The sequence below is a fragment of the Dama dama genome, chromosome 20 (genome assembly GCF_033118175.1).
Source record: "Dama dama isolate Ldn47 chromosome 20, ASM3311817v1, whole genome shotgun sequence".
NCBI classification, from domain to species: Eukaryota; Metazoa; Chordata; class Mammalia; order Artiodactyla; family Cervidae; genus Dama; species Dama dama.
This window is the reverse complement of record NC_083700.1, coordinates 30,973,376-31,117,554: the sequence shown is the minus strand read 5'-3', so window position 1 is coordinate 31,117,554 and position 144,179 is coordinate 30,973,376. Positions and strand designations below refer to the sequence as shown.

Here is a 144,179-nt window from a genome sequence, read left to right as displayed (position 1 = left end):
TATGGATGTGAGAGTTGGACTATAAAGACAGCTGAGCACCAAAGAATTGATGCCTTGAACTGTGGTGTTGGAGAAGACTTTTGAGAGTCCCTTGGACTGCAAGGAGGTCCAACCAGTCCATCCTAAAGGAAATCAGTCCTGAATATTTATTGGAAGGACTGATGTTGAAGCCAAACCCCCTTACTTTGGCCACCTGATGTGAAAAACCAACTCATTTGAAAAGACCCTGATGCTGGGAAAGATTGAAGGCGGGAGGAGAAAGGGATGATAGAGGATGAGATGGTTGGATGGCATCACCGACTCAATGGACATGAGTTTGAGTAAACTCTGGGAGTTGGTGATGGACAGGGAAGCCTGGGATGCTGCAGTCCATGGGGTTGCAAAGAGTTGGACATGACTGAGCGGCTGAACTGAACTGAAACTATTAGTAAGTAATGTTTAATTTATGTTTGCTTATCATTTCTCAAAGATTATTATGCAATCTTATGAATTTATGTAGAATGAAATAAAATCTAGCCTTCAAATGCCTTTCAAACATAATACTTTATTTTGATTAATTTTATAATTGATAAACTTCACATGATACATGTGTGGACATTTGTTTTATTCATTTCAAAAAATTGTGCAGAGATATATCTTTGCTTTAAATGTTAGTATTTTAAATACATTTAAATATACTATAAATACATTTCAAAGTATATTACATAAATTCACAGAAAACCAATTAACCAAGAAAAGTAAAAATAAAAAAGTAAAATCCTTTTTCCTAGCTGGCATTCCCATTTTCTAGAGTCTAGAAGCCACCACTATTGATAGTGTCTTGTGTGTCCTTGCAGAAATTTTGCGTGCATATCCAGCATGACAATGAAAAAAATTAGTAGTCAATTTAAGAAAGAAATGGAAAATTTTATTCAAGCCAACCTGCAGATTATTACCCAGGAGATAAAGGAAATGGCAACCTGCTCCAATATTCTTGCCTGGAGAATCCCTTGGACAGAGGAGCCTGACAGGCTACAGTCCATGGGGTCGCAAAGAGTCAGACACAACTGAAACAACTTAGCATACATGCAGCGTTCTGCGAGCTCTGAGGACTCTTCTGCCCCTTGAAGGTCAAAGCATATTTATGTAAGTTTGTTGAGACAAAGGGTTATACATCAAAGTAATATTTTTTTTCTTTTTTTTTTCAAAGTAATATATTGACAGTTTACAGAGTCCAACAAGGTGAGTAGTGGCTTATTGTGACCCCTTACAGAATTGAGAAAGGAATGTTATCTCCTAAGGTATTACCTTGTTGGTGCCAGGAGGAAATTGCTTTTTTTTTGGTGAATAAACATTCCTGTGTCTTCTGAGGGGATCTAGTTAATGTATAACGCAGGTGCACAAGGCACACTCAAGGGGAAGGGGTAGTAGCTCAAACAGGCAGGGAGAGAATTTTATGTTTAAGATTTTTCTTGTCCTGTCTTAAAAATAACTTTATTTAAAAAAAATAATAATTTTATTTCATCGATTCTCTCTTTTGATAATTAATCAAAAGGTGATCAAATATTTGGTCCCTTGATGCTAGGATGGTCGCTTACCTCCTCTGGTCACCATGTCCCTCGATGCTGGTTCCTAATAGCCCAGTTCTTTCTTTTCTTAGGGGAGTTGTACTGGTAGGATGTCTGACAAGGACTAATAGTTAATTTCAAGTGGTCCAATAGGACTTACGCCAGTTTTCCCTTGCATGTATACTGTGCATGTCCATTATTTTATAGAGAACTATAGATGTGATTAATACTTACAAACTGTTTGGATATTTTCTAAATGGGAGTAGGTGATATACAACATAAAGGCAAGAAACTACTATTAATATTTTTTAAGTTACACGAACTGTTATTAAAATGTAGGAGTAGCTATCATTAGCAAAGATTTAAGCCAACATCCTCCTGAATCAAGCCATCTTCCTAACATTTCACTTAAACTGGGAAGAGGATCATTCAGAGTGGAAATGTGATTTTTCACATGTGTCATAAGGCAGGTTACATTAGAAGACTCATCCGGTATAAAAACACAACATTCACTGTGCATGATAGTGCAGGTTCCCCCTGTAGGACTGCTTTCCTCATCATGGAAACTTCTTTTTTTTTTAATTAATTTATTTTTTTATGGAAACTTCTTAACTGAGCAAACTAATGACTTGGTTTCACGTGTGCATGCTCAGTTGCTAAGTTGTGTCTTTGTGACCCCAGGGACTGTAGCCCACTAGGCTCCTCTGTCCACAGAATACCCGGGCGAGAATACTGGAGTGGGTTGTCATTTCCTTTTCCAGGGGATCTTCCTAACCCAGGGATCAAATCCACATCACCTGCTTGGCAGGACGGAAGCCATCTGAGAAGCCCAGTGACGGTTACTACCATTTAAAGCTTACTGTCTGAATTTTGTTGATGCCTCTTTATGAGTAATGACATATTCTATTCCAAGTGAAGGAACAAATATCATGACCAAATAATCATACCATTGGAACACTAATTGAACCAGTGTGTATGTTAAGTCACGTCAGTCATGTTCGACTCTTTGCAACCCAATGGACTATAGCCCGCCAGGCTCCTCTGTCCATGGGATTCTCCAGGCAAGAATTCTGAGGTGGATTGCCTTGCCTTCCCAACCCAGGGATCGAACCCATCTTTCACATCTCCCGCATTGGTAGGCAGGTTCTCTACCACTAGCGCCACCTGGATAGCCCAACTGAACCTAGCAGGTCAAATTAAAGACAGGTTGGTAGGGACTATTTTCAAGGCTATCCATAGGTGACCTTCAACCTAAGGAAAACCAATTGTTCATCTTCCTAACCAGCCTGGGAATAGCTATGGCCATAACTTTGTTCCATAAATCTATTGGGTCCTGTCAGGAACTACTCAATATATTTAACATCTAGTGAAAAGAAATATTTATAGATAGATTAAACATAAGAGTTTAATGCAAGAGTGTCCCACTTCATAAGAGTGATATCATCAGTCACTTGCATGGTACCAGAATTCCTTTCTTCTAAGCTAAAATCGATAAGGCCTTCCAATTAGAACCTTGGAGAGGAGAGATCCACCGAGGTAACCCAGGGATACTGGACATAGGTAATCAACCATAAATGTAGCAACTGGGTTGATTTTTGACACTTGCATAAGCCTGAGCTCAAGAAAGTAATGTTTGGTTCACAAGCAAAAGTGTGATCAAGTCTCAAAGCAATTATTACACAGGTCTGGTTCGGCATCTTGGAAGCTGTCTACTTTGGATGTCGTCTTCTTCTTGTCCTGGTCTGGTACTGCTGGTCTCAGCCTAAGAGGTTGTCAGAAACAGGAGTTTCAGTCCATTTAAGAGAGGAGGCCTGATTTGGCCCTTTCCAACAAGGCTGTGGACAGTCCTTTATCTGATGTCTCTTCCAATGTGAATAATCTTCTGGTTGGCGTCTGATCTGTATCCAAAAATAGATTATTATGATAAACTTCAGAAATAAACATATCCTTTTAATAATTCAATTAAGGGGCTTCTCTGGTGGTACAGTGGTTAAGAATCCACCTTCCAGTGCAGGGGATGTGGATTCTATCCCTAGGTCAGGGAACTAAGATTCCCACATACCACGGGGCAACTAAGATCACATGCTACAACTACTGACCCTGCCTGACATAGCTAGAGAGAAGTCCACAAGCTGAAAATAACCTGTTAGCCACAATTAAGACGTGATGCAGCCAAAAATAAATAAATATTTTAAAAAATAAGTCTTAAAAAAATTCTATGAATCTTCTTGAAGATGAGGCATTTTTGCAAAGACATCAGAGTAATGTCTTAGAATGACAACAGACTTTAAAAGGTATAGTTAGAGATCTGATTACAATGCAATTGACAAAGAAGCTTAGTTATTGCTATGACATACATTTTTTTATGACATACATTTTAAGATCATAATTAGAATTATGATTGGTAGCATTATATCAGAACATATCCAATTTTATAAATTTTATTTAATTTATAAGAATGTTTACATTAATGACATTTTATCCATACAATGCAACCTGAGAAGGTTTATCTCCACTCCACTAGACAATGCTTCCCATATAACCCAACATACCAAACAATCCTAATTGTTTTAATCTCTCTCTGGGATGCTTCAGGGAGCATCTGAAGTATCCCCAATTAGCTGGAGGCAGGAGAGAATTTTGTGTTTAAAAAAAAAAAAATGTTCTTGTCCTAAAAAACAAAAGTTCTTGCCCTGCCTTAAAATGAAAATAATTTTATTTCATCTATACATCTATAAAAATACACAAATGGTATTGCGTGATGTGTACAGTGCATCATGATATTTTTTACTTCCACTAATTACTATGGAAGGTTTTTTTTTTTTTTTTCATACCTATGGATTTATTTCATTGTTTTCAAATGTTGTGTAACATTCTGTAAGATGAACTGTAATGTATTGAGCTAGTGCCCTGTAAACATGGGCACTTAAACAATGCTTGTCTTTTGGGGTATAGTGGCATTTTGGGTGACTTTTTCTGCCTTATATTTACAATATTAAAGCTGCTCTGCTATTTCTATAATTTTTTTTTTTTTTTTTTGCCATGTCACTTGACTTGTGGGATCTTAGTTCCCAGAATAGGAACTGAACCAAGGCCCTCAGCAGTTAACCACTGGACCACCAGGGAATTCCCTATAATTAGCTATTTTAATTTTTTTTTTTTTAAAAAAACCATCTTTTAGGGTGTCATTTGCAATAACAAAACTCGATAGGGGACTCTGGGATTCAGTAAAGACTGAGAAGGGGCATTTGAATCTACTCATTCAGGAATAGATAATGGCCTCTAATTACATTTTCAATAGAGGTCAAAACCAAATTATTGCAAGTTAAGAGGTGAATGTAATTGCCAGGCAGATCATTTGTTAGAGGAGTTTGCCAAAGAGTGGTAAAAACAGGACAGACTCTTTAAAGAGCAGCCAAGTTGGGCAAAGGCTTTGTTCCAATTTGGAGAGGCATGGACAAAACAGGTGTAAAGCCTGTCTCCTTAGCTATTTTGATTATAAGCTTAAAGAAGATCTGATTAACAGTGGAGGGTTGACTATATGCAAAACAGAAAAAGAGACACAGATGTACAGAACAGATTTTAGACTCTGTGGGAGAAGTCGAGGATGGGATGTTCTGAGAGAATAGCATGGAAACAAGTATACTATCAAGTGTGAAAGAGATCACCAGCCCAGGTTGGATGCATGAGACAAGTGCTCAGGGCTGGTGCACTGGGGTGACCCAGAGGGATGGGATGGGGAGGGAGGTGGGGGGGCGGGGATCAGGATGGGGAACTCATGTAAATCCATGGCTGATTCATGTCAGTGTATGGCAAAAACCACTACAATATTGTAAAGTAATTAGTCTCCAACTAATAAAAATAAATGGGGGGAAAAATAACAAAATAAATAAATAAACCTAAAAATAAAACAAAAACAGTGGAGGGTTGATAGTGTTGCAGGAGGGGGGCCCCATCCAGGGCCCAAGAGTGGGCTTTTGTTTAACACTCAGAAATGAGTTGTCTGAGGAGACTCACATGCTGACAAAGCAAGAGGCATTATTGGGAAGGGTGCTGGGGGTGGGGAGAGTAGGAGGGTAAGGGGTACCCACGAGGACTTTTCTGCCACATGGATCACATTCTTGGGTTTTATGGTGATGGGATTAGTTGCATCTTGCCAGTCGTTCTGACTCAGGGTCCTTCCTGGTGGTGTGCACATCACTCAACCAAGATGGATTCCAATGAGAAGGATTCTGGGAGGACATAATGACTGGTGTCTAGTCTCTCCTTTGAGCTTTCCCGAATTCTCTCACTGTTTCCATTGTTTCCCCATCTATTTGCCATGAAGTGATGGGACTGGATGCCATGATCTTAGTTTTCTGAATGTTGAGTTTTAAGCCAACTTTTTCACTCTCCCCTTTCACTTTCATCAAGAGGCTCTTTAGTTCTTCTTCACTTTCTGCCATAAGGGTGGTGTCATCTACATATCTGAGCTTATTGATATTTCTCCTGGCAATCTTGATTCCACCGTGTGCTTCCTCCAGCCCAGCGTTTCTCATGATGTACTCTGCATAGAAGTTAAATAAGCAGGGTGACAATATACAGCCTTGACGTACTCCTTTTCCTATCTGGAACCTGTCTGTTGTTCCATGTCCAGTTCTAATAAGATCTTTGAATCAAACAACTCAAAAATTTTAGGTTGTGCATTTTTCTGCAGTTGATACCCTGTAAAGAGCATTCTCTTCTAACACCTAGAATCCTCTGTGTTTAGGTTGAATCAAGGTCTCTGAATACTCTGTGGTGGCCAGGCTAGCTGTGGGGGGAGGGGGTGGGGCGCAGGCTCGTGAAGGGCTCAGAGGAGGGAGGAAATGTGACTTTTCATGTTACCTTTTCATATTTTGAATCTCTTGATTTTTTTTTATTATGGAAATATATCATTTCATTCAAAACTATGTTGTTTTAAAGACTTGACTAAAGGAGGGGTGACAGGAAGGCTCAAGAGGGAGGTGATACGTGTATACATGCAGCTGATTCATTCTGTTGTACAGCAGAATGTAACACAATATTGTAAAGCAATTATACTCCAATTAAAAAAAAAAGACTTGATTAAGGCTGAGAAGAGAACTTTGGTTTTGTTTTCTGGTCAGCATAGGCTTCTGGATTTACTTCATTTCATTCCTACTTCTTCATTTGATCTGTAATTTCATAATGTGACGTTTTAATTTAGGGCCCTCTCCCCGCAAACCACACCTCCAACCCAAATTAACTAATCTAGACAAGTCAGCTTATGTATTGGTCTCCTTTTCTTTCACCACATCTTTGTTTCCCATCAGCAAACAAGACATCTTGCTAAACACAGACTAACCACCTGAAGCCTGACAACTGAATCACAGGCAGACGCCAGCCCTGCCTGCTATTAGCTGCAGGACCTCATAAAACGCTCTGGAATTTGGTTGCTTCATGTGGGGCTGAGGAAGGTGCACTCACGAGGTCAGAAGTCAAAGGGCCTAGACTCACTTTTTGGTTCTGCCACTTTGTTGCTGTGTAAACCTGGGCATGCTGCTTGGCCTATGAGCTTCAGTTTTTTTGTTTTGTTTTGTTTTGTTTTTTTGAGCTTCAGTTTAAAAAAAAAAAAAATGGCGATGAATCTTTCCAGGGAGTTAATGAAAGTGAGTTAAGAAATATCAGTATACCTGCTGTCTAGGACAGCTGGGCTCTCCAGTCCTATTAGTGTCTTTTCCTTCCTCTTTACCTTGTTTCCCGTTTTGTTTTAACTTAGTAAAATGAGACTTGGTGAACTTTGTAAAGCCTGCCTGTGACTCAGGCCCCCTGCCTTTCATAGTGCTTCACAAACTGTGAAGCAGAATTTTGTGGTTGTTTTGGCACCAGGCAGACTTGGGCCCCAGGCTGTGAATTTCTCTGTCCTCTCTAAATTGTGTTTGAATTCCAGAGGAGAGCTCTGTTTTTCTAGGTGTAAATTCGGTAAACTTTTCCAAGAACTTGCCCCAGGCATCATGCTGGGGGCTGGGAGCTCCCTCTGACAGACCTTCCCAACATTTCCCCTGGGCTCAGCAACACAAAGCCACCAGAGTTGTCTGGTAGGTATTGTTCTTAGAAGCCACCTGGATGCCGGCTCAGTCTCTCACCTCAGGACAAGAGAAACTGCTTAGAATTTTGAAACATATCATTGAAAACCTAAAAAAAAAAGAAAACCTATTCACACTTACAGGGAAGCCAAACTGATGAGGATGATGAGGATGATGACAATAATAATAAGCCCCACCTGCTGTTCACTATGTATATATACTATGCTATGGGAGAAGCCAGGATGCCTTCAGCCTAGTGACTTGAATTAATTTTAAAGCTTTTATTGTATTTCTAGCTTTTCTGAAGTTTTCCTCCTACAGCACATGAAAGTGTAAGATCATAGTTTTAAACTTAGCCATACTAAGATGAGGAAAGAGAGAACACAGTTAACCCAAAATTTAGTGAAGTGAAAGTTGCTCAGTCATGTAGTTTAGAAATGAGCCAGAGGTACACATGAAAGCTTAGAAGACTACATTAAGACACTTGACAGGGAAAAGATAAAAAGAAAGAAATAAAAGAGACAGTTGGGGGAGTTCCCTGGTGGCCTAGGATTTCTGGTTTTCATTGCTGTGGCCCAGGTTCAATCTCTGGCTGGGAAACTGAGATCCTGCAAACTAATAGGTGCAGCCAAAAAAAAGGAAGTAAGAAAAAGACACCTGGGATTTGTAAACTTTATTAAACAGCAACTCTCCCTGGCCCTCAGCATTCTTGTCTTAAGATGAGGGGGATTGGTGAAATAATATCAAACCCTCCCTAGCTCTAACTTTCCTAGGCCAGATGCTTACAAATTGAAGTTCTTTTGTTTCAACCATGTCCTTTTCCATGAGCAAGGGGGAGGAAAGAAAGGGTCCCAATTTTTATATTTTATAGAGTAAATAGCCTATGCCAGGTACTGCATGAGCTATTTTGTTTACATTACTGTATACATTAACTCGTAGAACAGCATTGCTCTGTTAATTTGACCAGTGGTCTTAAAATGGGGGTGGCGATGGGAATGCATGGCCAGCAGTACCATCACAAGGGTCTCTTATTTCTATCTTATCAAGAAAACAAGAAAGTAGGGACTTCCCTATTGGTCTCTTGCAGGGAAAAGCCAATTCTTAATCCATGTTGGAATTGTTTCTTGGACTTGCTTTTTGTTGCTTTTGTTATTATAATTATACATAATGGTCTGTCTCAGAGAATCTTGCCCTTCTGCCTGACTGTTAAACTAAAGTGCCTTTGTTCAGAACCCTGTCCTCCCTTTAGATGGCAAGAATGAAGAAATTAACACATCCCCTGGCTGAGGCTTGCCATTCTAGGAGATATTTGCAAGATTAATGGCCACTTCCCCCCACCATCTCTGATCTATAAAGGAACCTGACATCCAGCTCCAGATAAGATGGTTATTTTGAGACTTAGTCTGCCATTTTCTTGGTCAGCCAGCTTTCTGAATAAAGTCGAATACCTTGCCTCAATACCTCCTCTCAGATTCATTGGCCAGTCCTGCAGTGAGCAGAGTGAGTTTGGAGTCAGTAACAGTTCAGTCGTTAAAAATTCTGCCTTCCAATGCTGAGGACATGGATTCGATCCCTGGTTGCCTAGATCCCACATGTCTCGAGGAAACTAAGCCCGTGTACCACAAGAGACCCTACATGCCGCAATAAGACCCAACTCAGCCAAATAAATAAATATATTTTTTTAAAAGAAAGTAATTAATAAACATAAATGGATAGACAGAAGCATGTATGTATTTATTATAAATAACATATTTTCATGTGGTACATAATTTAAATTTTACATTGAGGTGCAAAATTAAAAAACAAAAGAAGTTGAAACTATATGCTAAACATTGGAAGTAAGATAATCACAGTTAATCTACCAAGCATATTTTATTGGGGTTAACTGAGAGTTCGTAATATGTCCAAATGAAGTTTCATGTATAAATCACAGGTAAACTGTTTCCCAATCCATCCTTTCTGTCCTTCCTTCCCTACTTAAAAAAATTACACATGGGAAACTTCCCTGATGGTTCAATGTTTAAGAACAAGACCACGGACCCTTTGATCCCAGCTGGGGGAACTAAGATCCTACAGGCTTTGTGGCCTGGACAAAAAAAAAAAGAAAATGTAATTCACTAAATATTCTCATTGTAATCAGAAAGCGTAGAGAAAAGACTTCTGGGCTGCTCTCCCCTCTGCCCTCCTCCCCACCCTCAACCCTGAACTCACCCACTTATCCAGTCCTCTCCTCAGAGAGAGCCACAATTATTTAATTTTTTTTGGAGTGGGGGTGCTATTCTAGGTCTTCATTCCTGCACAGGCTTTTCTCTAGTAGCGGCAAGCAGGGGCTCATCTCTAGTTGCGCTGCTCAGCCTTCTCACTGTAGTGGCTCCTCTTGTGGGACATGGGTCCTACAGTGCTCGGGCTTCAGTAATTGCGCTCCTAGGCTCTAGGGCACAGCTTCAATAGTTGGGGCTATTGGGCTTAGTTGGTCTGAAGTGGGATCTTCCCAGAGGGATCGAACCCGAGTCGCCTGCATTGGTAGGATTCTTTACCACTGAGCCACCAGGGAAGTCCCACAATTTTCTTTTAGATGTGTATTCCAGCTCTATAAAAAGTAAAGTTTCACCATTGCTATCCTTAAGTCATTGCTTTAAGAAAAATAAAAAAGAGAGAGGGAGACTGGAAAGAGTAAGGGGAAAATGGGACTCGGTACCTACAAAACTTTTTAGGCAGGATGTTTTTAAAATGCAGGTTCAGAATGGGAACTTGAACTGCCCGTGGTTTCCAGCATGAGCGTCTGGCTACCCCCACCTTGGTAAATACTGCTGATTGACTGTCTCTGGCTCTGGCCCACCTGCCAGGGATGGCCAAACACAGGAAAGCTGACAAATTACCAGCATCTTTCACTTTTTCATTTTTCTTCTTCATATTTATCAGTCTCCCATACTTGAATGATGGCTGAGAATGGGAGTTTCTCTTACACACAGTATCAGAGACAGTTTCTCTTTTTCTCTTTCTTTTCTAAAGGACAATGTCAAGGACGTGTCAAAGCCAGGTCAGTAAATGTTACATCAGAGATACTGCTGCTATATTTACTCCCACTTGCCCTTCAAGCAAAGTAATTTATATGATGAAAAATAGCAGAGACAAACCGACCTGGGTATCTTCAGAGAAAGAAAGCATTGAATTTTAAAGCTATGTGTGGTCTTGCATTGCAGTTAATTTCTCTGTGGACTAAATTTCCTTTTTCTCTCTTCCACTTTTGTAGAATTCTCTCCGAAGAAAGAGTTAAAGAGACATAGTACTTCATCCCAGGCCTGCAGACCTGCAGTTGCTATTCAGGATTCAATTCATTCCAGGCTGTCACCATAGCCTTGAGATGAGAGAGACTAAACAGACAGGAGAATGACAAGCAGAATTACCACTGGATTTGCTTCCGTTCCACTCCCACCCTGAAACCCTCTCTGGGAGTTTTCATTCTTCAAACCTCAGTTTTCTGCTTTTTAATCAATTCTGTTTGGGTATTGTTTGGAGAATAAATATGAATAAGGTCTCGTGGGGGAAGGATGGTTATTCAGCTTTGACTCTATTCAACAATCATTTCTTTCTTAAAAAAATTGAAGTACAGTTGATCTTGGGCTTTCCAGATGGCTCAGTGGTAAAGAATCCACCTGCCAATGCGGGAGACATGGATTCAATCCCTGGGTCAGGAAGATGCCCTGAGAAGTAAATGGCAACCTACTCAAGTATTCTTGCCTGGGAAATCCCATGGACAGAGGAGCCTGGCAGGCTACAGTCCATGACTTAGCAAAAGAGTCAGTTACAACTTAGGGACTAAACAACAACAATAACTTGATTAGCAACTGTTCGAATCTGCCCTTTGAAACTCAGGGAAGATCGTGGAGGCTGGACAGGGCTGAACGACTTCACTTCACTTCAGGGGAAGTTTAAAAAGGCGAAGCAGCCCTGAGATAGGAAATAACAAGAGGACATTATTGAGTAGAGAAGAAAGAATAAAGAAGGATGTAGAGGAGGCAGACCTCAGGATAAGTTCAGTTTTAAAAAAACTACAGTTTAAAAAAAACTATAAGTTTATAGGTTTTTTTTTTTTTGTTTTTTTTTAAAGAAGTCTATACTTAATCCTGTAGGTGTCACAGACTTTAGTGGAGGAGAGACGAAAATAAAGTAGTGCTTTAAGGCAATTACTGTGGTGGCTGGGGTGGGGAGGGATAGTGTGGGGTTAAAAGGAACAGGTGAGGGTGATGGCAGAGCATCACAAAAATCTTCCCTGACCCACAATGAATCTCTGCATCACATGCAGTAAAGGAAGAACTTCCCTTCTAGCACTTACATATTCAGCATTTACTCTTAACCCCAGTTCGGTTTTGGTGGGCCTCTCTTTTCTAAGCATGACTCCTGGCTCCTCATCTGGCCTGGAGAATTCCATGGACTGTATAATCCATGGGGTCACAAAGATTTGGACACGAGAGAGCGACTTTAACTTCACTTCCTGAGAACAGGGCATTTATTTGTTCTTTTCCTCTTCCTCCTCTCTGTTCCAGCAGCCCAAATGCCCTCTCTGCTATGGCCAGTCATAGCCCGCACTCAGGGTGGAAAGACTGGAACTTTCTTTTGGCTTTTGTTTAAGCACTTTTCAACATCAACCTCGGACATCCACTTAATTCAGAGGGTTAAAAAAAAAGAAAGAAAGAATTGATAAGCAAATGGAGGAGGAGGAGATGTACCTGTGTCATAATGAAAAGCCAAGCTTTGATTATGATCCTTTAAAGAAAAATGCAAGACAGCATTCATTGAACATTATTATATATCTTGTATTTCACATGTGTTATCTCATTGCATTCAGTTGGCAATCCTATGAGATAGTTACTGTTATTTACAGGTGAGAAAACTGCACAGAAAAGTTAGATAATTTGGTCAATAGTCCATAACAAGTGACAGAGTCAGAATTTGAATGGTGTCTCTCTGCCCATAATCTTAACCACTGCATGTGGACCTGGATGTTGTTTAGTCAGTAAGTCCCATCTGACTCTTCGAGACCTCATGGACTGTAGCCTACCAGGCTCCTCTGTCCATGGGATTTTAGTTCCTCAACCTAAACCCTTCTGCAACACAAAGCCATGTTGCTTGAGTGTTTACTGAAGGAGTTGATCCCATCAGGGTAAGACTTTGTTCAGTTCAGTTCAGTTGCTCAGTTGTGTCCAACTCTTTGTGACCCTGTGGACTGCAGCACTCCAGGCTTCCCTGTCCATCACCAACTCCCAGAGCTTACTCAAACTCTTATCCATCGAGCCGGTGATGCCATCCAACCATCTCATCTTCTGTCATCCCCTTCTCCTTCCGCCTTCAATCTTTCCCAGCATCAGGGTCTTTTCAAATGAGTCAGTTTTTCACATCAGGTGGCCAAAGTATTGAAATTTCAGCTTTAGCATCAGTCCTTACAATGAATATTCAGGACTGATTTCATTTAGGATGGATTGGTTGGATCTCCTTGCAGTCCAAGGGACTTTCGAGAATCTTCTCCAATACCACTGTTCAAAAGCATCAATCCTAAAAAAAAAAAAAAAAAAAAAAAAAGGCATCAATCCTTTGCTGCTCAGCTTTCTTTACAGTCCAACTCTCACATCCATATATGACTACTGGAAAAACCATAGCTGTGACTAGATGGACCTTTGAGGGTAAAATAATGTCTCTGCTTTTTAATATGATGTCTAGATTGGTCATAACTTTTCTTCCAAGGAGCAAGTGTCTTGTAATTTCATGGCTTCAGTCACCATCTGCAGTGATTTGGACCCGACCCTGCAAAGAAAAAAAAAGTCTGTCACTGTTTCCATTATTTACCCGTCTATTTGCCATGAAGTGATGGGACTGGATTCCATGATCGTAGTTTTCTGGATGTTGAGTTTTAAGCCAACTTTTTCATTCTCCTCTTTCACTTTCATCAAGAGGCTCTTTAGTTCTTCTTCACTTTCTGCCATAAGGGTGGTGTCATCTGCATATCTGAGCTTATTGATATTTCTTTTAGAAATCTTGATTCCAGCTTGTGCTTCATCATCCAGCATTTCTCATGATGTACTCTGCATAAATAAGCACGGTGACAATATACAGCCTTGACATACTCCTTTCCCAATTTTGAACCAGTCGGTTGTTCCATGTACAGTTCTAACAGTTTCTTCTTGACCTGCATACAGATTTCTCAGGAGGCAGGTCAAATGGTCTGGTATTCCCATCTCTTTCAGAATTTCCCACAGTTTGTTGTGATCCACATAGTCAAAGGCTTTGGCATAGTCAATAAAGCAGAAGTTGATGTTTTTCTGGAACTCTCTTGCTTTTTTGATGATCCAACGGATGCTGGCAATTCGATCTCTGGTTCCTCTGCTTTTTCTCAGTCCAGCTTGAACATCTGAAAGTTCATGGTTCATGTACTGTTGAAGCCTAGTTTGGAGAATTTTGAGCATTACTTTACTAGCATGTGAGATGAGTGCAACTGTGCAGTAGTTTGAGCATTTTTTGGCATTGCCTTTCTTTGGGATTGGAATGAAAACTGACCTTTTCCTGTCCTGTGGCCACTATTGAGTTTTCCAAATTTTCTGGCATATTGAGTGCAACACTTTTACAGCACCATCCTTCAGGATTTGAAAGAGCTCAACTGGAATCCATCACCTCCACTAGCTTTGTAGTGATGCTTCCTAAGGCCCACTTGATTTTGCTTTGTTACTGGGGATTAAATTGCAAAGCCCTAATATTTTCAATGCTAAATAGCTCTCAGGTGGAAAGATTTTAGCCTGCCAGACAAATTTATTAATTAATTCCATATCACAGAAGACAACCAGACCTCCTACACTGAGTTGATGGGACTTCAGACAAAAACAAAGAAATCTGAGTGGTCTTAAAAAAATTGACGATTTCTATTAGGCTTATTTGAAATGGAGAGGGGAACCCTCACGTCTCCTTGGAGACTCAGGGTAGTGGCCTGAAGAGTAGTAAAAATTCTGTTGCTTGAGTGTCTGGCATTGTCTAAGATTTGATAGGAAGGGAGCTAAGAAAGGGAAGAGAGTGGGGGCACCTGAAGTATGAGGGAGGAAGGGATGGTGAAAGGGAGGGAAGGGGAAATTAAGGGGAAGAGAGATTTTCTGGGTATTCTCCTGCCTTGAGAATGATGCTTTTAGCTTTTGGTGAATTAACTAAGTTAGAGCCTCCTTTGGTTCAGTTGAGAAGGCAGTATGATAGGATGGAAAGATTGTGGATTCTTAAGGGAGGCATGTTTGGATTTCAAGTCCTGGTTTTTCCATTGCCTGCATAACTTCTGAGTCTCATGGAATAAAATAGCTGTTTTTTTTTTTTTTTAGGATTGTTTTATATATATGAGAGGGTGAAAAATGGAATATTTCCTGCCATATCAGTAAACAAAAGGATTTCACAGTCATCAGAGATTGCAGCCCACCAAGGTGAGCCCCCGAGTCTAAGGAAACTCAGAAAATACTTGCCACCTAGCAGCCATCAGTAGTAATAGGCAGCTACTCCCTACAGCCACTCCCTAGGGTGTGATGTCAAAACAAAAGATACTGGCCCCAGATAGCATATCAAAAGAATGATTTCAGTGAGCCCAAATCCTGGCATCTTCCCATACAAAGAAAAGCACTAAATTCCTTAACTTGGACTATCTGGTTTTCTTTACTTAAGAATCACCTTTTGATATTCTGATTACCTGCTCTTTATTGCAGGACTTCTATAGAGCCCCTGGCTCTTCCTCTTGGCTCCTCAGATCAGGTTTCTCAGGATTACTTGAGATGCTGCCTCCGGCTTGAGTCCTAAAAATTCCCACTGAGTAAAACCTAATTCTGCACTTTTAGGTTGTGAATATTTTTTAAGTCCACAAGAATATAAGTTTTAAAAATTCTTGGTATTAATAAGCATTAAATGAAGGCCCATTTATTCAAAGTCTTGAGAACTACCATCTTGTATTAATTTAAGAGGCCTCAGAATAAAACAACTTGCATAGTTCACACCTTCTTTTGGAATTTCGAATCTGTTATTGCTAAGAAATAATGGTTGAATTAAACTAGAACGACCTCAGATAAATTTAGTAGATGATAGTGGTCATCTGAAACAGAAACAACCTTAATGAATTCGCTGATCCACTGGGAAGAGAGAAAGTTGGTGAAGCCACCAAATTGTCAGGATTTTCATTTAGCTTTTCTAACGTCATCTCAGTCAGTTTTAGAGCAAAATATAATTATTTGCTCTTATTTGCAACATAAGAATCACCAATAATGCGCTAAGTTGCTTAGTTTCAAGCTAGATCTTGAGACAAGATGTGTTTGTGGGTGTGTGTGGCTTTGCAGGGTGACTTACAGGATCCTAGTACCCCAACCAAGGATTGAACCTGGGCGCTCAGCAGTAAGAGTGTCGAGTCCTAACTAGTGTACTGCCGGGGAATTTCCCCCCAATTTTGTTTATTTCTGTTTTTAAGAGTTCTCTTTCCAAGATCTGCTGGGTTGGAAGCTTGATATTTCAAGGGTCTAGTCTTAGCTTCGAAGCTTTTCCCTGACTTTCCCCGTTTTGTTTTCTTGCCTGAGGCCACATGCTGAGCTCTAGTGCCAGGGTCTTATCCAAACAAATGACCCTATCTCTCCAGTCTCTCAGGGGGATGTTGGGGGGTGGGTGGGTGGGTAGGAAGGGGGTGGGGTGGCTCTCCAGCACAATTGTAGGTGCCTCTTAAGCAAGGCTATTGTGTTGGGGGAGGGAGTTGTTTTTATAAATTATCCCCAAGTAATGACAACAGTTGTATATTCAATAGCTATTCAAGCTGGATTTCTGTGTTCCTTAGTTTCAGAAAGTGTAAAAACAATGTGCCTCCATTGTAACCAATTTCAAAATTCAAGGAATGAGCAAGATAGGTGTGCACGCTGTGTCTTTTCCCTGCCCAACACAGAACCGGTTTGTGGGGGAGGGGTGTGGAATAGAGTGGGGAGGAGGGGGGATACGAGTGGGGAGGAGGGGGTAGATATCTTTCTCTCTTCAGTTCAAGTATTATCCAGAGATGGAAGTTCAACATCAATGAAATTTCTCAGATTTCCTTGAAATTAGGAATCCTATGCGTTAATGTAAGAAAACAGCAAGACTGTCACAAGCTCTGGCAGGGTCTCTGCCTGACGCTGCCTTCCTCACTTTTTCATTTGGTTAGAGTCAGCTCAGCCACCCCTCCTCAGGGAAATCTTTCCTAACACCACTCCAAATACTATAGGTTAGGGGCTCAAACTTCCTTTTTACACTGTCTTCACCTCTGTGTAGCACACTCAGTCATTGATTACAAGTTGATTGCCTTGCCAGAGCATTTGTTTCTCAAGAGATTTTTTTTCACTCCATTTGTACAAAGTAGTGGAAGACCTGGTATATGATAGGTATTTGAGAACACTTTGCCCAGGAAACGAAGGAAGGGGGGAAGGGAGACAGAGAGGGAGGGAGAGAGCGGAAGGGAGGGAGGGGAAGAGGAAATTCCATTCATCTCTGTCCTCATTCTTCACCTCACTTCTCTCCCTACCCCTACCCCCTACCCTGCTATGCTTGATGATATAACAGTTTCTACCTCAGTTAGCAGAGATCAGCAGTAGAGGTTCTGTGCGTTAACAAGAAAGGAAGGAAGGAAAAAAGAAACAAAATGCATTTTGCATTCCCAATTCATCAAAGTTTCTCCTTTTACTAGGTCTCTTCAATCTGGCACTGAATTAATTGAGAATGGCAGAAAGCCCATACAGAAACAGACAAGACTTTCATGCACTAAAATAGCATACTTTAAAAATTCTCCCATTCCAATCAAACCTTTTGTTCATAGTCACATCTAGCTAGCTTCCTGCAAGAAAAAAGTTGCGAGTTCTAACTTTGGTTTTGAGGGAGTGGTGATTTGGGTTTTCCTTTTGTTTCGGTTTGTTCATCTGTAAAATGAGTCTGTGTTTCAAAATGTTGAGTTGTAATTCATTAGCAAATTATTTTATCAATTTGGTGGGTGGCGACTGGCAATAAAATTGAAATCAGAGTGTAATGATTTGGGTAAAATAAGGATTGTTTCATAAAACATGGTTTTGGTTATATTGTATGTATACTAGAGGCTTCCTGGGTGGCTCAGACAGTAAAGAATCTGCCTGCAATACAGGAGACCTGGATTCGATCCCTGGGTTGGGAAGATCCCCTGGAGGAGGGCATGGCAACTCACTCCAGTATTCTTGTCTGGAGAATCCCATGGACAGAGGAACCTGGTGGGCTACTCTCCATAGGGTCGGAAAGAATCAGATTCGACTGAGCGACTGACACTAGAATTGTGTATACTAGAGGTACTAGGTCCTGGTGTAAAATGTACTTCTTACTGTGTCATCACAGTCAAAAATTAAAAAAAAAAAAACCTGGATTGTATGATAAATGAAGCCCCTCTAGTCTTAATCTGTGTGAATTTGGCAGGACTGCAGTGTAATTACTCTAATAGAGGGGACAGAGGGACTGGCAAGAATTAGAGATCAGGACAGTTCAGAACAGTAAATAGACTATAAGAACAGGAGCAACTGACAGAAGAGCACCATGAAGTTTCAAAATAGAAATCCTTTAGAAGATTGTGCAATCGGGCCCTTCCCACCTTCTGAACCTTAAATCTCTGACCTGTCTGTTGCTTTTATTTCTATGAGTTGGGAAGAACAGTGATATTTCATAAATTGTTCCTTCTAGCCCCACCCCTACTCTTCTCCTCTGCTTATATATAACTCTTCTTCCCTCTTGGCAACTCCCCCCCATCCCATCCCCATGCTCCCACATACATGTGCTCACACCTCTTTCAATTCATGTTTGTTGGTCAGTTGCATGTACCCCACATGGAGCCAAGAAGTGTGTGTTAGTGTCAGAATGTGGGGTCTAGATACATGTGGGGTGGGTAAAGAGGTGGAATGATTCTCTGCAGCATCCTGAATCTTCCCAAGGACACAGATCAGTATAAATTCAAAACACATATGTAAATCCCAAACATTGTTTCAATTCACATTAAAGGACTATATCAGTATTTATTATTAATAACTTTTAAGCAAGAGGCATTATGAGCTTTAAAAGTGTGAGAATCACTGGTCACTCGAGTCAAAAGTGCCCCCCTCTCATTACCCACTAACTCCAATCACCTTTTTTTGTTTCAGGGTATTAAGACCAGCCAGCATCAAGGAGATCCAACTAGAGAGAGATAGAAGTCGGTCTTTGAAACCCTACTGCAGAATGACTGGTGGGAAGGGTTTGGGCCACAAAGCAAGGACAGTCTGATTTCTAAAGTCCTTCCTAGTTATTAGATTCTTAAAACCTAAGATTTTTAGCATTTAATGGACAAATGAGAAGTGATAGGAGGTTTTAGCAAGTATCTTCGTCTGTTTTGTGATTAGGGGACCCAGCCGTAGGACAAGGAGACAAGAGAACTTTGTGTCTAAGCTTTGGCTCCCAATTGTGGCTATGGAAGCTTCTGGACAATGCTTAGCTGAAACCTGTGAAAGAATAGATTGTCCTCAATGCTTGTGTCAGGAAAAGGTGTTAGGAACCTTTCCTCCAGATTCTCTAGCAAGCTCTGAGTCACTGCTGGAAATTAGGGGTGGGTGGGCCAAATCCTGGCTTCCCCGGGTTTCAGTTCTTTGTGGCTGACAAATCAGATGACCTTTGACTTCTGGCTTGACCTCTGTTTCTCGTTCTTTTTTTTTTTTTCTGTTAAATGAGTACATTTAAAAGTAGTGGTAATAGTAGAAAAAGTAGTAGAAATGGAAGAAGCAGTAAATATTAGTCTCATTTTATAAATTAGAAGAAAGCTGAGGCACAGATAAGTTAAATACCTTGCCCAAGGGTACCTGGGTATTTGTGTACGTGACTGAGTCTGCAAACGCCTGAGTCTGTGTGACTTCAAAATGAGTAATTGGTATTGGTTGCTGGGAACTGGGGTGAAAGGGGCTAAGGAGAAAGCTGAAGATTGGTCTGGCCCCGCCCTGGAAGAGTCTTGGAATGATGCTGAGTCACAGCCCTTCTAGGTTCCCACTCTGAAAATGTCTATAGCCTAGAGCCAGAATCCTCAAATATTTTTGCTCCTGTATCTTTCTGAAGGAGGTTCGTACATTTTTTTCTTTCTCAGTCCCTCAGTCTTGCCTGACTTTTGTGATTCAACCGACTGTAGCCCGCCAGTCTCCTCTGTCCATGGGATTTTCCAGGCAAGAATACTGGAGTGGGTTGCCATTTCCTTCTCCAGGGCACCTTCCCACCCCAGAGAACGAACCTGAATCTCCTGCTTGGCAGGCAGATTCTTTAATACTGAGCCACCAGGGAAGCCCTCTCTATATGCATTTTAAACTTGACATCTAACATTTATCATTGTAAGCTTAAAGAGTTATAAGAGTTGTGACTCGAGGGCTTAGTTGCAATGTGGCAAGTGGCATCTTCCCCAACCAGGGATTAAACCTGTGTGGGAGGCAGAGTGCTATCCACTGCACCATCAGGGAAGTCCTGAAATCATATTTTGATCCTTCTTTCATGTAATTTTTTTTTCCTTTAAAAAATATGATTTCTTATGCCCACATAGCAACGAAGACCAAGCACAAAAATAAATGAAACTAATTTTTAAAAAAAATGTATTATTTATTTATTTGGTTGCACCGGGTCTTAGTTGCAGACTGCGAATCTTTTAGTTGTCAAACTTGGGTCCCCTGCATCATTGGACCACCAGGGAAGTCCCAACCTTGTCTTAATATCATTTGGTAACAAAGTATTTTATTGATTCTCTGTTATACATACTTTTCTGTCAGAAAAAATACATCAGTTGACATTCATTTTAAAATATTTTCCAAAAAAAAAATTTTCAATGACAGAAGGTTCTAATTGTTTAAAAAATAGTACTGTTATTAGTAGTAGCATTTATCAAAACAGCAGATATTACAAGTCTTTATAATTAGTCAGCATTATTTCACTTCTTAAGAAGTGAAATTTTATTGGGAATTTGTCTCTTCGGGAGATGGAAAAAATGGGGAGGTGTTTATGGTTCCTTGGATTAAAATAATTGTGGGATTGTCCCTTTGAAGTCCCAGAGGATTTTATACCCTAGAGCAATGAATGCATCATTTAACAGGATTAGGGAAGAGGGAGAGGTAAATTTTTTTTTTTCTTGTAAAATGGCAAGAGGGCAGTTGCGAAAGAGATAGGAAAAGAAAACCAGGGTTGCAGATGCCCTCTGAGGCACGCCAATTTTATGGAAGAACACGAATGAAAAACAGTGGGCCTGGAAATTGAGTCCTTCAAAACTATCCGTGGTCCTATACCCTTCTTAAAGGATTACCATGCTGAAACCCCTAGCAGCCCTGCCGGTCTCTATGTTAATTGGATCCCCTCATGAGCCCAGGGGAAGAAACTGGGTCATGGTAGCAGTAACCAAGCAGGGCTCTTTGTTTCCTACTCCAGGGAAATGGCAACCCACTCCAGTGTTCTTGCCTGGAGAATCCCAGGGACAGAGGAGCCTGGGGGGCTGCCGTCTGTGGGGTCGCACAGAGTCAGACACGACTGAAGCGACTTAGCAGCAGGAGCAGCAGCCAGGGTGTTTAAACAACCTACTTCTCCTTCATGAGCCTCCTGAGTCATTCTGGAGTCACTGGGAGTGGCTTTCTTGTGCTCACAAACCGATCTTCTGGGCTCTTTTGTGGTTTCTGCCCGTTTGCTAATCTGCTGTAGCCTGGCACAGCCAGCTGCTAGCCCTTTAGCTGCCAGAGCCGAGTAAACGGTCACGCGAGGAAGCTGAGCATCAGCCCTCTAGACCCATAGATCTCTTCCGGCTCACACAGCGGCCTCCAGAGGGAAAACCGGCCCCAACCCCACCCGGTGTCTTCCCTTGGAGAGCAGGTCTTGGCAGGGAAAGTACCTCCTGGTGACAGTTCTTAACAGGGGTTTGTGAAACCAATCTTCCCATTTGGTCTCCCTTTTGGTTTCAGAGTGGTGATGAATGCCCAAAGTGGGCTGAAATACCAGGTGCTCTGAAAGAGGACCCTCATCCCAGCCTGCCTTTTATATTTCAGCATTTCTCACATCCCAAGCAGATGGCTCTTGCCCTTGACCTTTTGTCTTCTTGGTGAACTCATACTGACCCTTCCCATCTCAGTGCAGTCTCTTATTTCAGGGTGACTTCACTTTCCTCTGATGGCTTCAAGATTTGTTTTTCTTTTTTTTGCTATCTCTCTGCTCTACTACATTTTGGTACATTTGCTGTTACATATTACATATCTTTCCAATTAGCCTATGGGTTCCTTAAGGACTAGGACTGGGTTTGCTAGACTTTTCTCTGTCTTGTTATCTTTTGGTGCAGAAACAGAAGTCAGTGGCTCTCCTTAAGACACTCTAAGTGTCTTTGAGTGCTCAGCTATGTGGAGAATAACCAGCTTACTCCACAAACCTCTGTGACTATAGAGAAGTTTGAAGGATGCTGAAGGTAGGGGTTGGAGGCCTCTGGGCCACAAGCTGTTGAACACAGCCGTGGTAGAGACGGCATGTAGACAGAATCTCCATTCCCTGCCTACTGTGAAGCAAAGGCCTGTGGGATTCTCCTGCTGGTTGGGATGAGATAAACAGTTAATGGAGAACCGGCCTATTATTTGAACTCATCCCCCTCCAAACAATGCTCTGCTTGATAAAGTCTCTGATCTTTTTCCAAGGGGAGGCAAGGGCAGGAGGCTGAGCGATAAGATCTTCTGGCCTGGATTTGGAAGGATCTGGACTGTTCTAGGGGAATTCACCTTATCAGGATTTTATTCAAAAAAGCCTCTAACTCAGATCTGTAGAATCTATTCACCACATTTGGTGTACAACAGTGCTACTCAAGATGTGATCTACCACTAGCAGCACGAAAATATCTTGGGAGTATGAAGAGTGTAAGTGTTGGGCCCTTCTCCAGACCTACTAAATCAGAATTCCTGGGTGAGGCCCAGGACGCCGCGTTTTAACAAGCTCTCCAGATGATTTTTCTGTATACTGAAATTTAGCAAGCACTTGTATTGGATAGATACACACATTCCTTCTCTGGCTCTCTCTCTCACACACAGACACACAGACACAGACACAGACACACACACACACAGCTGCCTATAGCTCCTATAGCTGCTAATGCCACTTGGTCATTTCCCTGTGGTTTCCCTCATCAGGGCCCTGGGATTTGTTTTTCTCCACTGTGGACCTTGTTCATTTCCTGCTGCTTCCAAGAGGCTGGGAGAGGAAAGCCAGGGAGCCTGAAGGCAGGAGGGAGGGGGAAGGGGTTAGCTGAGGCAGTGAGCTTTCACGAATGAAAAGGAAAATGCTTAGTGACAATGTTCCTTTGTGAAGAGGTAGCTTTATGTTGATGGAGCTGCAAGTCATTAGCGATCTCGGTGCGCGTGAGAGGCGGGAGCTGACCCGGTCATTCTCCAGGGACAGATCGCCCTCTGCTGCCGACGGATAAATAATACTCTGGGACTCTGGGGCAGCCAAGGAAAAGAGAAAGAGTCCCCGGGGCTGGGGTGGGAGAGAGGACGTGACTAAGGCCAAGAGGTCACAAAGTCACCACCTCAGGCAGTAGATGAAACTTGTTCCAATCTTGTTTGCAGGAAGGTCGAAGTAGCCAATTCAGTGCGCATTTCCAGGACCCATCCAACAAATAGCTGAGTTCTGCCAAGATCTCTGCCGGCTCCCATGATTCCAAGCTCTCAGCTTGACTTGGCTCAGTGGACACTCATTCCCCATTACCTCACCTTGAAAGGAAAAGAAGGGGTGTTTAAAATAGGAAGAGGGATTACAAAAAAAAGAAGTTTGTTTTTTTTTTTTTTTTCGGTGAGGGCATCTAGGGAGAGTCAGTCAAGCCTCAGACTTTTTTCTAAAATTCTCATTTTCTCAGAATCTCTCATTTTCTTTTGTCTCCACGAGAGCATTATGTCTCTCCATCTTTCATCTCTTAGGAGGGAACACTTACCCTGCAAATGTGGAATCAGCCCTTCTTTATTGCCCCATTTTATTGCTGTTGGGAATTATGGGTTATGTGGGTCACTGGTGAAGAGAGCAAAGATTTGTTCCCAGAATAAAAACTCAGGCACAGCAGTTGCTCCTGCCAAGCACGGGCAGTGACCCATTTCCTCCAGGTTCTTGTTTTTGCCACTTCCCAGCTGTGACTGGAGCTGGGCACCAGCAGACCATCACCCCTGTATCCCCAAGTCTTGGAACTTCTATAGACTATAGGACTCCTGCTGGGGAGACACCATGAGAGTCTGGTCTAGATAGTTACTTAAACTGCCCTAAAGGAGTTAAGGTGGAGTGGAGGAAGGGAGGAGAAGGAGAAGGTGGGAGACTGGGGAGATGAAGGGTGGAGGTGAGATGAGAACAGCAAAATTTTCAGAATGTTCTGGTATCATGGAACATTCTGGCTTTTCCCCAAAACATCTTCATGTGCAGAGTAAGTCTATGTAGTTCCAAATCCCTCAACCAAACCCTGTCTCAGGTAAACTTTTGGTTGGTTGCTTGGTTTTTGGTCTGTGCTCTGCTTAGTTGCTCAGTAGTGTCCGACTCTGCGACCCCATGGACTGTAGCCCGCCAGGCTCCTCTGTCCATGGGGATTCTCCAGGCAAGAATACTGGAGTGGGTTGCCATTCCCTTCTTCAGGGGATCTTCCCAACCCGGAATGAAATATGCATCTCTTATGTCTCCTGCATTGGCAGGGATGTTCTTTACTGCTAACGCCACCTGGGAAGCCCCGACTGGATCTTTAGATAACCACATTTGGATGATCTGATCTGTATGACCCCCAGCTATATGCTGGTTATCTATTCATATTAAAATCAAAGCACCTTACTCACTGCCTTGTGGTTCTGGAACTCGGCAGACAGTTTCATCTAAGTGACCTACTTGGTTGTCTTTGTTGTGGGTAAGCTTGCATCTCTGGAGCAGTTTTATGCCTGGAGTTGGACCAGAACTCCAGGTACAAGGGGCATAATCATAGACACTTTGGGTGGTGAGAGTGATCTGGTCTCTGCAAACATAGGCAGGTCGGGAGTTTGGGAGAGGAATGGTTCATAGAGGGCGTGATTGTAACAATGTATGATGGTGAATTGTAACCAGAATTATTGTGGAGATCTTTTCACAGCATGTACAAATAGTGAATCATTATATCGTATACCTAAAATGAATATACTGTTATATATATGCCAATTATATCTCAATTAAGAAGTAGAGAGTGTGAGTAGCTACATAATTTGCAAGACTCAAGGCAAAATGAAAATTCAGGGCCTCTTGTTCAAAACTGTATTAAGAATTTCAAGATGGCAACAATAAACATAACATTGTAAAGCAACTATACTCCAATACAAATTAATTAAAAAGCCAAAACAAACAAACAAAAAAAGATGGCAACAGCAGAATATTAAATGTGGGGCCCTGGTAAGCATGGGGGTCTGTGTGATTGCACAAGTTGAAGGCCCATGGAGCCAGCTCTGGTAGAGGCTCCCCTTGTGAGTGTGTGTCCTAACAAATTCAGAAAGCTGTGATATATCCCCTCTAATTTAGGTGTCTCTCCATTTCAGTGTCATGACTATCGTGAGACTCAAATCTTCTGTCAGACATTTTTTTGACACTCACATGCTGGTCTTCTCTGTGCTTTGGGGAGGGAAGGATGAAGCCTATGTCCGTGTTGGGGAGACACGCCTTGGGGAGAGCAGCAGCAGTATCCAGCATGAGGGAGGAGACAGTCCAGTCCCCGGATAGCATCTCGTGGTTTGGGAGATGTGGAGCAGCAGCAAGGGTGGCAAGTGTACTTGGGGAGGAAATTTGCAAATGTCAAGATCATGTTGGGTTTCTTCTGTGATTCCTGCTACAAACAAACAAGAAAGAAAACTGAGATCCAGTGGGAATCAGCTACTCACATTCTAGAGAAGACGACTTGGAGTCATGGTTCAATTCAGTTCAGTCTCTCAGTTGTGTCCGACTCTTTGTGACCCCATGAACTGCAGCATGCCAGGCCTCCTTGTCCATCACTAACTCCCAGGGTCCACCCAAACCCATGTCCATTGAGTCGGTGATGCCATCCAACCATCTCATCCTCTGTCGTCCCCTTCTCCTGCTCTCTGTATTTCCCAGCATCAGGGTCTTTTCCAGTGAGTTAGATCTTCACGTCAGGTGGCCAAAGTATTGGAGTTTCAGCTTCAACATCAGTCCTTCCAAAGAACACCCAGGACTGATCTCCTTTAGGATGGACTTGTTGGATCTCCATGCAGTCCTGGAGTTATGGCAATGTGTATATTAAAGAGGTATGACTTTATAGTTTTGGTCTAATGAGGTCTTGGGACACTTTGGGTTGCATAAACAGACATAACTGGTCTGACATGCCTTGTAGCTTAGTCTCATCTTTTAATTTTCTACTTATTGAGAGAGTCCTAGGCAGGTTGATAAGAAGTCCAGGGCCCCCGAAGAAGAGAAAGGGGTCTGGGGCTCTCGAAGCTGGAATTCTCAAGGAGGAGGAAAGGAGAACATCTTTTTTTTCTCTACATTCCTTAGTCACATAAAATGTTTTTTTCTTTAAGCCCAGAACTGATGATTACACAACAAACAACTCAGTTTAAACTAAGGATTATATAACAACAATATATCCTGCTTGAGGACAGTTTCTCCTTCCTGAAAACCTTCTGGCTAATCCTGTTATTTTAAAATGTAAATTATGGGAGTGAGTCTAGTAAGATCTTTACTGCATTCTTTTGATTTATTGTAATAACTAATTTAAAAAGTATACAACTCTCTTGCTAACACTAGTGAGGGGGGCACTCTCTGTCCTCCTTCTGATTGTGTCAGAAGATTTCTCTGTCCCCTTTCTTACTTTAATGACACTCTGCTACATAAAAGCTCTTGAGTGATCAAGCCTGGTCCAGAGATCATGAATCCGACATCTTCACCGTAAGCTATTGTTACCACCTAGCCCCCCAACTGCCTTTAGTGGGGGGAAGTCCAGTATCTCCTAGGAGACCTTCCCATCTCCCTTTGGAATTGGTTAGGAATAGGGGGCTCCTGCAGGTCTGGCCAGGTCCTTGCTTGGAAGGGGAAATAGCAACTGGGAGAACTTGGGAGAGTGGAGGAGAAGATGCCCAGTCATTCACTGAAACCAAGGAAGCAGCACCCCTCAAGTTCTACTTGTGATTTCCTTCCCCTCTTAGGCAGAATCAGGGCTGCATCTGTGGGTAAACAATCCCGTTACATCCTTCTTGACTTTTTTCTTTTCGGAATTAGGAAACCCAGACGAGTTTTCAAAACCTCAGTTTTCAGTGACATCAGACTAATTAAAATATCAAGACCCAAGCAACACACTGATGACATTTCATATTAAGAAAGTTAATAGAATGTATTAAAATACATTTAAAATGTGTGTTTTGAAAGTGAAAGTGTTAGTCTCTCAGTGGTGGACCACTCTTTGCAAACCCATGGGGCCGTAGCCTGCCAGGCTCCTCTGTCCAGGGGATTTCCCAGGCAAGAATATTGGAGTGAGCTGCCATTCCCTCTTCTAGGGGGTCTTCCCCCCAGGGATCAAAACTGTGTCTCCTGTGTCTCTTGCATTGCAGGGAGATCCTTTACTGTCAGAGCCACAAGCATAAGGAAGTTAATAGAATATTAACATATTAAACATAAAGATGTTTAAAATGTGTATTTTAAAATGTGTTTAAAATATGTATTTAAAATGGTTATAAGTCTCAGTCATTAAAAATCGCAGTTTGGACTGATAATTGTTTGTTACAGATTCTTTCTTTTAAGGAGGGTGACAAAAACGCATATTGATAGGGAAATGAACCTCTATCTTGATTCCTGATTCTCCCAGGGGCTCTTGAGGAATATGAAGGGAAAAGGGCTCTCTAAGTGGCCCTGAAAGGTTGGCTCTGGGGAAAATGCTCACTCGTTAGCAGAGCGTAGTCAGGAGTCTGTCTTTGTAGAGAAGGCCTAGGGTTGAGTTAGCCGGTGAAGAGGTCAGTTGTTTTGCATAACAGAGAGAGGGGAACAGCGTTTCTGAGAGGTCAAAGGAAGGGGAAAGGGTTTGAAAACTAGATAAGCAAGGAGGCTTTGGTGAAGAAATGATGATCAAGTTCAGTTTGTTTTTCTATAATGTCTCCTCAAGTGTTCAGTAATGTCTACTACACACACGCATGACTTGGGCTAACAATGAAACAACAAATAATACTTGCTGTGTATCACATACTATTCTGAGTACTTGACATATACAAAGTTATTTAATCCTCACAAAAATCTTATGAAGCCAGTACTGTTATCCGATTTTTATGGATGAAAAAACTGAAGCACAGAGAGCGTAAACAAATAGTCTAAAATCATTCATGGTTACTTTGGAATGTCACTAGAAATTAATACGCTTTTATTTATTTAAATGCCAGTAATTCAAAAGTTTAAAAAAAGTATACATCAAAATATCTGATGAATGAATTTTAAGTTATCAAGTTTAAAATTAATGGAGGGATGTAACAAGGACGAGTGTGGGCCAGGACTGACTTTTGTTGATTTGGTTGTTTTCCGTTTTCCTTTCTCACACTCAAGAGGCGCTAAGACCAAAACTCTAGACAGCAGACACTGAAAGGTCAAAGGGTCTAAGACGTGTAGCAAGTATAAAGACATGAACAATGCTGTGAAGAAACTGAAGTCAGAGCGAGTAAGGAGGATGGTAAAAGAGCTTTTAAAAAATGTTCCTCCCCAATTTTTTTTAAAGAATGCCCCCAAAATTTCTGGGCCCAGAGAATTATATTCCATAGTAGTAAAATAATTTGTTGATGGTATCATGGATCTACTAGCAATTTTTTATCATTGAGCATAAAGTTATAAATATTTTAACTTTAAAAGAACCCTTGAGAAGTTGTGGCAAAATGAAAGGGTGTCAGAACGCAGGAAACATGAAAATATCAGTTCCAAAAATGAGAAAGGGGCAGATTTCAGAGCTTCAGTAGCAGGATATTGATCACAGGAAAAAATAAATCTCAGAATAGTGTATTAAATAGCTATATTGACACTTCATAAAGAAAGATGTTATCACTTGGAATGAGTTTTCTAGGAATATTTCCTATCAAATTGTCTGTATTTTATTTTATGATAAAGTTACTAGATGTGTGAATTCAGGCGATGCAATAGTTTCACTGTGTCTTGATTTTTAGAAAGACATTTACAGAGTTCATTGATATTATGATGGAAATGACGAAAAATGTGACAAGATTCTAATATGGTGTGCTAGGTTGTATGGGTTAAACAGCTCATGTCAATGTGAACTGATTCAGGGTTGTTGGTCCTGTCCTCCTTGGTATTTTCATCAAGGGCTTAAGAAAGTGTTTTTATTAAATTGGTAGATGACAAATTTGGGAACAGTATCTAATGAATTAGCTAACAGGGTCAAGATTCAAAAAGATTTTGTTATTTTGGAATAATTACCCCAAATCAATAAGAATATTGCATCCTGTAATTAAGTCTAGAAACAGGTTGAACAGGTATGAGATTTTGAATGAATGATTTTCTAAAGAAAATCCTGTGGAAAACCCTGAGGGGAGGGGATCTTCATTATTTTTAGTACCACTACTAAAGACAGACAAAAAATAAAAGAATTCTTCCTGGAGCGGCCATATCTGGAGCCTTGTATGTGGTTTGGTGGATGTTCTTTTAGGCAAATCTTTAAAGAACTGGAGGATATTCCATGATAATAACACTGTGCAAGAGGCTTTAGTATATTTTCTCATTTAATCCTTGCAACAGTCTTACTTGATAGCTCTTACTATCTTCATTTCACAAATGAAGAAACTGGGACATAATAACAGTAAACATTTGCGCCATATCACACAGCTATAATTGGGATTGAACACAGATCTGGTAGGTTATCCCACACATATGCTTAGCCACTATGCATGCTGCTTTTCAGAATGACCAGGTCAGTGTGGTCCTAAGTTAAACTGTGACTTAACACAAATGGTTAGTAAGTCTAGGTCTGTATTTTCAAATATTTTTTAGTTTCATGGGGAAAACTTGGCTCCAGAGGGCATAATTAAGACAAAAAATATAGTCAATATCTGCTATATGTAAGGAAAGACTTTATAATCATTCAGTTCAGTTCAGTTCAGTCTCTCAGTTGTGTCCGACTGTTTGCGATCCCATGAATCGCAGCACGCCAGGCCTCCCTGTCCATCACCAACTCCCGGAGTTTACTCAAACTCATGTCCATTATGTCGGTGATGCAATCCAGCCATCTCATCCTCTGTCGTCCCCTTCTCCTCCTGCCCCCAATCCCTCCCAGCATCAGGGTCTTTTCCAATGAGTCAACTCTTCACATGAGGTGGCCAAAGTATTGGAGTTTCAGCTTCAGCATCAGTCCTTCCAGTGAACACCCAGGACTGATCTCCTTTAGGATGGACTGGTTGGATCTCCTTGCAGTCCAAGGGACTCTCAAGAGTCTTGAACTATCTGAAAATGAAACAAGCTACTTAGAAAAAAAATTGTGTGTGTGTGTGTGTGTGTGTGTGTGTGTGTGAGAGAGAGAGAGAGAGAGAGAGAGAGAGAGAGAGAGAAGGCTCTAGGTGCTGGAATATGGCAATGATCAAAATTCCTGCCCTGAGGGAGTTTCTTGTCAGTGTTTCGATTTCTTGCACAGTGTATTCAGGATGACTGGTGCCTGTCCGAATTCTTCCCAGAAGTGATGGTGTTTGAGTTGGCTCTGTACAAGGTGGGAACTTAGGAACTTGGACTGGTGAAATCAAAGTTTGCAGCAACTCAATGATTCTTATTTGTAAATGTTTAGATAATTTGATGCTTAGGATTTTATGCAAATATTAGCTAAACATACTAAAAAGAAACAGTATTTTTGAAAAATATTTGAAAATGCAGACTCAGATTCTTTAACCATTTGTGTTAAGGCACAGTTTAACTTAGGACCTCACTGAACTGGTCATTCTTCTGAAAGGTTGCATGCGTGGTGGCTAAGCATATGTGTGGGATAGCCTGTCAGATCTGTGTTCAACCCACATGTTACCACTATCACTCACAGCTGTTGCTGTTGTTGTTTTAACAGTTGCTCAAATCAGACTGGCTTTTATGTCTACACAGACTTGGACACAAACATTCAGAGCAGTTTTATTTGTAACAGAAAAAAACTGGAACTATCTCAAATGTCCATCAATAATGGATGGATACGTGAAACAGATCACCAGCCCAGGTGGGATGCATGAGACAAGTGCTCGGGCCTGGTGCACTGGGAAGACCCAGAGGAATCGGGTGGAGAGGGAGGTAGGAGGGGGGATCGGGATGGGGAATACGTGTAAATCTATGGCTGATTCATATCAATGTATGACAAAACCCACTGAAAAAAAAATAAATAAATAAAGGGAAAAAAATAATGGATGGATAAATATATTGAGATATATCTATAGTGTGGAATATTACCCAGCAATTAAAAAGGAACAAAATATTGATGTATACAATAACATGATGGATCTCAAAGTAATTATATTGCATAGAATAAGCCAGATTCCCCTCCCCACCCCCTAAAAAGAGTACTTTTTGTCCTATTTAATTTATGTAAAACTCTGGAATATGTAAGCTAATCTATAGTGAGAGAAGGCAGATCTGTGGTTTCCTGTAGACAGGGTTGGGGATTGGGGGAGTGAAGGATGGATTACTAAGGAACAGAAGGAAACTTAGGGAAAGCCATGGATGGTACATTATCTTGATCATGGTTATGGCTTCACAGGTATATATGTGTGGTTAAAACTCACCAATTTGTACTCTAAATAAAGGCAGTTTATGATTTGTCAGTTACACCTCAATTAAAGCTGAAACTAAAAGAAGAAAATGTGTGAAAGGAAATACAGGAAGCAATAAGCAATAATTACCTCTTAAGTTAGGACTAGGGAGGTGATAATTTATTTTCTCCTTTTTGTGCTGTTTAAGTTGTTATTAAAAAAAAAAAAAAAAAAAGGAACTTAAATTGTTTGAAAAATAAGACCACACAAGCCAAAAAAAAAAAATCAGGATGTTTTGAGCCCAGAAATTAATGGATTTGGGGAGACCTCAAAATGGTTGCATGCAGAACAAAAAGGGCCACTGTAAGAAGCTGTTCAGAGGTGGCCTAATTACTAGAACTGCAAAGGCTGAGCCATATAAGCTCCCTCAGAGGCCTCACATTCCTCTTCCCTTGGGGTCAAAGTCTTTGGGATTCAGCAGTAATCAGAGAATAGCATTCTGCCTCTCTGGGATTAAATTAAAGGTCTTTAAGAAATCTGACTATTGTTCACTTTTGAAAAAAAAAAAGTTATTTATCTGGCTGTGTTGGGTCTTAGTTGTGAACTCGGGACCTTCACTGCATCCTTTGGGATTTTTCTTTGCTGTGCGCAGACTCTCTAGTTGTGGTACGTGGGCTTAGTTGCCCCAAGGCATGTGGGATCCTAGTTCCTAGACCAGGTATCTAACCGGAATCCCCTGCATTGCAAGGTGAATTCTTAACCACTGGACCACCAGGGAAGTCCCTATTGTTTAGTTTCAACAATGTGCTTAGAACATGCCAGGGACTAGGATGGTACTAATTGTCTTTGCTGTTAGTTGTAATCATCATCATAGCTAACCTGCGCAAAGCCCTCTGCCAGAGGACTTTGTTTAATTTTAACAGTCATCTATGATATGGATATTATTTTTAAATCGCCGTTTTACAATGAAGAAATTGAGGCAGCGAACACTCTCTTATAGGTAATAGAGCTAATAAGAGGAGGAGCTGGGATTTTAAACTAGGCAATCTCCCTCTAAAACCAGTTTACTGAACCACCAGTTTATACTGCCTCTCTGGGGATACTGAGATGAGAAAGACAGAAGCCCTGCCCTTGAGGTGCCATGGCCTGGTGGGGAAGACTGGCACAGAGTCTCTGGACCCTAGCATGTGAGAAGCACTATGATGAAGGTGTGTACAACAGACTGCAGCAGAAAGACCAAGGAAAGCCTCCCTGCCCCGCCTCTGAAAAATGGGGGCAGTGGCACCTGACTTGCACCTTGAAGGTGGATTTGACATGCAGAAGAGGGAGACACATATGGCAGGCAAGGGGAACTGCTTGGTATAAGGTACTGACGAATGAACTCAACAACTTAATGAACCCCTCAACAACTTAACAAGGGGAACCTAAGACGTTTGCTATAGGTTCAAGAGACCTGAGTTCAAATTGGTTATGACTTTGAAAGAAGAGTTTTTGCTCTGTTTGTTTATTGTTTATTTGCTTTTGCTTAGGGAAGCCTACCTTGGGCTATGGGTTCTAGAGAGAGAAGGAAGAGGCTCTAGTAAAATACTTGTTTTTTTCTTGTGAAATAGGAAGAAACACTAGGCATTCCTTGTCCATTGTTATTGCTACCTATAAGAAATACTTTTCTGGGATGCTTTCAAATAGAAAAAATAGACTTGAATAAGGACTTTATCAAGAAAAGACCCTGATGCTGAGGAAGACTGAAGGTAGGAGGAGAAGGGGACGACAGAGGATGAGATGGTTGGATGGCATCACTGACTCAAAGGACATGAGTTTGAGCCAGCTCCAGGAGATGGTGAAGGACAGGGAAGCCTGGTATGCCACAGTCCGTGGTGTTGCAAAATTTGGACACGACTGAGCAACTGAGTAACAACAAGAAAGGAATTTATCAGTTCATGGTGTTAGAAAGCTCAGAGGCAACTTGTTTTGTTTGTTTTTTTTTTTTAACTTGTTTTTATTATTATTTTTTATTTTTAAATTTTTGGGGCATACCATGCAGCATGTGGGATCTCAGTTCCCTGACCAAGGATTGAACTGACATTCCCCTGCACTGGAAGGCAGATTCTTAACCACTGGACCTCCAGGGACGTCCCTAAATCCTTGATTTTCATATAACCTCATTCATGAATTTTAGTAGCCTCCAAATATTCACACTCATGGCAGCCTCTGTTTAAGGTGTGATTCTCAACACCTTCAGAGTTTCTGATTTCGTTGGCCTAGACATCAGTAGTTTGTTTTCAGCTTACCAGATGATGATTCTAGTGAGCAGCTGGGGCAGCAATAGAGAATCGTTATGCTAATATTTGTTATTGTCACTTCTTCCGTCATAGGCTTAGTTCTTTGTACAGCTGAACTATGTTGAATATAAGAAGAATATAGGCAAACATATAAGAATTAATAATAACTACTTTTACTGAGACTTATATGTTCCTTATAAGACTTATAAGATATTTCATTGTATTATCTCATTTCATCCTCTCAATAACAATCCTATGAGATAGAGAATTTTATCTCCTTATCACAGATGAAGAACCTGAGGCCCAGAGAACTGAACTTGGTAGTCCAAGGTCATGCATCTAGCATGTGGTCAAGTTAGGACTTGAACCCAGATGATCTGATTCCAAAATTCCATTCACTTAACCCTTGTTACACATCATTTGTTTCAGAATTGTGACTGTAAGCGATCTCATTTAGAGTTCCTTTCCCAACTCTTTTTAGTCTCTGACACACTTTTTTTCCTCCGAGTTTTATTGAGATATAATTGACATATATCACTGTATAAGTTTAAGTTTATAGCATAAGGATTGGATTTATATATCGCATGAAGTGATTATCACAAGAAGTTTAGTGAACATTCTTTATCTCATATAGGTACAAAATTAAAGAAATAGGAAAAAAAAACTGTTGTAATTAGAACTCTTAGGCTTTATTCTCTTAGCAACTTACACATGTGACATACAGCAGTGTTATTTTTGTCATGTTGTAGTCCCTGACATACTTTTGTCAGAAATTTGTCAGGGCCTGCCAGGTGACATTTAGGTGGGGTTTTATTTTTAAACCACCTCTTAGTGTCTCCTGAACACAATATATATAAAATCTACTACATTTTATAAACATTGTATCAGTATTATACACATAGAGATTATACCTAGTATATGCCTGTTGGTATAAAACAGGGTGTGATCTAAATATGTGCTCACAGATTACACATTGTGCACTTATTGTTCATACACACACACACCCCTATATTTTATTTACACAAAGACAAAAATCGTGGCTGTAGCATAAGAGGGAGAATACTGATTTAGAGTTCCACATTTGACTAGCACTGTGACCTTAGGCACATCACCCAGATTTGTTAGTCTCCTTTTTATCATCTCTAAAATAGGGAGATAACGCTTGATTTTTTAAACTGCATGATTATCTGATGATCAAGTGAGATCCCAAATTTAGCAAGAAGTCTTGAACATACATTTTTTTTTTTGTCGGTCAAAGAGCTGTACATTTGAACTCTAGTTAATATAGGTGATGGGTGATCACCTTTTACAGAAGATTGCATCTCTGTGTATGCCAGTTGATGAGCCATAAAATCCCCCTCTCTTTGGTTTTTCATTGGCTGACAAACCTTTGGAATTCTGTAATATGCATGGGTCAGAGGTTGTGAATTTAATAGAAAGTAGGTGAAAGGACAGGTTTCCCAGATGGTGCTAGTGGTAAAGAACCTGTCTGCTAATGCATGAGAGAGGCTGGGTCGGGTCAATCCCTGGGTTGGAAAGATTCCCTGGAGGAGGGCATGGCAACCCACTCCTGGACAGAGGAGCCTAGCGGGCTACAGTCCATGGGGTCACAAAGAGTCGGACACAACTGAAGTACAGCCACAGGTGAAAGGACGGAAGGAAAGGAAAAAAGTGGGAGAGGTTTTTTTTGTTTTGTTTTTACTTTTGGCTGCACCATGCAGCATGTGGGATCTTAGTTCTCTGACCAGGGATGGAACCCAAGTTCTCTGCAGTGGAAGCCTGAAGTCTTAACCTCTGGACCTCCAGGGAAGTCTCAGGAGAGGTATTTTTACAGTTTACATACTAGCACTTTTTTTCACTACAAAATAAGTCACTGTTGGCTAAGATGGGAGGAAATGTACCCTTTTATACACTTTTGGTGGGAGGGTAAATTGATATTGAATTTTGGAAAGCTTGTTATCAAGATGAAGGTCAACACATCCCTTCCATTTTATGTTAGATAATAAAAAATTAAAAATGTAAGCTCATAGTTATGCCAAGATTTGGCAGAAAAAGATATGAAAAGATAGACAGCAAAAGCAGTCGTGAGTGGGAGATCTGGGAAGAGGAGTTTCAATTTATACTTTATATTCGTCCATATGATTTGAACTTGCCTTATAAACATTTCTTATTTTTTGCAAAAAAAAAAAAAAAATCAAAGTAAGCCCAGAGCAGAAGGCAGCTAGACATGCACACATCAGCTGTGCTCCTGCGTCTCTATTCCTTGGCTCCTATCAGCAAGGCAAGGCCCTCAGTTCCGGGAGGGCGCTGACCCCTGCCTGCCAGGCCCTCCTCGTGTTGTTTTTGCAGTCCATTACCAGCTGCTTAAGCAGCAGGTTCCCAGTGGCTGGTCAGCTGGAACTGCTTCAGGACAAACAGGAAGGACACAGCTACCAGTGCAGATTATCCTGTCAGCCTCGTGGATAGCAAAACATTTTTTTTTTAAAGATCTTAAAATGTTGAGGAAAACTTCATGCTGTTAGCAACTCCCTCAAACCTCTGCCTGGAGAGGTCAGTGAGCTGGATTTAGGTTGCCCTGAAGGAACCCTTGCAGTTGCATCCAATATAAGCTTCTAGCTCCAGGTCCTGGCAATTTATCCCCTAAGCTTGCTTGGTTAGGTTTCAGCTCCACAGGCTAAAGCTCATGGCTATCCTTATCTTCCATTCAACCTGTAGCTTCCACTAGAGAATAATGACGGCTCATCATTTCTGCAGCTAGCCTTCTTTTAGGTAAGATGCCTGCCTGGAGCAAAGAGAGATTAAGGGAGGAGATGAAAACTCCTCTTCTCCACCTACCTGAGTTGTGTGCTCAGTCACTCCGTCGTGTCCGACTCTTTGCAACCCCAAGGACTGCAGCCCGCCAAGCTCCTCTGTCCTTGGAATTTTCCAGGTAAGAATACTGGAGTGGGTTGCCATTTCCTCCTCCAGGGGAAAAATGAACGTAAGGAATTCCCATCTCATATGGCTCTTGTGAATATTAACTGAAATAAGGTTCCTAAAACAATCAAGTAGGGACTTCTCTGGTGGTCTAGTGGCTAAGACTCCGTGTCCCCAATGCAGGGGTCTCAGGTCCAATTTCCTGGACAAAGAACTACATCCCACCCACCACAACTAAGAGTTCACATGCTGCAACTAAAGATCCCATATGCCACAAGGAGGATGGAAGATCCCGTGTACAGCACCTAAGACTCGACACAGCCACATAAATATTAGTAACAAACAAGCAAATAATGAAGTGCCCAGAGCACAGGCTTTTAGGACATGGGATGGTACAACTTGCTGGTGAAAATGACCATGTTCCCTATAAAAAGTGTGAGGCTTGTAAAGCCATCCTTCAAATCCCTGCCTGCTCACTCCCCAGGCACATAGAAAGTGAGTTGCTGGTTCCAGTTTGAAATCTTGTCCTGAACTCCTGTGCTGTAGATGTTCCTGTCTTTATCACCTTCCTTCTTACTCTTCCAGCTTCTCTTTCTCTCCCTGCCTAAGCCTCTCATGAGTCCAATTAATAAACTGTTGTTGTCATTGTCCTTTCAGTTCAGCGCCCCCAGGAGCAGGGTCCTCTAGGGATGCACATCAAGCTGGGGAAGGGAGGCGGAAGGGGAGTTGCAGGGACATCCTCACTTCCATGGGGGAGTCGAATAAGGAATCGGAGTTGGCAGTAGATGGATCATCCTGGGCCCTAGTCTTTGGGTACATCATCAGGATAATCAGGGAGCACTTCATTATACAGAGAGTCTGGCTGTTTGGAAGAGTCCCATTCAAAGCCTGGAAGGTTCTGACCTGGAGATAATGACTAGCCGGAAGCCTTTAGCTTTCTTCTGTGCACTGGCCTTTGGCTGCCCCTTGGGCACATGCACACGCACGCGCACTTTCTCATACACACACACACACACACACACACACACACACGGTTCCCTGGGCTTTTAGTCAGCTGAAGAGTTTGTGGGTGCATTCCAGGCCTGGAAGGCTGGTGAGCAGAGTCAAGCTGGAGGGCCCAGATACGCACGACTGCTCTTGCTGATTGCTGAGAATATGCAAACCCCCAGATTCCCAAGGACCCATTAAACCGTCACTAATGCCTCATCCAGGCTTCCCAGGTGGCGCTAGTGCTAAAGAACCTGCCTGCCAATACAGGAGAGGTAAGAGACTCTGTTCAGTCTTTGGGTCCAGAAGATCCTCTGGTCCCCTAGAGGAGGGCATGGCAATCCTCTTCAATATTCTTGCCTGGATAATCACCATGGAGGAGCCTGGCAGGCTACAGTCTGATAGGGGTCATAAAGAGCCAGACACAATTGAGTGACTTAGTAGGCACATGCAGTGCCTCATCCAGAGTGGGAGTGGGTCTCCTCTCGACCTGGGAAGGATAAAGGAGCAGACCCACTAGATGAAAACAAGAAAATGGATTAACAGCTTACCTCAGAAGTTCCAGCAGCCCAGGGACAGTTGGTTTGTTGGGTACACAACAGAGTCAGCATTTTCAACTCCCTCCCTCCTACCATCAGGGTGTGAAACTAGAGTTTATTCTGAGGATGGGGAAGTGGGGACCGTGAGGGTGGGGGGTGGGAGCTGATGGGGAGGGGGCATGGTTTGATGCGAAGTCAGCCAAGTTGCTTTCTCAACCAGGTACATCATACCTACCTGTTCGGGCATATATTTAGGGAAAAGGGAATTCAAGTCAAACTCATTCCCCTGACACCTGGCTCCTACCTGCTGCCCTGTCAGCACTCCTATTCGCCACCTAGAATTATGAGCTTCCATGCTGGCCTCCGCCCAAGGTGAAGGTGGAGGGTGTTTTCACTGCTTTGTCTCCTAATTCTCCACAACCACAAAAACACATGTACTGTGTAAAATACATTCTACTGTAGGTCTCAAAGTGTGGCCCATGGACCAGTTACTTCAGCATCACCCAGGAACTTGTTAGAAAAGGAAATTCTCAAGTGTCAGCCCACACCTACTGAATCAGAAACTCTGGGATTTGAGTGTCAACAAGACTTTCAGGTGATGCTGATACTTGCTGAAATTCAAGAACTGAAGCTATATGTTTGTGTATAACTTGAAAAAAAATTACAATGTAGAAAGGTGACTAAATTAAAACAGAAATGTAAGTAGGACTGTTTGTAAGACTATGGGAATATAAAAAGGGTCTTTCATGAAGTTTCACTTCCCTCTCAGGTGGCCCACATGCAGAGGTTAAGAATGTTGCAAAAATCTTTTTATGGTGTCTTTGGTAAATTCAAATTTACTGTAATGTATTAAAATTTACTGTTCTTGTATTTATGAATTTTTTTCATTTTAAGATATAATTTTGTACTCAAGTGAAAAAAATAGTCTTTACTATTCTCTTCTAAACGTCTTGATTTTGCTTTTCATTTTTAGGTCTTGAATTGATTTTTGTATTGGGTTAGCCAGAAATTTTGTTCAGGTTTTTCCATGACATCTTACCTCTTAATCCCCTACTTCTACTTTGTCCCTCTCCCCTTCACTCTCCCCACTGGTAACCACTAATTCGTTTTCTATATCTGTGAGTCTGTTTCTTTTTGTTGTATTCACTAATATGTTTTACTTTTTAGATTCTACATATAAGAGATATTATACAGAATTTGTCTTTCTCTGTCTGACTTACTTCACCTAGCATAATGCCCTCCAAGTCCATTCATGTTATTTCAAATGGCAAAGTTTCACTCCCTTTTTATGGCTGAGTACTATTGCATTGTATACACACACCACATCTTCTTTATCCATTCATCTGTTGATGGACACTTAGATTACTTCTGTATCTTAACAGTTGTAAATAGTGCTGCTATGAATACTGAGGTGCATGCATCGACTTGAATTAACTCTACATTTTTCTTTTGGTCTTGCTGTGAGGCATGCTGGATCTTAGTTCTCCAACCAGGGATCAAATTGATGCCCACTGCAGTGAAAGTGTGGACTCCTAACCACTGGACCACCAGGGAATTCCCTCCAATACTACACTTTTTTTTTTTTAATACTACACTTTTTAACCACTATTACTTTAAAATCTATTTTGAAATCCAGTAAAGCAAGTACATATATACAAGATTTTTTTCATTGTTATTTTCCCCTTGCAATACCATGTACATTTGGGAATTTTGAGGAGATTGTATTAAATCTACAAACTGACCTGAGGGAATTGACATCTTTATAATAACCATTCTATCAGTGTAAATGCATAATAAAAAACTTCCCATCTGCTTAGGTCTTTTAAAAGTGGTTTTCACTTTGTTTTATAATATTCTCTACATATGTATTCTCTTGCACTTCTTTGTGTGATCTAGGTATCTATCAGCTTATCCTAAGAATCTTTTATTAGTTTTTATTGCTATTACAAATGTTATCTTTTGAAAATTGTATTTTATTATTGCTGATTTATTCAAATAATATTTATTTTAGTATTTTGATCTTGTAGGCACAACTTTGTTGGAATTTTTTGCTAGTTCCAATAGATTACCTGAAGATTTTTTGGATTTTTTTTTCTTCAGACAATCTTATCCTCTGTGAGTAAGGGTAATTTGTTTCTTCTTTTAAAATCCTTCTGTCTTTATACTGGCACAAAAAAAGGATGCATAGATCAAAGGAACAGAATAGAGAGCCAGAAATAAACCCATGCCCTTATGGTCAATTAATCTATGACAAAGGAGGCAAGCATATACAATGGAGAAAAGACAGTCTCTTCAATGAATGGTGCTGGGAAAACTGGACAGTTGCTTGTAAAAGAATGAGATTAGAAAATTTCCTTATGCCATATACAAAAATAAACTCAGAAATAAAAGGACTAATGACCTAATGTAAACTTTTGCACAGCAAAGTAAACCATTGACAAGATGAAAAGAAAACCTACTGAATTGGAGAAAATATTTGCAAATGATGTGACTACCAGCAGTTAATATCCAAAGTACATAAACAGCTCATACATCTCAATACCAAAAAAACCCAAACAACCCAATAAAAAAATGGGCTGAAGATCAGAGTAGACATTTACCCAAAGAAGGCATACAGATGGCCAACAGGCACATGGAAAGATGCTCAACATTGACAGTCATCAGAGATATGCAGATCAAACCCATAATGAGATCACTTCACACCTGTCAGAATGGCCATTATCAAAAAGACCACAAATAGCAAATGGTGGCAAGGATGTGGAGAAAAGGGAATGTAAACTGTTGGTGAGAATGTAAATTGGTGCAAGCACTATGGAAAACAGTATGGAGGTTCCTCAAAAAACTAAAAGTAGAGCCACCATATGACCCAGCAATTCTACTCCTGGGTATCTATCCAAAAAAAAAAAAAAAAAAACCAAAAACTACCCACAAAACACTAATTTGAAAGATACCTGCCCTGCAATGTTCATTGCAGCATTATTTTACAATTACTAAGATATGGAGGTTACTGAAGTGCCGACCAACAGATGAACAGATACAGAAGTGGTATATCCATGCAATGGGATATTACTTAGACATAAAAAAGAATGAAATTCTGCCATTTGCAACAAGGTGGATGGAACTAAAGAGTATTATGGTTAGTGAAATAAGTCAGACAGAGAAAGATAAATATTCTATGTTATCACTTGTGTGTAGAATCTAAAAAATAAACCAACAAGAGAATATAACAGAAAAGAAACAGACTTGCAGATATGGAGAACAAATGAGTTGCTACCACTGGGAGGAGGGAAGTGGGAGGGACAAGACAGGCATATGGGATTTGTTGTTGTTGTTTAGTCGCTAAGTCATGTCCGACTCTTGCAACCCCATAGACTGTGGCCTGTCAGGCTTCTCTGTCCATGGGATTCTCCAGGCAAGAATACTAGGGTGGGTTGCCATTTCCTTCTCCAGGGGATCTTCCCGACCCAGGAACCAAACCTGGGTCTCCTGCATTGCAGGCAGATTCTTTACCAATTGAGCTATGAGGGAAGCCCTGTGTAAAATAGATAAGCAGCAAGGACATATTGTACAACACAGGGAAATATAACCATTATTTTGTAATAACTTAAAAAACTTAATTATTTGTTTTTGGCTGTGCTGAGTCTTTATTGCTGTGTGTGGGCTTTGGGCTTCAGTAGTTGCAGCATGCCTACTCAGTAGTTGTGGCATACAGGCTTAGTTGCCAGTGGTATGTGGAATCTTCCCAAACCAAGGGTTGAACCTATGTCCCCTGCATTGGCAGGTGGACTCCCAACCACTGGACCATCAGGGAAGTTCCTGTAATAACTTTAAATAAAGTATAATCTATAAAAATATTGAATCACTATGTTGAACACCTGAAACTAATATATATTATTGTAAATCAGCTATTCAGTTCAGTTCAGTTGCTCAGTCGTGTCTGACTCTTTGCGACCCCATGAATCGCAGCACGCCAGGCCTCCCTGTGTCCATCACCAACTCCCGGAATTTACTCAAACTCATGTCCATTGAGTCAGTGATGCCATCCAGCCAACTCATCCTCTGTCGTCCCCTTCTCCTCCTGCCCCCAATCCCTCCCAACATCAGGATCTTTTCCAATGAGTCAACTCTTCGCATGAGATGGCCAAAGTACTGGAGTTTCAGCTTCAGCATCAGTCCTTCCAATGAACATCCAGGGCTGATCTCCTTTAGAATGGACTGGTTGGATCTCCTTGCAGTCCAAGGGACTATCAAGAGTCTTCTCCAACACCATAGTTCAAAAGCATCAATTCTTTGGCGTTCAGCTTTCTTCACAGTCCAACTCTCACATCCATACATGACCACTGGAAAAACCATGGCCTTGACTAGAAGGAACTTTGTTGGCAAAGTACTGTCTCTGCTTTTTAATATGCTGTCTAGGTTGGTCATCACTTTCCTTCCAAGGAGTAAGCATCTTTTAATTTCATGGCTGCAATCACCATCTGCATTACTGGTTGGGGCATAGGCTTGGATTTGGAAGCCCAAAAAAATAAAGTCTGACACTGTTTCCAATGTTTCCCCATCTATTTCCCATGAAGTGATGGGAACAGATGCCATGATCTTAGTTTTCTGAATGTTGAGCTTTAAGCCACCTTTTTCACTCTCCTCTTTCACTTTCATCAAGAGGCTTTTTAGTTCCTCTTCACTTTCTGCCATAAGGGTGGTGTCATCTGCATATCTGAAATTATTGATATTTCTCCCAGCAATCTTGATTCCAGCTTGTGCTTCTTCCAGCCCAGTGTTTCTCATGATGTACTCTGCATATAAGTTAAATAAGCAGGGTGACAGTATACAGCCTTGACGTACTCCTTTTCCTATTTGGAACCAGTCTGTTGTTCCATGTCCAGTTCCAACTGTTGCTTCCTGACCTGCATATAGGCTCCTCAAGAGGCAGGTCAGGTGGTCTGGTATTTCCATCTCTTTCAGAATTTTCCACAGTTTATTGTGATCCACACAGTCAAAGGCTTTGGCATAGTCAATAAAGCAGGAATAGATGTTTTTCTGGAACATCTGAAACATGTTTTTCTCTTGCTTTTTCGATGATCCGGCGGATGTTGGCAATTTGATCTCTGGTTCCTCTGCCTTTTCTAAAACCAGCTTGAACATCTGGAAGTTCACGGTTCACATATTGCTGAAGCCTGGCTTAGAGAATTTTGAGCATTACTTTACTAGCATGTGAGATGAGTGCAATTGTGTGGTAGTTTGAGCATTCTTTGGTATTGCCTTCCTTTGGGATTGGAATGAAAACTGACTTTTTCCAGTCCTGTGGCCACTGCTGAGTTTTCCAAATTTTCTGGCATATTGAGTGCAGCACTTTCACAGCATCATCTTTTAGGATTTGAGATAGCTCAACTGGAATTCCATCACCTCCACTAGCTTTGTTCGTAGTGATGCTTTCTAAGGCCCACTTGACTTCACATTCCAGGATGTCTGGCTCTAGGTGAGTGATCACATCATCATGATTATCTGATTATCTTAAAGAGATACCCCATGTCCAAGGTAAGAGAAACCCAAGTAAGACGGTAGGTGTTGTGAGAGGGCATCAAAGGGCAGACACACTGAGACCATAATCACAGAAAACTAGCCAATCTGATCACACGGACCACAGTCTTGTCTAACTCAATGAAACTAAGCCATGCCATGTGGGGCCACCCAAGACGGATGGGTCATGGTGGAGAGGTCTGACAGAATGTGGTCCACTGGAGAAGGGAATGGCAAACCACTTCAGTATTCTTGCCTTGAGAACCCCATGAACTGTATGAAAAGACAAAAATTAGGATACTGAAAGAGGAACTCCCCAGGTCGGTAGGTGCCCAATATGCTACTGGAGATCAGTGGAGAAATAACTCCAGAAAGAATGAAGGGATGGAGCCAAAGCAAAAACAACACCCAGTTGTGGATGTGACTGGTGATAGAAGCAAGGTCCGATGCTGTAAAGAGCAATATTGCATAGGAACCTGAAATGTTAGGTCTATGAATCAAGGCAAATTGAAAGTGGTCAAACAGGGGATGGCAAGAGTGAATGTCGACATTCTAGGAATCAGTGAACTAAAATGGACAGGAATGGGACAATTTAACTCAGATGACCATTATATCTACTACTGTGGGCAGGAATCCCTTAGAAGAAATGGAGTAGCCATCATGGTCAACAAAAGAGTCCAAAATGCAGTACTTGGATGCAATCTCAAAAATGACAGAAATGATCTCTGATCATTTCCAAGGCAAACTACTCAATATCATGGTAATCCAAGCCTATGCCCCAACCAGTAATGCTGAAGAAGCTGAAGTTGAACGGTTCTATGAATACCTACAAGACCTTTTAGAACTAACACCCCAAAAAGATGTCCTTTTCATTATAGGGGACTGGAATGCAAACATCAGCTATAGTTCAATTTAAAAATCCTTGTACCTTTAATATTTTTGCTTGTATCTGTTAGGACCTCTTTCTACACTTGTTACAACCTCTAGTACACTGTTGTATAGAAACAGTGATAGGCATCCTTATCTTGATCCTAATATCTGTGCTAGTTCTTATGGGAGTATAAAGACATATAAGGTACATATAAGTGCTATCAAAATGGAAAAAATAATGTGCAGAAGAAATTAAGAGCTGGGAGGGACACCTTGCAGGTGTGACCTTCACTACTTATTGGAAAAGACACTGGATAGAGAGCCTTAGCACATCTAAAGGGCCCATGGGAAGCTTTGAAACTATAATGCACAGTGGTACTAAGATGCCTCATTGTTTTCTTTTTTTTCCTGTGGGGATCTTTTCTAGGCCCGGTTTCTTTTTTTTTTTTTTCATTTATTTTTTATTAGTTGGAGGCTAATTACTTTACAATATTGTAGTGGTTTTTGCCATACATTGACATGAATCAGCCATGGATTTACATGTGTTCCCCATCCTGATCCCCCCTCCCACCTCCCTCCCCATCCCATCCCTCTGGGTCATCCCAGTGCACCAGCCCTGAGCACTTGTCTCATGTATCCAGCCTGGGCTGGCGATCTGTTTCACACTTGATAATATACATGTTTCAACGCTATTCTCTCAGATCATCCCACCCTCGCCTTCTCCCACAGAGTCCAAAAGTCTGTTCTATACATCTGTGTCTCTTTTCCTGTCCTGCATATAGGGTTATCGTTACCATCTTTTAAAATTCCATATATATTTGTTAGTGTACTGTATTGGTGTTTATCTTTCTGGCTTACTTCACTCTGTATAATGGGCTCCAGTTTCATCTATCTCATTAGAACTGATTCAAATGTCTAGGCCCAGTTTCCTAGCTGAGGTTGTTAAGCATTCTCAACAGCAGGGAAGTGAGGCTAAGTAAGAGCAAGTTTCCCTCTGCTGTCTTGATTTTTTAAACGTTTAGTTTGGATTGGAGCATTGGATATGTCCTTGAGTCCAAAAAATATTTCAATATTAAGAAACAGAAAAAGGTCCTTAAAACCATAATTGTGACTCCAAACCTGCCATGGGAAGATTGATTTTTGTTACATTCCAGGACAACTGTATGACCTAGGCATTGTCATTCATCTTAACCTGTTCAGGTTTTTAATTTACAAGTCAGAAAACCCACAGTAATGCCAGCTAGCCTCTGTTTCTGGCTAAGTTAGTTTAACCTCTCTGGGCTTGTTTCCTCAACAGTAGTAACTGTCTTGCCAACTTCACAGTAGTTGAGAGATCAGACCATGTAACTGATGTAAATGCTCCTTGAAGAACATAAAACCACTCAATGTTAAGTGGAGTATCACTATTATTCTTAACGTCTGTTCATAATCTTGGGTATAATATTCGGCTGGATGAATATAAAGTTGTAATCAAGCAGGACTCTATGGGGCCTTCCCTCATATCTTCTGCTTTAGCTCCTCTCTGAAGTACCTAGATAACAGTATTTGATGCACATTTCCTGAGTTGTTTTACACATGTGAAAGTTCAGTTCAGTTCAGTTCAGTTCAGTTCAGTCACTCAGTCATGTCCAACTCTTTGTGACCCCACGGACTACAGCATGCCAGGCTTCCCTGTCTGTCACCAACTCCCAGAGTTTTCTCAAACTCATGTTCATCGAGTCAGTGATGCCATCCAACCATCTCATCCTGTCATTCCCTTCTATTCTCATCTTCAGTCTTTCCCAGCAACAGGGTCTTTTCAAATGAGTCAGTTCTTCGCATGAGGTGGCCAGAGTATTGGAGTTTCAGCTTCAGCATCAGTCCTTCTAATGAATATTCAAGACTGATTTCTTTTAGGATGGACTGGTTGGATCTCCTTGCTCTCTAAGGGACTCTCAAGAGTCTTCAAAACATCAGTTCTTTGGTGCTCAGCTTTCTTTATCGTCCAGCTCTCACATTCATTCATGACTACTGGAAATACCATAGCTTTAACTAGATGGATCTTTGTTGGCAAAGTAATGTCTCTCCTTTTTAATATGCTGTCTAGGTTGGTCATAACTTTCCTTCCAAGGAGAAAGCGTCTTTTAATTTCATGGCTGCAGTCACCATCTGCAGTGATTTGGGAGCCCCCCAGAAATAAAGTCTCTCACTGTTTCCACTCTTTCCCCATCTATTTGCCAGGAAGTGATGGGACTGGATGCCATGATCTTAGTTTTCTGAATGTTGAACTTTAAGCCAACTTTTTCACTCTCCTCTTTCACTTTCATCAAGAGGCTCTTTAGTTCTTCTTTGCTTTCTGACCTAAGGATGGTGTCATCTGCATATCTGAGGTTATTAATATTTCTCCTGGCAGTCTTGATTCCAGCTTGTGCTTCATCCAGTCCAGATTTCTTGTGGTGTACTCCACATATAAGTTAAATAAGCAGGGTGACAATATACAGCCTTGATGTACTCCTTTCCTGATTTGGAACCAGTCAGTTGTTCCATGTTCATTTCTAACTGTTGCTGCTTGACCTGCATACAGATTTCTCAGGAGGCAGGTCAGGTGGCCTGGTATTCCCATCTCTTTAAGAATTTTCAAAAAAAAAAAAAGAATTTTCCAGTTTGTTGTGATCCATACAGTGAAAGGCTTTGGCAAAGTCAATAAAGCAGAAGTAGATGTTTTTCTGGAACTCTTGCTTTTTTGATGATCCAACGGATGTTGGCAACTTGATCTCTGGTTCCTCTGCTTTTTCTCAATCCAGCTTGAACATCTGGAAGTTCACGTTTCACGTACTATTGAAGCCTGGCTTGGAGAATTTTGAGCATTACTTTGCTAGCATGTGAAATGAGTGCAATTGTGCAGTAGTTTGAACGTTCTTTGGCATTACCTTTCTTTGGGATTGGAATGAAAACTGACCTTTTCCAGTCCTGTGGCCACTGCTGAATTTTCCAAATTTGCTGGCATACTGAGTGCAGCACTTTCACAGCATCATCTTTTAGGATTTGAAATAGCTCAACTGGAATTCCATCACCTCCACTAGCTTTGTACATAGTGATGCTTCCTAAGGCCCACTTGACTTCACATTCCAGGATGTCTGGCTTTAGGTGAGTGATCACACTATCATGATTATATGGGTCATGAAGATCTTTTTTGTATAGTTCTTCTATGTATTCTTGCCACCTCTTCTTAATACCTTCTGCTTCTGTTAGGCTCATGCCATTTCTGTCATTTATTGTGCCCATCTTTGCATGAAAAGTTCCCTTGGTATCTCTACTTTTCTTGAAGAGATCTCTAGTCTTTCCCATTCTATTGTTTTCCTCTATTTCTTTGCACTGATCACTGAGGAAGGCTTTCTTATCTCTCCTTGCTATTCTTTAGAACTCTACATTCAAATGGGTATATCTTTCTTTTTCTCCTTTGCCTTTCACTTCTCTTCTTTTCTCAGCTATTTGTAAGGCCTCCTCAGAGAACCATTTTGCCTTTTTGCATTTTTTTTTCCCTTGGGGATGTCTTGATCCCTGTCTCCTGTACAGTGTCACAAACCTCTGTCCATAGTTCTTCAGGCACTCTGTCTATCAGATATAATCCCTTGAATCTGTTTGTCACTTCCATTGTAAGGGTTTTGATTTAGATCATACCTGAATGGTCTAGTGGTTTTCCCTACTTTCTTCTATTTAAGTCTGAATTTGGCAATAAGTTCATGATCTGAGCCACAGTCAGCTCCCAGTCTTGTTTTTGCTGACTGTATAGAGCTTCTCCATCTTTGGCTGCAAAGAATACAATCAATCTGATTTCGGTATTGACCATCTGGTGACGCCCATATGTAGAGTCTTCTATTGTGTTGTTGGCAGAGGGTGTTTGCTGTAACCAGTGTGTTCTCTTGACAAAAGTCTATTAGCCTTTGCCGTGCTTCATTCTGTACTCCAAGGCCAAATTTGCCTGTTACTCCAGGTATCTCTTGACTTCCTACTTTTGCATTCCAGTCCCCTATAATGAAAAGGATATCTTTTTTGGGTGTTAGTTCTAGAAGGTCTTGTAGGTCTTCATAGAACCATTTAACTTTAGCTTTTTCAGCATTACTGGTTGGGGCATAGACTTGGATTACTGTGATATTGAATGGTTTGCCTTGGAAACGAACAGAGATCATTCTGTCGTTTTTAAGATTGCAATCATGCTGCATTTTGGACTCTTTTATTGACTATGATGGCTATTCCATTTCTTCTAAGGGATTCTTGCCCACAGTAGTAGATATAATGATCCTCTGAGTTAAATTCACCCATTCCAGTCCATTTTAGTTCTCTGATTCCTAAAATGCCGATGTTCATTTTTGCCATCTCCTGTTTGATCACTTCCAATTTGCCTTGATTCATGGACCAACATTCCAGGTTCCTATGCAATATTGTTTTTCATAGCATCGGACTTTACTTCCATCACCAGTCACACCCACAACTGGGTGTTGTTTTTGCTTTGGCTCAGTCTCTTCATTCTTTCTGGAGTTATTTTTCCACTGATCTCCAGTAGCATATTGGGCACCTACCAACTGGGGAGTTCATCTTTCAGGGTCCTATCTTTTTTCCTTATCACGTTGTTGATGGAGTTCTCAAGGCAAGAGTACTGAAATGAGTCCCTTCTCCAGCAGAGCACGTTTTGTCAGAACTCTCCACGATGTTCTGTTCATCTTGGATGGCCCTACATGGCATGGCTCATAGTTTCATTGAGTTAGACAAGGTTGTGGTCCATGTGAACAGATTGGTTAGTTTTCTGTGATTGTGGTTTTCATTCTGTCTGCCCTCTGATGGATAAGGATAAGAGGCTTATGGAAGCCTCCTGATAGGAGAGACTGATTGAGGGGGAAACTGGGTCTTTTTCTGATGGATGGGGCCATGCTCAGTAAATGTTTAATCCAATTTTCTGTTGAAGGGCGGGGCTGTGTTCCCTCCCTGTTATTTGACCTGAGGTCAAACTATGGTGGAGGTGAAGAAGATAATGGCGACCTCCTTCAAAAGGTCCCATGCAGCACTGCAGCCCTCAGTGCCCCCAACCCTGCAGCAGGTCACCACCAACCCACGCTTCTGCTGGAGACTCCTGGACACTCACGCAAGTCTGGGTCAGTCTCTTGTGGGGTCACTGCTCCTTTCTCCTGGGTCCTAGTGCACACAAGGTTCTGTTTGTGCCCTCCAAGAGTCTGCTTCCCCAGTCCTCTGTAAGTTCTGGTGGCTCTATGATGGGGTTAATGGTAACCTCCTCCAAGATGCTGCACCCAGAGCTCCTGCCTCTGCGTCAGGCTGCTGCTGACCTTCACAGGAGACACTCAGACACAGTTCTGCCTCAGTCTCTGTGGGGTCTCTGGGTCCTGGTGTGTCCAAGGTTTGTTTGAGCGCTCTGAGTGTCTCTGGTGGGTATGGAGTTTGATTCTAAATGATTTCACCCTTCCTACTGTCTTGCTGGGGCTTCTCCTTTGCCCTTGGATGTGGGTTATCTCCTCAAATGTGGGGTATCTCCTCAGATGTGAAAAGCCACAACTAAATGGAAGGTGTTAACTACTTGATGACCTGGAGCACATAGCCCCAGGCCTCCTGGAGTTGAAGGAGTGATAAAGTTAACCCCTGTGACACCAACCTGTTACCTCACTGTCAGTCAGTCAGAGAACTGTGCCTGAGCTGATCACACACTCTGTGATCCCTTCCCTCACTTGGCCTTTATGTAGCTCAGTTGGTAAAGAATCTGCCTGCAGTACAGGAGACCTGGGTTTGATTCCTGGGTCTGGAAGATCCCCTGGAGATGGAAATATCAACCCACTCCAGTATCCTTGTCTGGAAAATTTCACGGACCCAGGAGCCTGGTGGGCTGCAGTCCATGGGGTTGCCAAGAGTTGGACGCGACTGAGCGACTAACACTTATTTACTAAAACCGTTCAGGAACTGGGGGATTTTTTTGTGTGCCTGAGCCACCAGTCTCTTTGCATGACCCTGCAATAAACTTTTCTCTTCTCCAAACTCTCACATTTCAGTTTGTTTGGCCTTACTGTGCCTTGGTCATATGAATTCACACTTACAAGGTGGCCAAACTTCATTGTTCTTGTTACGTTTTCTGCAGCCTCTGCTTTAGAATTTAAAAAAAAAATCCTCACACCTAAGCCTTTTCTTTGTTGATAGTTCAACATTCTCTATCTATATGTCTTGCTTGCTTCTGTGAGAGTGAGTGTAAATACACCACAGCATTCTCCAAATCAGAGGAAAGAGGAGTATTTTCCTTAAACACATGCATTGCAAGTGTGGCCTCATCAACATTTATTGAACTCCAAGACAGAACAGAAGGGGGAGGTACACAGATGAATAAATACGGTGTCTGCTCTGACGAGCTTAAGAATCCACCAACTGATGTGGCTTCCTGTTGGGAGTTGCCTTGCATTTGCAGGAGCCATTGACCAGCAGGACTTGCAGAGGAGGCCCAAGCTTCGCTCTGGAGTCCAATGGGCTCATGAAAGCTCCCGCACCCCCTCAGTGTTTACCACTCGGGAGGCACCTCTTCTGCCATTCTCCTTACTTGATGCCGAGAGATGATGAAAGATCCTTTTCTAGTACCAAAGCGGATACATCGCAAATCAGGACTTCGGACTTCAGCGCTTCTGCCGTCACTCCCTTCTAAGGAGCCACTGCGCCCCCCAGCGGAGAAACGGCGGTGGAACCCCAGGGGCCGCCCCTAAACTCTGGACACCTTAAAGTCCTCCTTAAGGAGCTCGCTGTCTCCACCACCTCCCCTCGTGGAGTCCCGCCCCGACGCCCCTCGTCCTGTGCCTCGGATTGGTTGGCTCCTGTGCGTGAAGACGTTGCGTCGTGGGGCGGGGCGAAGCAGCGTTGACCACAGGGCCTCTGTGTTCTGTGTCCTCGGCCGCCGCCCCCGCTGCCGCGCTGTATCCGCCCCTCGCCTGCCCTTAGAGGGTACAGGCGACAGCCGTTTCTCTGGGTGGTCGCGCAGCCGCCAGACGTCTCCGCCGAGCTGCTTTTTCTAGCTGGCTGCTGTTCTCGGCTCGGTCCAGGTCGGGGGGTGGGGGGGGGTGGGGAGTAGGGAAAAATGGCGCCGGCGCCCCAAGGCGTTCGGGAGGAGCCGCTGCTGGAGTGTGGGTCAAGATTGCTTTCCCGGCTGCTCTTCCTCGCCCAGGCAGTGCTGCTCCTGCTGCCAGCCTCCCGTGCAGGCCTCTGCCCCGCGCCCTGCTCCTGCCGCATCCCGCTGCTGGACTGCAGTCGCAGGAAACTACCAGCGCCCAGCTGGAGGGCGCTGGCGACCTCGCTGCCCCCCGATGCCGTCAGCCTGTGAGTAGAGTTGCTGGGTGGGGACCAAAGGAAAGCGGGGGAGAGTGGGTGGGTGGGTTCACCCTCCCAGAGGGGCAGGAGAGAGATGCTTGGCCGGAGGGTGCAGCCGGGAGCCTAAGTTCTGAAGGGAAATGCCATTGCGATGTTGTGAACTTTTGGGGAGGATGGTGGGAGCCTGAAATCCTGGTGTTGGGGTTCTGGAGACTTGTATGAAAACCACCGTTAAAATTCTTGGGACCAGGGAGTATGTGATTCCTGGGCTGGGAGGAGTTGGGGCGGGGATGTTGTTAAGAGCTCACTGGTTCTGGGGCACCAGCATTGGCTCTGAATGGTTGGGGCTCCTCGGCCACTTTGGGCTGCATCATCCAATGCATCAGCTTGAATGATCCCCGGGTATGTGGTTTTATATCCTTATCATGAAGACTTATCTACTGTTTTTTGGCTGTCGTTCACGTTTTGGCTAGTTTTGTGCTGTTTTTCATATTTAACTGGGTTAAAACTTCATGTGTTACTACATCCAGTGCTACCTTGAACAAGCATTTTTATAAATAGCATTTTTCTTCTACTTTAAGAGTCACTGTAAAGAAGAAGGCTTATCCGTGACAGAATTAAGTGATGTGCATTTCCTTGTGGCAAATAATCTAAAAATCAGTACTCTTTGTTTGTGTATAAGAAGCAAGTACCATGGTTGGATGAATTCTTCTGGAGACGCCACTGCTGAGTGCTCATCTTGACAGGCCTGTGTTAGACAGTGGCACCTGAAGAGTTCATTAGTCTGAGTCAGCCTGATGGCATTAGGAACAACAGTAGGTATTAAATGCTGCAATTATGGAGCTTCTTAACCACTAACATACAGTTATTTTCCTGCCACTAACTGAACAATGTATTTATTAATTGACAGACTTCTAATAGAGTCATCTCTAAAAAAAGTCCGAGGTGAAAAATAGACCCAGGTGTGGCTAAGGTATGAGGGGCTGTTGGATGTTTGACAGAAAACAACAAAATTCTGTAAAGCAGTTATCTTTTAATTAAAAAAATAAAAAAGAAATGTAATACAAATAGAATGTCTCTCTTTGCAGTGGTTAAAACCTTTATACATTTGCAATTAGGTTATGTTAGGAAAGAAAGCTACTTTGTAAATTCCTTGAGGAAATTAATGTTAACAACCAAATGTTGTCATAGCATAGATCTGCAGTGTAATAAGGTGTTTTCTGTTGTTTTAGGATAGTGATAACTTTAACTAATTCTGATTCTGTTGACACAGATAAAAGGTAAAAATTTATATCAATGTGCAGCATAGTCTGAATTAAATCTAGTATAGTATCTTAGTAATGCAACAAGTACCTTTTCCTAAGAAATTCTTGAAACAGCTATCTGATTATGACAAACTAAATCTGGTGCAGGTTTAAAAACAACACAACTTCATTTAGCTGTAATTGAAATGAATGTGGCCTACTTTTCAAGCTCATCCATTAATAGATAAACAATAATTAGAAATAGTTTCATGTCGGATACATTTATTTTGTGTCGAGGTTTGATTTTTGTGTAATGAAGACAAATTGCCCAAAGCCAAATAAAATTCAAAAATTTTAAGTGTCCTCTAGTGAAATTGACATTTTCAGTTGAAGTGAAATGCCTTGGAGAGCAATTCTCTTGAAGAAATGTAACTGGATGGAAGCCTTACATTAGCAAAAGAACTCTTACGATATTAAAAGATGGGATTGTGCTGTTTTAAACTGAGAAATACAACATTTTTTAAAAAATCAGTTGCTTTCAGCTATGAAACCAGCAGTGCACGTGGGTTTTATGTATTTTTGAATCCTTAAAACACATGCAGTGCTTTAAGTTATTAATGATTACTCAAATGCTCTAACTTGTGGTAGTCATCAGAAAGTTGGTAGACAAAATTCATTAATCCTGGGTTCTAAAATATGTATCTGTCCCCAGTTACAGGCTTCCCAGGTGGCTTACTGGTAAAGAATCCACCTGCCAATGCAGGGGATGCAGGTTTGATTCCTGGGTGGGAAGGACCACTCCAGTATTTTTGCCATGAAAATCCCATGGACAGAGGACCTGGCGGGCTATAGTTCATAGGTTCACAAAGAGTTGGACATGATTTACTGACTTAATATAAACGCTTCCAGTTACTGACCCAGAGCCCCTGAAACCCTTGTAATTTCCAAAGTGATAGGAGAACTAGGAGCGCCTTTCATTTTTGTGTTTGGTCTTTGACCCTGATTCCTGACACAGAACTCATACATCTCTTAGCATTTTCTGGGTGATAGGAATGTCTTTTGACCAAATGAAGTGACTTTTAGTTGGCTCCAGGATGGCTTCAGGATGGGGGCTGGTCACCAGAAAGACTAAGCCGTGATTAGAAGCTTGGAACTTTCAGCCCCATCTCCCCTCCCCATCCTCCTGAAAGAGGAGAGGGGCTAGAGATTGAGGTAGTATTTGATCATGCCTGTGTGATGAAGACTTCATAAAAGTCCTAAAGTATGGAGTTCAGAGAGCTGCTAAGTCGGTGAACACATCTGCTGCGTGGTATGCTGTGAGGGTGGTGCATCCCAACTCCATGGAGACAGAAGCTCCTGCACTGGACCCTTCTGGATCTCACCCTCTGTATGTCTTCATCTGGCTCTTCATCTGTGTCCTTTATCGTATTTTTTATTACATAGTAATCCAGTAAATGTGAGTAAGTGTTTTTCTGAGTTCTGTGAGCTGCTTTAGCAGGTGGTTGAATCCAAGGAGGTGGGTCTTGGGAACCTCCAATTTATACCAAGTTGACAGAAGTTGCAGGCAACGTGGGGACTTGTGATTGGTGTCTGAAGTGGGAGGCCGTCTTGTGGGACTGAGCCCTTAAGCAGTGAGGTCTACACTAATGCCCGTTAGTGTCAGAATTGAATTGAATTGCAGAATAGCCAGCTGGTGAAGGAGAATTGGTTGGTGTTGCGGGGGGAAAGGCACACATCTGGTGTCAGAAGTATTGTATGTGTGAGTAAAGGAAAACACCAGTGACAAAAATTTTTTGCTTGACCAAACTTTAGTCAGGCTCCTGAACCTTATCCTGGACCCTCTCTGCACATTCTTGTAAAATGCAGTTTTAGCGGTATCTCTACTGAGTCAGTGTAGTGGGAATCCCCCATCCTCAGTATCTGATCAGATTCCTCCACCTATAGCACCCCCCAGGTGATATTTGATTACCCTGACCTGTCTTCAGCAAGAATCCTGTTGGGTCTCTTGAGTTAAAAATCCCCTTTCCCTGATGTTTACTCTTAGTAATTTTCCATTCACCAACCCTACTTGGCTCCTTAGCTGTGAGTTTCCTCTTATTCATGGAGTATTATTCAGAGTTAAGCCCAATCTCTTTTCCCAAACTTCAAAACTTCTTTGCAGTGGTTCCTTTATGGAGAAAGCCTCATCCCCAAAAGTCTTCCTTACCATGCTGTAACAAATATCATTGAATATTTTTTTCCTTTTAACAGTTTGTGGTGCCACAACTCGGGATAGGGTCAGATTCATCACTGGACCCCCGGACCTCTCACCCAGGACCGTAAGTGCATACCTTTGAAGTCGTTATCTTCACTCCTGACTGATTGATCGGGGATCCATTGGTGAGTCCGACTCCTGAACCATTGCACCGGACAAACATCGGTGGAAGCTGGTAAGGACAGATTTAGATGTTTAAGAGTCTGAGTACAGTTGACCTTGAACAGCATGGGTTTGAACTGTAAATAAATACTCCAGTACTACACGGTCCATGTTGGGTGAATCCACAGATGCAGAACCTTGAATACAGAGAAACCTCATGTTTGGAAGGCAATTACAAGTTACCTGTGGATTTTTAACTTTGCAGATGGTCGGTGCCCCTAACCTTCATCTTGTTCAGAGGTTAACTGTATGCTGCAGAAAATGGGATAGAGTCCTAGATAAACACAGGCTGGGTTAGAGTCCCAGGTTCCGTGTTTGTAAGAAAGCTCAGTTAGAGTCCTAGGCTTCTTTGTTTGAGGCGTACTTACTGGCCTGGAAATTTCTTCTTCCTGGCTCTGTTTTTCCTGAGTGGGGATTATTCCTTGACCCCTTACGCTGGAAATCTTTCTTCCTGGCTGTCTGTGAGGCCTCTCTCTCTCTCGGGTCCTACTTCTTCCATGAGAACTTATCAGATGGCTCAAACCCTCTTCTTGAATCCCTGCTGACTCTGTCTGCCTCCATTCTTATTGGCATGCTTTTATTGAGGATAATAGGGAATTTCACGGACTTCTTTGGGAAACTTGAGACCTTTCTACACTGGCTCCTCTAAGACCTCTCCTTCTCTTTGCTCTGCTCCTCCTCTGCTTTCTCACCGCCTTCGGTCTTCCTTCCAGTTCCCTTGAATCCTATGATGCATGTGTGCGCGCTAAGTCACTTCAGTCGTGTCCAACTCTTTGCAACCCCACAGACTGTAGCCTGCCAGGCTCCTCTGTCCATGGGATTCTCCAGACAGGAATACTAGAGTGGATTGCCATTCCCTTCTCCAGAGGATCTTCCTCACCCAGAGATTGAACCCATGTCATGTCTCTTACATCTCCTGCATTGGCAGGCAGGTTCTTTACCACTAGCGCCACCTGGGATATGTCTCCCTCAAAATCCCTTCATCCTTCATCCCTATGTCCACCCTGCCAAACCTTTTTCCACCTCCATCTTTATAGTCACTTGAACTTTGGACCACCTGCTCTTCGCTGGAGTCTATTGAGGAACTTAGGGACCCCCAAAAACAACTGAAAAGGAAAAAGCCTGATTGGAAATACACTGGATGTTTTCACCAGTTGAATGGGCTTTGGAGACATCCAGATAAGTCTCTTTATATCTCCTCGGTCAACACCTAAAAAATTTGGTCCATAGTCTCCATATGATTACCTATCAGGGCAAGGGAACGTGGTCTGTACAAAATTGGTAAACAGATAACCTTAACTTGTCCCATTTGCCATAAACACAACTCACATAAAAATACAGTGAAAATACAAGAGGTTATTATTTTATATAAACCAGTGAGTTTATATTTCTGTGTTTACTAACTTAGGACTAAAATTTTCCAGTGAAACCTTAGATCTGTTAGAATCTGTGTGTATGTTTATGTGGGTCTGTATATATGTTGTAGATAGATGTGAATTTTTCTATTTCTAGATGAAATTACCAAATTAATTTATAAAATCCAGTTCTGTTCAAATTAGCTTAGAGATAAACGAGCAGTTGCATAAGTATTCCTGATGCAAAACTGGAATCCTAGAGTTTTATTGGATCATTGATCCACTCCTTTTAAGATCTCAGTAGTTGTGGTGCATGGGCTTAGTTGCCCAGTGGCATGTGGGATCTTCTGGGACCAGGAATAGAATGCTTGTCCCCTGCAAGTGGATTCCTAACCATTGGCCCACCAGCTAAGTCCTTCCTGTGCCTTTGCCTTCTAAGTAATCTGTCTAGGAGACAAAGATTTTGTATCTTATCAAACTAATTTCCTGTATTTCATGTTGTTTTTTTTCAGATCTTTGATTACTTTAAAAAATTGAGTTTTCTCTTATTAGAAGAGCTATTTTTTTTTAAAGCATCTGTGACTTTCTGTATTTGCGTTTGAAATCTTTTTCCACTTTGTTTAAATGGATAACTGAGTATTGTTTCACAATGACCTGTGATCTTAGTCAGGTTTTTAAAACTTTTTGATGTTTTTGACCTCACAAAATCAAATTCTGAATGGAATCTGTTTGATTTCAAACTAACTTTGAGACTTTCCAGAGTGTCCCTGGAAAATCTCAAAGGATATGTCTCTCACTTTATAAAAGGATATGTTAAACTAATTAGGTTTATTTGATATTTTAAATTACATGAGAAGCATAGGAAGTAAATGAGGACAAACCTTAGGTTATACATGTGTGGATATAAGTTACTAATATAGGTGTTTCAGAAAAATTATGGAGTTCATAGAGATATGAAATAGCCTTGTTGTCTGGTTATTATGTGGAAGTATTATATGCCACAGAGATAACTAATTTTCCTTATCAAATGAACTTTCATCAGAACTTTAATCATAGCCATTTTAAGTCTTTTTTCATTCATGAATAAGTTGTTGTTTTACTCTCCTTCTCTGAAAGTATAAACAGTCAGCCACAGGCAAGAATGCTCCATGATGGCATCAGGAAGGCCATGCCACAAGACTGAGAATTTCCAGAAGTAATGAAGCTGATGAATTGATAAAACGGTTAACCCAAGACCAATTAGAATAATAATTAATTACATCAGACTGATAAACTAATGAGAATGGTTATAATTTTTTATCACTCTTTATTTGAAGCAATGCTGGTTCTTTAATGTTTTTTTCTTCAGATTTAAATAACCTTTTTCTTTTCTGTTGTGTTATGTATAGCTTAACAACAGTAATACCTTTGTGAACAAAGAAGAAACAATTACTTTTTCTCCCTACTTGGTTTCTCCAGAATTCAGAAACTTTCAGCTAGTATTCTTATTTTCATGACAGTGTAGTAATTTGAATAAGTTCAATAATATGCTCTTGTAACAGGATCCAACTTGTAAATGATTGATATATTACTATGGCTTTGATTGATATGTTATATTTAAGAGTGAACTGTGTATGGAATCTGGTTTAAGCTACCAAGGTTGAGTTCATGGACCAGTGTTCTTGGGAAAACTGGCCTGGTATCTGGCTGATGAGGTTCCCAACCTCATAGGTGAGTAAGGAAAGTCACTTCTGGGCTGGCTCAGGACCCTTAGGATATCTTGGGAACCCCAAGAAAAGCAAAATTCACCTGAATCTTTAGGAATGGGAGATGAAGTCTGGTGGCTACTTCCTGAGCTGTCTTCCTAGCCTCGAGAGGCATTTAAAAGCCTAATCTGAGTTTCCTTTTGGTAAGTTTCAGTAGAACCAACTCAAAAAGAGCCTACTTATATGGTCAGTCACTATTCTTGCTGCACTTACGTAAATAATCAGGACCAATCTAATGAGATCAGAATTTGCAAGCAAGAATTAAAAGGTTGACTGTAGAGAGAATGTTTTTTGTTTTAGTATAAAACTGTAGTGCAGGGAGCGGGGATCAGGATGGGGAACACATGTAAATCCATGGCTGATTCATGTCAGTGTATGGCAAAAACCACTACAATATTGTAAAGTAATTAGCCTCCAACTAATAAAAATAAATGGAAAAAAAAATAGGAAAAAAAAAAACCAAAAAACTGTACAGCAGTCTTGTGAATTCTGTCTTGCACATTGGCCAGTCCTTACCACATTCTCAGTTCTAGTTTCCTCTGATATCTGGCTGTGATGCTCCAAACTGATGTTTCCAGTTTTTTTCCCACCCTCCTGACATGGCATCACTGAGAACTAAAGTTGCCCTTTTCCTGAAATTCTGCAAGATGAAGCTAGATGACTTGGTATAAGCCTAAAAAAAAAAGACCACAACACCTTATATATGGGCAACCTCTGTGCCCCCTAAACAGTTAGTGCCTTCACCAGAGACACTGAAACTGCAAATCAGGAGACTTCTTCAGGTGACCACTGCCATCCTCACTCTACAATTAAAAGATGCTTCAAGGTCAAAATCTAAGAATCCCAACTGGCTGCGTCTGGATTGAGAAACTGGGTCTCTAGTTATTAATTTTGGTTTCTCTTTTATTTTCATAGAAACTGCCATTATTAAATGCTTGACTGCTGGCACCATTGAGCAAATATCCACTAATACCAAGTCTCCACAGAAGGTTTACCCTGGTCCTTAATGAGCAAAAGACCACTGACTGAGAAAATAGACATATGTTTCTCCTCTCCTTGAACAGAAAGGGGCCTGACAAAGATTCTTTGACTAAATTTTAATCGGACTCCTGAACCACCTTCTTCTAGGCTCATCTGTATACTTCTTTGTAAAATGCAGTTTTAGCAAGAATCCTGCTAAGTCAGTTTAGCAATAAACCCTTGATATCTGATCACCCTTGATCTGTGATCTGGTTTCTCATCTTCTGCCATCTCTCAGGTGATGTCTGATCACCATGGATTGTTTTCAGCAAGAATCCACTTAGGTCTATTTAGCCAGAACCCCCCTTCCCCTTGTTTCCAGTTTTCCATCCATTGACCTTGTCTGTCCACCCTGCTTCGTGGCTGTGAATCTGTATTAGCACATGCAGTATTTGGAGTTGAGCTCAATTTCTTCCCCCACTGCAGAATTCCATCATTTTAGTCCGTGTACTCATAGAGATAACCTGCATCACCTTGAATAAAGTCTTTCTTACCAGGTTTTAATGAGTGTCATTATTTTTTCTTTTAGCATAGGGAGTTTTTCCTGGACATTTGGTATCACAGGAGTGAGACTTGCTAGAATGGACCTGGCTCATGGAAACATGGTTTGGGAAGAGAAAGGATAAAAGGCAGGGGATGCAGAGCCTTTGATTCCTGGGAGAGCATGTGGTCACCCATGGTATGGAGCAGCAGCTTTGCTGCTCTCAGTTACTAACGGTGAAAGTTACCAATGGAATTTAGAGATGAATCAAATTTCCAGCATGTTGGTTCACTGGATGCATAAGGAAATGGAAACTAACAAAAAGGTGAAATGTTTAATCTCTTGGTTATTGTGATAACCAAATAATAATAGCTGACATTGAAATAATGTAATACAATGCTGCTGCTGCTAAGTCACTTCAGTCGTGTTTGACTCTGTGTGACCCCATAGATGGTAGCCTACAAGGCTCCTCTGTCCCTGGGATTCTCCAGGCAAGAACACTGGAGTGGGTTGCCATTTCCTTCTCCAATGTATGAAAGTGAAACGTGAAAGTGAAGTTGTTCAGTCGTGTCCAACTCTTCGAGACCCCATAGACTGCAGCCTACCAGGCTCCTCCATCCATGGGATTTTCCAGGCAAGAGTACTGGAGTTTTCTTTTGCCTTTTCTTTGTAATATAATGAGTAAGAGCTAAAATTGAAATTAAAAGTGAGTCCTGAGTCAGACCTTGATGTTGGACCAAGGTCAGATTTCACTAAGTCAGAGGTTTGGTCATTGGCCTCAAAGCTGCCCACCAAGGAAAAAGTTATGCAAGGATAGCAGAAAGTACCTCTTAGACCTCTGGTCACCAAGAATATAGTCAGGGTGGGAGGAGAGGAAAACCAAGAAACTACTGAAATCAGGGAATATAGTGTGAAGAAGATGTTTGCTTTTGTGGATCAGTAATACCAGCTTACTGAAGACCAAGGAATACCCTGAAGAACCTTTATAAAAATGGATTGTGGAGTAATTAATTTAGTAGCAGTATCTGGTTTTAGATGCTACAATGGGGAAAAGCATGTTTGAGTTGATGAGAGACCCACAGCTTACCATGAAACAATCACTGATGGCCATATGTGATTCAGACACAAAGCAGTTTGTTCCTGAGGGAACAGCCAGCCTAATGGATTGGACAGAAGCCACTGTAAGGTCTCCCTATCCCTGAAGAAGAGGACTGCCCACCACCTCCAATAAATATCAAGGGAAAGCAAACAGTGCGTTTGTATATAAGCCCCGTGGGTTTATCTTTCTGATAATTGAGATAGTCACCTGCTGAATATGTTTGTTACCCAGTCCATGGTAACTGCTGTGGTTGAGGGGGAACTCTTATATGGGCACCCCATATAACTTTACTGCTGCAAAGCCAAGGGACAGATGTGGAAGGCTTTTGCATTTGCTGCTTCAGCTTGCCCTCTGGATCTTACATAAGTAAGTGTTAGTTGCCCAGTTGTGCCCGACTCTTTCTGACCCCATAGACTGCAGCCCACCAGGCAACGATTTTCCAGGCAACAATCGTGGAGTGGGTTGCCATTTCCTTCTCTGTGGGATCTTCCCAACCCAGGGATTGAACCCAGGTCTCCTGCACTTCAAGCAGATTTCTTTACAGACTGAGCTACAAGGGATCTTACATAGATGCCAATAAAAACATTAGGTTAGTAATAATGAGGAAAGGCAAAGGAGAGAGTCAAGGAACTGATCTTAGCAAGGCAAACTTTTTTTTTTTTCCATTTATTTTTATTAGTTGGAGGCTAATTACTTTGCAATATTGTAGTGGTTTTTGCCATACATTGACATGAATCAGCCATGGATTTACATGTGTTCCCAATCCTGAACCCCCCTCCCACCTCCCTCCCCATCCCATCCCTCTGGGTCACCCCAGTGCACCAGCCCCAAGTGCTTGTCTCATGCATCCAGCTTGGACTGGCGATCTGTTTCACACTTGATAATATACATGTTTCGATGCTGTTCTCTCAGATCATCCCACCCTTGCCTTCTCCCGTACAGTCCAAAGGTCTGTTCTATACATCTGTGTCTCTTTTTCTGTTTTGCATATAGGGTTATCATTACCATCTTTCTAAATTCCATATATATGTGTTAGTATACTGTATTGGTGTTTATCTTTCTGGCTTACTTCACTCTGTATAATGGGCTCCAGTTTTATCCATCTCATTAGAACTGATTCAAATGAATTCTTTTTAATGGCTGAGTAATATTCCATGGTGTATATGTACCACAGCTTCATTATCCATTCGTCTGTTGATGGGCATCTAGGTTGCTTCCATGTCCTGGCTATTATAAACAGTGCTGCGATGAACATTGGGGTGCACGTGTCTCTTTCAGATCTGGTTTCCTTGGTGTGTATGCCCAGAAGTGGGATTGCTGGGTCATATGGCAGTTCTAATTCCAGTTTTTTAAGAAATCTCCACACTGTTTTCCATAGCGGTTGTACTAGTTTGCATTCCCACCAACAGTGTAAGAGGGTTCCCTTTCTCCACACCCTCTCCAGCATTTATTGCTTGTAGACTTTTGGATAGCAGCCATCCTGAATGGTGTGCAATGGTACCTCATTGTGGTTTTGATTTGCATTTCTCTGATAATGAGTGATGTTGAGCATCTTTTCATGTGTTTGTTAGCCATCTGTATGTCTTCTTTGGAGAAATGTCTGTTTAGTTCTTTGGCCCATTTTTTGATTGGGTCATTTATTTTTCTGGAATTGAGCTGCAGGAGTTGCTTGTATATTTTTGAGATTAATCCTTTGTCTGTTGCTTCGTTTGCTATTATTTTCTCTCATTCTGAGGGCTGTCTTTTCACCTTGCTTATAGTTTCCTTTGCTGTGCAAAAGCTTTTAAGTTTCATTAGATCCCATTTGTTTATTTTTGCTTTCATTTCCAATATTCTGGGAGGTGGGTCATAGAGGATCCTGCTGTGATTTATGTCGGAGAGTGTTTTGCCTATGTTCTCCTCTAGGAGTTTTATAGTTTCTGGTCTTGCATTTAGATCTTTAATACAATGGAAAAAAGACAACCTCTTTATCAAGTGGTGCTGGGAAAACTGGTCAACCACTTGTAAAAGAATGAAACTAGAACACTTTCTAACACCATACACAAAAATAAACTCAAAATGGATTAAAGATCCATCTGTTTATTTTAAGGCAAACATTTTAAAACAGGTTTTAGAAATGTGGGGAATAAAGCAAATATTTTTAGCAAAACAAAGGAAATAGGGAAGAATCATGGGATCCAACCCATGGAAAGCAGAATGGAGAATGGAAGGCTTTAGATGACTTTTAAGAAATGGGATGAATAAAACGGACTTTAATTGGGTTGAAACAAAGGCTTTAATACTGCACTATCCAAGGCTGGGCAGGCTGAAGGGACCTCGTTCTGATCCCTGAAGAGTAAAGGGCCTTGAATCTGCTGTTTAGTTTGAAGAAGTCTAAAAGTCCAAAGACTGAGAGTGCAGTGAGAAACATGACCAGCAAATGCTTTGGTCATTGGTTAGGCAGATTAAATGGGATAAAAATTGACCCAAAGGGGGACTTCTGTGGCAGTCCAGTGGTTGGGATGCCACACTTCCCACTTCCACTGCAAGGAGTATAGGTTTGATCCCGGGTCGGGGAACTAGTATCCCGCATGCCTTGTGGCATGGGTGAAAAAAAAATTGACAAAGAGGACCAGGGTCCCTTGGCTCAGCCTATGGTGGGAGTACCCTGAAACCTTTTGCAGTAGAGTGGATAATGGTCAGAAAGCAGAGAATTTCCCAGGATTTTTTGATAGGAGAGCATCTTGCCCTGTGGTACCAAAACCATTTGTGAAACCCGATGCAGCTGAGAACATAAAAGTATAAGAGTTGATAGAATTATGAAAGTAGGAATGTTTAAACAGGCTTTATGTAAAAAAGCTGTATCTCCTTTATCTGAATATTTTATGGGAATGGGTGTTATATCTGGATGGGGATTGCTTCCCTCACTTAGTATTGTAAAATAAAAACCTGTTAATATCAGCCCTAGTGGAGTCTACAGTTAAGAATGTAAGGTGAAAGTTTGTGGGAGATTGATATGTTTGATCAGACTTTTACCTGATTACATAATGAGGATGGACATTGTATCTGATCAGGGAATGTTTCCTGTACCACATAGTATCGTAAAACAGAAGGCATGTAAATCTACCCTTCAAGCAATATTAATTGGACCTGCTAAGTGGTCCAATGAGATGGACCAAACCCACACAATATAGGGTAGAAGTTGGAGTGTTGGTATGAACAAATTCTCTGTGTGATAGCCCTGTGTGTACCCGAATGCCTCCCAGCAGCAACTTCTAGGACTTTAGACAGCAGAATTCCCAGTTGAAGGGTAGTTATTGGCTTGCTATTGCACATTAATTGAAACTGCCACTATGACTAAAACTCATAAAGTAATCTTGAAATGTGAAATACTCGTGATGTCTTGCATAATGTCTGATAAACACTCTGGGGGAGGGCAGTGCCCAGAAGAGTAGTAAAGTGGAAATGGTTTACACAGAATCGTACTGCCTGGGGCGTGTGAGGAGGGGATCCTGAAGAGCAGGGAGCCTCTTTCCCCCCAGGACTGGCTGTGGAACTGTGAGCAGCTGCTGGGTTCTGTTGTCACCTAGCAGTGTCCTATAACTGACCAGCAAAGAGTTACTTAGTTTGTGAATGACAGTTGCAAGGTGAATGGACAGCATCCTATTTGGAAGGCCACCACTGATTGAAGAAGGTAAGGACATTAGCTCAGTGGGTTGAATTGCATGCTGTTTTCCTGGAGTCCTCTTCTTTCCTAGAGTAAGAATTTAACAGTGGTAAAAACCCCTGTTTGAGTTTGACTGATGGGCAGTGGCCTGTGGCCAGGCCATATGGTCAGGCAGAAGAGTAGTGAAAACCTGGCCTGTTTAAGGGATGCCCTTAAGGGGCAGAGCCCTGTGGGAATTACTGTGGGAATTTGAAGGGTGCATTAAAGTAGGACTTTCTTGATGCCCACTAGGAGAAGCCACTTCTAGGTTCAGAAGGTGATTAGGATCAATAAGCAAATATGCCTGTGTGATTTCTTGAGGTGGTGCCTGAATGAGTGGATCTGGGGACACTGCGGGAATGCAGAGATAGTCTGAATCTATAGACGTAATTCTCTTGTACCCCTGAGGCACAAAGTGACAGTAATTGTTGACAGAATAATGTTCTGTCTTCAAGCAAAAGAGACAAAGGCAGCAGATGGTTATGTCAGATTGCTCTGGTGGAAAGGCTTGAACATAGCTGGTAAGTGAGCCTGGTGCTGGTGGGCCTGAGGGGCTACAAATGAGTCCCGATAGAGTAGACACTGACTCTGGACCAGGCTTTGCTTACTTGATGGTAGATGCCAGTGTTCAAGAGTGCTTTAAAAGAACCAGAAGAGAAGGTAATTGTACCAATTTGGATGGTCGACCATCATCTCTTCAGACCAAAGAATATACTTTATAGCCCATAATGTCCCAACAGTGGGCAGAGAGAGAGCCTCCGCAGGGTACTAGTTTGATGGAGAACTGGAATGGGCAATTAAAACATTGGTTATCTAACATGGGGGAGATACAGATGTGAAAGGCTGGCTTATTATATACCATCAAAGTGTACTCACAGCATGGGGTGTGGTTAAAGGAGTGGCTGTACTCTATATAGAGTTCTCTTTTGGTGAATCTGGGGAAGAGGGTATGGAATGACTATGCAATTCTTACCAAAGGAGAAGAATGCTGATGTAATAACTATATTTTTTTCTTTCTTCCCCATGTCATATCAACTTTTTTCACCTGCTTGATGCAGTGGTTGCCAGGGCCAGGGCTGCAAATACAAGTGCTGGAAATGGATGGTTCTTAAGCAAGAAACTAACTCTAATTTTAGATTTGGGGCCAAGGTTCCTAAGTGTCTGGTGGGGTGTGTTGTGCTTTCATTCCATCTTGCAAAATTGAGGTCAACAGTGAATGTCTCTATATTGCCTGGTGGTAGAAATAGCCCAGTAGTTCTATACGTTTGTAACCTTACCCTAAATGAATGAGTGGATTGAAGGGGGGGAACTTGCTAAACTAGTATTGCTGTTTGCTATCTAGATCAGCACAGTGGCTGAACCTGATGTTCCTTCTAAAGTTGGAAGAGTTTGGGTTGGAAGAGCTGAAGATAAAGAAACAAATAAATGGGTTGTTATAGTGAGGGAAATCCAATATTAACACCTCAGAAGGGCTCAGAGTAGTAGATAATATCATATCTTAGTTCAGTTACACCAGACAACTTAAAGAATGAAATCATATGTTTGCCTAGACCATACCTGCATTTGGACCCTGACGAGTTTAATTGGAAGCCTGCAAACCCAAGTGGCCATGCCTGGAAATTATTTTTCATATCATATGATGACAGATGGTCCAGTTATTAATGACTGAATGGGATTCTAACAATGTGCCAGTGTCTTTTTTGAGTTGTGTGTCATTTTGCTGTTAGGGGGGTTGGCCAGAGACCAAGAATGTGGGCTGTGAAATAACAGAAAATACGTGAATTGATTTCTGCTCCTGGTTCCTGGCACAGAGCTCCTGAAACCCCTGTGAATTCCAAAGTGAAAAGAGTATTTGAAATGTCTACTGGTCTAATATTTGTGTTTTGACCCTGATTCCTGACACAGAGCTCCTACATCTCTCAGGATTTCCTGGGTGATGGGAGTGTCTTTTGACCTAATGAGGTGACGGTTGGTAGGCTCCAGATAGCTTCAGGATGGGGGTTGGTCACCAGAAGGACGAAGCTGTGGTTAGAAGCTTGGAACTTTTCACCTGCATTCCCCTGCCCCCTCCATCCTCCTGAAGGAGGAGAGGGGGTAGAGATTGAGGTAATACTTGATCATGCCTGTGTGATGAATCCTCTGTAAAAATACTGAAAGTATGGAGTTGAGAGAGCTTCTGAGTTGATGAACACACCTGCTGGTAGGTATGCTGTGGGGGGGGTTCATCCCAGCCCCATGGAGACCGAAGCTCCTGCACTGGACCCTTCTGGATCTCCCCCTGTGCGTATCTTCATCTGGCTGTTTATCTGCGTCCTTTATCATATTTTCTTGTTATATAATAGACTAGTAAACATAAGTGTTTTCCTGAGTTCTGTGAACTGTTCTAGCAGGTGTTTGAATCCAAGGAGGGGGTCATGGAAATCTCCAGTTTGTAGCCAAGTCAAACAGAAGTTGTGGGTAACATGGGGACCTTCTATTTGTAATTGGTGTCTGAAGTGGGGATGGGGGCAGTCTCGTGGGACTAAACCCTTACTTTATGGGATCTGCACTAACTCTAGTTAGTGTCAGAATTGAATCGCAGGATATCCAGTGGGTGTTGGAGAATTGGTTCGTGTTGGGGGGAGAAGTCCCAAAATATCTGGCGTCAGGAGCATTGTGTGTGAGTAAAGATAAAATTTTTTTCCTGGACAGAAACTTTATTATTAGATACTGTCTTTAAAAATTTTTTTCTTATAGTTGATTTACAGTGTTGTGTTAGTTTCAGGTGCACTGCAAAAGGATTCGTTGTATATATATACACACGTATCTATTCTTTTTCAGGTTCTTTTTGCATGTAGGTTATTGCAGAATACTGAGTAGGGTTCCCTGTGCTGTACAGTAGGTCCTTGTCGATTATTTTATGTGTAGTGTGTATTTGTTGATTCCAGACTCCTGATTGGTCCTTCCCGCCCACGTTTCCCCTTGGTAACCATAAGTTTGCTTTCAGAGTCTGTGATTCTTTCTGTTTTGTAAATAAGTTCATTTGTACTTGTTTCTTTTTTGGATTCCACATATAAGCAGTATGTGATATTTGCCTTTCTCTATCTGATTTACTTCACTTAGTATGATAATGTCTCGGTCCATCCATGTTGCTGCAAATGGCATTATTTCATTCCTTTTTGTGGCTGAATAATATTCCACAGTGTATGTGTTACTACATTGTCTTTATCCATGCCTCTGTCAGTGGACATTTAAGTTGCTTTTGCATCTGGGTGGTTGTAAAAAGTGCTGCAGTGAACATTGGGATGCATGTATGTTTTCAAACTGTGGTTTTCTCTGGATATATGCCCAGGAGTGGGATTGCTGGATCATATGATAGTTCTACTATCAGTTTTTTAAGGAATCTCCATTCTTTTCTCCGTAGTGGTTGTACCAGTTACAGGTACTGGGTGTTTTTTGGTCATGTTACGCAGTTTGCAGGATCTTAGTTCCCCGACCAGGGATAGAAGCCAGGCCCCTATGTGAAAGCACTGAGTCCTAATCACTGGATCGTCAGGGAATTCCCTAGATACTGTCTTTGCTTCTGTCTGTCAGAAACTTCTAAATTTTATTTGGTTATTTAAAAACTCGCCGGATTCTTCATAAGTGCAGAGGTCTGTATCACATTGTTCTGATTTTACACCCCTACCACCCCCCATACACAGAGATTGAGGGACCAGGTGTATTAGTCAATTTTCCATTTGTTTCAAGTAAGGGCATTAGAACCCCTCTTTTCCAGCATTTATCTGTTTTTATGGTCATGATTACTTTGATATTGAATGGTTTGCCTTGGAAACGAACAGAGATCATTCTGTCATTTTTGGGATTGCATCCAAGTACTGCATTTTGGACTCTTGTTTACTATGATGATTACTCCATTTCTTCTAAGGAATTCTTGCCCACAGTATAGTAGATATAATGGTCATCTGAGTTAAATTCACCCATTCCAGTCCATTTTAACTCACTGATTCCCTAAAATGTCAATGTTCATGCTTGCCATCTCCTGTTTGACCACTTCCAACTTACCTTGATTCACGGACCTAACATTCCAGGTTCCTATGCAGTATTTCTCTTTACAGCATCGGACTTTAAGTCCAGCACCAGTCACATCCACAACTGGGTGGTGTTTTTGCTTTGGCTCAGTTTCTTCATTCTTTTTGGAGTTATTTCTCCACTGATCTCTGGTAGTATTTTGGGCACCTACCGACGTGGAGAGTTCATCTTTCAGGGTCCTTTCTTTTTGCCTTTTCATGCTGTTGATGGGGTTCTCAAGGCAAGAATACTGAAGTGGTCTGCCATTCCCTTCTCCAGTGGACCACAGTCAGAACTCTACCATGTCCCATCTGTCTTGGGTGGCCCTACATGGCATGGCTCATAGTTTCATTGAATTAGACAAGACTGTGGTCCATGTGATCTGTTTGGTTAGTTTTCTGTGACTGTGGTTTTCATTCTATCTGCCCCCTGATGAATAAGGATAAGAGGCTTATGGAAGCTTCCTGATGGGAGAGACTGGCTGAGAGGGAAACTGGGTCTTGTTTTGATAGGCAGGGCTATGCTCAGTAAATGTTTAATCCAAGTTTCTGTTGATGGGCGGGGCTGTGTTCCCTCCACCATAGTTTGACCCTCCAAGAGCCTGTTTCCCCAGTCCTGTGTAAGTTCTGGCGGCTCTGTGGTGGGGTTAATGGTGACCTCCTCCAAGAGGGCTTATGCCATACCCAGGTCTGCTGCACCCAGAGCTCCTGCCCCTGTGGCAGGCTGCTGCTGACCGGTAACTTCACAGGAGACACTCAGACACAGTTCTGCCTCAGTCTCTGCGGGGTCTCTGGGTCCTGGTGTGTCCAAGGTTTGTTTGAGCCCTCTGAGTGTCTCTGGTGGGTATGGGGTTTGATTCTAAACATGATTTCGCCTCTGCTACCATTTTGCTGGGGCTTCTCCTTTGCCCTTGGACACGGGGTATCTTTTTTGGTGGGATCCAGCATTCTTCAGTTGATGGTGGTTCAGTAGTGAGTTGTAGTTTTGGAGTTCTTGCAGAAGATGAGCACAGATCCTTCTACTCCACCATCTTACGCCACAAAATGGTATGGACCTAACAGAAGAAGAAGATATTAAGAAGAGGTGGCAAGAATACACAGAAGAACTGTACAAAAAGATCTTCATGCCTCAGATAACCATGATGGTGTGATCACTCACTTAGAGCCAGATCCTGGAATGCAGAGTCAAGTGGGCCTTAAGAAGCATCACTACGAGCAAAGCTAGTGGAGGTGATGGAATTCCAGTTGTGCTATTTCAAATCCTAAAAGATGATGCTGTGAAAGTGCTTCAGTCAATATGCCAGAAAATTTGAAAGACACAACAGTGACCACAGGACTGGAAAAGGTCAATTTTCTTTCCAATCCCAAAGAAAGATAATGCCAAAGAACGTTCAAACTACTGCACAATTGCACTCATTTCACATGCTAGCAAAGTAATGCTCAAAATTCTCCAAGCCAGGCTTCAACATTATGTGAACCATGAGCTTCCAGATGTTCAAGCTGGATTGAGAAAAGGCAGAGGGATCAGAGATCAAATTGCCAACATCTGCTGGATCATTGAAAAAGCAACAAGTTCCAGAAAAACATCTACTTCTGTTTTATTGACTACGCCAAAGCCTTTCACTGTGTGGATCACAACAACTGTGGAAAATTCTGAAAGAGATGGGCATACCAGATCACCTGACCTGCCTCCTGAGAAATGTATATGCAAGTCAAGCAGCAACAGTTAGAACTGGACATGGAACAACAGACTGGTTCCAAATCGGGAAAGGAGTACATCAAGACGGTATATTGTCACCCTGCTTATTTAACTTACATGCAGAATACATCATGTGAAATGCCAGGCTGGATAAAGCACAAGCTGGAAACAGGATTGTCGGAAGAAATATCAATAACCTCAGATATGCAGATGACACCACCCTTATGGCAGAAAGCAGAGAAGGACTAAAGAGCCTCTTGATGAAAGTGAAAGAGGAGAGTGAAAAAGTTGGCTTAAAACTCAACATTCAGAAAACTAAGATCATGGCTTCCGGTCCCATCACTTCATGGCAAATAGATGGGGAAATAATGGAAACAGTGAGAGACTTTATTTTTTTGGGCTCCAAAATCACTGTAGATGATGACTGCAGCCGTGAAATTAAAAGACACTTGCTCCTTGGAAGAAAAGTTAATGATCAACCTAGACAGCATTTTAAAAAGTAGAGACGTTACTTTGCCAACATAGATCTGTCTAGTCAAAGCTGTGGTTTTTCTAGTAGTCATGTATGAATGTGAGAGTTGGACTATAAAGCTGAGCACTGAATAATTGGTGCTTTTGAACTGTGGTGCTGGAGAAGACTCTTGAGAGTCCCATGAACTGCAAGGAGATCCAACCAGTCCATCCTAAAGGAAATCAGTCCTGGGTGTTCATTGGAAGGACTGATGCTGAAGCTGAAACTCCAGTACTTTGGCTACCTGATGCAAAGAGCTGACTCATTTGAAAAGACCCTGATGCTGGGAAAGATTGAAGGCAGGAGGACAAGGGGACGACAGAGGATAAGAATGTTTGATGGCATTAGCAACTCGACGGACATGAGTTTGAGTAAGCTCCAGGAGTTGGTGATGGACAGGGAAACCTGGCGTGCTGCAGTCCGTGGGGTTGAAAAGAGTCGGAAACGACTGAGCATCTGAACTGAACTGATGGTCATGATAGCATCAAAAAATTAGCAAATACATGATTTTAGAGTTAAGGGCAATTCTGTAGATTAAATATATTTAGCTTTATGGAAAACTTGTAACCTTGACTTTATTTTCATTTCTTGTTGACTGGTGGCAACTTCATCATGTATTTGGGAACCACTGCTAGACTAGATTAATTGGATTTCATATACTCAGTCATGTCTGATTCTGTGACCCCAGGGACTGCAGCACTCCAGGTTACCCTTTCCTTCATTGTCTCCCGAAGTTTGCTCATACTCCTGTCCATTGAGTTGATGATGCCATTCAACCATCTCATCCTCTGTCATTCCCTTCTGCCCTCAGTCTTTCCTAGCACGAGGGTCTTTTCCAGTGAGTTAGCTCTTTGCATCAGGTGGCCAAAGTGTTGGAGCTTCAGCTTCAGTCCTTCTGATGAATATTCAGGGTTGATTTTCTTTAGGATTGACTAGTATGATGTCCTTGCTGTCCAAGGGACTCTCAAGAGTCTTCTCCAGCACTGCAGTTCAAAAGTATTAATTCTTCAGCACTCAGCCTTCATTACGGTTCAACTCTCACATCCATACATGACTACTGGAAAAACCATAGCTTTGACGATATGGACGGCAAAGTGATGTCTCTGCTTTTTAATATGCTGGTTTGGTTGGTCATAGCTTTTCTTCCAAGGAGCAAGTATCTCAATTTCATGGTTGCAGTCACCATCCACAGTGATTTTGGAGCCCAAGAAATTAAAGTCTGTCACTATTTCCATTTTTTCCCCATTTATTTGCCATGAGGTGGTGGGACCGGATGCCATGATTTTAGATTTTTGAATGTTGAGTTTTAAGCCAGCTTTTTCACTCTCCTTTTCGTCTTCATCAAGAGGCTCTCTTTACTTTCTGCCATTAGGGTGTTGTGATCTGCATGTCTGAGGTTATTGATATTTCTCCCAGCAGTCTTGATTCCACCTTGAGCTTCATCCATCCTGGCATTTCTCATGATGTACTCTGCGTATAAGTTAAATAAGGAGGGTGACAATATATAGCCTTGACGTACTCCTTCCCCAACTTTGAGCCAGTTCACTGTTCCATGTCTAGTTCTTACTGTTGTTTCTTGTCCTGCATACAGATTTCTCAGAAGGCAGGCAAGGTAGTCTGGTATTCTCATCCCTTTAAGAATTTTCCACAGTTTGCTGTGATCCACAGTCAAAGACGTTAGCCTAGTCAGTGAAGCAGAAGTAGATGTTTTTTTTTGAATTCCCTTAGTTTTTCTATGATCTTTTCAAAGAATAGTGCAATTTGATCTCTGGTTCCTCTGCTTTTTCTAAATCTAACTTCTACATTTGGACGTTCTTGATTCACATATATGGAAGCCTAACTTGAAGGATTTTGAACTTTACCTTGGTTGCATGTGAAATGAGCATAATTGTAGAGTAGCTTGAACTTTCTTTGACATTACCTTTCTTTGGAATTGGAATGATAACAGACCTTTTCCAGCCCTGTGGCCGCTGCTGAGTTTTCCAAATTTGCTGGCATGTTGAGTGCAGCACTTTAACAGCATCATCTTTTAGGATTTTAAATACCTCATCTGGAATTCTAACATCTCCACTAGCTTTGTGGTAATGGTTCCTAAGGTCTACTTGACTTTGCACTCCAGGATGTCTGGCTCTAGGTGAGTGAACACATTATCCAGGTCATTAAGACCTTTGTATAGTTCTTTTGTGTGTTCTTGCCACTTCTTAATCTCTTTAGCTTCTGTTAGGTCCTTGCCATTTCTGTCCTTTATTGTGCCTGTTTTTGCATGCAATGTTCCCTTGGTATCTCCAGTTTTCTTAAAGAGATCTTTAGTAGATCTCTAATTGTTTTCTTCAATTTCTTTGTATTGTTCACTTAAAGCTTTCCTGTCTCTCCTTGCTGTTTTGATTTACCATAAACTCCTTTTGACACTGAGAGTGCCTTTCTCATCGCACTTTCCCTAGCATTGATTATCATCATCTAAATTATTTTTTGTTAATTTGGTAGGGGAAAATCATATTGGTTTAATTGCTTTTCTTTGTATAATTTGATTCTCTTATTATTAACTTGCCTCCACTACTTCCCTTGTCCTGAATGGCACTTAATTTTAGGTGTTAGAACCACTTGGAAAGAGGAGAGTAGTGTGCTCAGTATATCTTTGAGGACTTTTATCTTTGACCTTTGGTCTTTTTGACAAGATCTTGCTGGGCAAGGGAACAGTAGTTAAGAGATGAAGACAGACAGACAAGGCTACTGCTGAAAAGTGGTAAGAAACCTAGGGTCATTTTACCTTGCTAGACTCCCCTGCGTGTGAAGTCGCTTTGGTTGTGTCCAACTTGTTGCAGCACTATGGACTGCAGCCCGCCAAACTCCTCTGTCCATGGAATTCTCCAGGCAAGAATACTGGAGTGGGTTGCCACGCCCCCTCTAGGGGATCTTCCCGACCCAGGGATGGAACCCAGGTCTCCTGCATTGTCAGACAGCTTCTTTACCACTACCACCACCTGGGAATCCCACAGACTCCCTACCTAAACCTGTATCCTGACTGTTCTCCAGTGAGATATCCAAGGAGCTATCCAACAGTCTACTAATATGTCTTGCTGTGTTTATCTAAGACTTCACTTTTAAAATCTAATTTTAGAAAACATGCATAAATTATAAAAGGGCATATATTCTTATTAAAAGAAATAAGCAAAACAGAGGTGAATTAAATAGAAAAGCATCCATCCCTTCTTCTGCCCCTTCTATCCTACCTTCCTGTGGTGCAAATAGGGATTTATAGGAATTTCATCTTGATAATGAATACTGTTTAGTGACATTTTGGTGTCAGTGAGACTATCTTTTCTTTTCTTTTTTTTGAGACTTTATCTTAAGGTGATCCTGTAAACTCCAAGAGGGATTGTATAACTCCTTAAGTGCCTGTTTTATTCTCTGCTTTTTAGTGCAGTGCCTGGCATATGGCAGATGTCAAATATTTGTTGACAGGTTTATTGTAAGGCGGGAGAAGAAAAGAAAGAATCTTAGCAGAGCATCCTTTTGGGTATTAGATTTCTGGAGAAGCGCAGTGGTTCTCAGCACTGGCTGCAGGTTAGATTGCTACTTGGAGAACCTTAGCACAATACCAGTGGTTGGGTCTCACACCCCAGCGATTCTGCTTTGATTGGTCTGAAGGAGACCCTTGCATCAGTGTTTTAGATATTCCCTGGTAATGCTGATGTATAGTGGTGGTGAAGAACCGCTGAACCATAAATGGTTGTTGCTTACTGAATGTTACTTGGAAGATCTGTGCTTTACTTAATTCTTTAAAAGAATTAAGTCCTTTATGCTTTGGAAGACACTTTTATTTTTATAGAGATTGTTGTCCTAATTATGTTTCATTATATTAGAAGTATTTTGCATTTCCTTATATACAACATATATAATCAGCACATGAGTAATCAAAGAATTACTTGTACATTAAGATAATCATTTGGCTTCCCCATGCTGGAAAATACATTTCCCTCATCTTAGGTTCATGACATTTTATATAGTATACTTTCTTTATTAAGGACTCTTTAATACTAATGGAAAACTGGCATTTAAGCAGTAGAGAAAACAAATCATATTAAGAGATTAGCAAAAATGTTTAAAAAAAAACAATGCATTTGTATGTTGTATTTTCTTTTTTATGCCAAACTAAATGACACAGCTTGTTTATTCTGTATTATTCCAGTCATCAAAAATGTTAAGATGTTTCGCCGGTGCAAATAAAAAACAAAAGCAATTTAAGTAATTAGATTCCATCCAAATTATTAATTTCATATTTGGAATAAAAACCAGAATAGAATATTTAATGCCAGCTTTTTTTACTTTGCTGTAAACCTTTTTTTAAGTGTGTGTATTCTTTTCCTCTGTTTCTCTTGTTGTTCCCCAACTTTTCCCCAAAAAAGAGACTGTAACTATGTTGTTTGTAATAAACTTAAATACTGGAATAACCATCAGAATTACTAGTAGTGATGAATAGTTTAAAGTTAAACCATAAAAAAAAATAAAATACAAGTTAAACCATAAACAGTGCAACATTAATGAAGTGTGACGTAAATAAATTTGTTGCTAAATGCTTCTTAACTTTGGATTTCTCTTATACATTTTTATTTTTTGTATTTCCTTTTCAAAATCACTTTGACATCCTGCTTATATAATCAAAAATCTTGGCAGGTTGCAGCCTGAAAACCATAGCCAACCCTGAGCATAATTAGGCATATTTGAGGAGATACTAGACTTGGTGCCAGGTTAAGCTACATGAGTATTAAGGAATGATGGATTATGTTAATAGTGAGAAACCAGCTGATGCTTGGCTTTGGTTATACCTGCCTTCTCTGCCAATATTGTGATAAGACAACTTATATTAATGCATATCTATTCACTTCCCAAAATCTTTACTGTAACTTAATAATTATTAGGTTGGTACAAAAGTAATTCCAGTTTTTCATTGTTGAACTTTGCCATTTGATACTGGAATACATTCTTAAATAAATGTGGTTATGTTATACATAATTTTCATACACATTTCTTGCTTTTTCTTTTTTCTACTAATAGCTTGTATTTGCTGTTTATTTCATATTTATTTTAGACTAGGAAAATGATGTTAGACAAAAAGCAAATTTGATCAGTTTTCTTACTTGACTTCAAAATGGGTCGTAAAGCAGTGCACTTGCATTTGCACGTAAAGCACTTACAACATCAACAATGCATTTGGCTTAGGAACTCCTAACAAACATACTGGTGCAGTGGTGGTTCAAGAAGTTTTGCAAAGGAGATGAGAGCCTTGAAGATGAGGAGCATAGTGGTCAGCCATCTGAAGTTGACAGTGACCATTTGAGAGGATCATTGAAGCTGACCCTCTTAAAACTACATGAGAAGTTGTCGAAGAACTCAGCATCAACCGTTCTACAGTCATTTGGCATTTGAAGCAAATTGGAAAGGTGAAAAAGCTCAGTAAGTGGGTGCCTCATGAGTTGACTGCAAATCAAAAACGTTGTCATTTTGAAGTGTCATCTTATTCTACACAACGACAGTGCACCATTTCTTGATTGGATTGTGGCATGAGATCACATTGTGACTGAGAAGAAGCTCCAAAGCACTTAGCCAGAATTGCACCAGAAAAAGGTCATGGTTGCTGGTACTCTGCTGCCAGTCTGATCCATTACAGCTTTCTGAATCCCAGCAGAATCTTTACATCTGAGAAGTATGCTCAGCAGATCGATGAGATGTACTGAAAACTGCAGTGCCTGGAACTGGCACTGGTCAACAGAAGAGGCCCAGTTCTCTGCGACAACACCCAATTGCACGTTGCACAACCAGTGCTTCAAAAGTTGAATGAGTTGGGCTATGAAGTTTTTGCCTCATCCATCATACTCAGCTGACCTCTCACCAACCGACTACGACTTAAAGTATCTTGACAACCTTTTGCTTCTACAACTAGCAGGATGTTTTCAAGAGTTTGTCGAATTTCAAAGCATGCATTTTTATGCTACAGCTATAAACAAACTTAGTTCTTATTGGCAAAAATGTGTTGAAGATCATGGTTCCTATTTTAATTAATAAAGATGTTGTTTGAGCCTAGTTATAATGACTTAAAATTCATGGTCTGAAACCACAGTTATGTTTGCACCAACCTAATATAATAAAATATAGTCTGTCCAAATATAAATATAAAATAGTTTGATACACAGATGTGAACCCAGTTGATACCCAGAAACTGATGATGGATCATACCTTAGCTTTCTGTATATTTTCATATATAAGCAATAGCCTTTGTCCTGCTGTTGCTGAATTGTTTTTTATTTTATTGAGTAAATGGGAAAAAAAAAATGAAAACATGAGATTACTCTGTGATGACCTAGATGGGTGGGGTGAGGGGAGGTGGGAGGGACGTCCAAGAGGGAGGGGATATATGTATACATACAGCTGGTTCACTTCGTTGTACAGCAGAAACAATATTGCAAAGCAGTTAATACCCAATAAAAATAAAAGCATGGGATTAGTATGCCATGGTTTTGTTCAGTCGCTCAGTCGTGTCCGACCCTTTGCAACCCCCTGCAGCATGCCAGGCCTCCCTGTCCATCACCAACTCCCTGAGTTTACTCAAATTCATGTTCATCGAGTCGGTGATGCCATCCAACCATCTAATCCTCTGTCGTCCCCTTCTCCTCCTGCCCCCAATCCCTCCCAGCTTCAGGGTCTTTTCCAGTGAGTCAACTCTTCTCATGAGGTGGCGAAAGTATTGGGAGTTTCAGCTTCAGCATCAATCCTTCCATTGAACACCCAGGACTGATCTCCTTTAGGATGGACTGGTTGGATCTCCTTGCAGTTCAAGGGACTCTCAAGAGTCTTCTCCAACAATTCAAAATTCAACTCAATTCAAATTCAAATTCAAATTAAAAACAATTCAGAATTCAATTTAAAATTCTCCAAAAATTCAAAAGCATCAATTCTTCGGTGCTCAGCTTTCTTCACAGTCCAACTCTCACTTCCATACATGACCACTGGAAAAACCATAGCTTTGACTAGATGGACCATGGTTTTGTACTGCTTACTAAAAATTCAGCTGTTGATTGGCTTGAAATTTGAGGGTCAGACACTGGGATATAAAGTGCAATTCACTGCTTCATAAGTCAGTCCAAAAACTAAGTCTAGTATATATGTATTTTACACTCTGTTTCTGAGGTATATTACTAATTAGGAATACAAAAAAAATCTGATTATTATTTTTTCCATTGTCCAATGTCATAATTAACCTCATTGGGTCAATTTAGGGCGTTATTCTGAAGAAGATTCCTAATCTCTTTGAAAAGTAACAGAATTAAAATCTTTCCCAGTCACATCTTGGGCTAAAGATAGATTTTATGTGTGAGTTTATTTTTAAATAATACTTTCCTATGGTAAACTATTAAAACAGTACGGGGGCATATAAAATAGAAAAGTGAAAAGTTCCTTTGTTCCATCTAAGGAAGGCTCACTGTTAACTGTTTCTTGGGTGTACTTCCACAAAGTTTTACATATATGGCTTTTCCTTTTTTTTTTTGGTCACAAATCACAGGGATTCTTTTTTTTTTTTTTTTTTTTTGTGGCTGAATAATATTTGTATATGTATGTATATAAAACAGATATATAAATATATATACAATTATGTTATATATGAATATATAAATACAGATATATGTGTGTATATATATTCACATACATATACATATATTCTTATATTTCCTTTTTCTATCCATTCGTCAGTAAGCACTTACTTCCACATCTTGGCTATTTTAGATAATGCCACATTGAACACAAGGGGTCAATATCTAATGATTTCATGGGACGTTACTTCAGGGTGGCGGAGTAGGAGGACGGGCACTCATCTCCTCCTGCTAGTGTTGGGAGGTCTCCCCTGGAGGTGTGGGTTAGCAGGGGCCTGCCTCAGGGTTAGAGGCATTGGCAGCAGCAGTCCTAGAAGGTGCCCGCTGGTGGAACCTTCTTGGAGGTCCTCCCTTTTCTTTAAACACCACGCCCCCCCCCCCCCCCCCACCCCCGGCAGTGCTGTTCTATGTATTATGTATAAGTATCTCTTATTCTTTTATTTTTTAAATTGAAACATATAGTTGGTGTACAGTATTATGTTAGTCTCAGGAGTGCCACATAATGATTTCACACTTGCACACATTATGAAGTGATCCCCATGACGGGTCTGGTGTCATGATAACCATCTGTCTCCACATAAAGTTATTACAATATTATTCACCATATTCCTGATGCTGTTCTTTTTACTGGCTGCAGAGATTTCCATTGTATGGAACTTTCATAAGTTATTTCATTGATCTTGTTTTAATGGGCATTTAGATTTCTTTTTATTTTATGGTTTTGCTATTATTGTAACTTCCTGGTAGGTATCTCTTAATGATTACATGGCTGTATATGTAGAATGGATTCTTAGAAGTATTACTGGGTTATTCTAAAAGATCTTGTGGTATAGGTTTCTTGCTCAGTCATGTCTGACTCTCTGAGATCCCATGGACTTTTGTAGCCTGTCAGGCTCCTCTGTTATAGAATTTTTCAGGCAAGAATACTGGCGTGGGTTGCCATTTTCTCCTCCAGGGAATCTTCCTGACCCAAGGCTCAAACCCACATCTCCTGTATTGGCAGGTGGATTCTTTATCACTGAGCCACCTGGGAACCCCTTGATGTAGGTTTATACCTCAATAATTTGACCAAATCTTTGGTGGACTGCCTTATTACTGGCATTTTTCTCATGAAATTGGAATTCAGAAGCAATATATAGTTTATTAACTTTAATAAACTAATTTAGGGGAGTAGTTCCAGTTAATTAAAATTTTGCCAGGACTTCCTTGGTGATCTAATGGTTTAGCACTGTGCTTCCAATGCAGAGGATTCTATCCCTGGGATGGGAAAGAAGATCCCACATTCTGTGGCATGACCAAAAAAAAAAAAAAGATTTTACCTTGGGAAGTGGATTATGCCTTTGTATACAAAAAATTAAATACTTAGAAGAGGTGATAGTGTTGAACCATCATTCTATTTCAAATCTAATTTTCTTGGGCTCCAAAATCACTGCAGATTGTGACTGCAGCTATGAAATTAAAAGACGCTTGCTCCTTGAAAGAAAAGCTATGACAAACCTAGACAGCATGTTAAAAAGCAGAGACATTACTTTGCCTACAGAGGTCCATACAGTCAAAGCTGTGGTTGTTCCAGTAGTCACGGATGGATGTGAGAGTTGAACCATAATGAAGACTAAGTGCTAAAGAATTGATACTTTTGAATTGTAGTGCTGGAGAAGACTCTTGGGAGTCTCTTGGATAGCAAGGAAATCATTCCAGTCAATCCTAAAGGAAATCAGTCCTGAATATTCATTAGAAGGATTGATACTGAAGCTGAAGCTCCAATACTTTGGCCACCTGATGCGAAGAGCTGACTCATTAGAAAAGACCCTGATGCTGGGAAAGATTGAAGGTGGGAGGAGAAGGGGATGACAGAAGTCGAGATGGTTGGATGGCATTATCAACTCAATGGACATGAGTTTGAGCAAGCTGCAGGAGATGGTGATGGACAGGGAAGCCTGGCATGCTGCAGTACATGGGGTCACAAAGAGTCGCCGACACAGCTGAGCGACTGAACAACAATTATATAATCACCTACTGTGTACACACTGACCTGTATTCTAAACATTTTAGATAAAATATCCTTTTAATCATCTGAGCAATCCACTGAGGTTGTTACTATTAATAGTATCCTTATTTAATGGTAGATAAAACTCAAGTTTAGAGAGGTTAAATGACTTGCCCCAGGTACAAAGACTGGGCATGCAGAAACTCCGTTCTTAAATGTAACTATAGAATTTGTATTTTTTGTTTCGTTGTTGTGGTCCCCACAATGACGAAGTATTTTCGATCATTAAGATCCCAGAGAAAGATAATGAAAGAACATAAGATATGCCTCTTAAAGTTAATGTTCCCATTTTTCTACCACCTCCAACTTTTTGTATTCATATAAAAAGTGTTACACAGTGTATTGCAAGTAAGTAATGCAAATGAAGGATAGAAACTTTAATTTGGAGTAGCATTGTGTTTCATGCCATAATACAGTTTTATTTATACTAAAAGATACTCGCCCAATATCTCCAGCCATGCCTTTTGTTGTCCAGTTGCTAAGTCGTGTCCATCTCTGACACGACTTAGTCGTGCCCCATGAACTGCAGCACTCTAGGCCTTCCTGTCCCTCACCATCTCCCAGAGTTCACCAGAGTTCATGGCCATTGAATCAGTGATGATGCCATCCAATCATCTCATCTTCTGTCATCCTCTTCTTCTGTCTTCAATCTTTCCCAGCATCAGGGTCTTTTCAAATGAGTCAGCTCTTCGCATCAGGTGGCCAAAGTATATTGGAGCTTCAGCATCAATCCTTCCAACGAATATTCAAGGTTGATTTCATTTAGGATTGACTAGTTCAACGGAAAAGCAAAAGTGCTTCCAGGAAGCACTTATTTGTAAAGGAGCTTCTCATACCCTCACACACATCTATCTTCACTTACTCCTATTTTGGACAGTTCTAACAGGCACTGGGTTTTCTAGCCTATGATAGATGATAAGAAGCAACAAATTAGAAAAAAATGCAAGGAGTACTGTTAGAGACATGAAGACTGACAATTCCAAGACGAGATAGCTTTTGTATACAGCTGTTAGTGGTAAAGGAAAAGTAAAACTAAAAGCAGACAGCATTTCGAGTTGTTTTGGAATCTTTGTCTTTAGTGTACTCCAAGAACCCTTAAGACTGATTAAACATCAGCCTGTTAAATCATAGTGCTATAATTCACCAAAATGATAATCCTGAGTATTATTTTTAAAAGTAAATTATGCTGGATACACTCTAGTTAGCAACACAGGGATTTCCATTCACAGAAGAAAGGGTGAATTATACCGGATAAATACATAAAGCATTGTCATACCCAAACTGATGGACTTAATAGATATTGTTACTATCTTACAACTTTTGCAAAGAGCTCCTTCATCACAAATTCTGTTATTGTTGAAGTTCACAGTTCAGAACTATTAGTGCTACATATTCTGAAAAACAAAAATTATTGATGATGGCTCAAAAATGTACATGACTGGACAGAAGAAAACTCCAGTGTCTCCAATGCTACGGGACTTCTTTGCAATTAGCTTGCAGAACTTGATTCTCCTCAAACTGTTGTGATTGCTCTGCACATCCTATAAATTATTTACACCGTGATGATGCTAAATGGCTGCATTAATGGCACCTCTGGCTCCACATGATATCAAGAACTTAAATAATTCATCTTTTATTACAGCTGCATCCCTGTAGATGAGCATGAGTAAGAGCTGAGTATAACACTGAGCTAAGGCCTTTGCTCAGGTCTTTATTCTCCAAATATCATATCAATAAATATTCAGATATTAGTGCTGTTAAAAAATAAAGATTATTGACTGTTCGAAAGCTAGACCCTTTAGGTTATGTTTATGAAGCATTAAATTGCTTCACCTATTTAAGTGCATTTTAAGGATACTTCAAGGGCAAAATCTTCAAAAGACAGTTCTCCATTTCAGGACTTTCACTAAAAAACAAACTAGCATTAGTTTTACTGAACTAAAATGAAGTTAATGACTGGCCATTGGCAAGAATAGTGAGAGAGACCTTAATTTTGAAAATTATTCAAATTGTTAATCTTAAGGGTTTTACATCTGATATTTGAAGTCTTCAAATTTGTCTTCTTTGGGCTTTTTGGAGTACTTTAAAAAAAAAGGAAGGCATGCTTATGGAAAGCAAGTGTGTGTGTGTGTGTGTGTGTGTGTGTGTGTGTGTGTGCGCGTGCACGCCTCCATATGCCTGTTGGTGTTCTAAGTTGCTTCACTCATGTCCGACCCTTTGCAACCCCATAGAGTATAGCCCACCAGGCTCCTTTGTCCAGGGATTCTCCAGGCAAGAATACTGGAGTGGGTTGCCATGTTCTCCAGGGGATCTTCCCAACTCAGGGATCAAACCCGCATCTACTTACGTCTCTTGCATTGGCCGGCGGGTTCTTTGCCACTATTGCCATCTAGGAAGCCCCTTCATATGCCCGTGTAACGTTAAATGCCAAAGTGAAATTAAGATATAAAAAGTTAATTTACGCCTTTTCCATGAAGGGTAGTAGCTGAGTTGATGTTGAATTCGTGTTTACTCTTTTGAAGTGACTCCACAGAGTACTATAAATGCTGCTTTTGAAAAAGACAAAAAGATTACTAAGGTTGACAGTGGTTGTAACCTTAGCAATTGCACAGTGCCTGGCATATGGTTCAGCAAATGCTTGTGCATAAATATCTGATGATCAGATCAATCCATATAATTGTAGTTATACACCTGGTATTTTGATAGAGCAGCTATATGATTTATACTAGTTGCTTTATATGATAGTACTACTTAGGGGAGTGAATTTCAGTTTGCTGTATTTTTTAATCTGTACTATGTAGATGTGTTGCAGAAAAGTCCAGAGAGCCTCATTTTATGGGGTTCTTTGAGGCATATATTCTTAAGACAGTGTTAGTCTGTAGAGAGGCTCCAGAGTTTTTCAGGTATCTTTTGCATTCCACTGAAAATCCTTAGAGGTTCTTCAGACATACAGAGAAAATTATTCTTTACTCCAGTAGAGACACTGGACAGTTTTCGCTGATACTGAATACATAGTGGTTTATACTGTATATAAGTTGAGTTTCATTTGATTGCTTTAGATTTCTCTAATAATAGTTTTCTTTAAAACTGATTGTCTGGTCATCATTAATATCCATGAGAGAACTGTAGGGGATCATACAGCCAAAAGTTATACTGTCAAGGAGATTAGGGTTTGGAAAGGCATTAGAGGCACTGATTAAAATGAAAGCCCTTAATCTGTAAAAGGAAAAAACCCTAATTTCCAGAAAGCATGAGATATGGAATGAAATCCTACTGTGCTAGCCTTCTACACAGATGATGCTAGCTCTCTGTTGGCCAGACCAGCCACCTTAAAGCAGAATACAGAGTATCTAACTTAAATTAAAACAGTTGAATTTCTCCTTCAGTTGAAGCACCACAATAAATAAATATCTTTTTGCTTGTATTAATATGAAATTCTGTGTTTACTGTTCAGTAGCAGGTGTGAATTGGATGAAAGTGTCTGCATAAGGGCAGCAAGAGACACACAGATGTAAAGAACAAACTCTGTGGGAGAAGGCTGGGATGGGATGATTTGAGACAATAGCTTTGAAACATGTATATTATCACATATAAAACAGATGAGCAGTGCACGTTTGATGTGTGAAGCAGGGAACCCAAAGCCAGCGCTCTAGGACAACCCAGAGGGATAGGGCGGGGAGAGAGGTGGAAGAGGGGTTCAGGACGGGGGACACGTGTGCCTGTGGCTGGTTCATGTCGATGTGTGGCAGAAACCACCACAATATTGTGACGTAATTATTCTCCAGTTAAAGAAAGTGCATATAAGATTTTTATGTGGAGTGAATTCATGTTTTTATTTCTTAACATTTTCCAGCACGTCCCTCCATTCATGAGTGTCCTTGAGCTGATATCCGGTGCCACATATCTTAGAATATAGATTTTAGAACTGTATGAAAAAGGTTTTAGAACTATGTGAAAAAGTGATGGTTGGCTCTAGCCTTAGTTACATTATGGTGTAAATTAGGCTCTTACATGAAAGTGGCTAGGTTTTACAGATGCACAGATAGGAATCTAGCTGAGAACAAATTGTTCTGCTGTGATAGAGACATCGTTCAAACTGCATGCATCTGTCAGCTGCCCATGGTGGCACAGTGAGATAAAGTGATCTGTAATGTGTCTCTAGTGTGTCCCCATTGCTAGCCATATTGTAATGTATAATACATCTCTTGGGCAGACAGCTTGTGTGGGCTGGATTCCATCTCAGCCTTGAAAAGATGCCAGAAAGCATCAAGGTGAATTTTTAAGCCTATTTAAATATTTAGACTCATGACTAAATATCAGTGAGATCTCTGCTGTATCTGATAGAAGTGAGATGGAATTTCAAGAACACAAGAAGTGAGATGGAATTTCAAGATTACAACTTCCTCACTTATTAGCTGTGTGGCCTTGGATTGCCAAATTATTAATTTCTCCATCTGTTTCTGTGCTGGGAAAGTGAGGCTTGTAAAAGTATTTGCCTCATAAGGTGGTTGTATGGGCTCAGACAGTTAATATGTATGAAGTGCATAGAAGAGTGCGTGGCACTTAATGGATGTTAGCTGTTGCTGCCACTACTGTCATCATCATCAAGGTAACTTGGAGTGAGGTGAATTTCCCTTCTCTGAAGCTAGATTCCCTTTTTTTTTTTTTTTTTTAAGGAAGACTACATCTCTATCAGGGATGTGGTCAACCTTAATTTTAATTAGAAACTGTTTTGACTTGTGAAATCCAGTCCATCTTCAAGTTTATCTATAGTTAAAGTATAATATATAACATATTGTAATACATATTATATGAAGTGTATATTACCTTAGAAATATATATTACTTCTTATTACTTTAAAAAGTGTGTATTTCTTTCAAAAGTATATAGAATATAGTGCATTCTAATAAAAAGTATAATATAATCACCAGAAGGGATGAAGAAACCATATCACTGAAATGATCTATAAGATGTATTGTTAAGTGAAAAAAGCAAGAGGCAAAATAATGTGTAAATTATTCTACCATTTGTATACAATTTTTCTGGTATATCTGACAGGCTATAAAAGAAATGGTATTAATATATTTAAAAAAATATGTATATATATTTTCACTTGTTGATGTTGGGAAGGAAAGTTGAATGACTGGAGAAAAGTGTGGGAGATTTTTTACTGTACATCCTTTTATGCTTCTTGATTATTGAATCATGTGAATGTATTTCCTAGTGAGTAAAAACAAAAATCAAAAAAGCCCTCAGTAAAACTGAAAAAGCTATTTTGAAATCTAGATGAATTTTTATTCATCCTTTGTAAACGTTTTTTTACCTGTGCTACTCAGATTCATGTTTGATAGCGCTTTTTAGATTCCTAGTTTAGTTTAGTTTCACTGTTTTTTCTTTCCTTGAAGTGTTCTTTCCAACATTAACCTAAAAATGGTCTTTTGTCCTCCATTTAGGGATTTGAGTCATAATCGGTTGTCTAACTGGAACATCAGCTTGGAGTCTCAAACATTACAAGAAGTGTAAGTTATTTTTATTTACTTAAATTTACATTAAATTCTTTGAGGTGATTTGGTGAATTAGGAATTTCAGGATATTCAGTCCAAAAATGTAAAAAAAAAAAAATTTGAAGAAAATAAAACTTTAGATTAAAATATGTTTAAAAATCTAAACTTATGTTTAGCTTTGTTACTATCACAAACTCTTTGGGTATTATGCCATTGAGTTGATGATTTCAAGTTGTAAACTGCATAGAAATACTATTCTACTTCCAAGGGCCCTAAAGTAAGATTTCTTCCCTCTTTAGAGTGGTGTGTGTGTGTGTGTGTGTGTATTATATATATATATATGTTTTGCCAGAGTTTTAACCTTAAAACTCTCTGTTGTGTAAATTTATTTATTTTTTACCTTTTGACTTGTCTGAGATGGAAGCTTCATGTCTGAAGTAAATTTATATGAAATACAATATCTTTGGTATCATTTGGAGTGTGGTGTTTAATGTAATTCATTATTCCACTTCACTAACTTTTTTCCTTTAGTACTGAAATGTATTATTATGTAGTTTTTGGAGAGTGTTTTCTAAAATATTATTAATGTAGTTATTGCATTGTGATATTTTCAGAGGCACAACTGTTTACCTCTGTACTAAACACCCCCAGAATCTCAGATGAATTTTTCTTTTGAATATCTTTGTGACAAAAGGTACTTCATGCTCTCATTGTCTCTGCATTCTCTTCTTCCCTGCCTCAAATTGACCACCTCTAATCTGCTGTGGGCTGAATGAACAATTAACAAGCTTATTAGCTGAAAGAGTAGGCCCTGAGGAAAGGAAAATGCTCAATGGGAAGTGCATGAGCTTTATTATATATTGCATGGACTTAGTTACTTCATTTGGTTGATTGGAGGCATTTTACTCCTGGCTTCTTTTCTGTATTCTAGATTGTTGAGGTTGCTCAGTGATTGAAAACCAGGTTGGTGAAATGTGGTTGGTGAAATGTGATTGCATTAGATTTACTACTGAAACAACTGAGATAATCTGTTAGGTCTGTGGTCTCAAACAGCTTTCCCTAACTTTGAGTAACTTAAAAAAAATTTGTGTGTGTATATTTTAAAACTGAATTTAATAGCTTATATAACTATTGAAAAGAACCTTGCTGGGAATTAAAAATATATAGTGTTGCAAAATATTTCCTAACCTTTCAAATGTTGGTGTCAAATTATAGTTCTGTACTATGAAAACTTGTTAATTAAAATTTCCAATTTCTCAATAGAATACATTTAGTCTGACTAATTCTGAGTCATAGGCTTTTTTCCAAATGTGGCATCTATTCTAAAGAATATGTATTAGCTAGAAACTAGAACTCAAGAGGTAACATTTCCCTCACTAAATTTTTAAATCTATTTTTCCTCCTGTCCAGGAAAATGAATTATAATGAACTAACAGAAATCCCGTATTTTGGAGAACCAACTTCTAATATAACTCTCCTCTCGTTGTAAGTAAATAAGATGTCAGGTCTTTTACTTAAATTGTGAATAGTACACAGTTTTTTTATTTTTGTTTTAGGGACCCTTGTTGTTAACCGTAGTTATTTTTGTGCTCTAGGGTGGATCCCTGGCAATAGCTTCAATGTAATCTTTGTTTTGTAGAGTTCATAATATAATCCCGGAAATAAATGCAGAAGTGTTCCAGTTTTACCCTGCTCTCGAGACTTTAGATCTCAGCTCAAATCTAATATCAGAAATCAAGACATCTTCATTTCCTCGAATGCAGCTTAAATATCTGTAAGTAAAATAAGAGTTTAAATTAGATTTACTTTGAAGTGCATGTTTGTTATTCGTTGATACTTATCTTCCCAGATATGTCTGTTTATTGTGATTTTGCTTATGTGAAACAAACATAGGTTAGATTTTTTGTTTTTTTCCCCTGCCCTTCAAGAAAGAGTACCCTATTTACAGAAAATATTAAGTATCCAGGGCAGTTTTTGAGATTTAATTGTGGATTGTATTTTACTACCAGTTTTGTGAAAGATAAATGGTAGTGGTCTGTTAAATAGCAGCTTACTCTGTGTGATGATGACGATAATTAGTATATATGCTAATGTTTTACAGTTTATAAAACATGTTCACACTGTTTCAGCCTGAATGAAGTAGGTATTACCCTTGTTTTGTGTTGAAGAAGCAAAGCAGTTACATCATTTGTAAAGTTGTTTACAGTTGCTAAGTGGTAGAACTGGGACTCAGTCATAGACTTGGGGCAGCTTTCTGGTGGTAGAATGTTTATTTAGTTTCATTAAATTTTTTTTGTTGTTACCTTGTTCATTTTAGGAATTTGAGTAATAATAGGATAACCGTCTTGGAGGCTGGTTGCTTTGATAATTTGTCAAGTTCCTTATTAGTGGTGAAGTTAAACAGGAACAGAATTAGCATGATTCCACCCAAGATCTTCAAGCTACCTCACCTCCAGTTCTTGTGAGTAACTGAATAGATGGAGTATAAGAAGATCGTTTTTTCTTATAGTGTCTGTTTCTTTTTATTATTATTAGGGAAAATCAGTAAACCGGTTTTCTGACTGTAAAACAATTTTTTTAAAGGGAACTTAAAAGAAACAGGATTAAAGTTGTGGAGGGTCTCACATTCCAAGGGCTTGACTCCTTAAGATCTTTGAAAATGCAACGGAATGGAATTAGCAAACTTAAGGATGGAGCTTTTTTTGGCTTGGATAACATGGAAGAATTGTAAGTACTGTGAACTAGAATAGGAGATTGTTAGGAAAGGAGTCCTGGTCTTTTCAGTGTAAACAGCTAAGATAGTAACTTTAATTCTAACAAAGTTCTTTATGTGAAAGTTTTTATGTGAAATAAGTTAAACTATAAGCTTTGTTATCTAACCAGTGTTTTTGTTATCATTTTTCCAAACAGTTCATCTAAAGTGTTTGTATTCCCTTAATGTTTGGTAGGTGAAAATTATCAGAATTTAACTAGAACCAGGTATACTACATCTTGTGGTGAGTTTGTTTTACAGGTACATTTTAGACAGTCTCACTACTTTCTTGCACTAAATCTAAAGTAACATATTTATGGAAAGAATTTGTTCACTTGGGTTGAGCAAAAGTGTATGGCTCTCTGTTTAAGACTTAATGAAGATTTTGGAATCTCCCATTGCAGTACCTTGTTTGAAACATATTTCCTCCTTTCTTTCTCTAATTCTGCAGAGAACTGGAGCATAATAACCTTACAGAAGTGAACAAGGGGTGGTTGTACGGCTTGCGAATGTTACAGCAGCTCTACGTGAGCCAGAATGCTGTTGAAAGAATCAGCCCTGATGCGTGGGAGTTCTGCCAAAGACTGTCTGAACTGTGAGTGTGGGATGGCATTTCAGTGGGGGCTGAGAGACTAGAGCAGATTGAATAAGTCATTCCCATGGCTAGTAATGAGATCTAATATCCATTTTTATTAGAAGTTTGAAAGCCCTAAATTTTTCATGTAAGTAGAGTAAGAATATGAAAGTGGAACTAAAAGAGAGTGAATTTTTTACTTGTTTATCTTATTTCCTGTTTTTAGTGATTTGTCCTATAACCAGTTGACCCGTCTGGATGAATCTGCCTTTGTGGGTCTGAGCTTACTGGAGAGACTGAATTTAGGGGACAACAGAGTCACTCACATTGCTGATGGTGTATTTAGGTTTCTTTCCAATCTACAAACACTGTAAGTACATCTGTCCTTTTTGGGGTTTTTTTTGCTGAATTTTTTTTAAAGCAGTGAAGCAAAGTAACTAATGAATCTACAAATTTGTGTATGTTAATATTTTGCAGTTCTCTTCTGTGTTGTGGGGCAAGACAGTCTTGCTTATCTCTATCCCTATACATAAATTGTACTTATGTTTAGTGATTTCAGCTTGTACTTGAATTCTGAGTTAACTAAACAACAGAGCATCTCTTACTGTGGAATAATACGCAGTTGCTAGTGTCAAGAACACACATTTTCGTACTCTTCTGACCTTCTGCTAATAGTAGTATACCAGAACTACCACTTCTCATTCAGAAGAATGCAGGATGTATTATGGGAACAGCCCTGGCAGGAGACCTGCTACTGTTATTCGCTGCATTATTTTGGACAGAAAAAACTAACATTTATTAATGATCTGATATGGGTCAAGGGCTTTCAGAGTATTAGGATATTACTGCTCTTTTCCATATTGGGGGACTGAAGTTCAGAGAGATTAAAATGATTTATTTAAAGTCATCCCTTGTAAATGTTTGAGCCAGGATTAGAACCCAGGTCTTTTTTATACTAAAGCTCGTGTGATTTTTTACTTCACTACCAGACAAACAGAATCACTTAACTTTTCCTGGGTGTTGATTTTTTATCTTTTTGTCCAGTGAAGGATGGACATAGGATTAGGTAGTTGCAAAAGGCATTTTCAACTCTGTGGTTCTGTAAGTTGAATGTTTTATCCTTATCATGGAATGTAATAGAATGAAGAGATATTTTAATGAGATACAGTAAACTCAAACTTAGAGCATAATAAAGTAAGAGTAATTAGTAGAATTTGTAGATTGTTAAGGTTCTTGAATAGGGGACTCTTTGGTCATCAGGTTTAGTTGATAAATGGACTTAGAAAAGAGGCAGGTTCTGAACTTTGGGACCTAACCATCAGTGACAAAGCATGATGATTTTGTGAAGGTGTCTATGGGTGCACAAGTGTGTGTTTGATTTTTTTTTTTTAACTTAATGAAATAGTCCTCCTTTAGAGTTGACCTTGAAAAATTAAAAGTGATTATTTTTTTCTACATTATCAGAGGTTAAATTAGATCAGTGCAATCTCAGGAATTTATTTCTTTAGGAATTTATATTAGAAGCAGCTGTAGCCTTTTGGCAGTGCATGGGATGGCAGACAGGTTCTTTCAGTACAGCACTGATTATTAATTTTAGTATTAAAGCTTAGGAAAGTAATTGCAGCAGTAATAACTAACTCTACAAAGATCGTTAAGGCAGAATTAGGAACAGATGTGAAATATTCTGGCTTTGGATCAGTGCTCTTGCCAGAGTAGATACACTTGTTACTCACTTTCGTGAGTGAGTTCTGCGGAGGAGTGCGGAGTCCTGCAGAGTTGAGCCATCAGTTGCTTATTCTTTGGTAAAATAAGGTGATCTTTTGTAGTTTTCACTTCAAGTAGAGACATAGCTAAATGGGAAGAGTGATCTATCTCCTTACTGTTATTCACATAACTTTACATATGTCTTACAAAGCAAAAAGCTTTGTGCTTTGTTCTGAGATGACTTGAGGAACAAAAGTGACTAAATATCTTTAACTGGTATTTCTTCTATGAGGACAAGGTGCAGTGCAGTTGCATGTCCTCTGAGAATGGAAGAATGAATTTTTAAAAGACCCTTATTTTTTCTTTTAAAGAAAGCAGAGTGATCACTCTAGCACATGGGTATATCATTGTTACTTCCCAGGGGTCCTGTTTAATTGCTGTTGAGCTGTGAAGCTCTCTAATGACATTAGTTTTTGTCAGGTTTGAGGTCTCAGGGGAAGGTGTGGGTCACCCCAAATCCCATCAGTCTGAAATCAGATTGGTAAGCCATATGCCTTGCATCTTGAATTCCTCCTGCTTTTTGTAGGTCCTTGACTAATTTCTAATATGCTAACACAGTTACAGGCTATTAACTAGGAAGATTAATACTCTTAGCGGGTTGCTTAATGTATTTATCAAGGTTGGCTTAATTCTTAGCTTATGAGAATTAGTGCTTACATGCTTATCTCAGTATTCTTTAAGAGGAGGAATTGAGTGTTTATCATAAATAACCTTTAATATAAGAGTCAAAATTAGCATTGCTATGTCAGGATGATGCCTGATGGTATGATGGTCATGCTGACTAAAATAACCTGTCTATCCTTGACATTTTTGTAGAAACTTAAGAAACAATGAAATTTCATGGGCCATAGAAGATGCTAGTGAAGCCTTTGCTGGACTCACAAGTCTCACTAAATTGTATGTATTTTCACATTTATGTATGTTTGCAAAGGTCAAGAATCAGTTGTAATTGGATTGTATCTATTTGCTATGACTAGAAAGTCAGCCTTCTCACTCATCCACTAAAGGAAGAAACTTTGTTGTTTATTAACGTTTTTTGTGTTTTGGTTTGTTTTTCTCTTTCTCTTTCTTTTTGCGTGTGTATGTGTGTGGTGGGGCACTTTCTCTGAAAGAGCATTCCTAAGGTCACTTAAAGAGAAGCTATTTGTGGAACTAAAATTTCAGTTTAAGTAAAAGAAATGCACTGAAACCACAGTTGAACCAGTCATCTTTTTAATCATGTGAGATTTATGAGTAATTTAACTAGCAAAAGAGAATTCTCTCAAGTGAGATTTTAGATCTCCCATTAAGAATGTCTCCAAGGCTTCACACTTGCCTGAATTTCTTTGACTGAATGATCTTTTGCTGAGAAGGGAGAAACTGGGAATATGATCCAGTTTATTATTGAAAACCACAAGTGTTATCTGTGGTCAGATAGTTGTTTACAGGTACTTCATTGAGCACCAACATGTTAATAGATGCCTTTATTCTATACTTTGCATTGGTTGATAATAAAGATTCACAACTTTCTTAAAAATGCACGTTAAGCTTATTTTCACTTTTTATAGGTAAATGTTTATTTTTTTGTAAATGTTTATTTTAATGAACTTAATTTTGTTTAGTGGAGAGCTTTATTAGAAAGGTTTGTTTGTATTTCAGAATCTTACAAGGAAATCAGATTAAGTCAGTTACAAAGAAAGCATTCATTGGTCTTGAGTCCCTTGAGCATCTGTGAGTATTTATCATTCATTTTGATTAGTATATAAATAATCTTTGCTATTAGCAGAGGTTTTCATGACCATTTAAAGTGTTTATATAACTTAACTGTAGAAATGGTGACTGGGAATGTTTCATTTCTCTTCATTTCAGAGATTTGAACAACAATGCTATAATGTCTATCCAAGAAAATGCTTTTTCCCAGACTCGCTTGAAAGAACTGTAAGTACCTTAAGTCTTTTTTGTCACTAATTAGATAGTTATCCATGCTTGTTGTGTACGTGTGATGAATGTGACCCAGATATTTCGCAAAGCACACAATTCAGGCAGGAAAAAAGAAAGTGTTAACATTCAGTTACTTTGGTGGTTGGATGTAATTTAAAAAGAACTCAACATTGAAAAGCCCAGAGTGTGTGGCTCCAAGACCTTCTATTTCTTTTCCTATGCTGCTGCTGCTTATAGTTAAAAGAGACCTTAGCACTACTCCTTATGCTTTATGTTTATCCTTCTGTTCCTTTTTTATTCCTTTCTTCCTTTTTGGACTATTGGAGACATGTGTTCCCTTGGGGTGGGTTACAGTTAAGATATTACATAATTTTTTGGAGGTGATCTAGCACTTTGATTTTAACGGTCAGAGAGGATGCCTATAGTCTGTTCAAATGGCTAAAATGTTCCAAAACTATTGAATAGTTATGATAGAAAAATACATGCCATTTTAACCATTTTTTGTTCATGATTTTTAAAAAATGATTCTTATTTCCTAGGGGAGGATTTCCCAGGGGAAGAGTGGTTAGTTGGGCACTGCTATTAATTTTAAGCTCTGTTGATTTGAATATTTAGCCACTGGTGAGAATCAGTGGGGTATATCAACTTATCTTGCTTTGCCAGAAGGCTACTCAAAGGGAGGTCTGTGGACCAGAATGGATTCATGATGAGATCAGGACAGAAATTCAGAACACACGGTTTTAGAAACTTTTAAGAACAATTTGACATTACTATGACACTTTTGTTGAATTTTATAAAAGTATTGATCAAAACAGATTGAGAATTTAAAAAACTGGTCCTTCTCCACGTATAGTTTGTGATACACTGGAAGTATGTGAGTTCAAACTGTCTAGGTTTAGATTCTTGTTCCATTCTTTATTACTATGTATTTAGCCTAAGACTCAGTTTCCCTTCTCAAAATGGGAATAGCACTGTCCTCAGGGTTATGTGAGGATAAAATGAGATAATCTGTTTGTCCGAGAAATATTGTCATTTGCTATGTAGGATACTGTTCTAAATGCTAAAAATGCAGCAGTGAACAAGACAAGGCCTCTGTCCTCACAGCATGTTGCAGTGGATTCTAAAGGGAAAATAAATTGTGAACAAGTGGGCGTATGATATCTCATCAGGTAATGTTCTGAAGAAAAAACTGGGTCAAAGGTGTACAGAGTGACAGGGATTATTTGAAATAGTGAGGGAAGGCTATTCTAAAGGTAACAGCCTTAGAGCCAGGCCCTTAGCGAGATGAAGTGGCAAGCCATTTTATACTAGGTGAGGGGCAGTCTAGGCACAGGGAAGAGCAGGTGAAAAGACCCAGAGGTAGAAACTTGCTTTTTGTGCTTGAAGAATAGCAGACACACTAGTGTGGCTGGAATACAAGAGCAAAGGGAAAAGTGGTAGGAAAGGAGGGCAGAGAGTTAAGCTGACGGGATCATGTAGGGCCTAATAGGCCATGAATAGTTAGGATTTCACAACCCGCCTTGTGTCGTCGTCCCCGCCCCCCAACCACCAAATGCTTTTTTTTCTTACAATATCATTTTTTAAAAAAATTTTATGTTGTAGTGGTTTTTGCCATACATTGACATGAATCAGCCATGGATTTACCACCAAATGCTTTAGAAAGCTTTTGAGATGTTTCACACAGAGCCTGGCACACAGTAAGAGATGAATAACTAAGATAACAGCAAAAGTTAAAATATGAAGTTCATTTTTTGTTACTTTCCGCCAGATTTTTAAAGTGGCTTTTTTTTTTTTTGTTTTTGGTCTCTTGACATATTTTGAGTTATTTCTCTTAAGGCTCACTTGAACTTGAAAAGGCACAACTTACTGCATAACAGTATAACAGTATTACCATGTTTTGGTTGTGATAATCTGAGGGCCAGCAAGAAAGTTTTAATTCTAAAGAGAACTCCTTTAAATATAATTTATATATTAGGTGAAAGCAAATACTGTAGTTTCATTCCTCAGGGAGTCATTTGGTGATTTTGTGAGTTGGTTTGAATAGGCTGCTAATGCAGGAATTCTAATACAGATTTTTTTTACTGAGAAGTTTTAGTTGCTCTTTAGTTGCTCTTAAATTTAAGTCATGTTTATGATACTGAATTCGACATCACCATTTATTAAAATATCTCTTGATACTTTTTTGTATCCTTCACAGTGCTTTGCAAAAATCCTGAGGGGGAGATGGGAGAGCCAAATATAAATTAAAAATTGCTTTGCATTAAAGTTACATAATCATGGTTAGAGAATTCGATAATTAAACCAAGGGAGAGAAAGACCCCGAATCCTCAGTACTCAGAAGACAACCACTGTTAGTATTTGGTGTATGTCTCTCCATATACTTGTGGAGAGAACACAGGGTGTACTCCACTGGCGAGACAGGGTTCATTAGCTTGTGAAGAGTGGAAACATGGAGAAGTGGAAGTGAAGTGAACTAATGTAGACTCTCTGGTATCTGTGGCCAGGCACTGTGCTAAATGCTTTATTCAAAACAATCTTTGAGGTAGGCATTCTCAATCCCAGTTTCCAGAAAAAGAAATTGAGATTTTGGAGGCATTCAGTATCTTGCCTAAGGTAAGTAGTGAAATTAGGATATGAGTCCAGGTCTCATGAGCCAACTTACATTATACCTAAGAAAGCATAAATCAGACCATATTATTCCTCTGTTCCTAACTTTCTGGTGTATTCTAGCACATGTAGGAAAAGAACAACTCAGGTTCTTTCCTAAGTTTATAAAGCACTTGCCGCGTCTGGTCCTTCTTGCCCACTTCTTGGAGCTCATTCCCATCCTTGTCCCTTCACTTTCTTTGCTCTGGCGTCAGTGGCCCACTTTCTTTTCCTGGAGCTTTTCCTCGTAGATGCTTTTCCTAAGCATTGGCCTCAAGGTGTTTGTGCAGTTTCCTCCATTTGTGACACTCTTACCCCAGATCACATGATTTGCTTTCTTGATTCTTTCAGATCTTTGCCCAAATGCCATCTCTTAAAGAAATCTTTCCCTGACTGCTTTACCTAAACTGGTAGCTGCTGTCTCTAAAGTGGTAGCTGCTTTCCTTCTGTCTCTGCCCAGCTTTGTTTTTCCTTGATAGGATTTAACTTTGTAACTCTACTTTGCATTTGTTTGTTTATTGCTTGAGTCTAAATATACAAGCTTTGTGAGGGTGATAGTGCCACAGCCTAGAACAGTGCCTGGCATATAGAGTCTCAGATATTTCTCTATGAATGAATGCATATAGCATAAGAATTCTTAAATGCAGAAGGTAGTCTTTGGCCTGCTTACTTAAAATTGCCCTTGATAAAATATGACTTTTGGGGTACCCTTAAAGACTGTTTGAAACTTCTTTGGAATCAGATCTTAGATATTTTTATACCAAACTGTAAAACTACTTGAGGATTTTAAAGATGCATACAAAGCAGGTTATAATATTGTCAAAATCACTTGCTTTCCGTAGTTCTAAGGGGATGGGACATTTAAGGGTGATGAAAAGAAAACACTGACTTTTCAAATGTATTTTATAGGCCTATTTTGACCACAAACCATTTTTCAGTGGTTCTTAGTTTAAGTTGCAGTACATGTTGCCACAGGGCTGAAATGTTTTTAATCTTGATGAAATAATTTGAGAATAATTATACCCTCTCCACAATAAAGTTGTCTCTTTGTTCTAATATATATAGTAAGCTCTTCCCCAAATTTCTTTGGGAAAATTTTTAAACCTCAAAAATTTAAAGGAAGGCACAGTGAATATCCATGTTGTTTACATGGATTCATCAATTCTGAACTATTTGCTAAATTTGTTATATATTTTTCTCTCTCCCTCCTTCCTTCCTTTTCCCTCCCTTTCTCTCCATCCCTCTCCCTCTTTCCACATACACTCATATACATATACATACTATTACTTTGCTTAACCAGTTGAAAGTAAGCTACAGACATCATGACATTTTACTCCTAAAATATCTCAGCATGTATTTCCTATGCAAGGTTATTTTCTTGCATAACCACAATACTGTTATCACACCTAGTGAAATTAACATTGATAAAATAATATCTAATATGCAGTTGATACTTAGATTTCCCCAGTGTCCAAAAAAATGTCCTTTGTAGATATATTTTCTTAATGAAGTATCTCACTTTAGATTTGATTGTAATGACTCTTTAGTTTCATTTACACTAAAAATAAATCCCTTACCCTTATCCCTCAACATCTTTTGTTAGTGTCTTTCATCATGCTGTCATATTTCAGGAAACAAGGTTGACCGCTTGAATTTGTTTTCTTATGGTTAGAGTCAGGTTAGGCATTTTTTTGGCAAAAAAAGCGAATAGATATGCAGTGAGCTTTTAATGCTGGAGAAACTTGGAATGAAAAATAAAGAGCAGTTATTTTCCTCTTTATTTCTACAGGATTCTGAACACAAACAGTTTGCTCTGTGACTGCCATTTGAAATGGTTGCTTCAGTGGCTGGTTGATAACAACTTTCAACATTCTGTGAATGTAAGCTGTGCACACCCTGAATGGCTTGCAGGGCAAAGCATCCTGAATGTGGATCTGAAAGATTTTGTCTGTGGTTTGTATTTTGTTTTAAATTTTGTATCTTATTCCTTACTGTCTTAACAGAATTAAAAAAATTTAAGGTAGAATGCTTTCCCACTGGCCTGTTTCCATTTCTTTACTTTTTTCTGTAATAATATAATTGTAGCTTAAATTTTGTGTTCTTTGACTTAATATAACTTAGGCAGTCTTTTTTCCTCTGTGTATTCTTAAACAATCATTTAAAATAATGTCAGTATAATAGCATTTTTATGAATGTAAGCCTTTTCTTTTTAGGTGATTGTTAGCCTTAGAATAAATATCTAGTAAGATTCCTGCATCAAAAAGTATGAGTTTGTTTGTTCATGATTTCATTCAAAAGTATGATTTTGTATTTAGTGGATCTTGAAAAAGTGCTCCCAGGCGTTTTCAGATAGATAGCACTAGTTTATGTGGTCACCAGCAATGTATGGATGTACCACTTTCATTTGGTTTCTACTTTTAATACATTTTCTTAAGACAAAAGCAGCAAGATTTGGCAGTTTTTTGGAGGGGAAGAGGGGACATAGACAAATTGTCATAGACGAATTGTCTTAATTCTAATGCTTAATCGTCATTTCAAGTATACACCTGTATTCTCATTTTGGAGATTTTTCTTTTACACTTACATTTCCTTTAAAGTAGTTAATTCTTAGCTTTTACACAGTGGGACTTTTAGATCAGTCTGTCTATGTTGCTAGTAGCATTTAGATACCTGTATATTGCCAGATCACTTAAAAATGCTTAGGACATTTAGAAGTTCAGGTGCATAAAATACTTTACTTGTTTTTACAAATTTAAAATTTGTAAAATTTGTGAATTTGTAAAACAGATTTTAAGGAAGAAAGCAAAGAACCTAGTTACATTGCCATGAATGCCCTTCTGACTTTACTTAGTGTTAAAGGTAAACATACGCTATATATGACACAGTGAAATCTTACTGAGTAAAGACATTTCATTAAAAACTCATATACCTGCTTCTCTGAATCAATTCAATAATATATTATTATTTATTAATCTATAGTTTTTTAGCCAGTCCTAAGCCAGTCTTCAGTTGGATTTTTGACATATTTGAAATTTTTCACTGTTTTAGTTGAAAGTTATGCCAAAGTACTTTGAGATAGTATGTTTGATTAATATAATATCTATTTTTATATGTTATATATACACAAACACATACATATTCATAGATACAAAGGGTAATAGAATTAAAGCTTGTTTTAAAATTCTAATTAAGTTTTTGCTTTTGCCAGTAACTGGTAATACTTAAGATAGTGCATTTTAAGTGTAAGTGACAGTAAGGGAGGGTAGAAAGAGTACTAAGCCCTGAAGTTTGAAAACCTGGGTTCCAGTCCAGGCTGAGCTGCTGACTTATATAACTTAGAGCAAGTCATTGACCCTTCTGGATGTCATTCTCCTCATGTTGAAATAAGGGAATTGGGTTCTGGTTCTGTAGGCCCTTTCAACCTTATCATGACATTTTGTCAACAGAACATGCAGTTTTACATTATTTGCTTTAAAATTGAATCTGTAGAAGCAAAAATAAATAAGTGACTTGGCTCCTGCCCTGTGTTTTTTCCTCTTAGATGATTTGCTCAAGCCACAGATAAGAACTCATCCTGAAACCACAGTTGCTCTGAGAGGCGTGAATGTGACTCTGACATGCACTGCAGTGAGCAGCAGTGATTCACCCATGTCTGCTCTGTGGCGCAAAGACAGTGAAGCCTTGTATGATGCTGATATTGAGAATTTTGTTCGTTATCAGCAACAGGCTGGAGAAGCTCTGGAATATACTAGTGTCCTACATCTTTTCAATGTAAATTTCACAGATGAAGGAAAATATCAGTGTATTATTACTAATCACTTTGGTTCTAACTATTCTCATAAAGCCAAACTGACTGTGAATGGTAAGAAATTATGCTCCCTGCTGGTTTTATAGTTAGAAGGATTTTTCATGTTTAATTTTTGAATTTTGACCAAGAATATTACATTAAACCTGACACTGGCTCAGGGTCCTTACTGTTTTTGTCTTTAAGGTTATGATAGTATACAGGCGGGATTGTTAATTTACCCACTTACTGTCCCTAATTAGTCTTTGACTGAGGGGTAAAGGTGAATTCCATGGTTTCAGGAGATGAACTATTCTCTTTTGTGTTTTTGAAAACAAAATTTATTTTTTTATTATTATTATTATTTTAATTAATTAATTAATTAATTAATTATTATTATTATTATTATTATTTTTTGTCATACATTGACATGAATTGGCCATAGATTTACACGTATTCCCCATCCCGATCCCCCCTCCCACCTCCCTCTCCACCCGATTCCTCTGGGTCTTCCCAGTGCACCAGGCCCGAGCACTTGTCTCATGCATCCCACCTGGGCTGGTGATCTGTTTCACCATAGATAGTATACATGCTGTTCTTTTGAAATATCCCACCCTCACATTCTCCCACAGAGTTCAAAAGTCTGTTCTGTATTTCTGTGCCTCTTTTTCTGTTTTGCATATAGGGTTATCGTTACCATCTTTCTAAATTCCATATATATGTGTTAGTATGCTGTAATGTTCTTTATCTTTCTGGCTTACTTCACTCCGTACAAGGGGCTCCAGTTTCATCCATCTCATTAGGACTGGTTCAAATGAATTCTTTTTAATGGCTGAGTAATATTCCATGGTGTATATGTACCACAGCTTCCTTATCCATTCATCTGCTGATGGGCATCTAGGTTGAAAACAAAATTTATTTTTAATTCTCCATTTTCTTTCTAGAACTGTAATTCTCTTCTAAAAACTATAAAATTTATTCCTGTCACTTGTCACAGGGCCGTCTAATAGTGGAGTATTGAGAACATTTGGGGGCCATTGATCATTATTGTCTAAGTGTAGTCAATGAAACCATTTTTGAAAATAATGCTCTTTTTCATTGTGTCTGATAAACAACAGCTTGATTGGTCTATTGCCTATTAGATTGAATAACTACAGCACTTCAGGCTTTGTGCAACCAAAAGATGTACATGTGTCTTGCTTCCGGGCTGTTTTATGAGCTGTTTGAAGGCATAAATTTTTTTTATCATGCATCTCTTAAGTAAGGAATAGTAAATATTAAGTGCTAAAATATGGGTTCAGAAAAGTTTATGGCCTCAGCTTTTTCTGCCCCTGTCAAGGAGATCAGGTAGATTTGTCATGCATTCTGGAAGAGTTAGTCATCACTGTACTTCATGCTCTGAGACTCTTAGAGAAAAGATGGCCTCTGAAGTTGTATTTACTATCAATGCAGAGAGCATGTCTTCTCAAAGAAATGGAGCAACACAACAGTTGGTATTTTGCCTAATAGATTCTCCTGTGTGTGTGTGTGTATGTATATATATTTTCCCCCACCTACTATCTTTGGTGCTCTTTTTTGGAACAGAGATGCCATCTTTTCTGAAAACTCCGATGGATCTCACTATTCGCACTGGTGCCATGGCCAGACTAGAATGTGCAGCGGAGGGGCACCCTGCACCTCAGATTTCCTGGCAGAAAGATGGTGGTACTGACTTCCCTGCGGCGCGAGAGAGACGCATGCATGTCATGCCTGAGGATGACGTCTTCTTCATTGCAAATGTGAAAATAGAAGACATGGGAATCTATAGCTGCATGGCACAGAATATAGCAGGCGGTCTCTCAGCAAATGCCTCACTCATCGTGTTAGGTATGTTTACTGCTTCGTGGATCCATCCTTTTGTGTGAGTCCTTTTATTGTGGATCAGCTCTTCGTCTTAATGGCAAGAAAAATCTCAAGTTAGATTTCAGCTGGGATCTTTATATCTTTGTTTCATTGTTCTGCCAATTTATACAGGTATGTGTCAAGCTTGGATATTAGTGGAACAGTTAACTGGAATCTGGGGAAATTTTGAGGGCAGAATTGGAGATTTTTATCCCATGAATTGAAAATTCAAATCCCTTTGTCCTGTTACGTTTCTCTCTGTCAGCTTTCTACTTCATGTATATGTTTTTTCTACCATTCATAGTGAATTTTCATCATACTGCTGCAGAGAACTTGAGACAATTTAATGTTTCCCCCTTCATTAAAAGAAAAAAAAAATTGTAGAAGACGAAAAGACCTGTCTTCTGGTTAGATTTCCTGTTTTCCTTCCAGTGTGCTCCTGTTAATCTTGTGCTCTGATAAAATATCTTTTCCCTGTAGATTTCCCCTGATAAGCCAGTTTTTTTTCCCCTTATTATAACATTTGTCTTTGTGGGACTCAAATCAAGGCAAATTCTCTTTGCTTCCAGATGTTAGGGTTTTTAAAAATGTGTTGGTTTGTTTAACTACTTGTGTAACCAGGAAAATAAATTTATTGTTTAAAAATTTTAAGATATGCAGAAAATTTGAAAAAAGGAGCGAAAGTCACTCAAACCCTGTTTAGATTTTGGCATATTCTGGACTTTTTAAAAATACTCATCTTCATGTGGTTATGTATACCTACTTTTTTCCACTTAATATTGTATCATAGGGTTACATTGTCATTAAGTCTTCATGAAATATGTGACTGTACTGTAAGTTACTCATTTTTCTGCTAGATTTTTTCATCTTTAAAAATCACAGTTAATTTTGTAATAAACATTTTTGTATATGAATCTTGACTTCTTTGCCTAGGATCACTTGCTCTAGGTAGAATTCTTGAGAGGAGATTTAGATTTTTTCAGACTTTTGCTTTTCTGAAAAACTTCTAATCCTCCCATGAGCTTATGAAAGTGCTTATTTCATTATAACCTCATTAGTCTAATTCAGTAGAATCTTAAGGATAAAATTGCCTGATGTTTCTTTAATGCATCTTTCTGTTAGAGACACCCTCATTTATTAGACCCCTGGAGGACAAGACAGTAACCCGAGGTGAAACTGCAGTATTACAGTGCATAGCTGGAGGGAGTCCCGCCCCTCGCCTCAACTGGACCAAAGATGATGGACCTTTGCTGGTGACAGAACGACACTTCTTTGCTGCAGCCAACCAGCTTCTTATCATCGTAGATGCTGGGCTAGATGATGCTGGGAAATATACCTGCATTATGTCAAACACTCTTGGGACAGAACGTGGTCACATTTACCTAAATGTGATTTCATCCCCCAATTGTGACTCTTCCCAGAGTAGCATTGGACATGAAGATGATGGTTGGACCACAGTTGGCATTGTGATCATTGTTGTGGTCTGCTGTGTAGTGGGTACCTCTTTGATCTGGGTCATTGTTATTTACCACATGAGAAGGAAAAACGAAGACTACAGCATCACGAACACAGGTAAGTGGTATCCGGTTGACCACTGTGGCTTGTGTCTGAATCAGAATGTAGTAAAGAGTTTTGATACTTTATGTGTGATAGAGGAAGAGTTTTTCTGTTAAAATGTCCTACTTCCTTGATGTGATGGAACCTCTCTAGTGAATAATTTTAAGAATTTCTAGACAGTTCCCCCAGGCTTTGCTCTTATAAACAGTTGCAGTGCACCTTCTTTCTTTAATTCCTAAGACTCATTTCTCTTGTAATTTTCCTGTGGGAAAGAGTGGAGTCCTTATGACAGAGGTCAGTCTTTCACACCTCTCACTCACCCTGAAGCCCTGTGAGAGAGGAGGTACAATACAGCCAGATAGATTGTGAAAGTGCATCTATGGATTTCAGACTTTAGGTTTTGTTTCTTTTGCTAATACTTTTAAAATGAAGCTTGGGGGAAAATTCTAATGAGAAATAATTTTAAGAGAAAATTCTAAGAGCTCTTGAGTTCCTGGGTACATACATTTGCAAAATAGTCTTCTGAGTGTTGACTTAAATTACCTAACTTTATTTGAGAGTTACAGATGTCTCTTTTACAGAGGAACTCAATCTGCCTGCAGACATTCCCAGCTACTTATCTTCCCAAGGAACACTGTCTGAACCACAGGAAGGCTACAGCAACTCTGAGGCAGGCAGTCATCAGCAACTTATGCCTCCTGCCAATGGATATTTACACAAAGGCACTGATGGTAATGACTCTTCATTGTCTGTGTTTATTGTTTCAGCCTACCTGGTTGGGTTTAGTTTTCAGTGGATAGTCTTCCCCACTAACTTGAAGCAGTATTTTAAAATAAGATACACAATGAAAACATTTGGATCCATGCAAAATAGGATGAAAATTGCCTAGAGTCTTAACAGAGGAGAAAATCATTTGACAGAAAGGAGGAACACATTCTTTTTTTTTTTTTTTTCAAAAAGACAAAAATAGTCAATATTTATTGAATGATGTTTACTGTGTGTCAGAAACCATTTAAATATTTTTACATGTGCAAACTCAGTCCCCATGGCAATCTATGTATTCAGTACCTGTATAATCACTACTACACCAATTAAAAGACTGAGGTACAGAGAAATTAAGACATTTATACAAGACTACACTTAGTGATCATTTAGAGGGAGAAAAAATTCAAACCTAGGTAATCTATTTCTACAACCCATATCATTAGCTAATCTACTACATGACAAATATAAATTACAAGCAAAGAGAAAGTGACACATACACAGTAATTGTTTCCTTATGTGTGTGCTAAGTCACATCCAACTCTTTGTGACCCAATGGACTGTAGCCCGCCAGGCTCCTCTGTCCATGGGATTTTCCAGGCAAGAATACTGGAGTGGGTTGCCATTTCCTACTCCAGAGGAACACATTCTTAAACAAGGGATTGGCGAACACAGCAAAGGCTTTCAAACCAAAGTATTGTTATCGGAGAGAGATGTTCTAGAAAATTCTTTGAGATGTCTTTTATCCTTTTCAGGCATGAGCACCCTTCAGACCATGTCCAGGAAGTTTGTTCTGTCTGCTGACAGGTAGACATTCACTCAGGTTTAAAGGGCATTGATTATTCTCAGTATATATTGGAGAGCATCAGAGAGATAACATAGTTAAGATATAAAATAATTAAGTTCTAATAATTAAGAACCTAACTTCTCAACAGCAGTTTTCTCCACTCCACCCTTCCCATGGGGAGTGACAGGCACAGGGAGGAGAGTTAAGGGATAGAATTGGGTTTGGCTGTCAGTTCTTCTTTCCAGCCATGTGGTCATGAAGAAGCTATTTAAAATCTGAGCTTTAATTTCTTCATTTTAAGCAACAAAATTTTATAAAGCATTTCTCTCAAGATTCTCAAAGATTCTTTGAATGAATCTGTGTAGTATTTCAAGTACTAATCAAATGGAAGGTCTGTTTCATTTCTACAGAGATTTTTTTTTTTAGACTGGGTGTTACTAGAACTTCTATGTAAAGCGACAGATTGGATTTTCTTTTGACTTTCCATGGGAAGGAGGGTATTTCTAGCTTTTTTTTTGGCTGCACTCAGCAATGTGTAGGATCTTAGTTCCACGACCAGGGATTGAACTGGGGGCCATGGCAGTGAAAATAGCAAATTGTAACCACTGCGCTGACAGGGAAGTCCTTCTAGCTGTTTAAAGAACACTTAAAAGCCTCTACTCTTTGCATTTTGTAGAAAATAACACTACTTTCTGGGTTAAACTTAATTACTTCCAGTTCTTTTCCAGTTCTAACAATTCTGTTGCTTGATCATGAATAAGTAACTCACTCTCTAGTTCTCACTTTCCTCTCTTTTTTTCCAAACACATAATGGTCCAGGGAGCTCGTTATTAAACTTTTACTTCTCCCAAACACACACTTGTCAGGCAGGACCCTTGACCGTCAAACTTTCTCTAGGAGTCCTTTTAGCAATTAGTGTTGCTTAACCGCTTGACTCATGAAAGTCACAGGGGCTTTTGTGAAGTGAAGTCATCCTAGCTGCTTCTCTGCTTTAGTTTGCTTAAGCCAAACATGTGTCTTGTAGCACAGTGCCAACCTTATCTTGGCCCTCTTGATTTTAGCATGACTTTATTCAGGCTGGACAAGGATAATTTAATGTACTATTCAAGAGCCTATGTGCTGAAGTCAGAGGACCAGAGTTTAAGTTTCAGCTTTCCACTGGGCAATATGTCTTCGGGCGGGTTACCCAACCCCTCTGTGTTGTAGTTATTCCATGTGTAATATAGCGATAATAGTTAGTCCTTACCTCATAAGCATATTACAAGGATTAAATAAGTTGATTCACGGAAAGACCCTTGAAACTTCATCACGTTTATAATGTAAGTTTTGACAAATGCCAGTTGCAATGACAATGATGACAGCTGTTAGCCAAAACTAATGATTGGCAAGACTGAGTCCTTAACTGAAGGAAGTTTGGTTTCTTTCCCATGTTGTCATTAGGTGGCACTGGCACCCGAGTTATCTGCTCGGATTGCTATGACAATGCTAACATCTACTCCCGGACCCGAGAATACTGTCCGTACACCTATATTACTGAAGAGGATGTTCTGGATCAGACACTGTCCAGCCTCATGGTCCAGATGCCCAAAGAGACTTACTTGGCACATCCTCCCCAAGATGCCACTACCCTGGAGAGCCTGGTGTCGTCAGCAGATAGAGAGAGATCTGCCTTTCCCACCAACCATGAGCGGATAAATGAGAAGAAACTTTCCTCCACACAGATGAGCAGTGGTAAAGGGCACAGTTGTTTTTTGTTATTTTGGTTGGTTTTCACTTTCACCTACTTGATTTTTCCTTCTATCATGTCCGTAGCACTCTCATTTGACAGAAACAAACAAATTGGTATATCGTAATAATTAGCTACTGTTAACTTTTATAAACTAGAGCCAGAGATTTTTATGGAAAAAAGTCTGAAGTTGTAGGATGAAAGCTCTTTTTGTGGGAGTAGCAAGGTCTTATTTGTAAAGATTCAGGAAAAGTTACAGAAAAAGTTTCTATAAAAAAAGTTGCACATAGGCAGTACTTTTTTCTTCCATGTTTATTTAAATAATGGAGACCTGAAATACCAAGGATACAATAATTTGGGCATAATTTGGTGAATATTTGCACTTCTGTGACTTAAAAACATTTTATTTGGTTGCTGTTCTATTAGGTAAAGTTGAATGTCAGTTTGACTTGGCAGGTGTTTGCTTTCAATTGTATTCTGCAGATGAGGAAGAGGAACACATGTTGTGTGATGGGGCATTTGAAACAACCCAGTCAGTAAAGCAAATCAAAACAAAGCAAAATGAAACTTTCTAGACCATGAAGGGCACTCCTGAGTATGTCTTCTTATCCATCCAGGCTCTTCATCAGCTCTCACCCTCTCGTCAGCCTGGAATAGAAGAGTGCTGGAAGTAGGGTGGGGCTAACCACTGCAGGTTTCCAGTGGAAGACGTTGTGTAGTGGTGCCTCCAGGGCTGGTTCTGGCTGGAATAAATGGAACAGCAAGGACTTTTGCTATGTGCTCTGTTGTTTTCTTAACTAAGTTTTCTAAAGAGGGTGCATACAGGTCAGAGAAAAATATCCTGTAATTAAAGTTAGTCTCATCTTTAAAGTTCTGTGTCCGTGAAAGAAAGGCATCAACACTAAGTCCATTTCCCCATGTCTTAGAAGAGCTGTACACACACAAAATATTAAGTAAACTAAAAATGCAGTGTATCTTTCCCCAACTTGGGGGTTATCTGTATTGTTAATCTGGTCTGTAAGTGAGGAACTCAGCAAATGAGAGTGCTGTGGTACGCTGCTTGTTCCTTACCGAGGGGGCTATAGCGTCTTGCTACTCAAAGCATCAGCATTACCTAGGAGCTTGTTAGAAATGCAGAGCATGTGAACCAGAGTCTGTATTTTAACACAGTCTCCAGGTTATTTTATGCGTATTAAAGCTTGAGAAACCCTGCTCTAGCTTATTTTGCACATGGTCTTATTTTTATTTCTGAGTGTTTGTTTCTAGAATGTTGGGCTAGCCTTTTCCAAAATGCAGCCCCATTAAGTTAATAATATAACTTTCAGTCAATGTTCTCTGGGGAAAGAGCTCACCACTGCAGTAAATAATAATGAGAAATGCATATTTTTTAAACCAAAGTACAGATAATCTGATTTAAAACACCAGCTTTTGGTTATTATTTTGTTTTTCGAATTACTGGCATGCTAGAAGCTGAAGGGGAATGGTTGTTTATTTTTAAAATGATTTTTTAAAGATAGCTATTTGTTATTTAACGATATACTGACTGCTTAATCCATGTTTTTTTCCTATGTATTATGCAACTTTCATTACTATTTGGATACTAATTCTCTTTTAGTCTGTTTGCATGTGTATAAAGAATTTTAAGCTTTCATTTTTATAGTAGCAGAAACACCAATAATAGGTGAAAGTAGATCACACATAGCACAATTTCAGTAATTAATTGGTGAGGTTGTTGGTTAGAACTGTTTGAAAGACCATAGTTCCAGTTTTTGTTTTCTTTTCTTGTTTTGGTCGTTAAAGGAAAAATGGCAAGTATAAATTTGATCTTAATGTCCTTATTTAGGAATATTGGGCATCTTTATTTCTTTGAAGACTTGGTAGAAGAAAATTAAGTCTTAGAAAGTTTAAACTTCCATTCACCACTGGTAATTATTACTGTCTTTCATTCTCAGAAACCTTGCAGCGGCCTCTGTGGAACATAAGCAGAGAACCAGGTATGCCTCATCCTCCTTTTCCCCAGCAGTCAGTCCTTGAGTCATCACCACTCCATCAAAACGAGGGCCTGGCAGAGAGTGATCCAGACTGTTCCACTTCCCCCATACCCTGTCACAGGTTACACGACCACACTTTTGATTTTAGTAGGACTCGGAACATTCAAGATGGCAGTGAGGGCACATGAAACTCACTCTAGGATGAAATTTCAGCAGACTCAGATTAGTTGATTTTGTATTTACTACCTCAGAGTTCAGAAGAAACCCCAGAGTCAGCATTTGCTTTACTTACGTCTACAATTCTATCTGACCACACCAAGGTAGGCTGGGCATTCGTTTGGCTTATACTTGATGAAGAAAGGGTAACGGCTGACCGAAATGGGTACATCTAATAGAAAATGTGCAACCCGGGCAGAGGAAGATAAAGGACAAAGTGCTTTCTGATGGTTCTGCCGGGATGTGCCCAGGTGTGCATGGCCTCTTAGGAAGAGTCTTCTTGCTGCTTAAACACCTTGGATTGTCTCAACCTACAGAATGACCCTGAATAAACAACGCCATTTTGTTTTGCCTTCCAAGGAAGAGAAATAACTTTGGAGGCCCCTGGGACGTGTGCCTGGGATTCTGCAGTGATTTTAAACGAATAGTTGAGAGTGGGGCTTTGATATTCAAGGTCGTCGACAGGAATCCCAGACTTGACCAATTGTTACCAGGTCAAGAGTTTTGTATTCTTGTGACTCTCTCTCTTTTTTGGTTCAGGGGTCTCATTGTAAATATATGTGCATTTATAAATAATTTTTGTATTCATTGATCATATGTGTTGCAATGTAAATATTTTTGATATGCTAAAATTATATATATAATATCCAGTTATAATATTGACAACAGCTTCTCAGACCACAGATTTTGTACAACTTGGTTTAGTGAATCCAAAGATTTTGTTTCGAGTTTTGAATACATACTTGTTAAGAAGTATAATAAGTATAGAAGCACGGTACCTAGTGATTGCGTGCACACAAACACAATCTTGGTGTAATTAACCACTTTCTTGATACCTAAAGATTCATACATCTAATCATTTGTCATCTGTTTACAAGTGCCAGGTAATATAATCTTTCTAGCATAAAAAGACTTTCAAAAGACTAGTAGTCTTGTTATTGCCATATACACATAGATAAAGGAAAACTTGTTTTGGGAATATCTTCGTTCAGCAAAGTACTTTGTTGATGAGGAAACCAAAGATTGGTGTTTTTCTCTCTGTGTGTGTTTGTTTTAAACAGTTTAATATCTCTTTTGCCAATGCACAGTATATCTTAAGGGAATACTGCTATGGGGAAGAACATGCAGAAACTCATAAAACTTCAGCATGGTCCTTGTTTTGTACAAGTGATTATTTAAGCCAAAATGTTTTCTTGAATTTCTGATAGCAGAAGGCTTTATGTTAACAAAAGACTTAGTGCTGTAATAAAGTGTAATGAACTAAAGCTCTTCTTTCTTTCTGCTTTCAGAAAGAAAGGCTGTCGGATTCTGTCCTCTGAGTTTAGTGAGGAGTAGTTATGTACTAGATGAATTCAGTCACTTAAATGAAAATATCAGTTTTTAAGTCATTGTACATTTCAAGGGTTTTAAACTTTACGTAATTTCTCAGCTCTTTGCCAAGAAGTTTGGCTGAATATCATACTAGTTTTCAATCCTGTTTTTGTCCCATAGGCAGTAGCACTTTGTAGCTGTTTTATACTACCACATCTTTCTTTTTTTTTCCTTTTTAAATAGCCTCATTCATTTTCATTTTGAACTTAAGTACCACTGTTTTCTTCTCCTTTCAATTTTGGATCCCTCTTCTTACTTACTAGGTTGTATTAATAGTGTAGCTTGTACTGGGCTGACTTAGAATCAAGAAACCTGATTTAGTTTTAGCTCTGCTGCTTACAAGTTGTATAATAAAGGGCAAGTCTCTTTACTTCTCAGCCTGACTTTTTCATTTGTGAAACGATGTTTTACTAGATGCTCTAAAGCCCTTTCCAGCTGTAACGTTCTATGAATCTGTGGTCCCTCCAGGAATCAAGGAGGATTATCTACTCTAATAAAAAGCTGCTTTCATGAAATATTTGTTAGAGTAGAACAGGAGTGATGCTGCTTACTCTGACTTGAGCCAGATTTATTTCCTCTATAGCAGGAGTAATGCTATAAGAACCTTTCATGAGGAGAAAATACCTTCAGCTTCAAAAACAGTATCAGTAAACGTGAAGAATCTTGACTAGATTGAGAACCACCCTTGGTGTGTTACAGCACACCAGAGTATCTGAATCTGTTGAGAGGTATGCCACTGCTAATTAGTGACCAGTTTATGACTTACCTTTCTAATGTATTCAAGGTCATTCTTCTAATTATAGTACTCTGACGCACATTCTGATGGACTTTCTTCAGTGAGAAAGGTGGAGTTAGAGCAAGGCTGCAGTGAGCATCAGCCATTACATGTGAGAGGACAAAACCAGTGCTCCAGAAAACTTCTCCTTTAGCAGTGGACCCTCTACTGCCCCTGGTGTCAGGCTGCTCCTGTGTAGCCAGGTTCTCTGTTGTGTCAGCTGGCTGAGATGTCCTCCCAGATATTGCTAGCTTTCCTAAATAAAAACACTCGCCTAAAAAACTAGTCAGGAATTTGGTTAAATGGGGATAGTCTACCCCTGGTCTTAAAAATAGTAAATTTAATAAATTCTAATCTTAGGAGGTGGAATTCCTGAAATTTTTCATTACTGTGTGTTTTTGACCAAGCAGATGCTCTGCTATAAACAGGATTAGTGGCTCATCATTGTTTCCTCCCAGCCATGTAATGTCTGCCTGCCACCGATTTAATCAGAAATGTTGTAAGAGCAAGGCAAACAAATGCCGAGAGAAATACTCTGTCCCCCACCCAATTACCACTTCATAACAGTAGGGATGCATACATTCTCTTCATTTGTTTGTGCCCCTCTGAGACTGATTCTGTAAGCCTACCTTGAAGAAGAAATAATGTTTTTCTTGTACTTCAAGCTTCTCTGCCACAGAATCTACAAGTGTACCCTGTTGGCTTTCTGTCATTCAGCCTCTGATGTGGTTTCCCTAGATGCAGGTGAATCTGTAGAACAGGAAGTACCAGAAACCCAGCCCAAAGTGCTGTCCCCTCTAATGTGCCATCTTATAATGCTTTAAATGTGTATACTTCTGTAAGGTAAATGTCATGTTTAAAAACAGTTACCTTCATGTTGCCCATTGGGAGGTTGTAAAAGAAACATTAAGATGTTAAGCAACTCAAGAATCTTACCCATTTTCCTAAGAAGAGGGAGAGATAAAGTCTTTAGTTATGTAGAGGGTTGTCATAGGGAACAAGGATTAGATGAACTCTTTTTATTCCATTGGACAGGGGTCATATCAGTGGGACAGAAGTTACAGGGAAATAGAGTTTATACACTTGCCAATAATTCTATATATCCTAACACTCTAAAAATTAGATTTGTCTGACAATAGGAATAATCAGCCTTTGATGGGAGAAGTATGCACAGAAGCCAAGTAATCATCTATTAAGAGCATTGGAGAAATTTCTGTATTGAAATGGAATATGGACAAGATGACTTAAACCCTCTTGCAGTTTTATCATTGGAATTCTCCAGAAGCAGTCAGACAGTCTAAAATCTTCGTCCTTCAGAATCCTTTGTATACAGTAAGTTTACTGTATAATTTTTAAAAATTTATTTTTAACTAAAAGATTATGTTCTTTGGTTGACAAAAGGAGCCTGTTCTGTGTTAATGCAAACCTGAAACTGGGCTTATTCTTTTGAGGAAATCTATAATGTTCCTAAGCCAAATGGCGTTACCGTAATAAAAAAATGTTACAGCTTATAACCCCTTTACTCTTTAATTTTTATTCCTGTTTCTTTTTTTTTTTATTCCCCACCCCCTCACCATTTCTGTATCAATGGGACTCCATGGGAATGGGAATGGGAATGGGATTGTGGTGGTGTTTTGTACCCAGTGTTTTACCCAAGTGTGTTGTGGCCTCTTCTAATCGTGTTCATAGCCACAGAAATGCCAAAGGAGTGGTGAACTAACAGAGGTAAATTGGCTGTCATTTTATGCTACATCTTCCATTTCTTATTTTGCTTCTTATGCAAATTATAGAAGTAATTGTGAAGCAACTGGACCTCAAGAAAGTTGAGTTAAGATTGCTAGGCAACCTGTTAGTAACGTTTCATTTTTCCATTACGTGGTCTCTTTCCTAGTTCAGTTTTGGCAGATGTTTTTCCCTCTTGCTTCTAACCTAAAACTTTTTTGTTTGGAGTACAGTCTAAGTCAACATCAGTTAACCTTAATTTTCTTCCTTCTTCCTCTTTCTTTCCTTTCTCCTTCCTTCCTTCCTTTCCTCAGTTCCTCTCTTTCACAACTGCTTGGTTTGTTGACAAAAGTAACATGTTCTGAATTGAGATATGTTACAAACTTCTCTTAACAACACCTGAAAGCCCATGAATCACCTGGAGATTTTGTGGGTAGTGAAGGACGTGTGTGTGTGTGTGTGTGTACCTGTGCATGTGTGAGGAGTAATACTTGGACCTGCTCCCTCAAGGTTGTATGTTGAGTGTTTCTTAGCAGTTCTAATAATCTCTACCAACAGGTGGGGTGAAGGTAAAGAAACAGCTTGATTTGAACCTGTTTTCAAATGTAAGGAGTGAAGTGATCTTTTGTCATTTCTAATTGATCAGCAGGTGGTCAAGTGCTCTTTGGATATCTCTTGGCTACTTAAAGTGGCCTCTTGATCCATCGAGAGACTACTTCTCCCTCTCCTTTCCCTTTCTCCCTTTTTACCTGTCAGAGGATGTCAGTCTGAGCTGCTGTGGTACTCGATGTATGTAAAGAGAATTATAAGCCAAGTTGTCGTTCAGTGTGGCCCTTCCTAGTATCTATTTATATTTTCTCACACATGAGAATGTATATTTTATAAAGCATGTGTTTGTCTACTTGTTTGTCTACGGTAATGTCTTCAATAAAGCTAAAATACATGATGATGTTCTGGTCTTTTCTTGCCTAAAGGACAGGAATGAAATGGTGCATTTTAAAGTTTGTGATCCTTTTGAGACGGTCTCCAAATAGCTGTACAAGTTAAAATGGGGAAAGGCTGCTCTCCTCTAGTTCCTGCCATGTGTAGCCGTCGCACACAGCCTCCAGCCTGCCTTGGGTGCACGCAGCCTGCACTGTGAGCTGCCCCAGGCGGGCACTGCTCATTCTCCTCTTCCTCCCTTATGCTGCCCACTGTGGTGCTGTATGCCTGGTGGATGGAAAGAAACACATCTGACAGTTTGTTAGAAAGGAAGAGTGCTGGACTTCCCTGGAGGCTCAGTGGTAACAAATCTGCCTGCCAATCCGGGAGACTTTAGTTGGATCCCTAGTCCAGGGAGATCCCACATGCTGCAGAGCAATTAAGCTCATGTGCCACAGCTTCTGAGCCCGAGCTCCAGAGCCTGAGAGCCGCAACTACTGAGCCTGTGTGCCTAGAGGCTGTGCTCCACAGCAAGAGGAGCCATGGCAATGAGAAGCCTGCACAGTGCAATTAGAGAGTAGCCCCTGCTCTCTCTAGAAGCTGGTGTAGAGCAATGAAGATCCAGTACAACTGAAATAAATAAGAGTGCTTTCTGCATCAAGAATTTGAAGACTGTGTTTTCTATCTGGTAAATCTTTAATAAGATACTTGAAGAATGTCAGTATTCTGGTCAGCCTCCTTGCTGTATGGTTTTAGGGGCTATTTCCTTTGAGTTTGTCAACTCTTTGAAGGCCAAGCTCATAATGCTGATCCCATCGTCACCTCTGCTGCTGTTTATTCTTTGAGGCATGTTCCACAAACACTTTGTTTGACTCACACAGTACTCCTAAGATGTGGATTGGGCAGAGGATTTTAATCTACTTTTCTGTAGTTAGCACAAATGGCTCATTGAGATCATCAAACTGTGAAAAAGCTTTTAGGCAGTAGAGTCAGGATTTGAATTCAGAACTTCTGACTCATGTTCAGAATTTTTCCCACTGTGATATTTTTCCAGTTCTGAAGAGTGCTTACAGACAAACATTGGAATAAAAGCCTTCTGGGCATTGATTACTTTCAATATGGTCAACGACTGGACTGGAAATGTACAGTGGAAGCTGATTTTTACTTTATTCCTGGTAGGGAAACACACTGTCATTTTCTTATTAGGTGTAATGAAGAAAAATGCCATGATTTTATCATTTTTTTTTGTCTTGAAGTGTGATGTACTAGGGCCCAAGTAATAGTCCTGCTGAGTTATGAAAGGTATTTGTTTGCCCTCAGCTATTTAGAAGCTTGTAACCCAGTGTTGAAGCTGTCTGTGTTGCAGGGCCAGTTGCTAGGATCTACATGTTTGTAAAATACACTAAGCCTTGTGTAATCAAGGCTCTATAGGGAATGTTCCATCTGCCACCTCTGCTGCTTTTTTCAGCCAATCAAGAAATCTTGAAATTTCTTTTTTTTTTTCAAGAAATCTTGAAATTTCTAAGGTCAAGTTTGGTCGCTTTGTTTATTTAGGTCATAGGGCAACATCAAAGACAGTTCCCAAAGCTCCTGACAAAAAGAGACAAGTAAGAAGCACCGTTGTTGTTCAGTCTCTTAACTCCTGTCTGACTCCTCATGACCCCATGGACTGCAGCTCACCAGGCTTTCTTGGTCCTTCACGATCCCCTGGAGTTTACCCAGACTCATGATCATTGAGTCAGTGATACTATCTAACCATCTCATCCTCTGCCACCCTCTTCTTTTGCCTTCAGTCTTTCTCAGCATCAGGGTCTTTTCCAATGAGTCAGCTCTTTGCATCAGATGGCCAAAGTATTGGAGCTTCAGCATCAGTCCTTCCAATGAATATTCAGAGTTGATTTCCTTTAGGATTGACTGGTTTGATCTTGCTGTCCAAGGGACTCCCGAGAGTCTTCTCCAGCACCACAATTCAAAAGCATCAATTCTTCAGCACTCAGCCTTCTTTATGGTTCAACTCTCACATCTGTACATGACTACTGGAAAAGCAATAGCTTTGACTATATGGACCTTTGTCAGCAAAGTGATATCTCTGCTTTTTAATCTGCTGTCTAGGTTTGTCATAGTTTTCCTTCCAAGGAGCAAAAGTGCCTTTTAACTTCATGACTGCAGTCACCATCCACTGCTTCCATTTTTTCCTCTTCTATTTGCCATGAAGTGATGAGACAGGATGCTATGATCTTAGTTATTTGAATGTATGAGTTTTAAGCCAGCATTTTCACTCTTCTCTTTCACCCTCATCAAGAGGCTGTTTAGCTCATCTTTGCTTTCTGCCATTAGAGTGGTATCATCTGCATATCTGAGGTTGCTTTCTTTCTTGGCAGTCTTGATTCCAGCTTGTGATTCATCCATGTGACACTTCATATGAAGTACTCTGCATGTAAGTTAAATAAACAGGGTAACAGTATACAGCCTTGTCTTACTCCTTTCACAATTCTGAACCCATCAGTTGTTCCATGTAAAGTTCTGACTGTTGCTTCTTGACCTGCATACAGGTTTCTCAGGAGGCAAGGAAGGTGGTCTGGTAGCATCAGTCAGTTACTGCTGGGAACAAATAATCAATTTTAGCAAACACATTCTGCCTACCCCTTTCAGGTATTGTTAAGCACGTCACATACTCAGCACTTCGTCTTCACAACAGTGGTTTGAGGAGGTGTTTTTTTTTTAAATTTTATTTATTCACTTTTGTCTGTGCTGGGTGTGCGTTGCTGCTTTTTTTGGTTGGGGTGAGTGGGAGCTACTCTCTAGTCGTGGTGTGCCGGCTTCTCACTGTGGTGGCTTCTCTGGCGGAGCATGGGCTCTAGGCATGCAGGCTTCAGTAGTTGTGTTTCACGGGCTCCAGAGCACAGGCTCCGGAGTGCAGACTCATTAGTTATGGCATATGGGGCTCAGCTTCCCCACGGCAGGAGGGATCTTTCTGGACCGGGATTGAACTGATGTCCCTTGCATTACAAGGCAGACTCGTAACCACTGGACCACCAGGGAAGCCCTGCAGGAGGTTTTTACAGATGTTGAAATAAGTAACTTAGACAAATTCACATAATTAACATGCAATAGAAGCAGGAGTTAAAGTTACACTTCATGATTTCAAAGCACAGGTTCTTACCCCATGCCTAGAAAGGAAAAAATGAACTTTTTATCAAGGCCTTACTTTGTCATTTAGTCTTTGTTATGGGCTGAATTCTGTGCCCCACCTCCCTGCCCCCCAAATTCACATGTTGAAGCTCTAATCTCCAGTACCCCAGGATGTGACCGTGTAAGGTCTTTAAAGGTAATTATGTTAAAGTGAAGTCTTTAGTGTAGGCCATAATCCAATATAACTGGTGTCTTTCTACCAAGAAGAAATCTGGGCACCAGACTTGCAAGTGCACAGAAGAAAGACCACATGCAAGAAGGATGCAGTGAGAAAGCAGTCATCTGCAGGCCCCCGAGAGGCCTCACAAGAAACCAGACCTGCTGACATACTGACGTTGGACTTCCAGACTGCAAAATTGTGAAAAAATAAACTTCTGTCATTTCAGCCATCCACTCAGTGGTCTTTGGTTGTAGTAGCCCCAGCAAACTAATTCAGTCTTTCAGTAACCCAGCCAGGTTGGTAGAATTTTCTTACAACTCAGGCTAAGTGAGTTGTGTAGTCACATGGTCTGAAGCCCATGGGCTTCTGCTGAGCTGCTGCTGCTTCTCTGACACCAGTTGATGCTGTATCTACTGAAATGCACTGTAGAGACTGGAAATGAAACCGGCAAACACTGACTGGCTTGCTTGGAGTTCTGAAGTATCGCACATCGCCAGCCTCACAGTGGTTGCAACAACAGTGACTGCAGTACTGAACGATGCTTTGCCAGAACACAAAAAGTGACACGTGTTTACGGCATGAATGATTGTATGTTGAGTGCATCTGGATCCAAAAGCAAAGTATTTGAAGCATTTAGAGGTAAGTGCATTTAAGCTTCTGTTTTATTCTTCTTTCCAAAGGAGAGGCCAGGTTTTTAAATCAGTAAGTGGAATCCCATATGTGGAATGACTGGCTGCTTTTGAGTCATATGCCAGATCAAGTAGTTTGATTTTTTGTCTTTTTAAAATGTGCCGTCAAAGGCTGTGTGAATTCCTCTCTCTCAAAAACAATAGACATGTGGTTAAGGTCACAGTGCTAGAGGCTAGCTTGAGTTATTTATTCTTCTGGGCAAGCTCCAGAGACAAGTGCATGAGTATATGTTCCATGCTAGGAACAGTTAGTGCAGAGAAGAAATACAGTTATCATCAAACAGTGAATTACTGCTGCTTCCAGGGCCCTGTTCTTGAGTAATCTGGAGGTGGCATGGGGACCACACAGATGAGCTCTTACTGAAAAGGAAGTTCAGGTTAAGACTCAAGTGTGTAACGTTGAGGACTTTTGACTTCTGGAGAAGCACAGAATAAATCGCAATGAACTGCAGGTTTGGGGAAAAAGCAATGCATCCTGTTGGCTGGAGTTTTGCCTCCCGGGCCCCACTCCTCCACAAGCTTCAGTCTTCTCTGACACCTTAGTCACCTGTCTTACCTGTGAATATGTACCATTTTTGGAAGGTCCTTTGAGGTGGAAAGACTTTAATACCCGAGGAGGGAAGAAGTTTGAAAACTGCCTCCTTGTCTTCCCCTGTTAAAAGTCTCAATGTTTCTTCCTTTCAGCCTTAATTTAGAGAAGCCCTTAAGAACTGGCTGGGTATATTACTTTCCTTACTCCAGGAAAGGGAGTCTATAAAGAGAAATTCCAGTTTACAGAGATGACTGGTTCATTTTCCCCAGAAGTCTTTCCTTGTGTCTAATTCAAATTCTAGCAGATGCAGGATTTGTTAGTCAAATGGTTACTGAGGGTAGTGACAGAATTTAAGAATGGCATAGGTGGGGAGGGGTCAGGGGGAGGGTTTGAAAAAAAAATAATAAGAATGACACAGAGTTTCTTTTGTAGCTCTTGAAGGCAGAGTGGGCTTTTAGAATACCTTTGGCTTGGGAAGATCTCTTGGAGGAGGGCATGAAAACTCACTCCAGTATTCTTGCCTGGAGATTCCCATGGACAGAAGAGCCTGGAGGGCTACAGTCTGTAGGGTCACAGAGAATTGGACACAACTGAAGTGACTTAGCACACACACATTGGCTTAGAAAGCAAACCTGTTTCCTTTCTGTCTCCACTAAACCTCCAGTCCTGAACGTTCCCTTCCATATTGCTCATCCTACTCTTCTCTCATGCCCCGGTAAGAGACTTTGGGCAGAAGAAGCAAAAAAACTAAACTCCTAAGTACCCCATCTGCCATCCATGGTGGAAATACCCTCTTTCATGCTCAGTAGAGCTGTGCTTTTCTGCAGGGACAACTGACTGATATGTGAGGATTTCTTACGACCAACAAAATTTTGAGTTTCCCTGGGCCCTGCATTAACCATACAGTTTTTAAGTCGGTGATTTGAAGCACCGTCTTTGGTAGAACAGAGCTGTTCCCTTCCTGCCTTCACTTCTTACACATTGTGAAATCTCAAGTCTTGTGCCTTGTTGTCCTTTTCTGTAAAGTAGAAAGAATCATGCCTACCATATCCTGTTGTTGTGAGGAGGTAATACATTTAAAGTACTAAGCACAGTTCCCAGCAAACTGTGGGAAAAACTTCAGCTATCAGCTATTGTTATGGGCACCCAAGAACCCCTTCCCTCCTGTCCCTGCTCTCCCCTTCCCATCCCATCCCCATCCCATCCCATCTCAAACAGCTCAAGATAAGGAATGTCAAGTTTCCCTCAAGGGTCATTTCAAGGGTAGCCCCAGAGATTTGGGTTCCTAGTTGGATTTTATTTAGAAACAAGATACAATCTGAATCTATGGTTAAACAAAAAAGTACCTTTAGCTAGAAATCAATTGGACTGACATTCTGATCAGCTGTGCCACTTGCTGACCATGTGATCTTGGAAAGTAGCTTAACTGCTGGGTCTTGATATCATCTGCCAAGAGAGCATTTGGAAAGTCATCAGATGCTCTCAGAGGCCCCATTCCAGCTCTGAAATACTGGTTTTTCTGGGCACAGAGAGACCCACACCACTGTCCCTATTGTGTCTTTGTTTCTTCTAGTTATTGTTTAGTGGTTCTTCATTCTTGGCTAGGGCTGCAAGGTTTGGGCTTGGCCTGCTGAGATAGCTAGCCAAGGGCCTCAGGCTTTGTCCCCTTGCATCCAGGTGGCCTCACCCAGTCTCCCAGCCCCAGGAAGGAACTCACTTTATCAGAGTATAATAATTACAACACTTGCATGGGATTTTATAGGGGGCAAAGAACCTGTCTAGCTTAAATGAAAGGAATGAAGTTGGAACCAAAGTCTAAAGAAATCTTTTTGTTGGAGAAATATTGATCCTCCCAGAAAGTGTGTTGTATGAACTGACCTCCAGTGACCCTGAATGAGGGTCATCCTTGGTCTACAAATTCCATTTGCTGTGTAGTACTGATGACTGTAAGAATTCTTGCAACAATCTGTGGCAGACTGAATTGTTTTTCAGAACATTCTTTTTAGTACTTAATACATTGACATCATGCCAAGAGAGATGTTGACCTTGGGAAAACTGGAAGCAGAACACTTGAGTTCGAATCTTGGCTGCTTCACTTATAGGAAAATTATGCAGTTTCTTTCTCTGAAAGACAGCAATAATCATACTATCTCAGAATCTCACATCAAGATTGTGTGATCACCGAGTGAATTGTTGGAACCAGCAGAAGCAAATTGGATTTACTAGATTTAGCATGTGTGTGTGTTCAGTTGCTCAGTCATGTCCAACTCTTTGCGACCCCATGACTGTAGCCTACCAGGATCCTCTGTCCATGGAATTGTCCAGGCAAGAATGCTGGAGTGGGTTGCTATTACTCCTCCAGGGGATCTTCCTGACCCAGAGGATTGAACCCGAGTCTCTTGCATCTCCTGCATTGGTAGGCAGATTTTTTACCACTGTACCACCTGGGAATTTAGTTCATCCACCTTGCTTGAGAGTATAGGCAAAGGGAAATGGCAACTTCATTTCCTCTGGCCCCTTCGGCCAGTCAGTGGACTGCACTTTATCCATGGTAAACAGCTATGGCTTTTTAAAAATAGATTCAAAACATCATTCTAGTTTTCCTAAGGCTCCTCAGGGTTGCCCTGTGTTTGAATTGTCCTTGGTGTGGAGAGCGACCAGAAGCTGCCTGCAGGCAAAGATGTATTGTCTCTGTGAGCATTCCATGGATCTACACATAGTGCTATCTCCAAGCAGCAAGAACTAGGACACTTTGATGGATAATATGGGAGATTGAATATTTTATGTCTCTTGTTTTCCAATTATACTTGAATTAAAAAAGCTTAGTAGTAGGAAACTAAATTGCAGGTCTGGCAAAAGATTGAAGAGAAAAACCTAAAGTAAGAGGGTTTAAAAAAGGGATCCTTGCTCAGTTTGGGAGCTTTGGCTTACTTTTCTTGATACTCTACCATCTGGCTTGGATTTTCTTCAGGAAAAAATAACTCTGTGTTGATTTTGAAGTATTGGCTTATTTTTGATGCCTCTGTAGATTCATCCGGCTACTTCTGAATAAATGGCCCACGATAAATGTGTGTTCATGCTCAGCATAGGGTAGCCGATCCCAGAAATGTAAGCAGCATCAGCAAACTCTCGCTAGGAGGAGGGCTTGTCCACCGAAAAACCTGTTCTCCCAAGCTAGACAGGGAGTCTAAACTTTGGGGTAGGAGAGGAGGAGCAGATGGACTGGGGTCTAGGCTGCAGGGCAAACTGGAGGGTTTTCTGGGCATGCTTGCTGTTTGGATCTAGAGTTTCCAGTATGTGAGATACAGTGACATTCTCACGCTGGTCCCTAGTCATGGAGGAAACCCTGACCTGTGAGAAGCTGAGACATTTCAGCCCTTGACTATCTCATCAGCAAGTGACAGGGGGCCTGGTGGAGGAATGATGGGGTCCTCTTACCTGTCACCTGCTGTTTTCTTGCCTTTTAGTCCTTTGAACATCTCTTTCCCACGTTTTCCTGGCGAGAGAAATGGTGAGACGAACCCACACAACCGTTTGAGCTAGAGCTGACCTCTAGGTGGCGCTTTAGCACAGAGAATGGTAGTAGCTGGCGTCACCTAGGGCCTGCGTTTCTTGGGGATATTCATTATATAAGGGGATTCGTGGGAATCGGGCTTCATGGGCTGCCCAATAGAGGGGTGACCTGGCCTTTGCCACGTTCCAGCCACCCAGAAGAGGTGGTGGGTGGCGCAGTGCCGCAAAAGCACCTAGTCCCAGGCAACATCACACAGGTTTAGGTTCCTGCCTGGCAGAGAAGCTTGGCCAGGTTGCAAGGTTTGGGCTCAGCCTGCTGGGACAGCGACTCAAGGGCTTCAGGTTTGGTCCCCTCGCATCCAGGAGGCCTCACCCGGGTGCCCAGCCCCAGACTGAGCACTTAGCTTGGTCAGCTGCCTGCCCAAGGTCTCCAGACACTGCGGACAGTTCCTGGGTTATAGCCCTTCCCTCTTCCCAGCACACCTCATCCTCACCCTCTGTTGTTTACCAAGCACTTTCCGCGGTGTGATCTCATTTGCTGCTCACTGACTCCCAGGGAGGAGGGTGCGGCCCTCCAGAGTAGGGCCTTCCCTAGTCTCTGGAGAGGACACGGGGCATCATAATACACCCCTTTCCCTGTCTGTCTCTGCCAGTAAATAGATCTTTGGGGGCCAACTACCAAGTCCAACTTGGTGATTTCAGAGTTTAGCATGCGGTACTTGGCACAGAGAGGCACTCAAAATTGTTTACTGGATGAAGGACTATTTACAGATGAAGAAACCAAATCAAGGGACAGTAGGTAGTAGAGTCTAGTGTAGAGGGTAGGGTTTCAGGCTTCTAGGACCAGCAACACTGCTGCACTACTAATTACATCACATGTTTTTCTAGTCAAAAATATAGGTTGCTTTTACAGGGACCCATGCAGATCTGTCTCCGTGTCTGGCGTTAAAGAACATGAACACTATAATCTGGCTCAGGCCCTGAGCCCCAGTCATCCATCTGTCAAGGGCACACCAGCAGATCTGAATGAGTCTAGGGGAGCGACTGGCATTTGTGTGTCCTTCCTTAGAAGCATGAGGGCATGCTAGGCACTCTGAGCTTCCCATCTGTCAAAACCCTTCTATCAGGAATTCCCTGGCAGTCCAAGGGTTAGAACTCCACTGTCTTACTTTGGAGGGTTGAGATTCAATCCTTGGTTGGGGAACTAAGATTCTGTAAGTTGCACAGCACAGCCAAAACAAACAAACAACAAAAAGAAAACAAACAAAAAGCTATTTTTGGCTGCGTTGGGTCTTGGTTGTGGCACATGGGGTCTTTGTTCTGTCATGAGAGATCTTTTGTTGTGGCACATGGACTCTCTAGCTGTGGCCAATGTGTGTGCTCCATGGTATGTGGAATCTTAGTTCCCAGACCAGGGATCAAACCGGTATCCCCTGCATTGCAAGATGAATTCTTTACTGGGAAACCAGGGAAGTCCCCAAAACTTCTATCTCTGACTGACAGAATATCTTTGGGTCAAAAACTCCATCCAGTTATTATCCACCCCATCCCACTCCAGTCCATGAATTAACACTTTCTTTGTTGTTTAAATATACATATTTCAGGTAGTTTAGGACGCTACAATGAGAGCTACATAAGTTCAAGTCCCGACTCCACCACTTTCTTCCTAGTTGCTGACCTTGGGCAAGTCATTTAACCTCTTGTGCCTCTATTTCTCATCTTTGGAGTGATGATAATTAGATATTTAATTCAGAGCATTATTATGGGGATTTAGAGAGTTAATATGTATAAAACAATTTAACAATCCCAGGTAATAATCAAAGGCTAGAAAGTATTCTGTTGACCTCTCTCAGTTGTATTCTGGATTTGAGACTGTTTTGTATTCACCCTATGTTCACCTCTTCATGATTTTGTAGAATCCCTGGAATTCCTGCGTTCTAGCTGCCAGGCTTTCAATTTGCTCCCACTCAGTTACAGCTCTTTTGAGATCTAAAGAAGAGAGAACGTAACTTGAAATGCATTTTTCTGCTGATCTGCGCAGTGCTATTATCTTTGTCTCTACAGAGCCTCCCCTGGTGACTCCTGTTTGCAGTTCAAATGCTTTCCATAGTGGTGCTTACCAGATAGCACATAGTAGTTGTTTAATCAGCGCTTTTGGCAAGAGGACAGGAAGGAAGAATCCATACAGAGGATAACATTAGTACACAGTAGTTTATATGGACAAGGTCCGAATGTCCCTATGGAATTGACACTTGTCCCCTAAGACCTACTGACTAAGCATGAAAATCACCAAGGAAATGTGATCAGCTTGGAGGAGAAGGAGGGGGTGGAGGAGAGAAGAAACTGGAGCAGCCTGCTATCTGACCAAAGATATCAGTGTTTCCAATGATGATTTTTCCATTGGTTCAGGCCAAATTGAAAACCTTGCTGCTGCTTAGGGACATCAAAGGCATCTCCAATTGTTCTCTGCCCCAGAGATTCATCTTTCTAGAGGTAGTTTTTTATTTGTTTTGTAGCCTCTCAGGTGCTACTTTTAATCACTCTCACCAGCCAGTTCACCAGACATTTCTGTGGGTCTTGGCAGGAGAAGAGGGAACGTAGACAATGCCCCAAGACAGTTCTTAGTTGAAGCCCTTCTGACCTTGGCAGTCTTATTACAATTCTTATGCCAAATGAGACTTCTAATAGAGCCTCCCCCACAGCCCAGATCCTCCAGCCTCAAAGACTAGAGTAGATAGAATGTAACTAGAGACTACTCTAGTTTGAGTTTCCATAAGAGAGTTGAAACTGAAACTCAACAGACTTTTCTAGTAAACACATTAGCCATTTAATCAACTAGGTCATTGATGGTAAGTAGGACTGTCTCAACTGGCATGCCAACTTTGGTTGATGGATAATACCTGTCTGGGGGAGAGTGTTGAGAAGGATTCTGAATCTACATCATCACATCTGGGGCTGGGGAGCAAGTGCTATGATCAGTCAACAGCGTCCATTGTAGATGTGGGAAAGGGGAATAACCCCAAGAGAGGTAGATATGTACCTGCTAAAATTGCTCATTAGAAGAGGAGGCTGTTTATTTGAAAGTTGGAAAAACAAAAATGGTGAAATGGTCACCTATGCTCATGTAAGTAAATCAACATGGACCTTGAGAAATTCAACACTGGGGGGAAATGTAGTACCAGCTCAAGAGGGAAGGCAAAGGAGGAATAAGGATGGGGACAGAATAATGTTCTGGATTCTTCATGTCTTTGTAGAACCTTGATGGTATTCAAAAACAGCCAGATGGAGAGAAACCAGTCATGTCAGATGGCATGACAACCTTAGCAGTTGTCCTGAGTTGGAGTTCAAGACCTGGGCAGACCCCAGAGTCAGGCTATTGATAAGCAGGTGGAAGCGCATAGGGAGTATTTCCCAAACTGAGTTCCATGAATCACTTGGTATCCATGAGCTGTTATCAGTATTTTGCCACAAAAAACAGGCAGTAGAGGAGAAATGGAGTTCCACAGTATTCAAGTTTGGGGAACTTTCTGTCAAAAATAGTCAAGATAGTCAATGGTAGCCCAAGATGACTCTTGGCCAGAGAGGGGTTATGGAAGAGAAATGCAATTAGCTATAAAAGCAAAAATGTGGCTTGGTTTTAAATCTGAAAGGCCTTGAATGATTGGCTGAATTAAGGTTTGATTGATAGGCATGGAGGTGAGTGGGCGGGACATGTGATCGGACTGGGGTTAGGAAAATAACTTTTGATCCCATAAAGGAGAGATTTAAGACTGGAGAGACTGAAGGGCAGAAGATTAGCTGGGAAGCTGTTATATGGTCCAAACAAAAAGAATTAACAGCCTATAAACTAGGGCAGCAGGAATGGAGAGAAAGGGCCCAAATCAAGATCCATCTCCCCAGTAGTATTGTTAGGACCAGGCTGGCTTCAAACAGCACTCAAGGTTGTGCAGGTTGTGGGGAAGAGCACCAACTAGCCCTGCTCTGCAACTGTGGGAACAAAATCTGCAGGGTGGGAGGCAGATTGCCAAGACAGAATATTTGTTTAGACAGAAAGTATAACTTCTCACCTCTGGGGATGGTTAAACCCTGGGAGAGCACCAAGACCATTAGCCTTATTCTTCTGGAGCTCTCTCATAGGCAAGTGGCCACCTGCTCCGGGCCCCTAAGGTGGTGTATGATCACTCCAATCTCCTTTTGCTCCAGGAGTCTACTGTTTTAATTTAGCACGTGAATATTGGAAAGGGCCTTCGAGCTTATCTAGTCAATAACTTTCCAACATGACTGAGCACCAGATCCTCCAAGGAGCTTATTAACATGCAGATTCTCCATCTCCCTTTCCGGACTCTCAAGTCTGGGAAAGTCCTTTCCCAAACTTGCTGCAGCCTGGGAAAATGCATTTTATGATGTCCCAAAGAGAAGCAAAAAGCAAAGGAGAAAAGGAAAGATATACCCATTTGAATGCAGAGTTCCAAAGAATAGCAAGGAGAGATAAGAAAGCCTTCCTCAGCGATCAGTGCAAAGAAATAGAGGAAATCAATAGAATGGGAAAGACAGAGATCTCTTCAAGAAAATTAGAAATACCAAGGGAACATTTCATGCAAAGATGGGCTCAATAAAGGACAGAAATGGCATGGACCTAACAGAAGCAGAAGATATTAAGAAGAGGTGGCAAGAATACACAGAAGAACTATACAAAAAATATCTTCATGACCCAAATAATCACGATGGTGTGATCACTCACCTAGGGCCAGACATCCTGGAATGTGAAATCAAGTGGCCCTTAGGACGCATCACTACAAACAAAGCTAGTGGAGGTGATGGAATTTCAGTTGAGCTATTTCAAATCCTAAAAGATGATGCTGTGAAAGTGCTGCACTCAATATGCCAGCAAATGTGGAAAACTCAGCAGTGGCCACAGGACTGGAAAAGGTCAGTTTTCATTCCAATCCCAAAGGAAGGCAATGCCAAAGAATGCTCAAACTACCGTACAATTGCACCCATCTCACACGCTAGTAAAGTAACGCTCAAAATTCTCCAAGCCAGGCTTCAGCAATACGTGAACCGTGAACTTCCAGATGTTCAAGTTGGTTTTAGAAAAGGCAGAGGAACCAGAGATCAAGTTGCCAACATCCACTGGATCATCGAAAAAGCAAGAGAGTTCCAGAAAAACATCTACTTCTGCTTTATTGACTATGCCAAAGCCTTTGACTGTGTGGATCACAATAAACTGTGGAAAATTCTGAAAGAGATAGGAATACCAGACCACCTGATCTGCCTCTTGAGAAACCTATATGCAGGTCAGGAAGCAACAGTTAGAACTGGACATGGAACAGCAGACTGGATCCAAATAGGAAAAGGAGTACGTCAAGGCCGTATACTGTCACCCTGCTTATTCAACTTACATGCAGAGTATATCATGAGACGCGCTGGGCTGCAAGAAGCACAAGCTGGAATCAAGATTGCTGGGAGAAATACCAATAACCTCAGATATGCAGATGACACCATCCTTATGGCAGAAAGTGAAGGAGAACTAAAAAGCCTCTTGATGAAAGTGAAAGAGGAGAGTGAAAAAGCTGGCTTAAAGCTCAACATTCAGAAAACTAAGATCATGGCATCTGGTCCCATCACTTCATGGCAAACAGGTGGGGAAACAGTGGGAAGAGTGGCTGACTTTATTTTTTGTGGCTTCAAAATCACTGCAGATGGTGATTGCAGCCATGAAATTAAAAGATGCTTACTCCTTGGAAGGAAAGTGATGACCAACCTAGATAGCATATTAAAAATCAGAGAGATTACTTTGTCAACTAAGGTCCATCTAGTCAAGGCTATGGTTTTTCCAGTAGTCATGTATGGATGTGAGAGTTGGACTATAAAGAAAGCTGAGCACAGAAGAACTGATGGATTTGATCTGTGGTTTTGGAGAAGACTCTTGAGACTCCCTTGGACTGCAAGGAGATCCAACCAGTCCATCCTAAATTAGATCAGTCCTGAGTGTTCATTGGAGGGACTGATGTTGAAGCTGAAACTGCAATACTTTGGCCACCTGATGCGAAGAGCTGACTCATTTGAAAGGACCCTGATGCTGGGAAAGATTGCAGGCAGGAGGAGAAGGGGACGACAGAGGATGAGATGATTGGATGACATCACGGACTCAATGGACATGATTTTGGGTAAACTGCGGGAGTTGGTGATGGACAGGGAGGCCTGGCGTGTTGCTGTTCATGGGGTCGCAAAGAGTTGGACACGACTGATTGACTGAACTGAACTGAACTGAAATGATGTGGATCCATAGTGAATTGTTGGGTCCCTTCTTTTCATTTTGCAGGTGAATAACTGAGGCCCAGACTAGAGCAAGGATGTGCCCAAGGCCTTAGGCCCTGGCACCAGGGCACTAGTTAAGTGGCAGGACTGGACTAGTCCTCCGTGCTTAGGGCTCCTCCAGTGTATCATGAACTAGTACTTGGTCCCATAGCTTGTCTTCAGGCTGAGGGCTTCCCAGTAATTCAAAGGTTCAGAAATCTTTTCCTGTCACCTCCCTGTACTGTGCGCCCCGCCAGGAGATATATTGCTTGAGTCTAGGATATACACAGAAGAGTGCTGAGGGCAAAAAGTAAAATAATAATAATAGTAGTGAACATTTACTGTATGTCAGGCACTGTATCTCTAAGCACTTGATGCGTAGAACTCTTTTAATCCTCACAATAACCCCATGAGTCAATATTATCCCCATTTTACAGAAGAGGAAACTGAGGCACAGCAAGGTTAAGAGGGGAAGGAGCTGCTTTCACCACGTCCTGTTCAGGCGATTGTGTTCCTTTGCCTTGGGGGCACTCCGAGCCTCTACTTCCTTTATTCCACACACTCAGAGCTGGGTCCTTCCCCTGCCTCCTTGTCCCCAGGGGTCACTCAGAACAGCACTGGGGGAGTTTGGCTATAGTGCTGCGTCCATGCCAGGCTCTGCTGTGGGCCTCCCTTCACTGAGGGGCCACGAGAGCCAAGCCATCGACGTGGCTCCAGCAGCTGGCAGCATGTCCTAGCCACCAGTCCTGTAGTCAGCCTGGAAGGGGGCCTGCAGGCCAGCTGAGCAGGCAGTGGAGAGAGCCTGCTTTTCCTGCCAGCCCCAACTTGTGCTTAGAGGGGCAAGCAAATGCAGGGAAGGCATTCGAGGTGAAGAGGGGTGGGAGCAGAGGTATAGAGTTGTATGTAGTGTCTGAGATGAGTTTTTGTTCTAGCTGAGGCACATGTTATATGGCCTCAGAACTGCTGTTGAAACGTTGTCTTAGCTCTGTTACTCAAGGCCCTTGTGTTAAGACTCACTTGATAAAAGTTTCCTCTTGCGTTTCGTGAACAAAGTTTATCTCATTTGAAAGTTGGGAAAAGAAAGATGGTTGAATGATGAACTATGCTCACTTAAGTAAATCTAGATGGATCTTGAAAGTCCTGGTGGTGAGTTCTCTTGGCTATGTTTTTATTTTTGCAGTGGCTTCTAGGAAGTCCGGGTTTCTATTTGTTGCTTAAGAGAATACTCTATCCGATTTTGAGTTCTTGATGAAATTAACTTCTCCCTGTCTAGTTTTCCCTCCAATTTTAAAGGGTATTAATCTCTGAATCAATTTTTTTTTAGGTCATGCCAGTAAGATCTTAGTCCCCAGCTAGGGATCCAACCCATGCCCCCTGCATTGGGAGTCTTAACCTTTAGACCACCAGGGAAGTTTCATCTCAGAATCAATTTTAATTTGTCATGAGTCTAACTACAATATATGAAACTATCACTTTCATTGCCTCTTATCTATTAATCTGACATTTTTAATAGGTTGTTTTTTGGTTGGTATTTAAATTGTTTTATCTTTGTTGAGCACTTTTTTGTGTTATTTTCTCCTATAAATTTTTGTGCTTTATATCCTGTCCTCATCAATCTAAGTGATGTTAGTGCTTACTTATTGATCTGTATGATTTCTTTAAATATAAAAATTACCCTTGTGTTGTAAAAAAAATTTTTAATTGCCCAATAGAGTGTGTGCTTTTATTTTAAGCTGCTTCAGATAGTTTTCCAGAAAAAAGCAGGGCAGAAAATGAACGAACTAATTAAATTTCTTATTTTGTACTGTGGTAAGTGTTTATGGAGCAGTCTTTTTGATATTCTACTTTATCTGCTTTTGATTTCTGGTGATAAGAGCAATAGCATTTATTGAGTGGTTATTATGTGCTAGACACTATTCTTTACACATATTATTTCATAACAATATTCTGAGATAGATATTACTATTATCCCATTTTACAGATAAGAAAACTAAGGCCTGGATTAAACAAACTGCAGTGCTCACACAGCAGCCAGTGATAGAGCCAAGATTCAAACCTGAAGCCCTGAAGCCTGTACAGCAGTGCTTCCTCATCAAGGACCGATCTTACCCACCAGGGGACACAGGAAATGATCTGAAACATTTTTGGTTGCCACAACTGGGGAATTGCTCACTACCACGTAGTAAGTAGAGGCCACAGAAGCTGCTGAACACTCTACACTACACAAGGCAAAGAATGATATGACTCAGACGTCAGTAGTGCCAAGGCTGAGAAATCCCATGTAGATCAACCATTACGTCGTCTCTTTAGGACTCCCTGAAAACGCTTTTACCTGGTTCTTCATCTTTGATCCGCTTGTGCAGCTGAAATGCCTCCCAAGGGGGTGGGCCGCTGCATTCATCCTGGAGGGCACACCTGGCTCTCTGGGAGCCTGAAGGGCAGAAACCTCCTGGGGAAAGAATGCCGAGTGCCAGAAGCAGAAAACAGAGCCTTTAGGTCTATTGTCATTGCTGGTCCCAAAAGGGCAGAGGCTCCGGAAGGAGTTCCTGGGCTTGTTACCTTAGGAAGGAGTGCACCCCTCCCCTGATGGGAACCAACCAGAAAGCCCCAGGTCACTGAAGCCCCTGAACACAGCACTTCACAGGCCCTGCATACCTGCATCACCCCCCCGCCCCGGCACTAACCCTGTATCTTACCTCGTCCTCTTACCTCTGAGAGCAGGTCCTTCTTACCCCCTTCATCTCATCTAGATTCTGACCCAGCCACCACTGGAAGGATCCTGGGATTGGATGAGTCCTGTTTACCCAGGGACGCTCTCACCGGCTCACTGCAGACCCCTTGTGCAGAAGTCCCAGGTTCATCTTTCCAGAGGATACAGAAGGGAAAAAATGCTCCTAATCCTGGCAGCTCAGATGTCCTCTCTGGAAGGCAGTGCTGCTGTGGAAGGAACACAGCACAGGGAATTGGCAGACTTAGGCTGGTGGATCTGTGTACCCGGGAGGCTGGCATGGGGCTCAGTGCAAGCCTGAGTTGCGTTTGTCTCCTCCACAGTACCTGGACTGTGCATGGGGATGACTGTCCACAGTTACTTGTTGGGTGGAATAAATGCATCACTCCTCAGCTCTGCTCTCTGATCTGGACAGATCGAAACCATTTCCACAGATGGACCCAGGTGGCTGCAGCCGTCTGCTCCATGGCAGAGGATGTGGGATCTCTGTATGGTACACGACTGAAGGCCGTCCCAACCTCCTCCTGCCTGCTGAGTCCTGCTCTTGCCTGTGGGCTTGTCTTGGCCCACCTCATTCCCCGTCCCAAACACACGCACCTAGTCTAGAGGACCTTTGAGGTGAGGGACTGTTAGTGAAGTGAACTTATAATTGAGACTTATGAGGGGCCTGTGTGTGATGGTTGCTAAGTTGTGTCTGACTCTTTGTGACCTCATGGGCTGTAGCCCACCGGCTTCTTCTGTCCATGGGATTTCCCAAGCAAGAATACTGGAGTGGGTTGCTGTTTCCTTCTCCAGGGGATCTTCCCGACCCAGGGACTGAAGCCACATCTCCTGCATTGGCAGGTGGATTCTTTACCACTGAGCCAAGCCCGCTCTGTGCCAAATGCTGGGTCCAGCGTTCAGAAGCAGCAGTGAATAAGAAAGACATGGTCGTTGACTAGTGGGGAATAGGGATTTTTAACAAGGAAATATTAGTGGGATGTATATAATGAAGAAGTACAGCAGAGTCTGTTACTGTTTATTACTATTATAGAGAAATGACAGAAATTTGATAGATATAGTTTTCATCTCAGAAGCCACATTAGTGTCCCATTCCTTCTGTGTTGTTCCTGCCCTTAGGCAAAGATGGCAGTTATGTGTAGGGCCTGATTTAATGGCAACGGAGAGTTACATCCACCCCATATTATCTGATCCAATAGTCTATTGTGATATAAAGAATCCAGGAATTTTGGAAAGATTTGGATTTGAATCCTGTCTCTTCTGAGACAGTCTCCCCACTCTGTAAGATTAGATTAACAATAACCATCACCAGCATCTCAGGAAGAACCCCTTGAGTGACCTTGGGACAGCCTTCATCCTCTCTGACTGGAAGTTTCCACAACCAGAGTGAGGGATGGCCACAGGACAAGGCCATGTCCTAAGAGGCAATAATCAAAAATCCATGTTAGCTGAGAGAGGAACAAAGGCAAGGCCTGGTCCTCTACCCAGTGGGCTAGTTTGTAGACGAGGCTTGAAGACCCCAGTCCAGGATCCCCAAGTGGTAGGAATCAGACAGTGACATGGAGAGTGAACACTTCTAACTTTACCACCTAATGTTGATTTTAATGTGTTTTGGGAAAATGCAACCAGCACAGCAAATGCATGGTTTTATAAATATTTTTGTCTAGAATGATGCTAGGTTTTAAAAAATGCATTTGTTTAAAGAAGCAGGTAAATAATCCTTCAGTTGACACAATAATAATCGTGAAGGTGGCTCACGAATGACTCTAGCATGGGAAACACTGATCTTATAAACCCCTTCTTGTTTGCACTGAAAACACTGAGGTCCAAAAGAGTGAAGGTGAAGGCTGTCAAGAAGCAGAACTGGGTTGAGAACTGAATCCTCCAGAGCCCGGGGTGGTGGTCTTCTCAGAAGCCTGGGCCACCTTCCCACCTTGAGCTCCTTGCGCCGGAAGGCAATTTTTTTTTTTTTTTTTAACCAGAAGGCATTTTTATTAGAGCTCTTTTTTTTTTTTTCTTTTTTCACATAATTTTATTTATTTATTTTTGGCTGTGCTGGGTTGCTGCACAGGCTTTTCTCTAGTTGCAGTGAGCGAGGGCTACTCTCTAATCACAGTGCATGGGCTTCTCATTGCAGTGGTTTCTCTTGTTGTGGAGCATAGGCTCTAGGGAGTATAGACTTCAGTAGTTCCTGCTCCCTGGTTCCAGAGCATAGGCGCAGTAGTTGTGGCACATGGGCTTAGTTCCATGTGGGATCTTCCTGGACCAGGGATTGAACGCATGTCTCCTGCATCGGCAGGTGGATTCTTTACCACTGAACCAAGAAATCCTCAGAGCTCTTTTGTTTTTAAATAATGCTTTATTATAATATGACTCACATACCATAAAATTCACCCTTTTGGAGTGTGCCATTCTGTGGGTTTTAGTATATTCACAGCGTTGTATAACCAATAGCATGGTCAATATTAGGACATTTTCACTATCAATATCAGTACATGAGTGTGTGGTCAATCAGTCGTGTCTAACTCCTTACAAGCTCATGGGCTGTATAGCCCACCAGGTTCCTCTGTCCAAAAAGTTTTCCAGGCAAAATACGGGGTTGGTTGCAATACCATATCCATTGGTAATCACCTTCCCCTCAAGCCCCTGTCAACAACTAATCTACCTTCTGTCTCTATAGGTTTGCCTGTTCTGGACATTTTACATAAATGGAGTCACATAGTACGTGGTCTTTTGTGTCGACTTCTTTCACTTAGCCTACGTTTTCAAAGTTCATCCATGTTGCTGCATCTATCAGCACTTCATTTCATTGATGGCTGAGTATTATTCCATTGTATGGATATACTACATTTCAGTTACTCCTTTATCAGTTAATGGACCTTTGAGTCATTTCCGCTTTTGGCTGTCATGATGAATACTGCTAAGAACACTGGTGTAAAAGTTTTTGCATGGATATATGTTATCATTTTTCTTGGATATATGCCTAAAAGTGGAATTGACTGGTCATATGGTATGACTGGGATTCTTGATTGCAAACAGCAGAAATTGACCCTGGCCCTCTTGAACAAAGAAGAAATTATCAGCAAGATCATGGAGTCTTCCAGAATGCATAAGGAGGAGGCTGAAGGGCTGGGCTTGGGAAATGGGACAAGGGCCACAGGTCGGTCAGTGGCCAGGCAATTGCTCCTTCGGCAGGGCCGTCCCAGGGGAATGCTCAGGCCTGCATACCACTGCAGCCTGCCCTTTGCCTCTCACCCAAGAGTCAAAGTCCAGGAAAGAGCCTACAGTTGGTCAAGCTTTATGTATCCACTCCTCTTCCCACCAACTCTGGACCAAGGAGAGGAATGATCTAATCATTCCAGCCTCCATAGCATAAGAGAGGCATTATATATACAATGGGCAGGGCTTCCCAGGTGGCTCAGTGGTAAAGAATCCTCCTGCCATTGCAGGAGACACAGGTTTGATCTCTGGGTCGGGAAGATCACCTGGAGGAATAAATGGCAACCCACTCCAGGATTCTTGCCTGGAGAACCCTATGGACAGAGGAGCCTGGTGGACTACAGTCCTTGGGGTTGTAAAGAGTTGAACATGATTGAATGAGCATACACAAACACACATATATACAATGGGTAATTTCCCCCAAAGGGAAATTAAGGCAACAATACAAAGTTAAAGTTGAAGGGAATGATGGATACCCACCAAAAGAAAAACATCTACCACAAGATGGCCAGATTTTGAGAGGGAAAGTCCGGGACTCCTGGAGTAGCAGAACCTATCAAACCTGGGGCAGGAAGAGGAGGCTGAATGAAATGCAGAGGTAGGAGGAGGCGAGGAGAGCAGGTGAGAGAGGCTCAGCCATAGGATGGCCCAGGTTGGGGCTCAGACTAATCTGCCCCTCTATTCCTGCCATCTTAACTTTTCTTCCTTTCTCCTGTCTGGCTCAGTAGTTGTGGCGTACAGGCTTTGTTGCTCTGTGGTCCCCGGCGCTGGCAGGCGGATGCTTAACCACTGAACCACCAGGTAAGTTTGGGACTTAAAATTTTAACCTTGTCCAAATAAAGGATGAGTGTTTCAAAGAGACAGAGTGACTACACATATGACAGACTCTGCCACAAGATTGGCTCCAGTTTGAGAAAATGAGGCCCAACAGCATTGTTGGTTGGGATCTCTTAGGAAGAATTGTTCTCATTTACAAGACAGACGCAATAAGAGACTTTCTTTTCCTCCTCTGGACATTGTGATGTGTTGGTATGGTGTTTGGAGTGCAGTAAATAATTTTGGCATGAGAGAAGCCAGCCTGAAAAATGAAGCCAGTACACAGATGAGGAAAGAAACAAGAGAGGGGCAGAGAGAACACAGAGTCACAGTCCTTGGCTTCTACCAAAGACATCCAACCTCTGCTTTTCCAGTTATGTGAGCAAGTGTTGCTTGGCTTTTCGGTTGCTTGCAGCCAAATGGATCCTAACCAATACAGTAGCGATTATACATAAAACTACTAGAGAGACCGAAAGGCAAGGAAATCAGTGTAGACCTGGATTCTGGCCCCATTTCTGCCTCGCGCCTCTTAGCCAAAGCATTTAATACCCGAGTCACGGTTTTGCCTCTTTCACAGAGCTGCTGCAGGGTGAAACCAAGGGTGGGATATCCCTGTGTAGACTAGTCTACGCACAACGGGTTTTTATTTTCCCCACAGACTTGTAATCAAATGAGACAGGGGCAAAAGTACGGTGATAAGTGAACAAACAAACAGCTGTTTTCTCAAAGGCTTTAACATTCCAGGTTCCCATTTGGCCTAAGTTTTCATGTATTCTCTATACTTGGCAGCTGGGTGGGAGGCAGTGGGAGGTAGGGAAGAGAAGGAAAGGCTTTGAAGTAGAATTGGGTCAAAGCCGATCACTAAACTGCACGTAGATGTTGGGAGTTTGCTTTTCCTTTTCTCTATATTCTTAAAGATGCATTGGGAAAGCTGTAGCCTCTTGTTCAGGAGGGAGGGAGGAAGGCTGTCTGATGTGCCAGATGTTTTACTTTTATTTTCTTATCCTCCTAGCAGCCCTTGGAGGTAGGGATATTTGCTTCTGTTTTCAGGTATGGAAATGCCTTAGAGAGCTCAAGTCACCAGTTCTCGGCATGAACTTGAACTTGGTCCTATCAGATTCCAGACCACATGCTCTGTTCTGTATCCCTCACCGGCTCCTAGGAAGACAAAAAAACATACTCCATTGTATCTGAGCTCCAGAAGTTTAAAACTGAAACTTAGAGAGGAATGAGGGAAAGCACTGTTTCCTCCAGTTAACTTCAAACATTCTTTTTCCCTGAAGGCTGCACCCTCAGGGAAATATGTGTAAATATCTGGGATATCTTTGAAGGACACTCAAGAACTGGTCAGAGTGGGTAATGGTCAGAGTGGGTAATATGAGGCTGGCAGGAAAGGGAACTGGGTCTCTGGGGGATGGTGAAGAGAAAGGCTTTAACTTTTCACTGTTGACCTTCTCCTTGGTAAACATTGTACTATGTGTATATATTAACTATTGAGAAAGTAAATTACATGATTTTTGCTGTTTAGGTCTTAGATCTGCTGCGTTTCAGCAGCAACTTGGTTTAGTAACTCTTTAATATTTCCTCACTTGTAAAATAGGGATTAAAATGTCTACTATTCAGGCCTACTCAGAAGATTAGATCATAAAATGCCCAGGAAAGTGTTTGACACTGAGTAAACGCTCAATAAATGAAGGCCACGTCTCATAACTGCAAAGGTCTAGCCATATGAAAACTATAATTAAAAAGTCATTATTGCTTGTTGTTCAGGGCATTTATACAAATAGTTTTGAAATATTTAAAAGTTCAGCCTTCTGTGCTTCTTGGGCTTGAAATAGTTTGGCAAGTTGACGATGAGAATAAGCTGTATGTTATAGGAGAGAACATAGGTGTGGAGTCAGACAGATCTGACTTCAGAACCTGAGGCTGTGCAACCCTGTGTGATGCACCCAGGCTCTTTGAACTTCAGCTCCCTTTTAGCCCTGGGACAGTTGAATCCTCATAGGTGGTCTTTGTTGTCATCAGATTCCTACTGCCCAACCAGATCCAACTCAGTAATGTATTAGCTAGAAATCTTTTGGGGGGGATATAGGGGAGAAGACACAGATCACACACTACGCAGCTGCCATTTCCTTCTCCACGGAGTTTTCCCAACCCAGGGATCGAACCGGCATTACGGGTGAATTCTTTACCATCTGAGCCACCAGGGAAGCCCCCACACATACTACATAATAGGTACTAAATCAATTTCTCCATCAGACTCCTTTTTTTAAAAATTTTAATTGAAGTATAGTTGATTTACAATGTTGTGTCAATCTCTGCTATACAAAGTGACTCAGTTATACACATATTTATATATTCTTTTTAATACTCTTTTCCATTATGGTTTATCACAGGATATTCCGTATAGTTCCCTATGCTATACAGTAGGACTTTGTTGTTTATTCATTCTAAATGTAATGGCTTGCATATGCAACCCCAAACTCCTCAATGCATCCCTCTCCCTCCCCCCTTCCCCTTGGCAACCACAAGGCTGTTCTCTTTGAGTCTGTTTCTATTTTGCAGGTAGGTTCATTTGTGCCATATTTTAGATTCCATGTGTAAATGATATCATATGATGTTTAGCTTTGCCTTTCTGACTTACTTCACTTAGTGTGATAATCTCTAGTTTCATCCATGTTGCTGCGAGTGGCATTATTTCATTCTTTTTTCTGAATGAGTAGTATCCCATTGTATATATGTACTACATCTTCTTTATCCATTCATCTGTTGATGGACAGTTAGGTTATTTCCATGTCAGGTGTGCATATATCTTTTTAAATTATAGTTTTGTTTGGGTATACTCTTAGGATTAGGTTGCTAGATCATATGGTAATTCTGTTTTTAGTTTTCTGAAGAACTTCCACATTCTTTTCCATTTACATTCCTACCAACAGTGTATGAGGATCCCCTTTTCTCTACATCCTCTCCAGAATTTGTTATTTGTAGACTTTTTAATGATGGCCAGCCTGACTGGTATGAGGTGGTACCTCATTATAGTTTTGATTTTCAGTTCTCTAATAGTTAATGATGTTGAGCATCTTTCCATGTGCCTACTGGCCATCTGTATGTCCTCTTTGGAGAAATGTCTATTAAGGTCCTCTGCCCATTTTTGATGGGGTTATTTATTTATTTTTTGTTGAATTTTATGGGTGTTTGGATATTTTGGAGCTTAAGCACTTGCATCACACATTTCTTTCCCACCTACCCTCCAAAATTCCTCTTCCCTGTCAATCATTTTCCTGCTCTCTCCTTTTCACCTTCATATCTTCTTAAAACTCTCCCTGTTGTCGCAAGTAGCTCACCTCTGCCTTCAGTGGGTGTGCCCCACTCAGCAAAACAAAGCAGAAGCCATCCTTCTAGTTCTTGAGTATATCTCTTTGAAGAGGGGCTGGGGGCAGTCTCAGTCCATCCTGCCATGCATAACTGGGGGATAATTATGCTTATCTTGCAAGGCTGTTGTAAGAATGAGCAGAGCTCAAGAATTCAAGTCCAAGTTTTCTGACCTCAAGTTCAATATCCCTCCCCCCAGCTACAACAGAATATTATAGAATCTTGTTTGCTGGCAACTCACCTAACGATAGGTTGGTTACTAGAAACTCACCTAGCTCTCAATCTAACTTCACTTTGTTGTTGTTATACACTCAAATTTTAGAAGCGACAAAGAGCCACCCAAAAATATGAAAATAAAAATTCAATTTCCAGAATAAGTGCTGAGGTCAGTACAATTTTATGCCAACATCTTATTTTCTCTCTATCTGTGATGCCAACCAGGGAGACTTGAATTTAGAGTGATGACCCTTGAGGCAGAGCAACATCCTCTATTGTCAATGAACCATCTTACTATGTTCACTGACCTCCACTTAGGCAAGAAGGCAGACTACGATGTTGCAAAAATCATCCACAAGGCTTGACATATGATGAGGTTTTCTTCTTAGTCTGACTCCCCACTTTGTAAACCTACTAGCCAGTTGGGATTTCATTGTATAAGACCTCTCAGAAAGGGAAAGGAACCAGGATGACCAAGCCTATCAAGAGGTCCAGCAGAGAGGCAAGTTGGCTGAGGCAGGCAGCAGTGGGGCCTGGAGTAGAGTGTGTTTAAGTTTCTTTGGGCAGCTGTAACAAAGTATTGCAAACTCAGTGACTTAAAACAACAGAAATTTATCCTCTCTGGAGTTCTGGAGGCTGGAAGCCCAGAATCAAGGCATCAGTAGGGCTGCTCTCTCCGAAGGCTCCACGAGAGGGTCCTTCTTTGCTTCTTCCTACCTTCTGGCATTGCTGGCAATCCTTGGCACAGCTTAGCTGGTAGATGTATCAATGCAATCTGCACCTCTCACATCACATGGTGGTCTCTCTGTGTGGCTCTGTGATCTATTCTTATTTTCTTTCTTCTTTTTTATCGAATTACAGTTGATGTATAATGTTGGGTTAGTTTCAGTACAGTAGGTCCTTGTGATCTCTTCTTATAAGTACACCAGTCACTGAATCAGGCCTGCACAATCCAGTATGGCCTCATCTTGACTATCACGTCTACAAAGACCCTATTTGTAAATAAGGTCACATTCACAGGTCCTGGGGGTTAAGACTTCAACTCATCTTCTACTCATATAGAACACTTCAACTCACAACAGAGCACTATTCCTATCTTCCAAGTTTGTCAGCCACTGCTGACATTTCAGCCTGCTGAAATGATTCAAAAGCTAGGACACAACTCACAGTGACTGAAAGGAGGAGCCTGGTGAGGAGGTGAACTTGTGAGCATTTCCAAAAATGGGGCAGCAGAGGCCTTGAGTGCCCACTCAATTCTTAATCTCCTCCCCTAGCCGTGGTGGAGGCCCAGTTTCATAACATCTGAAGTGTAGGTTACTCTTCTAGCTTTAATCTAACCCATAACTTCAAAATTAATGCTGGCAAATTGACTCCGTCATCATTTATAAGATAGAGTTTCACATGATGGTTAACATCCCCTTTCAAGATAGATGTGCATGTAATTCATTCCAGTTTTTAAGAGACATCTCCCAGAATTCTGCTCAGATTTATTGTCAAATAACCATTCCGAATAATTGCATCTGATGCTGACTCAGGCCTGGTGGGGACAGTTGCCACCAGCACTGAGCTCTGGCATCGATTTGTGACTTCCCAGCGGGAGAACCCCGGGGGTGGAAGCCCACAGGCCTGATTGCCCTCTTCGATTAATATTTAATAGAATGGCTGCCCCCACCCAGCCTCCCAGCCCGGATCAGTGCCACAAGCCAATGTTTGGCCTTGCCGCGCACAAGGGCGGTGAGGAAGACTTGGCAAAATTTTAATTAACTGAGATAAATAAACATACAGAGGAAGCATGAGTCCATTAGCTGGCACCACCACCCAGAGAGAAAAGGCCTCACTAATCACACACCGCAGCAGGTGAAAAGACCTGCAGACCAGCAGCATCCATTTACTTTCAAATTAAAAACCATTTTTTCAAAACGAATATGCGTGGGGATCTCTGTCATATTGTTTCTCCTGAAAAGCAGGAAAGCTGGGATATTAATGAGCAACTGTTTTCAATATTTCAGCCCAGGAAAGCTGAAAACATGAGTGCAGCAAAACAGGCTGGAAGGCCCTTCCCTTGGAGGAGAGAGAGAGGGGAGTTGTTCCAGAAGCCAAGCAAAGGCAATCAGAAATTGAGGACCCCACTCTGAGGGAAAACACAAGCAACACAGTCAGCCCAGATTGGATCCGCTGAATTCAGATGTGGCAGAAGATCAGGTGTGGCAGAGGTATGTTCTTTGCTCTGAGACGAGAAGTCAGCAAGGTTAGATTTTCGGTAGGCCTGCAATTCACCAACCTTGGTTTGGATTGCAAGATGAACAAGAGACAGGGCTGGAGCTTCAGTTTACAACATTCTATTTTTTTTTTTTTTTTCCCTTTATATATTTATTTATTTTTTCAGTGGGTTTTGTCATACATTGATATGAATCAGCCATAGATTTACACGTATTCCCCATCCCGATCCCCCCTCCCACCTCCCTCTCCACCCGATTCCTCTGGGTCTTCCCAGTGCACCAGGCCTGAGCACCTGTCTCATGCATCCCACCTGGGCTGGTGATCTGTTTCACCCTAGATAGTATACATGTAGTTTACAACATTCTAGAAGGATGATTTTATACAATTTTAGAACCATGTCAGAAAGAGGCACTTCATTTACTCATATATTCATCACTTGGTGTGTAACAAGTGCTCTCTGGGCCTTGAGGTTAACGAAGTCTCTGTTCTTATGAAGCTTACGTTCCAGTTGGAGGAATTGAATGACAAAACCAGAAAAGATCACGTGGCAACTAAATACAGAGACCTGAATGGCAAGAAAGAGTTGGCTGTGCTGAGATCTGGAGAGCATTCTAGGGAACAGAAGGGGAAGGTCCGAGGGAGATGGGAGCTTGGTGTGTGGGAGGAAGGGCCAGTGCGGTCGAATGGTCAAAGCTCAGTGAGAAAGGAGCTGAGCAGTAGAGTAAAAGAATAGGCAGGGCAAGGTAAGGAGACTGGATTTTGTTCCAAGTACAAGTATTTATACTTATTTACATGACCACCTGATGCGAAAAACTGACTCATTGGAAAAGACCCTGATGCTGGGAAAGATTAAAGGGCAGGAGGAGAAGGGGACGATAGAAGATGAGTTGGTTGGATGGCATCACCGATGCGATGGACATGAGTTTGAGCAAGCTCCAGGAGTTGGTGATGGGCAGGGAAGCCTGGCGTGCTGCAGTCCATGGGGTTACAAAGAGTCAGACACGACTGAGCAACTGAACTGAACTGACATGAAAACAGTCATTCCCACCAGATTACTAACTTCAAGAGGGCAGAGACTATATCTTTCCTATGTGCTTACTCCATACCTGATTTGCATTCTAGGGCATGTTCTGCTTGCCTTTTCTTCCTTTGTCGTCCCCTTATTCCTTCCTTCCTTCCTTTCTCTTCCTCCTCCTTCCCCTTCTGCTGCTGCTTCTTTTCTCCTCCTTCCCCTCCTCCTCCTCCTTCTTCCTCCTCCTATTACAAGTATGTAAGATTTCTCTCCCCCCATCTCCTACCAAGTTGTAAACTACTTGATGGCTTGAGTTGGGTCCTCCTCTTCTGACCCTCCTATAGTGTCGTGGGCCAGCATCCAAGATGACCTCCAATGATCCTTGCCTCCCTTCATGGTCCTCTTTCACACTGAGTCGGGGCTGTCCCTGTGTGATGAGTAGGAGGGATAGGGTATGACATTCAAGGCTAGGCCATAAAAGTCATTGAAGCGTCTGACTTGGACTCTTGGTTTTTTGCCTGGGGGAGGCCAGCTGCCACGCCATGAGGCCACTCAAGCAGCAACACGGGGAGACCCACATGGAGAGGAAGTGGGTCCCCCTGACAAGAGCCAGCAGCAGTTCAACAGTCAGGGGAGTGAGCCTCCTTGGAAGTGGATCCTCCTGCCCCAGCCAAGCCTTCAGATGATTGCAGCTCCAGCTGATACATGGCTGCAATCACGTGAGAGACCCTGGGCCAGAACTGTCCTACTGGGTCCTTCCCAAGTTCCTGACCCACAGAAACTGTGAGAGAGAATAAATGATTTTTTTTTTTTTTTTTTTAAGCCATTAATCTTTGGGTGACTTGTCAGGCAGTGTTAGAGAACCAGGGTGCAGAGTGTAAAGTCATGCATGAAGTAGTGGGGTGAAAACACAGCTATGAGGAAGGCCCTTTTTCTATGGGACAGAGGGTCAGCGAGCACTTGAAACAAACAGAGAGCTAATGCTGTGCCTAAGGGCATCTAAGAGTCATGTCTGAAAGAAGACCACTGATGAGACCATTCAAGAATAAATGTGGAGGGCAGAATCTGTCAGTTAATATCTCCTGCAAAGAAGACAAAAGCCAGGAGAGCCAACCAAAAGACACCTGCAAGAATCTAGAACCTGTGGAACCTCCCGAAGTTTTGTTGTTTTTGCCACTCTGGTCTAGTTTTACAGGGTGGAAAGCTCTTGAATGTTTGTTTAGGGTGGCACACCACAAAGAGTCGGGGAGTGGGGAGAGACAGTGCCCCACCCAAAGCTACTTGGAGGCAGCCACCAGGAAGACAGGCAAGTGAGTGAGGCCCTGGGGCCTGCTGAGGGAATCAAGTTAGGACAGAGCCCTGCTGAGCCCAAGTCAGGCCCCTGGGGCTTAGTAGTTGAAAGTCCCCTGCACATGCATATTGCACGGAGTGAGGATGTTTCGTTAACACCATGGGGCACAGGCACAGCCGTTTCCAAATCTGCCCTCTTCCTAAGACCCTCCTCCTTCGTCAGCGCCGGCACCTCACAGGTGGAAATGTGGAGTCTCAGTTAGCTGTGTGAGGCACGTGCCCAGCAAATTGTTTCTCCTCCAACAACCCCCTCCTGACACATTTGTCTGGCTGCTTATTTGTGTAATTAATTTACATCATTCAACTGAAGTCTGTTGAATTATTTAAAAATAAATTTGATCTGGAACTCCCATGTATGAAACCGTTAAAGGCAGTGCTGTTGCGGTTAAGATGGGAATGGGAGAGGGTGCTGGCCCCTGCCTCCCCCCCAGTGTCCCCTTGCTCCCAGGAGCCCTAATGTTCTCAAGATGGTAACTTGAAAGCCACAGATCAAGGGTATTCCAGAGTCTGCCACATAGTCTTATAATGATCTGCCATTTGTGGTTATTTATGCTGCTCTTTTCTTCCAGGACTGAAAATAAATAGATTAATCTTCCTCAGATACCATCTCATCACATACTTCCCATGCTTAACACCTCTGGTGGGATGTTGCTTCTCAGAAGTTAAAGTGCAAATTGTTTTCTTGGTTTTTGTCTCGGCTTCTGGTAACTAAGCTCGCTCTCCAATCACACTCCCTCGTCACAGTCCCTGTGTGTCCTGCCTCCAGGCCCCATGTTTGCATCTCCTCCCCCATCCACATGGGCACTGCTTAGACCCCGTTTCCTGGAGATTTTTCCTCCCCCACTCACCTTCACCTAGAGATTTCCTTCCTCAGTATTCTGTTAGCAAACACTATCTGGACCAGCTGTTGACCCTTAAATTACTATGGGTCAAGAGTCACAGAAACACGAGGGTGGTCAGGAACCTGAGGGCTGGTCTAGTTCAAGCCCTTATTTCACAGATAAAGAGAATAAAGCCCAAGAGTTGAAGTAAGTTGCTCAAGGTCACATAGCTAATTAGTGCCAAAGTCATACACAGAATCCAGTTCTCCAGGCTAGGCTCAATACTGCAGGAACCTCTTGAAGGCCAAGACTGTTTTATATTTCTTTGAATTTCCTACATGTAGTAATGAATGTGTGTGTTCAGTTGCATTTGACTCTTTGCGACTTGATGGACTACAGCCCACCAGGCTCCTCTGTTCATGGGATTCTCCAGGCAAGAATACTGGAGTGGGTTGCCATTTCCTCCTTTAGGGGATCTTCCCGACCCAAGGATCAAACCCAAGTCTCCTGTGTCTCCTGTGCTGGCAGGCAGATTCTTTACCACTGAGCCATCTGGGAAGTAGTAGGTGTTTGGTTAGTCTTTG

General features: G+C 40.9%; 1 protein-coding gene across 3 annotated transcripts; it reads left to right on the top strand.

The window, feature by feature from the left end:
- Positions 1-51,343: 51,343 nt before the first annotated feature.
- Positions 51,344-113,483, top strand: LRIG2 (leucine rich repeats and immunoglobulin like domains 2). Of its 3 annotated transcripts, XM_061121122.1 has the most exons (19): positions 51,681-51,814; positions 55,300-55,478; positions 86,256-86,321; positions 87,717-87,791; positions 87,946-88,080; positions 88,624-88,767; positions 88,890-89,033; positions 89,510-89,653; positions 89,859-90,002; positions 92,213-92,293; positions 93,035-93,106; positions 93,245-93,313; positions 97,752-97,915; positions 99,504-99,824; positions 101,331-101,612; positions 102,750-103,199; positions 103,766-103,915; positions 106,174-106,464; positions 108,412-113,483. In XM_061121122.1, exons 4-19 carry the CDS (start codon positions 87,721-87,723, stop codon positions 108,636-108,638), a joined length of 2,889 nt encoding a protein of 962 aa, XP_060977105.1. In that variant the 5' UTR covers positions 51,681-51,814; positions 55,300-55,478; positions 86,256-86,321; positions 87,717-87,720; the 3' UTR covers positions 108,639-113,483. The 3 variants fall into 3 exon arrangements, with proteins under 3 accessions (XP_060977104.1, XP_060977105.1, XP_060977106.1); XM_061121121.1 differs by lacking the exon at positions 55,300-55,478 and having other exon boundaries at positions 51,344-51,814; XM_061121123.1 differs by lacking the exons at positions 51,681-51,814; positions 55,300-55,478 and adding an exon at positions 52,491-52,620.
- Positions 113,484-144,179: the final 30,696 nt, after the last annotated feature.

Coding starts and splice junctions, on each gene's coding strand:
- LRIG2 (XM_061121121.1), top strand. CDS start 51,576: ATGGCGCCGGCGCCCCAAGGCGTTCGGGAGGAGCCGCTGCTGGAGTGT. Junction 88,768..88,889: donor CTACCTCACCTCCAGTTCTT/GTGAGTAACTGA, acceptor ATTTTTTTAAAG/GGAACTTAAAAGAAACAGGA. Junction 97,916..99,503: donor TCTGAAAGATTTTGTCTGTG/GTTTGTATTTTG, acceptor TTTTCCTCTTAG/ATGATTTGCTCAAGCCACAG.